At 41.5% G+C, this 119707-nt stretch overlaps 3 protein-coding genes across 6 annotated transcripts; all 3 read left to right on the top strand.

Moving 5' to 3' along the window:
• The first annotated feature begins 575 nt into the window (after positions 1-575).
• srgap3 (SLIT-ROBO Rho GTPase activating protein 3) lies at positions 576-50799 on the top strand. Of its 2 annotated transcripts, none has more exons than XM_030091449.1 (22): positions 576-1083; positions 13538-13733; positions 21844-22006; positions 24767-24829; positions 28534-28719; positions 30414-30542; positions 33450-33671; positions 33784-33885; positions 34678-34875; positions 35117-35201; positions 37005-37032; positions 38153-38183; positions 39394-39454; positions 40068-40145; positions 40257-40391; positions 40795-40900; positions 41827-42054; positions 42216-42289; positions 45290-45470; positions 45631-45780; positions 45866-46181; positions 46882-50799. In XM_030091449.1, exons 1-22 carry the CDS (start codon positions 1020-1022, stop codon positions 47326-47328), a joined length of 3243 nt encoding a protein of 1080 aa, XP_029947309.1. In that variant the 5' UTR covers positions 576-1019; the 3' UTR covers positions 47329-50799. The 2 variants fall into 2 exon arrangements, with proteins under 2 accessions (XP_029947309.1, XP_029947308.1); XM_030091448.1 differs by lacking the exon at positions 38153-38183 and adding an exon at positions 37548-37650.
• An 8413-nt stretch (positions 50800-59212) lies between these two features.
• Positions 59213-84733, top strand: rad18 (RAD18 E3 ubiquitin protein ligase). Of its 3 annotated transcripts, none has more exons than XM_030092790.1 (13): positions 59213-59361; positions 60199-60277; positions 61322-61383; positions 61635-61705; positions 65974-66299; positions 66736-66835; positions 68315-68502; positions 69016-69086; positions 69372-69432; positions 74371-74496; positions 75085-75196; positions 80974-81018; positions 84371-84733. In XM_030092790.1, the coding sequence occupies exons 1-13, from the start codon at positions 59311-59313 to the stop codon at positions 84468-84470; spliced, it is 1392 nt and encodes a 463-aa protein (XP_029948650.1). In that variant the 5' UTR covers positions 59213-59310; the 3' UTR covers positions 84471-84733. The 3 variants fall into 3 exon arrangements, with proteins under 3 accessions (XP_029948650.1, XP_029948648.1, XP_029948649.1); XM_030092788.1 differs by having other exon boundaries at positions 65926-66299; XM_030092789.1 differs by lacking the exon at positions 80974-81018 and having other exon boundaries at positions 65926-66299.
• Positions 84734-112054: 27321 nt separating this feature from the next.
• oxtra (oxytocin receptor a) lies at positions 112055-117087 on the top strand. Its single transcript, XM_030092602.1, has 2 exons — positions 112055-113032; positions 116826-117087. Exons 1-2 carry the CDS (start codon positions 112129-112131, stop codon positions 117077-117079), a joined length of 1158 nt encoding a protein of 385 aa, XP_029948462.1. The 5' UTR covers positions 112055-112128; the 3' UTR covers positions 117080-117087.
• Positions 117088-119707: the final 2620 nt, after the last annotated feature.

Raw genomic sequence — 119707 nt, 5'->3', positions numbered from 1 at the left:
GTGAGGACAACTGGATTAGATAATCGACATAGGATAAGTTGAAAAACACATTTGAGCATTGTTTTGCTCCATTTATAACCTCCATTTAGCAGACAACTGTGAATTTGAAACTTTGTGTACTTTGCAATTAAATAAAAACTAATAGATGCAAATTAGGCATGTGGCAGCTGTGGCTGGATGAAGTCCATCAAGAGTTGGAGAGTGGTCTGTGAGGATGGGTGGAGGTGGAGGGTGATGGGTGGAGGGTGATGGGTGGTGGTGGAGGTGGAGGGTGATGGGTGGTGGTGGAGGTGGAGGGTGATGGGTGGAGGGTGATGGGTGGTGGTGGAGGTGGAGGGTGATGGGTGGAGGCTGATGGGTGGTGGGTGATGGGTGGAGGTGGAGGGTGATGGGCGGTGGGGGTTTGACAGTGTGAGGAGGCTCACGTGACGCTCTTTTAAATTCCTGTTTCCCTGCAGCGCAATTTGTCAGTCTGAATTGTGTGTGGTTTCCTCACCCCTCGTACGCATGCCTGCTCTTTTTTCTTTTTTTTTTAATCTCTATACGTGCGGGCACAGAAGGTACAGGGAGGACCTGGGCTACGTGAAACCTTCAAGCGTCTCTCTGCTGCCTTCATAGTTTTGAGCCCGTTCGTGTCTGTGATTCTTCCTGCTCCAGCCCTCTCAGTTGACTGGTACCAGAAGGAGAGGGAGGAGGAGGAGGAGGAAGAGGAGGAAGAGGACTCCTGCCAGAGAGCGCAGTCTGAAAGAGAAGAATGCAACACGGGACTGACGCTCAAGTCTTAATCCTGCACCGCTTTCAGCCAGAAAAGAGATTTTGAAGGGAGCGCGGACGCGTTTTCGGTCGTTGTTGCCTCCAATGCGCGGCCACTAGAGAAAAAGACACGGGAAAAAAAAAGAGAGAAAGAAAGAAAGAAAGAAAGAAAGAGGAGGATCGCGCTGCAGGCTTGCAAGTCGGGGATCTAACCTACAGACCCGAGACCTGGTCCAGCGGGGTGTCCCCCTGCAGCCGCCGGAGCCATGTCATCCACCAAATACAAGAAGGACAAGGAGATCATAGCGGAATATGAGACGCAAGTGAAAGGTGCGGCGTGAAACTGCTGTTTGTGTCCGCTGCGCGCGCCCTGTCTGTGCACAGCCTGTCCGTCTGCTCTGCCTCTAAAGCCACAGTTGATCAGATGCTGTCTGTTTGATTTTTCCTCCTGGTTTTTGCAGCGGGTTAGAGTGCATTCGCCGATGTGTGAATATTCCGTGGTGAAACATTTGCTCCAGACTCGCTCCTTCAGATGACAAGTAAACCGTGACAGTCAATCCAATGACACCAGCCCTCTCTCTCTCTATTTTTTGTTCCTGTTTTACTCCTTTGCAAAGACTAGCTTCACGAATTGAAAAGCAGCCGGTGGGATTTGTGCATGCTGATTGTTAATTTGTCACGGCGTGGTTGCAGGATTATGCCTCTTGCACGCTTTGTTGTTGCTGGGTAAAACGATCAGTGTTGAAAACAGTGCAGGATGGAGGTCTGCCTGCTTTACTGCGCCTCATTCTCTCATACGCGGGGCCCTATCTGGCTGGTTGTGGCAGTCAGGGGTAGATGTAAAAGACATATATTTTCAGGTTTATATATGCAGGTTCGATCAGTTTTATCAATAAATCTTGTACTAATCTATACATGTTTATTTGATTTCCACTCATGTGGCAACATGGATATTGTGTCAGACTTATTTTTTTTATTATTAAATTAGGGGATTTACACTGTAGTTCTTGCTCTCTAGTTCCTGTTTTTTCACTCCAGTGTTTATCTTCAGACTTGTGTGACACCTTCATGTCAGTTGGAGGCCAGTCTGTACTGTGTACTGTTGCTCAGAGTGGCTTCTACCTCTGTGAGGATAATAGACTAATACAAAATCTGAAAGATGCTCTTGTTAAAATGATTTCTGGTGCATTTTGCTAAACGAGGAGATAAACACAGATGGTTCTGGCAAAGAGGGAACAATTTACCAACGCAGGGTTGGGTTCAGCCTGAAGGTCTTGGCTGATAACTGTCTCTCTCACTGCCTGTAGGTTTACCTCTTTGGGATTTTAGCTGATCGCCCTTTAGGTCTCATAGCAGCCTAGGGATGCATATTGTTTCATAAGTGTAAATTATTGGAAACAAAAGACACTTCTATGTGGACATTTCGTTAGACGTTTTTTAATTCAGAAAACGTTCCCCTCCTTGTATTTGGGGGCCAAATATTAATTTGTCAGTTTGCCAGTGTTCATTTAATTCTCTTACGCTCCACTTTACTCCCAGTAATTTGTGTTTTTTGTTATTTAGGCTTAATTTATTGAGGTTAGATCTCACTGTAACATGTGAGAGCTGCTCCGTTTGACAGATTGAAGCCCTGTCTGCTGCTTCTCTGCATTAGATTGGGTCATTTAGCTGCGTGAGGAGGAAGGATGTTAATTTATGGAGAATGCTGCCTGCTTCTCATTCACAGCTGCTGTGTTGCATAGCCTACAGACACAGAAGACTCCCCGCTTGACATCCACGTCCCCAAAACAATGGCAATGCTCTGGCTTAAACCAGGCCGTCAGTGAATGGTAATGAAATTCAGAGTGGAAATTGAACCTGTCTCATTCTGAGTTATTGCATTGTGGTTAATGTGTACATGGCAGAAGGGGCCAAATCATCAGCGTGCCATTGATTGGGTCATAACAAGATGGAAGAGTTGCTTTATTATGTATGAGGACTAATAGCCTTACAACAAAATAAGAAATACTTGGTTTCACGAAGTATTAAGCAAAGAGGAAACGTTTTCCATGGTTCGATATTGCCATGAAATAAAAATGGAATTCCTCTGTTACAGTGCAAGAAACTGTTCTGGTAAAATCCAAACCACTGTCCTCTGGAGTGGCTGCCAGAGCCGGGGACTCTGGAGGACCCTTGGAGATGTTCACTTTATTCAAGCTGTTCAGCTGGTGGATTTTGCATTAGCATATCAATGGTGAGGGTTCATACAGCAGAGAGAGAAAGACGGAGTGCGGACCTTGGACTCTGTTTTGTAGATAACCACCATGCAGTTGTTGGACTGCGACTCTGGCTCCTCCTTTTTTTTTTCCAGTTTTATTGGCTGATCATGAAGTGGGCTCAACCCTCAGCAGGTGTTTCACATTTACAGTGGAGCCTTTACAGATAAACCTACACCTCCCTGTCATTTATATACAGATCTGTGTTTTTAAAGCTTTGCGCTGTACGTTTAGTGAGCTTTCAGATCCAACCCATTGACAATAAGTCTTTTTTTCTCCTCCTTGAGCCATAAAGATGCTTTTGGGGCCAAATGATGATTTCCATTTCTATAGTATTCAGTAGGATATGAATACTACTAATATATGTGAAAACAAGAACAAAACATGTGCGTCATGTTTGCTGGTGACACGTAACATCTGTTATCACACACCACATAAATTATCCACACTTTCAATATACAAACCAGAAAAGCCTGATAAAAAAGTACTACATGCACGTTGCTTTCTATTGTCAACATATTTGGCTGAGTAGCCGGCGCCCTCATGCCTAGTTTATGTTGATAACAGCTTGGTCTGAACACAGGTTTGAAGTATAGAAATAAAAGCAAAAATGATCCTGCTGATGGTAACTTGCAGATGAACATGTGATTAAAAAACATGTTTCATGCACCCCTGGATTTAATGAGGAATTTAATTGTGATCATTCTCTTCAACTGATAGTTTAGCCCAATTGCATATGGGCAAATCCACATGTGTAACTTATTTTTTCTTCTCTTCATTTATGTGTGGTAGCCATTTATGTGAAACTCGTACCGGTAGTAAATTCATTGAAGTAATGATTGCTATGATGATTATTACCTTGCCTGACTCAATACATCCACATGCAGAACAGGCCTAGAGACAGACACACATTTCATGTAATCATTGAAACGGCACAGTAAAGTGTCATTCAGTAGAACTGCAGATTTAATGTGATGCAGATTGCTGGTGACGTCCTTTTTGTTTCTCCATATTTTCTCAGATTGCGAACAACTGCTCTGATCAGAAAAATAAATGCAGCCACTGCTTGTCGAAAGTGTTCACTTTCCTCCAGTCGCATGAGGTGACGCTGCAAAAGAAGCATGTTTTCACATCTCTGAGATCGGCTTTCCCTTTGTCATTCATTTTGATAGTCTCCACTTTACCCAGACTGAATGCAAACAAATTCAAATGTCCTGCTGAAAACCTGTAAATATAACTTCTAACATCACACCAGTTCACTCAAATGTTGCAGCATCGTGAATGAAACATTCCTTTCAAGTTCTGACAGACCACAAACACACATCCACACACACACGTAACTTAGTGTGGTTTATTTCCTTACCACTTATCACCAGAGACATGTCAAATAAATTGTAAAATGCCACAACGATCCTGACATCGTCGACCGTTCAGCTAAATGTTTACGGGAATTATGTTCGACGCCATATGTGTTGTGAGTCTCTGCTTGTTGTTGCTGCAGGCCATGCACAGCTACTCTCTCAAACATTTAAATGCTGGAAAATGCTGATTCGTGATGTTTGTTTGCAAAGCAACAATCCTCCTAGCCTTTCTGTGCTCTCTTCAAATTGACACTGGTTGAAGTGGCCATATGTGCACGCTGTTGTTGTTTTTTTTTTTTTTTCCAGTGATATGTACTGATCAGATGAGGCTGGCAGTGTGTCTGAGTGTTATGCTTTTTAATTCGTCATAATGAGATTTGGTTAGTTACCAGTCGACATCCTGCTGAGCAGCATGAAGCTGACTGTGTGGAGGCTGACATGTTCAGAGTTGAAGAGATGGTCACACTTAGTCAGTGTCTGATGATCCTCCAGCCGCCCCGCTGTTTGGCCAACCTGCTGATTCCCGGCTGAACAGTTGTAAAGAAAAAACACCGACTGGCTGTTATCAAGCAAGAATCATCCTCATGAGTGGGACAGCTTGTTTGTTCTGTGGTCCAATAAAATTTGGACTTTATTCAGGTTCGGTTTGTTTGTGTGTATTGGCGATAAGAGATAAGTCAAAGGAAGGAGGAAATACAAACACATTCTATGCTTCTCCAGTACATACTTACATTAAATAATGCATCTTATCATGTCAATGACTATATTTTTGAACAGATACACAAAAAAAAGAGTCCAGGTTATATTTGTATGAGGTGTGGAAATAGTTTAGTTGAAGTCAAAAATAAAGTTATTGCATTGCAAGGCTCAGGTAAAAAAGGTCATAAAATCCATCTGACTGCTTTCATTTGTGTTGCTTGAGCAGTAAAAAATGTCAGCATAAAGCAAAAGTAGCAAAGCTATAAGAGAAAAATCATTTTCTTTTAAATTTTTGAAGAAAAAAAAGGACTTTTTGTTGCACTTGAAAAACTGAGATGATTGACAGGATTAGAACCACATGGCGAACCCCCCCCCGCTCCCAAAACTCTCCTTCTCCACACCTTTTTTTTTTCTTCTCAGGCCAAGTAGTAATGTTAAGTTGACTGGCAGATTTCCCAATGTTTTTCACATTATATGATATTTTTGTTAATGTCTGTGTTGGGAAATGAAAACAGTTTGCTCTTTTTTGAGAAAATATTTAGTAGATCTAGTAGATCTTTAACTGTTGTCACTGTTGAACTTTTTCAGACTCATTTTATCATTTACATTTGTTTCTGTTACACTTAAATTCTTAAAAAAAAAAAAAAAATCACTTCAGGAGCCAGCCTCTTCTCCCCGCTATGCAGAAACTCGTCTTAGTACCCGGCACCGTTTTTTTGTGTACCGACTTTGGTACGATGGACGCAGCTGGAACTTGACTCACAAACTTGAGTTTGTTCGAACCGCGTCCGACTTTTCAGCACCATAATCGGCCTTTCACAAAACAGCATTTGACACAGGCTCAGAGTCGGTTTGCAGTTTATGTGCAGACATTGATGAAGCGCACAAAGGTCCATTTAAAGATAAAAGGGGTTTCATTTCCTCCTCTGCTTAGTGCCAGTCAGAGGATGATTTCACTTCTCATCGAACTGCTTTGTCTTTACGGGTTTAATCAGCACCGTCTGGAGAAGCAGTTTTTAATGAAATTATTTGATTAGAGGTCCATTGTTGTTTGTAGGAAACTGAAACTTTGCTACAGGCTTCATCTAATCGTATTTCTAATGCGAGATTTTTGCTTAAAATATTTTTGTATTTTATCTTTTAAACCAATTTGTCTACATGTTCAGCTGCATGTGAAGTCTCACAGTGTTGGACATGAGAGAAGAAAGATTAGCAGGCGTCAGTCTCGCAAAATGCATGTCTTGGTTTTGAGAAGGACTTCTGCTGAGAGAGCGTAACCTTAGAAACAGAGGAAATAGGGCAGCTTTACAGAAATAACTTTGCAGCAATAGTTTGAAAAAGTCACTATTTGCTGAAGTAATTAGTTTAGGTCTCCCACTGTAGGCCTGGGACCTGTCAGATTAACTTTATCATGTATCAGTGTCCCACAATAGACTTTAGATAATTACATAGTGCACCTATTTGCAGCTCCCAAATCCCTCTCACGGTAGAAATAGAAGCATATGTGGCACAGGCTCCGTGGCTATTAGGAGTTCACATCTGTGGCTTTGTGCTGTATGGAAATGTGCAAATGAAAACTTCATTGTAAGACTGCAACAAACAGTTTTTTTTCAGGGGGAGCTATTGTGAAATTTGATGTTGAATTTTTGGTTCTTTTGGATCAATAGCCTCAAACACCCACTTTGCTGTCATTGTAGACATCGAACAGCACAAAAGGGAAGTTGAAAGGGTATTTTCTTGTTGCTTTAGCAATACTGGATGAACCTTTAAATTAAACTGGCAGAGAATAGGGGAATAAGTCCACAGACACACCAAACAAAGGTGACATGCATCGCCTCTGATTTTGAGGTTTTTCTGCACTCCGTTTCACTTTGAGCGAGTAAAACACTGATCTGCGTTTGGTAGAAGTGTTTTGGGAAGCATGCACACTAATTACAGCTAAATATTGTTAAAATAATTCAATCACTTCAACACTAAATATCTTGGTGCATTCCTAAATGCTCTGTGCTGGGGGAGCTTTCTTCTTCATTATAATGTAATCAGCGTTCTGAGGAGAGCGGAAAATTAGTTTTTATTGCTTTTATCGGAGGCTGCTGAATTTCAGCTCATTGATTCTCAAATTTGCTCAATTTGTCAGAACACTCAAACAGAACATGCCTCTCTTTCCTCAACGCTGCCACCTATCCACGTCTGTCAGAGTCCACCTCTCCTCCAATAGGCTGCTCCTCGGGGACTGGTGCACGCCCATGTTGCCATGGAGACACCTCTCAGCCCCATCCGGCAGAGTTGGATGCTGGAAACCGAGAATGACAGACAGTGAGGCTGTTCAAGGATGTTTCCAAAGCTCATGATTGGGCTTTCCTGAAGTGTGACGCAGTGTGAGAAGGGACGATCAGGAGGCAGAGGACCGTCGGTTTGTCTTTTAAACTGTGAAGCACAGCGATTGTTAGATGTGCTTTGTGTGCAATTCAAGGTTTTTCATCATTGTGTTTTCAGTCTCCTCCAGTCACATCAGTTATCACTTGTTTCTTTATTTCAGATGAAAAGAGAGTTTGAAGTAACTTCAATTTGAGATGATGGCGCACCCAACTCCACAAACTTTTTCAAAGTAGTTTTTTTTATTTTAAAGACAGAACAGCCAATAGAAAATCCAATAAACCAGCAGATAATTTGGACGGTCGATCCAGAGACTGACAGCTGGCATCATGCTGGAGGAGGCTCCATCAGTTCATCGGTGTGCAGCCATTGATTGGCCGCAGCTTCTGTTGTCTTATCTTTGAGTACATGTGCTGCTGCTGCACAGTCGGAGCCGAAGAGAGGCCTGGCCAGATAGTGGCTGACGGAGAGGAACCGGCACAGACATGAGGAGCATGCCCTCATGAATCTAAAATTGTGTTAATCATTAGAGGATTAAAACGGGACACAGAAGTGGGGGGATTAGTTCAGCAGCTGGAACTCGTATAAGGAGACGCGGTATGAGGGACAGAGAGAGTGAATTAGGGTCTGGATAAGGGTCGCCGTTGTCTGTGTTCCTTCTTTTCAGTTGAGTTTGGCTCCGCAGTGCACAGCCCAGATACTGCAGAGCTGAGTTGGGGATTAAGTTAGACAAAATTGGCTCAGGGTTGCTTTTGTGTGTTGTCTGTGTGCATGTGTGTGGAGATATTGTCCTTGTGTGTGTGTTACTGCGTGCTGATGTAAATGCCTTAAGACATTATTTCAAAGTATTTAATACCTTCTGTTCTGAGGCTGCTTATGATTTATAATTTATACTAAACGCACAGAGAAGGTTGTAGTCCTTGCTTCAACATTTGCTGCCCCAATATCAGTGCAATCCCCTTTTCAATTCCCTTATTTGTATACACTGCTGACGATGTCTGAGAACGAAAGCCGCGAAACTCCACGATATGACAGCTCGTATTTTAGTTTTATTATCCTGCAGTGGGGTGATCTATCTCTCCTGCTCCTCCCAGGTCCGACTTCCCCTGCTGCCCTCAGCATGCTCTGCAGAAAATCCCTCTCATTCACTGCGCTCCAGTTTTATCTGGGCCTCATTGCGTCAAATCGTCACGTGGTCTTCCCAAACGGCACCCTTGCAGTAAAATGCTGCACCGGTGCATCATCTCCGCTGTCCTTAATTGACTCCTGAGCAAACTGCAAGTCGTATCCTTTCAGCCGCGTTCAACAATACAATGTTCTTAGTTGCTTAATAGTATTGCATGAAGACTGTGTTTCCTAGTTTAATGGGGTTTTTTTCTTCTTTTTGAGAAGCTGTTTGAAAGTTTGGTCAAAGGAGAATTACTGTAAAATGAAGCCTATGAGATAGAATGACTTATGTTGAACAGGGAAACTTTCACCAAAATGTTGAGTAAACACTCAAGCCTCTAAAGAAATGTGGCTGTGCAATGTGTTTGTATCCTTCAAAGGGAAAGAGAGCTGCATTCTGGGTAACAAACTATTGATTTTTGTCACTGGGAGACAAATGGTCTGAACTTTTTAGACAATACCTGGAATCCATTTCTCTGCGTTTGCTTGTGTTCTGTGCGTTTGAGAAAATAAATTATGATGAAGCTGCTTTGATCACAAATGGCCCAAAACTTTAGACTCGAAGCAGACACTTTGTTGGATGTTTTGAGTACAAGATGTGAACACTTTAATCTACAGACCAAATGGAGGAGTGCTGGTCTGTGGGTTATTGTTATGTTAATGCCGTAACTCTTTATCATGTCATATTACCATTTCTTCTTATCAAGCTTTAGAAAAAGTCAGTCTACTCACTGCCTTTTTGCAATGAAATTGTAAACACACATTGAAATGGTATTGCAGAGCTGCATCTGAAAATCATTTCCTTGCCTTTCACGTTTGTGAGGAACAGTCAGATGACTCAAAACCGGCAAGGTCAGTTTTTTTCACCCAGAGGACTCTACTCTACCTGCATATGGATTTCCACAACATCCAGGCAACAGCTGGAGTATTTTATATGGTGCTTTCACTGAAGACATGTGATTTATGAAATCTGATGTGATCTGCAGAAACACATATGGGAGAATCTTTGTATTCAGTAACAGCATAGCGCAAAAAATCTGGATAGATTACAAAAGCGACAGTCCAACTATTAATGGCCTTGAAACATTTTTTTCAAGTGCTCTTTGAAAAAATTTTAACTGACAATTCAACTGTTAGGAAGGCATTGTGTTGGGGAAAAAAAAAGCTGCAGAAGTGGATTCAAGCGATCCCTCATTTCACGGAAGATAGCCAAAATGTGTGTGCGCTGCGCTGTAACACAGCTGTCAGTACAGGATTCTGTCTGCGAGGATCAAAGTTCAGAGATGTCTCACATCCTGCTATTGTTCTGAGGTTTTCCTGTTCAGAAGTGGAAGAGACAAGTGCCCACTGAGCCCTCAGTTCCTGTCCTGAACGCTGAGGATAAATGACACAGTGGAACAGGTGGACGGTCTGAAGTGACAGAGGCCGTATAATCACGATGAAAAGACTCAAGTCAAGAATGTAAAGTGCCTGTAATTTATATGTTTCGCAGAGAACAGCTCTGCTGAAGCTGTGTGGATATGTGGAGAATGAAAACTGATTCGTGCAGCTAGTCAAAGTATCCGGATTGCGAAAGTTCCACAAACTTTCAAGTCAATAAACACCATTCAAATGCAGATGGATTAGGTTTGTTTGCAGCGTTTGATTTGGGTGTCTGAGTCAGTTATGTTAATGTATTAAAGGAGTCATGATCGAGACTGTTATTGCATTAGCGCAGCCTTTCAGGATTTAGCTTTTTGCGGAGCATTATTGCGATGCTTGACATTAAATTAGAGGCCTTAATTATGGATGAGGGATGAAACAGCTCAGGCGCAGTGTTTGGTATTATTAAACAACAAGTGAAATAAACAAGCAAAAACAATGTTTGCACATTACAGAGGCTCATTTGTGTTTTCACTGCTGATAACTGAACAAGCAAAATTAGATTGTAAAGCTGCCATGTTATTGGTCATTCAATTACAGATTGCTAAAAGAAAAAAAAAAAACTCAAAAAGGAAATTTATTCTTTAAATAATTCCAGTTATTTTGTTTGCTTCAGCCTTGCCCCCGACTCTCTCAGTGTTTTTGTTTGATGATAACCCCCCACCCTCTGGCAAGAGAAGGATATCTTTCTCTCTCTATCTCGGAATAGAAGCGCACAGAGGCACCACAGTAGGTCCGCAACAGATATTAACTACATGCTTAATCAAGCATCAACAAAGCACTGACATTAAAGATTTCATTACTCACTGTGAATCAGAGGAGTTGTGTTCTTGGTAGGACGCCCAGACGGTCCCACCTACGCTCAGGTTCCCCCCTATCTGTTGCCCGGGAGTGTGATAATAAGCACATCTTCTTTAGAAAAGACAGATTAACAACTTCAAATAATATAGGTTTTAGTATAAAACCTTGAAATAGACCCTTGCAAATGATAAATCTATGATTATTTTTATTTTCCATGCATTTATGATAAGACTTTTTCGGAAAACAGTGTTTAATGTCTCGTTTATATTTGTGCTACAAAACTGTCTTTATGAAAAGCAGAGCAGCTCAGCTGAAAGTGGGGCATCCATGTTTAGTATGTATAACCAGAAATCTGTGGGTTCAAAGCTTTCTCTCAGACATGTCAGGGAGGCAGGGAGGTATAGCGCGAGGGGGTGGTGTCAGTTCGACACACTTTGCTGTTATATGACGTGAAAGAACAACTGGAGACATGAGATTTGATGAAACTGCAATGAATCCGTTCTAAGGTTAAGTGTCAAACTGATTCATCTATATCGTAATTGTTGGTATTTTCCCTTATTTCAGTGAAAAGACTGTTAGGTTTGTCCATGTAAGTGGTGCTCGTGGTTTTTCAATAATGTTTAAAAAGAATATACAGTATATTCTGAGCTCCTGCTCCTCAAGTGTTCGCTCGCTCTGGAAAAAAAAAAATGCAGCAAATGAAGCTCCACATGGAGCTGGGAATACTTAGGGTGTAATTCTCCAATTGCACATGGTTTCTCAGAGGGGAAGGTCACAGTTCTGGTGTGCGTGACCTATTTTTCCCCATCTCGTCTGTGGAAGCCATGCTGCAGCTGGTGGAGCAGAGTTCCCTTGTTAAGGAGTGTTTTTAAAAATCCTCCGTGTCACTCATGCAAGTCGTCACATTTTTTTTTCAGACACTTTTCTTGGCTTGTCTGCTTTGACATTAGTTTTCTGTAAGAGTAAGCGAGGGGAAAAAAAAGAAAACAAAACCAGTGCAAACAGTGAACGTAACTCAATGCCTGGCAAAGGAAGACATTCCTGACAGGACTGAAGCAGTAAAGTGGCATCGGTCCCTGAGTGCGCTCTCAAAACTCAGCTTTCGGGCCTTGTGGAGATGGGAGAAGGAGGGAGGCCCCTGGATGAAGAGGAGGGCTGGGACGGTGGTTAACCACAGAGCGAGGCATGCTGCTCGGGGGTGAGGCCGGGCGGCACGACATCACAGGCAGAGCAGAGGCTCCCCCACAAAACGCCGCCGCTTCCCCGGCAATCAGAGCCAGCTTCTGTCCACCGCGAGGGCTCGGCTGACCAAATTACACCCTGAACGGCCAGAAAACACAGTGTGTGTGTGTGTGTGTGTGTGTGTGTGTGTGTGTGCGTGTCTGTGTGTTCTTGTACATACTCAAAAGTAAGGACCAAAATTCGTATTTCACCAACTGAGTGAGGACATTTTTGCAAAGTGAGGACATTTTTGCCGGTCCTCACTTTTCAAAAGGCCTTTTTTGGCCTTTTTGAGGGTTAAGACTTGGTTTTTGATTTAGGGTTACAATTGGGTTTAGGTTAGGTTTAGGGCATAGGTTAGGGTTAGGCATTTATTTTTGATGGTTAGGGTTAGGGTAAGGGGCTAGGAAATGCATTATGTCAATGAGTGTCCTCACAATGATATAAGTACAAACGTGTGTGTGTGTGTGTGTGTGTGTGTGTGCTGTGGTTTCACCATTCAGCTGCAGTTCATCTGCCTGTACAGTGCTACAGTTCATATACTTTGGTTCTGCCTCTCTGTGTTTTGGGGGTTTTCTAACTTGCAGTGAGTCATATTGGAGCTAAAGGATGTTACGACACACTTATGAAGAAGTACTAATACTAAGAAGTTACATTAGGAAGTTCAGGTTTCAGTTGTTGCTCAAGTACTTCTCTGTGGAACTCTTGAGGAGAAAGAAAACTATTTTTCAGTAACTAAATGATGTGCATGCAAACTAAACAAACAAAAAAGCTCAATGACTTACAAGGCATCCATCGTTGTTGATGTTAATTTCCACATTTGACCTAATAACTAGAGAATCCTTTCTTTTTAATTTGGCAGCAAAACCACTTAAATCTCCATTGACCAACAAACACTTTGGACCCATCCTATTTAAAGAGGTTCCCTTTCTGGTGTGAAGCGTCCCTTCTCATCCTGTTTACAGCGGCTCCTTCTGTAAAGTTGTGTTTTGGTTCTGCAGAATAGGCCTTTTACTGTTCCTGACTTAAGGCATCATTGCTGCTGATGACAGCACTATAAAGAGGAATCGAGTTTCGCTTGAGGCTCCCGCCGGCATCAAGGATTTGTAGTCAGCGCTGCAGCATCAGGTTCCTCGTCAGAAGTGTTGCATCGTCCCATCCGAGAAGTCTTTCAGCTTCTCATTCAGTCGCTTTGGTATCATGGCACAAACACACAGGTCATGTCATCAGCCTCTGTAAGAGCCTAATCTGCTGAACGCAGCCTTGTTTAGACTGCAAATTGCTTATAGATAATGCTTAAGTGAATCACTTTAACAAAAACAAAAACAAAAAAAAAACACTGGCAGACTCGAATCAATAAACAATGTATCAATTTTAAGATGAGCAGAATTTGTGAGACGCCCTGGACTTAATTGACATCCGTTGAACAGATGTCTCATTTTCTTACCTCTGACTCATGTCTTTTGTGTTTTGGATGGACAGAGATCCGCAACCAGCTGGTGGAGCAGTTCAAATGTCTGGAGCAGCAGTCCGAGTCTCGCATCCAGCTGCTGCAGGACCTGCAGGAATTCTTTCGCCGCAAAGCAGAGATCGAACTGGAGTACTCCCGCAGCTTAGAGAAACTCGCCGAGAGGTTCTCCTCCAAGATACGCAGCTCCAGAGAACACCAACAGTTTAAGTAAGTTTCCTTTCACCCCGGAAGACTGGATCATGCATGCATTCATTGCTGTTGCTGTGTAGTGGTGGATATGTACTTGTGAATTTTGAAGAGTGTGCAACAGGGATTGCAACAGAGCTTTGAACACTCAAGTGTCTATCACCTGGTTGAGAGATCAAGCCTTCATGCTAATCACAGTAACTACATCTGATCTCAGTGTACGACTAAATGATGAAACGCTCAGGCTGTCAAATTCCAGCATGACAAGATGGTTTATTAAGGATGCTGTAGTGCGCTGAAGGGTCGGGAAAAAGGCTCCTATTCCACTTTTCTTTTGTGAAAATAAAATAAAAAAAAAAAAAAATGCAGCTATATTAATGCTGAGACCTGGAGTCCTATTCAAGTGGGATTTTCCTCAATGTCTACATCAAAAACCTGAGAATTAATTATTCATAAAACTATGAGGCGTATTTATTCAGGACTATATGCAGAGGAGTCACATGCACAAGCTGTAGTGTGGAACCGATTTGGTTGAGAACTTGAGGAAAATTGGTAAGACTCTCCTGTTGCCAGTGATTATAGATGGAAACAGTTTGAAAAGTGCTTGATGATTTTTGTGCATTGCATAGAAGAAGACAATCTCATAATGTAGACTATGAAATTATAATTGCAGATTAAATAATTTCCTTTTACCTTTACAGGATTTTGTATGGATTGAATGAATGGACAGAAAGAAAATTATATGTCCCAATTATAAAGGTAAAGTGAGCATAAAGTAAGTGTAACAGAAGCCGTGGCTGAAGAAGGTCACAGAACGCCATTGTGTCAAAACTGGAGCACCTGCTGCTTCGACCCATTGAGAGTTATAGCACTGGATCTACAGAAACATTATGCAAGAGCAGAAATTAGACTTAATTTCCTCTGAAATCTCTGCCAACACATCGGTGCTTGACTCATGCAGGGCATGAAATTGAGTTCTGCCGCTCCCAAAATCGAGCACCTCAGGCTAGCGGGCGAGATTAGTTCATCGGGTTTGGGAGCACTAACCCAGCTGCGATCTGGAAGTTTATCTCAGCTATAAAGTCTGCATCAGAATATAAAGTATGTACTTCATCTTCCAAATGAAAACAGAAGTCTTTTAATGATGTATTTCACATTCTGTTTTCGTTTGGGGAACATGTGACAGAGCTTTGTGTTTCCCTTAAATGTTAAACTACCTGTTAGTATTTTCACATTTCCTACCATCCATAAACATACATTTACAATAATTATCAACTAAATAACAAGTAAAAAAAATGTCATTTATTAAGGTTTTTGGGAATAGTGTCTTTGTAGACTTCCATCCTGGACAGTTCATCAGCACAAAAAAAAACATCACACACATGCTCACATGCAAACCAATTAGACTGCAGTGCACGGTGTTGAAATTCACACATGAACAGAAAGGCATGGAAGCCATTCAGGACTCGAACTGGGAAATGTCTTGCAGTGAGGTGTGAGTGTGAACGATTACACCAGTGTGTCGCTCATTGTTCGACACCAATATTACTTAAACCCCTGTAATATTATTAAACATTAAAGACTCTATAATTTTATTTCTAAGCTATTAAATATATTAATGTGTACAAAGCCTGCAAATAGTACATTGTTTAAGTGTAATAGTCAGTATGTATTGTTAGAAGAGTATCTGTTGTGAGAGGATTAATTATACCTAATCAATCCTCTTAATGTTACGTGTCTATATATTATTAAATAGTTGGTATTGCTGCATTAGAGTATAAGAAGCCTTATATTATAGTTCCCCTCAGTAACTCTCGGCTTACTGCAGTTGCATTAATGAGGATTTTTCCCTTGAAAAAGTTAAAAAGATGTTTGTAGATCCAGTTTGAACAGATTGTCTCATCATTCCTCGACTTCAAATATACTTTAAACACAATCTCACAAACAAAACTATGAGAAACTTTTTCATACTTATAGCGTGCAGACGCTGTCGTGATAATGTAAAGTCATGTATTTACACCAGGAGCACATGTGCAGCGTGCAGGAGAGTGATGTTTGTGTGAAATGGAAGAGGATTTGGCCGGATAATTGGCTCCAGCTGTGTGAGAGCAGTCCGGCTTCGTTCTGACGACAGACTTGGCCGACAGTCAACAGAGCTGCACCGCTGCTGCCGCTGCAACGCACCGGCTTAACCTTTGGACTGAACAGTTGATCTTATCCACACAGCGAGGAGGAGGTACACCTAATGCTGGGACACATGTTCACATATTACTTCACGCTGCGAGGATCATTGAGGCCCACTGTCTTAACAAAGACCACGGACACAGACACACTTATATAGAGTCGCAAAATGGTTACAACGCAAACAGCAAGGTTGTTATTCCATAAGCTTATTTAAAAATGTAATAACCTGTGAGTTTCAAGAAGTGTTAAGAACTCTTGCCTCTAGCGGGACTCTTCCACGGCGTAACACAGGTTGGGCTTGTGGCCCTTTCTGAAGCTGCCATGTTCTTCCTGTGTGTGGTCTGGTTTTTACGAGGGATCCTCCAATCCAAAAACATGAAATCAACCTTGACTGGTGTCTCTAACATTGCCCGTAGGAGTGATTGTGAGGGTGTGTTTCTGTCTGTCTCTCTGCTTTCCAGTGATGAACTGGCAACTTGTCCAAAGCAGTCTTGACCCTTTGCTCATAGTCAGCTGGAATCAGCTTCACCCCCCTACAAGCGTCGGTTCAATTCAAGTCAAGCCAACACAACATTCAGAGTGAACTTTTGATTAAGCTAAATAAAGGCTTAAAACATCATTTCCCCTTGTACCATGAACTCCTAACCTGCAGGCGTGTGACCACAAATCCATGTAATCAACTGTGACAAACCCTTTACTATGCCTGTCCTACCAGTTCCAGCTAGTTAAGTTAAAAAAAATAATCCCAAATGGGCCTGGGCAAGAAAACATTTGTGATTTTCCAATAAAAACATTCTTATAGACATGCAGCCCAAACATGCAGTCAGCACCATCAGAAACTCAGAGTGCCTCAAATTCTGACTGTTTGCATCTTGTGCACACAAGTAGCTTCTTTTAAACTCACTTATTTTTGAATGCTGTCACACACAGCTCCTTATTTTGCAATGGAATAGACAGAATAGAATACACTCCAGAGAGGGTTTCCATAAAGAACTGGTGTGAGTTTAATGCCACTTTATTAAGAAACATTTCAGGTAAACTGGAGGGATTTTGACTGGGATGAACTTCTATGTATCTTGGCTCTGGTCCTACAGTCTTCTGGCTGAACCCTTCTCCTGCACATTCATTAGCTCGCTGAATGCAGCTGTGATTTACAGCTACTGCAGCTCCGGCTACACCGCAGCAACCCGACCAAGAATCACTCCGCTCATTTACCCCACCTCATTTGCCACAGTGAAAAGGAGCACTGAATGGTTCCTTAGCTGCTCTGGGCTCCAGTTGAAGTGCTATTGTCATCTCAGTGGATCGCAGTTAAGAGGTCAAAGTCTGATTTAATGATAACTATGGCATTTCAGGGTGTATCAGTGGGTATCTGTAATGTACATCCATCAAAATAGAGTGGAATTGTATCTTCACACATTGCACCACAACGTTAGAGTCAACTCATGTCACACTGATAGGGCCTGCGATCAGTCTGAAAGAGGAAAGAGTGTGAACGTGTGTGTGTTGACACTGTAATTGTTCAAAGAAGAATATGAGGAAAAGTATTTAGTTTCTTAATAGTGTGAGAGCTTTGGGCATGTGAGATACTTAACTTTAAATTTCCCATTCCAGAGGATTGCTGTGTCTCTTCATGCTGTGGTCAGTGGATACTGCTGCACGTTCCCACAGCAGCTCATGCTCAAACATGCGCGGCTTTCAAGGGCTTCTAAAAAGCCATCATGCTCTCTGGTTGCAATATAAACTCATGAAATGATGCGCGGTGATACAAAGTGGTGCAGTGGTGGCCTCACAATGAGTGCGTGGGTTTTCTGTCAGCTGCTGTGGTTTCCTCTTACAGTCCAAAAACATGCGATTGAAGCTGTTTCATGACTTGAAATTTCCCTGTCCTGTGAATTCGTGGAATTGTTTCATTGCATCTGTGCTTGATGTTAACTTGTAATTCAGACAAGAAATAAGACCATAGTAGACAGGCTCCCCACAAAGTGTATCTGTGTTTTTCTTGAAGTGTAACCAGTTACACTCCTCGCTGGGCTGAAGGTCAAAGGGTAAAACGGTCTCTCTCTGGACCTGGTTTTTCTGACCACGGCGGTCAATACGCAACTGAAAGAAACCGGTATCTAAAACATCTTTGCTTTGCTGATTTGTGGTTTGCCTCTTAGCTCTTGTCAAACCAACGTCTCCGGTTCACTAATGCTCCAACATACTCCTGCCGTGCTCTGGCTCATGTGTCTGCGCAGCTGTGTATTATCAAATGCTGGCAGCACGCTTCCTTCAAAAAAAAAAAAAAAACCCGCAAAAAAATTGCTAAATGATGTGCAAATCAGCAATGTAGCATATTGAAGCCCTGCTTCGAAACCGGGGCAACATGAATATAAATGGCAAAACCAGTGGCATGTGCTCATGCGGCCCTTGTCTTTTGAAACTGTATGTTTGGCTCTTTCTCCTTTCCTTGGATGTTTCATTGATAAGCAGCAGGCAGGCAGTGTGGAGGGGATTAAAGGCCTTCATAGAGCCGAGCCCTGGTTTGATAAATACACACTTCCTTCTGGAAATCCTGGCTCAGACACATCAGAGGCTGCGGGTGATTAGATGGTGGCATTCAGTGCAACCGTGACCGCAGCCCGGGCACCAATCTATACAATGCTCACTTGTTCAGGGCATGCACATAATGGAGATAGCTCGCGATCAATTTATCCCTCAATCAACGGTTATTGCTGGATTTTCCAACCCTGCATGCTTTCATTGTTTCCCCCTTTGCTCTCTGCTTCACGGTCATCAGGTATTCCGCAGATTAGATAGCTTGTTTCATCCTGACAGGGATGGCGAGGGAGAGCGAGCGGGAATCGTAAAAACCGTGCAGGCAGTCAGACGGTGCTTTGCAGGATGAGACGGATGTAATAGGATGCCAGAAAGCTGCACTCGTCTCTCCTCCTCCTCTTCCTTTTCACTTCTCTAGAGACTCTCGGAGCTCATCGTTTGCCTTCTGCTGCATGTTAATGATATCCTGTGGATAAATACTGAGGGCACAGAGCCATCCTAAACCAACTCGTTTGAAGCCCGAGAGATTAATTGACCCACAGGTTCTCTGCCGATATTCATCTTTTGATGGGAAATCAGAAAAGGAGCAGTGGGGACAGTGCAGACTTTGAGATAGTGCCTGTTTTTTTTGTGATACAGACACATTTTTAAATGTGGGGAAAATAGACAAGGTGCTTTACAACAAAACAGGGAGCTAGATTTAGTGCAATGTTAAGTCACTCCCGGAGACGTGGCGGTACAGAGGCCTAATTACCGGCCTTCTGCTGCTTATTCCTGTGAAAGGAGGGCAGCAGTTAGAGGAAAGACATCCTCTTTCCTTTGTCTGTTTCTTTCTAATGTCTCCAAGGTTATAACCCCAACATTAACGATATGTACCCTTCTCTTTGACTTGATTTAGCATTTTTCTCCTTCAGCTGCTTTGGTGTGTTCGGGTTGAACAGTCAGATTCATTACCTAATATAGGAAAATGCATGCAAAGTAGATATTTAGTATTTTTGTCTGACATTCTAGGAACAATTATATCTACTTCTTACCGTGGTTCAAACTCAAATGTGTTTTGATGGTTTTCATGAGGTTTTGTTGAAGTCCCTCACCTGATCAAGGCTTTTTAAAGTCACTAATTAGCATCCACATGTTTTTGAACTGTAGGAAGAAAATAGCATACCCAGAGAAAACCAGAAAGAACATGCAAACTCCCCACAGAAAGAACTGCATCTGGGGATATGTTGACCGTGAGGTGAGAATGGTGGCCATTACACGTTTTATTATTATAGCCCTATAATCTCCCTGTACTGTCCCAGTCCAATTAAACACACATTAATGTAAAAGAAAAAAAATGGCTGAATGGTTTTATCTGGGACCAAAGGTCCACGGGCACTTTAAATCGTCGGAGGAAGGTCGAGGATTTATGCTCGTGGACAGTTTGCAGGGCTTGGAAGTAAAGCTGATGCAGATAAAAAACAAGAGACTAAAATAAAGGTGCTTTGGGGTTAAGAGATGAAGCAACAAAGCATCAAAGTCAGAATTACTTCCAACTGAGAGATGGTTGGAAAAGACAACTCGGCCGTCCCAGGAGGAGTTAGGGAGAAGATGTTCATAATCTTGCCGTTAAGTGTTGATGAAACACAAATTTCTGCTTGACTACTGCACATCACATTAGTATACTAAACTGAATTTAGCTGAATTCATTTTTCATACTAAAATGTGAAAATGATGACTGACTTGCAGCAGCTATTTTGAATTGTTCCTACATTAATGCCATTATGAGTTAATAATCTGGGAATTTCAGCCAAAGTGCATCTCAGAACACCACGTTCCGTTTTCCAGCCACGGCTACATTATATTTTTAATTCCCACTAATGCTATGTGGGTGATTTGCTGATGTTCGTGCCATGTCAGCCTGTTGTGAGTGTGTTTAGGGACAGAGTTGAGTAAAGACATAATGGTGAAAGCACTCTGGAGTAGCTGGATATCAGCTTCATTAGATGTGATTAACATTATGGACGCTCTTTGGAGCCGCGTCTTTGATGTTGGTGCTGCTCAGTGAAACCCTATCCCCCACGCTGCTCTGGCTCTCTCCCTATTGTGCTCTCATTTCCCTCCATGTCTTTGTCTCCTCCTCAGGGCTGGCTGATTGATTAATGCTTAGATAGCACCCAGACAAGGTTATGGGTTTGAGAGGATTGTGTGTGTGTGTGTGTGTGTGTGTGTGTGTGTGTGTGTGTGTGTGTGTCCCGATGTCTGTGTGGACTTTCCTATTTCAAAGTGCTTGAAGCAGAGGCAGTTTAAACTGATTATGAAGCAATCAAGGCTCAAGCCTCTCTGGGTCGTTATGGTCACCACCGTCGTGAATTTAAGCAGTTGATGCTTTACTAGTCGTTTCATTGTTTGAAGGGATTTTTGTGGGGAACGCCACATTCAGTCAGTCAACATTTAAGTCGATGAAAGGTTGTGGCCTTTCATACCTTCTCAGGTTATCTATGATTTTATGATGTTTGACCACACCCTTTGATGACTAACCCTTTATTGTTCAGAATAAACACAGTCATGAAGTGATCTCATTTTCAGTGGAGCTTTTATTTCAGTGCCTACAAGCTCTGAACATTCTGTGGGACAGACTTCATATTGTGTTTAGCGCTGTTTAACGTCAGTAGGATAATTGTTAAACATCAGTGAGAGAACATTGATATACTCTTTATTTTTTACTTAGTTAAAAACACTTAGTATAGTTGGAAAGCCATGTCTTGCATGATGCAAAGCATGGCACAATCCTTTTAGCTGATCTCCAAATAGTGATCAGTTTGAGGTGAAACCATGGGCATGTTGGTGGAGAATTGCTTATCTTGGGGCAATAGAAAGCAATGGTGCCACAGGGATCATACTAACCTGATTTTAAGCTGTTGATTTATTGTTTACAGGTATTATCAAGAGCACATAGTGCTGTAAAATAGTAGTTTAGAAGTCATGGGTGCTGTTACACGTACCAAAATACCAATTGCCAGGATAATATCAAGTGCTGAAGCTGTGTTGGTTAATTCAGGCTGTTTGTGGTTGTCTTTTCCATGAGTTTTCTAAATACCTTTTGCAGAATCTCTTGGTTCCTCTACAGAACAGGGGAGTGTGTGGTTATGTATGTAAGTGGAAGCAGTAACGGCATTTTTAATTTACCCCAAACACGGGGTCACGATCTCAAAATAGAAGATATTTCAAACACTACTGCTGCCTGTCGTTAGTCTTGAACCCAACTGTCACTTTCATTCCCTTTTGTGGAATCCACTGTTGGAATAGCTGTGTACAGATGTGTGCTTTAAAAGGTAATTGAGATCATAGCCATGCATCCTGTATTTGACTTGCTTTCAGTACAAAAAAATGATTTTACTTTTTTTTGTGTCTCATGTTATTCCAGAAAAGACCAGCACTTGCTGTCATCAGTAAACTGCTGGTATCTGGTGCTGAACCAGACGAGACGTGAGAGCCGGGACCACGCCACTCTCAGTGACATCTACACCAACAACGTTATCGTCCGCCTGGCACAGATCAGTGAAGACGTCATCCGCCTCTTCAAGAAGGTCAGTGAAGCAATCATCTCTCCCTCTTTATTTGCTGCTCCTCTGTTGTTGTTGCCAGCGATAATGCAGATGAAAAAACACCAACTGTTGTGGAATTGATACAGATTTGAGAGAATCAGTAGTTTCCTCATTGCCAATTGGGAACAGACAGACTTGCACATGGACCTAGTAATGTTCCGGACTTTGTGCATGGTGCACGGAGCAGTAAATGAAGGTGGGACACCTCCAGTCCAGTACTGTGGAGACCCCACCTCGTGTGAGCAGCGTCTGGCACACTGTCAGCGCATAGCAGAGACGACTGAGGTCTTATCCAAACATCACAGCCCTGTTTTCACCTCGCAGGCCTTCCTGTAGGTCAGTTCCACCCCACTTACCAGGCTCCATTCACAAACTGTGCATACCTGTGTGTGTGTGTGTGTGTGAGAATATGGATTAAAACTCCATCCTTTTTGAGTCAGCTGGTGTTTGAAGCCTGCTCCAAGTTTGGAAATATGAATGGACAACTCTGCTGCATACTCCTGCCAGTGGTATTTAGACACAGTAAATACTTTATTTGAAATAGTAGCGTGCTCTGGGGACCTCCTCTCATCCATCCATGTTCTAAACGGCTCTATTGGAGTAAAGGTTGCACAGTGCCGGAGCTGAGCTCAGCTGGTTGTGGCTGAAGGTAGATTACAACCTGGACAAGTCGCCAGTTCATCACAGGGCAATCACAGCGACACAGACAACCAGACGCACTCACATTCACACCCTTGGGCTATTTAGAGAGACCAGTTTCTCTCGGAAAACAACCACGATAAGCCTTTGTTGAGCGCAGGACAAAGTAAGCCAGGGCAGAGTAGCTGAGAAAACCTTTCTGGGTTTCAAAGCGATGGATCATTAGACACATAAAGAACACATCAGCGATAATGTTGGTGTTGTTATTGGATTATTTTGTTATTGAGCTCTCTTTGCAAATGATTCCAGAACTGGGGTGCACTGTACCTCAAACCTGATCACACCCTTGAACTTTAGAAACCAACTGCATGGAGGAGAGTAGATGGTATCTTACAGAATTTAAAGAGATTTCAAAGGCACTGTGGCAGCTTGAAATTTCACTTAGTTTTGTCTTGTAGACAGAAATCAATAGCTGATGCGTCATACCTTTGTTGAAAAGACTGATTAAAGCTGAAACACTTTGTACAGTACAAGAAAGAAAGATTGCCTGGCATCATGTAATTATCTAGGTGTGGCAAGCTCGACTGTGCTGGCAGTGTTTCCCTGCTCTCTGCTTAGAATTCCATCGTGTTCTCTAATTGTTTTCAAAATACATGACAACTGACAGTGGGTCAAAATATTCTCCTTTGTACCTTTCATCCTTGAAAAAAATAAAAGACGTATTCCAGGCTGTTCCATGACGGCTGTTGCGGTGCGATCTGCTCCAGCTCTTACAGCGCGTTGCATCACAGTGGTTCACTCAATGAATGAGCCCTCCCTACTCTCCCAGCACACGGCGCAGTCCGCCTCGTGCTGCAGCCGCTGAAGCATGCAGACGCCATTCACCAGCTGCTTGAGCCCAGTGAGGTTACGTCCCATTCATCACACTCGCTGCTCGATGGAGGAACACTTAGCGTTTGAGCTAGATCAAAACCTAAACAAAAGTATGGATTCTCTTCTTGAAGAAGGATGAAGCCTAATAGTGTTTTAGGATGAATATGAGCGTATTCATCTTTGATAATCATTTGAATTACTGACTCATCAGTTGCAAGTTTTTTCAAGTACAGGCATTGGACTGTCAGACAGATAAAAGTGAGTCTTTCTGCCAACACCCTGTCAATGAATGTCTCAGAAACGTGAGTGTGTGTGGTTGTTGCTGTTATTTGATGTTATGAGCACAGAGATTAATCACACACAATATTAGGTAATGTCTCTTTTTTAAAGACAGAATATGAAATGTGTTTAAATTAGGCTTTTAATTGTAGTTTTGTTTAGTTGAAATCCTGCGATGTGTTGATGGCAGCCGTGCAGTTTGCTCATGTGTGACTGGCTTCAGCTTCCTGCCCAAGAGCACTTCAACACATGGCCAGGGCGGGCTGGGGTATCAAGCTGCGAATAATGAAATTGGAAGACCACCCGCTCTGCCAGCTGAGCCGCAGTCCATTTTTTACCCTTTTATTTATCTCAGTATTCTCTGTTTGTGACTATACTCACCTTATTTTTCTATCACTCTTTCAAACATCTTATGTTCAGCAGCTCGGTGATGTTAGTAAAACCATGGATTCCTGTGCTGCTTATTCCACACCGCTTTAAAATAAAAGCTTCCTGTCTCGCTCTGCGCTCTGACACAAACATATGTTATTGGCTGTGTTCTGTCAGTTATTATCTGTGTGCAGTCCAGGTGTGTAACGTGTTTTTTTTACACAGGTATGCTGTTACTACGCGGCCAACAATTGAAAACTTGAGTCTGAGTTATTTTGATAAAGTTGTAGAGTAAATATTCTGAGTGTTAGTATATGTATATATACCTGTGCTGCTGCATACCATACGGATATTTTATGACTAAAGCCACATAGACCTCTGTATCTTACCTTTTTGTTGCTGCTTGCTGATTCATAGTGCAGTAAATCCTCTGCATCAGATTGTGTTGGCCATCCATCCAGGAGCTGTTGGGGCATTTCTCTCCGACTCGCCGAACTCCTTGTGTCAGCATAATTGACTGAGTTAGTTTCTTCAGCTCAGGTTTTTTTTTCAGCCCTGTTTCTTCTTGTGACTGTTTTTCAGAGCAAGGACATCGGGATCCAGATGCATGAGGAGCTGGTGAAGGTGACAAATGAACTCTACACTGTAAGTCATGGAGTGTGTCTCCTGCAGATTGATCTTTCACATCTGGCCTTGTCACAGTGATCGTCCAAAGTCATATTTCCTCTCTCTACTTTTGACATTTTACTATATATTTTTTTTTTATTTCTTGTATTATCTTTCGTTCTTGCTTCCACTTCTGTCTTTTTGCCTTGTTATGTCTTATCTTAGCTTACCTTTCTTATTTATCTGTAATCCAGATTTTAATCCGCTTGATGGTGTTTCATGATTTAGTTTGCAGCTAAGCCCGAAAGGTCTTCCATTTTCGTTTTAAAATTCACCGAGTGAATGCAACAATTTAGTGCACCAAAGACAGTTCTGTGATCAATCCCTCAGTAATTTCTTTCATTCATTTCGTGCTTGCTCAGTACAAGCAGCTTGATGATGATTGATGAGGGCGAGTGAGTCAGGCTGGTGCAACTGATGAAAAGAAACGTCACGTTTCTCTTCAAATTGCACAGTTTAAGCCTCTCTCGCTGAACTCTTTAAGCTCTGGTCCTGATTCAGAGTTCACTGCTGCAAAGAATAGCGTGCAGCCACTTTTTTTTTTTTTTTATAGGAAGCACCTCTCAGGCATCCTGCAGCTGCTTCCCATATGTTTTAATATAAAGAGGTAACAGTGAATGGCATTAATGATTGATGTATCCTGTTGGTCATTTTAGCTATAATGGGATGGATTTATCCCCAAAAGATGTCATACCATTAATATTTCATTGTATTAATGACTACAATTTGGATTGGGTGGACATCCTTTTGACAGTTTTGGTTGTTAGAAATTAACAACTACAGCTGTTTGCAACTGATTCCAGTTGACAGACGAAATAAATGGCAGCCATAACAGCGATGAGAGCAGCGCTGGTGGTACTCTCGCTCAAGCTCATATCAATGGTGCATGCCCCAAACTGGATGAACTTCAACCAACGTCAGCAATCCTCAGCCCTTGAGGTGAAACCAAAGCGATGGCAGGCCTTCGTTATATGACTTATTCATCCTTGCAGTGCGATGGGAGTAGAAATACCAAAGGACGGCGCTGGCAACATGCCCCGAAAGAGACCCAACAGAGTGCTATTTATGGGCAGCATATGATTATCACAACTGTATATGTATGTTAATCATATTCAGACACATATATTATCGACACACATGATAATCAGAGAGGGTGCATTCAATTTCCAGTTTCTGAGGAGTCCAGCCATTTTCAGTCTGGCCTCAAGAGTGGACTTCGGGTGCACTGTGGCATACATTTTACTGCATCATCGTTCAGTGCTTTGAGGCTGGGTAATAAAACTCACATGGTTCAAATTTTGATGTTTTATGTAGCTTTCAGCTGCAATCTGGCAAGACATTAGAAGGTCTGTATGTTGATTTGCTTCAGTCTGCTTTATCCTTTGTGAATGCGAGAGGGATTGTAGGTGTTGTGTGAAAATTCGCAGCCGAGGTGAAAAATTGAAGGCTCCAACAAACACAGGCAGAGAGCCTTTATGAAATGAATAATTTTAGACTAAGACGCGGACTGTTCCGTAGACAGTAATTGTTTTTCTCGCTGTATGTACACATCACTTCATTATCTGTACATTCAGGGCGTCACACCATGTCTTCATGAGGCGTCTCTTCTTCCTCTCATGACTTTGAGTTTCCTTGCCAGCCTTGCAAGGCCTCTATTTTGTTTATATTTGCCATCTTTCTACTGTGTTTTTGTTTACTATAAAGCTGTATCTTGTAATTCAGAGGGCTATGAGACTTAAGAATTTCCCCAAATATGTCTCCTCCCAGTAACTGGGCAGCAAAAGCCAGGAGAAGAATTGTTTTTCATCGCGGTGATCCCTGTTTGTGTTTCATTTTACTGAAATAGCAGAATCAATCATGCGGCCACATGGTGGTTGCCTTGTGGTATTTTCCAACACTTTTCTCTGGCTGCCAACAAAACAAATTTTGCTTAAAAAAACTGTGAAATACCGTTTGGATGTCTGGCAGCTGGGGGAGAGGTGAGGGGAAGAAGACGTGGCTGTTGGCTGAAGCTTCTTCAAATATTGTTAGAAGGATGATGCTGCACCAGAAGCATCGGTGGGAGCGAGGATGTTATTGGCTTGATATTAATAACAAGTGTCCAAAAAGTCAGACCGGTGCTTCCTAATGTTATTTTCACCCTACAGGTTTTTTTTTTTTTTTTTGCCCTCACGTGTGTTAATTTCCTGCCTAATATCCTCCCTGGGATCAATAAGGCGTTACCTTATCTTATCCCTCTGATCTCCCATGTTGTGTCTGATGTCTGCTCTTCAGTCTCGTCTCGCAGCTTTTCATTTTGTTTCATTTTGGCTCTGAAGCGCTGCCTCTTTACTCATTCATTGTTTACCTGAACACAATCCATTCTTGATATAGCTGTGTCACAAAAATGATGCTCTTTTTAAAGTTCGTCATTTAGGCAGATTATTTGTTATGAATTGTTTTCTGAAGCATAAGCATTATATACCACTGACAGGTGTTGTTGAGCTAGATTTTTCATCTAAAGGGAAAACATTTTGGGTTGGAATAGAAGTGAAACATGCAGCGTTTTCAATTTAAAAATGACAGTGTTCGTGATAGAAATCCGTATGTGTCTCTGTGCCTTAAACATCAGCTGTCCTCCCGCTGCGTCTGTCGCCTCCCTGCAGGAGAGTGAAATAGCCCTGGGCTGTTGTCAGAGAACTCTAACTATGCACACACCTCCTGCAGACGCAGCTGAAGCTGAAGCTCTTCCTGCAGATTACTCTGTCTTTAGCGGCGGGTCCTGGAGTCAGATGGTTTAACGATAACCAGCAATTTAGCGTATTTTCAGACGGATGTAAAAACAGTTTGACAGCCTGCAGAGGAACAGTGGGTCAGCTTGGTCACTGTTGTTCCTGTCACTCTACTCTCTTCTTCCATTTATTTCTTTTATGTTAAGGTGTTCTTAGTAGGGAAAGATGGCATCAGTGGTGAATAATGACTTTCCAGGTTTGGGGCTCACTGGAGGGTTTTATATATATATATATATATAAGTGACCCAAACATGTGATTTTGCTCAGTAGCATTTCATACAGGCAAAAGGAACCCCACTGTTTTAGTACAGCGCCAGGCCGGCATACCACGCCGGATCACAGGAAACAAATAACTGGCTGTTTATGTTGACATCCTAAGGTGTTCATGGATCATCATGAATGCCTGAAACGTTTGAAGATGCAGCTCACATCTGCACGCTCCTTTATGAGGCTGAAGAGGCCTCTGTGAGTAGAGCTAATGGAGATGAAGTTTGCGTCTGTCGTGTCAAACGACGGCTTCCTGTCACCACTGTCCTGTCATCGCTGTGTTGTACAAGAGGTGGAGGTGTTTGGCGGTGGAGGGTGTCATAAGTGTTGCGTTAGAGATCAAAGCGAGGAGGCAACCGTAGAGGAAACGGAAAAAAACAGAGCTGTCACTTTGCTTCACAGAGAGCGAGTAATGAGGAGGTACTGTTGAAATGAAGTCAAGGGCAGGAAACAGCGGTGAAAGGGTCAGAGGGAACAAGATGGACAAAAACAAGATCATTCAGACTTTCATTAAAAAAAAAAAAACTCCATTTGAGCCCGATTTTTTTTTTTTTTTTTTTTTTTTTTTTTGAAAGACTAATTGAAGTGTTTATGAATGACGCATGGATCTTATATTCTTGATATTCTGTCATCTTCTTCTTGTAGGTGATGAAAACATACCACATGTACCACACTGAGAGCATCAGTGCAGAGAGCAAGCTCAAAGACGCCGAGAAGCAGGAAGAGAAGCAGTTCAGCAAGTCCGGAGATCTCAATGTAAACCTCCTGCGCCACGAGGACCGCCAGCCGAGACGCAGCTCCGTCAGGAAAATAGAGAAGATGAAAGAGAAGGTAAACACGCCCAAGACTGGGAATGTTCTGTGTGTTCACAAGCACATACTTGAGCTCGGTTCAACATGAGTAAATCCTGAGTCATCAGTCGAGTAATCAGGTTCAGTAAACTTTTGAGATGCTTCTCGTCGGTGCTCGATGTCGGTATGCTTTAAATGGAGAATATATTTAATGGTTTTACTCGTAAGGAGAAAAGTACAGAGCAAACAAAAATATCATGTCAGGAACTGTGGAGAGTGTGCTGCAGGTTTGCAGTCAGACGCACACGGAGCAGACTGCACGCAGCACTCCTGGCCAGCGAGTCGCCTCCGTTTCCGTCTTATGCAGATTCCGAGTTTATGAAAAGTCTTCCCTGCCAGCAGCGTCAGGCCTGTGGTCTCTGAACCACACTGCACTTCAGATGATCGCATACATTTTTTATTTTGGATCCTTCTCTGGAAATGTTTCATGCAAATGAATCTTGCATTCTATCTCAGGTGCAGGAAATCAAAAGGTCTGTCTGTACAGCGGTGTTTCTCCCACCTCAGGCTGATATCCTCTGAGGTGAAGCTTAGCTCGGGAGGCAAACATTATTTATAACCCAGTGTGCTGATGAATATTCGTGTTTTCCCTGCGCCTTGATTCTAAGCTTTTGTCTCAATGCTCAGCCTGCAAACAGGTTGGAGGAAGAAGAGGAAGGAGCGGAAGTTAATCTGTTTTTCTCTAATGCACAGTTCGAATTTGCATCATAATGGCTTTGTGAAATTGGAAATAAAATGGCCATTTATAACAAGATGTGCAAACAGTTCCAATAATGGTGAAGAGTTGCTGCATTAGAACTATAGTCCTTTGTTTGCATTTCAAACAGCAATAATGTGTGCTTCCAAATCACTGTGTTACTGAAGTGGCAATTTGTTTGATACAAAGTTGTCGAATGTATTGAGCTGTCTTTTTTCATTGCAGAATATCGTCTTGATGTTTCTTCATTTGACAACTCAGTATAGGATATATTTGTCTTCACAAGTGGTTTACAGACTCAGCACATTTTATAAGAAATCAAGCTCTTCCAGCTTCGCTGCCATTGTGTTATCACATAGTTAACAGTATAAATACATGTGATCTGCTGTGTGCTTAGATTTTTTTGTTCTGATGTTATAAAATGCCAACATTAATATAAAGGAAAGTAATCTAAAACCTGACTATTTTTCAGTGTGTTTTTTTTTAACATCAGCCTAAAAGCTTCCTTGCAAATCTGACCGTTCTGACATCGTACTGACTCAGGAAATGAGAAAACTCTACCAATTCTGAAACTTCAGAGTCACAGATGAGGAGTTTCTGTTCCCTCTGTTTCCAGACTCACTGCTGATTCAGTCTGCTTGTTCCAACTGCATAATTCTACAGATATATTTGCAAGAAAGCAGCTAATTTTTGGAAATAGCAACACATTTCCTACAAGTGGCAATGCTGAGCTTCTCAATACCTCAAGTTGCAAATTATTCACAAAATACACGCCTGGCTGTGCTGCTTAAACACATTAGTATCTGGAGAGAGCTTCTCTGGAGGCCGTCTCTCCAAACTTTCAGCATCGTCTGTCTCTACCTGTGTGATAATCCCAGAGCTGCATCTGTCTGAGCACACACTCAGCCCCAGCCACCGCTTGATTTTCCTGCACTGATGGTTTTTCCTTTATCTGCTGTCTCTTCTCCCCTCCCCAGAGGCAGGCCAAGTATTCAGAGAATAAGCTCAAATGCACAAAAGCCCGGAACGACTATTTGTTGAACCTGGCAGCTACAAATGCAGTGGTGGCAAAATATTACATCCATGACGTCTCTGATATGATTGATGTAAGTATGCGCACGGCACATGTGTTTGTTTACATGCCTCAGCTGGGATTTCTGATGTTGGTTTAACTCCACAGTCCCGTCGCTTTTCTCACCATCTGTCCTTGTGTCTCACCCGCTCTCAGCCTGCTCGCTGCTCGTTTTCAAGCTGCTTTGTTGGCCCCACTGAAAGTGTTTTCAGTGCCTTTCTTCACCAAGAATTTCTACTAATAAACCTAACACTGATAACGCTGACAGCTTTTGCAAATAACATTACTTTAGCAAAGGAACCCCGGGAGTTACAAAAGGTTTGTTTTCACTAATTGATTTTATGGAACCTCCTCAGTTTTTATAGAATCATTTTTTGCCTGTTACCTCACACACACACACACACACAAACACACACACATACACATACACAGCTTGGAGTGTTGATTTCAATTTGATTTACTTAAAGAGTCAAACTTCTGCAGCTGCAGAAGTTTAATTTAGATGTTAATCAGTAGAATTTCATATTGATAAAAAGTATTGAAAACATAAATTAAGTCATACGATTCTGTTAGCAAAGTGCTGGGACAGAATAATCTTCAGCAGTCTGTTCTTCAAGCCGCTGATAGTTGGAAGTCAGCTGGTCTTCTTGCGGGCGTGACTGGACTTAATGTGTTTGGCGCTGGTCTCTCTGCCTGAGGTGACCTGCTACCAGTCGCCTCCTCCCCCAAAAAACAGACTGAGATTAAGATGAATAATCGGGCTTAGACATTTGTGTTTAATACAACACACTCCAATAGCATCACCTTTACACACACATAACTTCCGCTTCACTGTCATTGTATCGTATTGTTTTCATCGTACCGTCATTGTCACTTGATACCTCGATGTCCGTTTTGCTTCTTCTTTGTTATGCTCTGCCAGATTCTCTGTTGTGTAACATACAAACGTCCAGCACAAAAGAAAATCCTGTTTGAACCGATTTTCTTTTTTTCAGTTTCCCCTAATTATTATTCTTTGGAGTTACTTCCTCTTTTCTTCTTCTATTTTTGAAGGTTTCAGGACTGGTGCCCTGTACATTTTGTTGTGTATGTTATTTGTGTATTGGATCTGATTACTGTTTTGCAAAGTTTAGGTTTAAAATGCAGTAAATTTTGTTGGATTTTTGTTTTTAAACTACAGAACATGAACAAATGTATTTTCTCTGTGCTAATGGCTGAGTTGTCACGTTTTTGCTTGAGGCCAGGCCGCCATACGGCCCAGCATTAGCCATGGTGATAGATGCATGTTTTTTCCAGGTCAGTCATAATATAACATTTATTCTTTTATTAATGCTATAAACTTAACTCTGGGTCACCCTGCTGCGTTCAGTGTGATGGCAATAACATTTCTACAAGTTAAAAAATTGAAACTTGTAGCTGTCCCCGCTGCTGTCCTGTCCCGAACATATTTTATTGATCCTGAGGCTGGCAGCTCAGAGGTTCATGTTTACTGAGCTGTAGAGAGAGGGGAATGGTGGATGTCTGCCACAAGCCGGCAGAAGGAGCAAAAGCTTTGTTTGCCATGTCAGAGAATTAGCCCATCGTGCATTCAACTGGACAGTCGCACACAGCACGGAGTGAGCTTTGTCAGCCAGCATCATGATATTTATAAAGGCCTGTTCAATTTATTCAGTTCTGTTTGGGGAAGTTATGATAATCGTGTCGAATCTGTGGTGTGAGTCTTACAGAAAATGTTTCCTCCTATTATAAAATGAGATTTCGGTTTAGATTAGATAAAAACCACAGTTAAATATGTTGAGATATTCAAGTTTTAAAAGAGAGAATAGTGACCTGCAGAAGTGGTTTGCACTCTGTTTTCCTCTGAGCCTCCAGACTGCCTCTATGAAAGGACTTCAAAGGGTCATTTGCTTTTGAATTTAACCTTCTTGAATCTTTTCCTGAAGCCTGATGCTCCTAAAATTAATTAAAATGAATTTAAAATAAACTGCTTTACTATGTTTACCTGTCCGCGAGGCACCAGCACCCCTCAGCCTGTCGGCTTTGAGCAATGCCACGGGGCTCACGGTATTCAAACAACTTTCTCAGACGGGTAAAGAGTGCTAAGGAGCATTTACGCAGCGATATGCACAGCTGTTGGTCGCCTGAAGCTCGCTCTGAACCACCTCAGTGCCGTGCACTGCCTAATTAGGTTACTTCATAGAGCTCTGTGTGATACGACTCTGTAATTATCCCTGGTGTCCTACTGCGCCAGCTTCTGTACTTCCATAAAGCTCTTTACTATTTTTGAAAGGTAACCTGAAGAGAGGCGTCATTTAGAATTCAGTCCAATGAAAAGGTCGCACCACGCTGGAAGGTGCTCTGACTATTTTACTGTGTCGCTATTTTGTTTTTTTCCCCATTCATCTTCTACCACCTCAGAATGTGTGAGGATGGCTCCAACTTACAGACTGGACCGCTCTCACACCCTACATGCTTTGCACCACCCCAAGTAGTCATTTTAGGGTAACTGCTGGAGTTCAAAAGGTTTTAAGTGCTATGGAATATAGTTGGATGGAAGATGTTACTCTTTACAGCTGTTGGACAAATTAATGCCTTTTATACTTTATATTTTACATTTTATAAGCGTTTAATTTTATCAGTGTCTGAAATTATTGTTGTTGTAGTTATGGATATGCACTAAGCTGTGCTGTATTTATAATTTTTGCACCTAACATAAAACCAGTTCAGAATTTTTTTTTATAAAGCATGTTTTAATGAAATGATCATTTTATTTACAAGGCATTCCCCTGACCTTCCTTTTATTTTTGAAAAGTGGAGTCAAGAAGAATTTCTATTTTCACATTTTACACATGACTTTCAGAGTGTTGAATATTTTGCAGTATTTTTTTCTCCACTTTTAATCTCAAGCGCTCATCTTATCAATATCACTTTGTTTTCTCAGTGCTGTGATCTGGGATACCACGCAAGCTTGGCTCGCACCCTCAGGACTTACTTATCTGCCGAGTACAACTTGGAGACGTCGCGCCACGAGGGACTGGACATCATCGAGAACGCCGTGGACAACTTGGACTCCCGCAGCGACAAGCACAAGATCATGGATATGCATAACCAGGTGTTCTGTCCTCCGATGCGCTTTGAATACCTGCCACACATGGGGGACGAGGTGAATTTGTTCTTTATGATCTTTTTTCGATATCAACAACAAACAAAAGTGCTTTTGCACTGTGAAAAGAAACTTCAAACTTCATTCCCTTCCCTTCCTCCTCCCTCCCCAGGTGTGCCAGGTCAGCGCCCAGCAGCCGGTCCAGACTGAGCTCCTGATGCGCTACCATCAGCTGCAGTCGCGCTTAGCGACACTGAAGATTGAAAATGAAGAGGTACGGATTTATGATCTGTGTCTGTCCGGCGCCGTCACACGCCTTTCCCTGCCTCCGACCCCGTCTCATTTTCCCTGGAGCCGTCATCACACCATCCGAGGGCAAATCACCAAGTAGGAGGGCCACATCGCCATCTGTTCTCTTTGCAATTACCCTCCGATGACCCCTTGCTCCGCATGAGCTGAGCATATATTTAGATTGCCACAATGTCCGTCTTGTTTTCTCTGAAGTCGCATGTGGAAGTGTCTGTTTTTTGATGAAGAGAGGACTTTCTCTTGAGCCGCCGCCCCAGAGGTGTAGATGGAAGTAATAACAGCCGGGGCCGGTTTGACTTGCAAGCGGCAATAACGCCGTCTCCGTCCTCTCTACCTGCAGTTGTGTGTTGAGGTAGATAATGGATGAGCCATGCCATTACTGAAAATTAGCTTTATCAATCTCTGCTTGAAACACAAGGCGAGCTTCAGTAATTGCATGAACAGCTCTGTCCGGTGTCTGCCTGGTGATGGATACCGGCTCGGGACTTGTTGTCTGGTGACATGCTGTTATCAGTTCATTTCAGCACGGTCCAAGGTCGTTTATTTTTTCATCAGTTTATCAAGTCAAATCAATTTGTCTTCATTGTTAAATATACTGAAGCTGAAAGTAAAAACATAGCTCACTTACAGCTTCTAAATTCTCATCAATTACTTAGTATTTGAGAACAAAAAATGCCTTAACTTCAGGAGCCAAACACTAAGATAATGTGCATCATTTGTCATTGTCTTCTTCTTTCATGCTCTCTGTACCATCCAGGTGAGGAAGACCTTGGATGCTACCATGCAGACGTTGCAGGACATGCTGACAGTAGAGGACTTTGATGTGTCAGATGCCTTTCAGCACAGCCGCTCCACTGAGTCCATTAAGTCTGTGGCCTCCGAGTCCTACATGAGCAAACTTAATGTAGCCAAAAGGAGGGCCAACCAGCAGGAGACGGAGATGTTCTACTTTTCTGTGAGTCGATATTACCTTCAGTGGTCCACACTGCTAATGGATGGTGGCTGTAAACTGTAGTGTTGTTCTGCCTTCCAAAATCTACCACAGACATCATTTGCTCTGAGAACAGCAATTAAATTAAAACTGCAACAAATTGCATTTATTCTGATTCAGGTGACAATGAATTGTTTGATTAGACTCATGTCACACTGGATTAGACCTGCTGTGGACTCACCGCTGCCTTCCTCTGTCTGTCTAGAAATTCAAGGAGTACCTAAATGGCAGTAACCTCATCATTAAGCTGCAGGCCAAGCATGACCTACTGAAGCAGACGCTGGGTGAAGGTGAGCAGCAGTCGCCTTCGATCTGTTTCAGGTGTCTTTTAATGGCGTGCACACCGACCCAATGCGTCATCCTGTGAGGATAGCTCACAAATTCATCGCACTGCTCTGTAAAAAATAGTTGGATTCGGGGTTATGGCGGAGACATGGCTTATTTAATCAGGAGCATGAGCCACAGAGGAGGCCACTCCTAACATCAGGCTGCTATTCCCCTCTCTGCTCATTTCACACGTGAAGTATAATCCAGTCAGTTTCTTTATGGTGTAGACACCGGGAGGTTCACCATCTCTAGTCTGCAAAAGAAAGGTTTTCCTTGGCTCCCCCCTCCTCCCCAGAGGTCCCCTTGTCACCTCAGCCGTGAACAGTTTACGCCCAATCAATCAGCTGGCCCAAACCGGGGCCCGTTCCTGCAGCTGCTCCTCCATCAGAGCTTCGTCTAATAGGAAAGGGCATAAGGTGCAGCCAGCTGAGGCTTTGTTCACGCAACGCTTGCATATTTATAGGTTTCACACTTGGGATGTATTCATTGCTTAATCATTTATTTAGTTTTCAGGACCTCGGTTTGTCCTTGTGCTTCCCTCTGCGCTGTGTGTCAAACAGTCACCGGCACGCTGTAATGGTCATAAACACTCACGCTGTAGTTCAGTGTCCGCAGCGGAGCAGCTGAGAGAGTGGACGGACAGAGCATATGGTGTCTCCAGGTACCCATGTTTAATTATTTAGGTCATCAATCAGACCTGAGCCGCGCTCATTAGCTCACTCCTTCACATTTGAAATAATAATGCGTATGTGTGTGTGGTCTTGTGCGAGCATGACAGAGTGAACAAGATAGAGTAGTGAGCGCCACATGGCGTTTACATTTTGCTGGACGCATTAATAAAAACATAATGCCAAGCATTGGCAGCAGCCAGGATGGCATTAGGACGTCTGCCAGCTCTTTTTTCCCAAATAAAGAGTCATCAATTTGTGGGAAATTAGAATGTTCTCACTTTTTCTGGACATACACTCAGTCTCACTTAAGATTTATAAGCTTGCAGAAGTGAAATTTAAGAATATCAGAGGAGACTTGTCACGCTTGCTTGCAAAACTCTAATTTTAAGGTTGGTTAGTCAAAGGTTTTTGTTTGGTGTGACGGTGTAAAGGAAACATGCTGTTGTTTCTTCACTTCTCTGCTCTGCAGACCTTGTTCTGCTGGAATGATGAGTTTAGAAATGCCTTCCTTGTTTCTTCCAATTGTGTAATGTTGTCGGACACATTGCTGCTATTGTTGCATTTGGACAGCGACACGTTTGTCCTCTCAGTTCATGAAGGCTTGATCAGCTGTGAAGAGAACGGCCAAAACAATCGCGCGCCGCGCGCGGACGCGTTCTCTTTTCATAAGTTAGTCAAAATATAACAATGCAGATGTACGATATTTGCAAGTGTCGTTGGAAGCCCCCGAACAAAAGACCCAGTGAGCCAGCAGAGTCATTGTTCAGTGCCACTACTGATAGACACCCCCCACCCCCCACCCCACCCAACCCCACCCATCACATAAACAGCGCAGCTGCCACCCCTATTTCTTTACTCAGAGGAGGAGGAATACAATCCTGCAGGGTTCTGCGTTTCCCCTGAGGTTTCAGTGACGACTGCTCCGTGGCTTTGTCGATTGAATGGTGCGAGCGCTGCGCTATTCATCTCTGCCTCAATGGCCATGTTGTCTCTGATGAAACCATTCAGTGGTGCTGGATACTTACTAGAGCCTGTATAATGTGCACCATAAAGACACGAGTGTCTGACATGTCCCCGTTGTGTGTCTGTCAACAGGGGAAAGGGCTGAATGTGGTACAACAAGGTAAGATCACACTACAGTCCACTGTTTCTGAAACCTGACTTTCAGTCAGGATGATTCTGTTTTTTTACAGTCTTTTGTAGCTTAAATTTATCTGAGTCTACTCTGGATAATAAAAGCAAATATAATATTTGCCGGACAATCGTTTTTAGAAATATTACAGATCAAAATATCGGATTCATTTTAATTAATCCATTCATTTGTTTATTGCTGAATATTAGAAATTATCAGGGCACACACAACAGCTTGTAATTGTTATTTTATTACAGATTTCACTTGCGTCGTGTGAACAATACTTATGCTTTCAATATTAGTCAGTTCCTGCATTTAGTGACTCAGTTTTTCAACTACAAATTAAATTTTCAATTAAAATAAAGAGTTTATTCAGCTTCACCACTACTATGTTTTGTTGCTGTTTTAGTGATCATCTCGTCTGCTTTATTCCAAATTCTGAACCTTTTTGGCTTTAGAGTTTGACAGAATGTGATGTTCTTGTTCCCTTTGTCCATCATTCCCAGGCCCCCCTCCCTTCCCCCTAAACCACAGAAAATGCGGAAGCCTAGGCCGCGCTCCGTGTATAAACAAAAGCTGTTTAACGGCAATATGGAGGCCTTCATCAAGGTACCCGCTGGTGATGGTGGTGTTTGACTGAGCAGCCCCTGTGGAGCAGGAGGGGAAGGCCGCTCAAAGCCTTCGCTCTCGTCCTCTTCCTCACTTTTAGCCTTCTGTTCCTCCCTTTTCCAGCTGCCCTTAATCATGATATAACGCCTCTGTGTAACCTCTAATCCTCCTCCTTCCTTCTACGGTTCTGCCGGTGCAGACAGACAGAGCAGTAGTCAGCTGTCTCTTTATTTGCCTCCAGAGCAATTTTAACATTTCTGGCTTTCGCTGCGAGTCCGTTCCCTCTCTGGATGACTGAGAAGCAGGAGACTGCAGTGCATCTGCTTTGTACCTCACTGCACCCGATCCTCTCCGCACTTCTGTCTCTTTCCTGCCGCCAGCCCCTGCGCTCAGCCGTGTTTAACCTCCAGCGGGGTTATTTGTCATTTGAGCTTTTCTAACTTTGTGCCTCTCTGCCCCCCTCTTCCTCTGCTTCTCTGTGCTTTGCTGCTTTCTCTCCCAGAGGAAGAAGGAATGCCCGTACCCGCATTCAGGTACCACTGTTAGAGAATATCGGACGGAGAACTAAAAGCTTTGGACTAAGTGTGATTTACTGGCTACTGCTTGCGCTACAGTTGCATGCTATTAATTTTCACAGCTCTGTGAATCTGTTTTTTGACTGTGTTGTCAGACTACTCCAGTCCTGTATCTCTGAAATGATTTTGATCTACAGTCATTTTCAAAGTGTGTGAGCGCAAACTTCTCCAGTGACCCCAAACTCTCATTTTGCACTTTCTTTATCAAAAGAATTGTCTTTAGAATTATCACATTCTAAATTTAAATGCTGTTTGGATCCATTGGTAACAAAAAACTGTTAAATATGTTTAATTTTAGAATACATTATATAAATAAAAAAAAACACACACAAAGAATAAGATTGAATAGATATTCATAGCAACATGCTGCTGTGTGTTACAGCGACTAACAGCCAATAGAAATGGAGCAGAAAATGAAGTCAATTCAACCAACTGCTCTGCCCTAGATTATAGTTCACACATTTCTTTGAGGAAAAATGATAGACCACATCCGCGTCCTTTATCAACTTCCACGCTCAGATTTCCTCTTTACATGAACGATGCCAGAACCGTATTTTTTTTCCCTGAATGTCCATAGAGATGATGTGCAATCTAACACTGTTATTCTAACAAATTGAAATATAATGTAGCACTTGTCACCTCCGATTCATTGGAGAGCAACGTTATTGCCATCAGACTTGTTGTTCTGTCCGAGTTTATGAAAGCAACGTCACACAGAGTATCAGCTCATCAACTTATAAGATTGCTACGTCTCAGAGTTTATGTGAGGTTTAGGTCTTTATGTAGTCTCCATCTGGTTCACAAACGGTCTTGTGCTAAAGTTTATGCTATCATTTTAATTTGTCTCCATTACACACACAATCATTAAGGTTTTCTAATGTGTACTTTATTGAACAAAAATGTTTGTTTTTAATAGTAATAGTTGTGCACTCTATTCAGTTTCAGTCATATTTTCTTCTTAAGAATTAAAAAGGGAAATATTCTGCTCAAAAGCATCCACTGCCCCCCATATTTTTCCTACTAAATCTCTCTGGCTCTCCCAGAGAAAGTTTGCCTCTCACTTTGAAAACCACTGATCTAAAACAATGAGTGTTTTTTTTTTTAGTTCCTTCAAGACACTTTTCCTTTTTATTTGTCTTATATTCATATTCAAACAATATCTTTTCAGGATTCAGGCCAACCAATTCCACTCGTTGTTGAAAGCTGTATCAGATACATCAATCTTTACGGTGAGTCCCGTCACATCTCGCTCTCCGGCCGGCTTATTCAGAGTGAGAAAAAAGGGCAGAAAAAGAACCGTGAAGTCCTTTGAAAACCTCCTTTAGCTTCAAAAGGAGCGACAGCAGCTGCTGGATGAGGCAGTCCATATCCACAAATAGCTGCAGGTACGGAGTTTGACCTGCTCCGCTCTCCGGCACTCCGCTGCCGAACGGAGATTTGACAAGCTCATAACAATAGATCACTCACGCGGAGTTTTGAAAGTCCCATTGGTCTTTGTTCAGTCGGTTCCGCCACCGCAAACCCTCCTTATAACTCCTCCCCGTCTACCTTCACATCTGTCTTCGGCTGGTTGCCGTGGCCCGCGGGCCTTTCCTCTGGATCTGGACTTAATGAAACTACAGAAAACTGATTAGAAGCGTCTAAATGAAACCATATGCTGCAGGCTCACCGAGGGGCCCTCTCCTGGAAGAATACGCATCTCTCTTTATGAGCAGATTACATTTCCTGCTCTCTGTTGTGTGTTACCAGTGGGCTTTCATGAAGCTGGTTCTGGGTTTTGGAGATAATGGTCACCACTAGCATGACTTTAATAGCATAAATTCTGGGTTGTTCTTCTTTCAGGGTTGCAGCAGCAGGGTATATTTCGCGTGCCGGGATCACAGGTGGAGGTCAATGATATTAAGAACTCATTTGAGAGGGGTGAGTCAGTGTTCTCATTTAAAAAAAAACTTACACGATAAACACATTTGGTCGTTTTTTTTAGTCAAACAAATGAAATTACTAAGAGCACACGTTTCTCTTCTTAATTAGGTGAAGATCCCTTGATCGATGACCAAAACGAGCATGACATTAACTCGGTGGCCGGCGTACTGAAGCTGTACTTCAGGGGGCTCGAGAACCCCCTCTTCCCAAAGGAGCGCTTCCTGGACTTCATCTCCACCATCAGTAAGTTAACGGAAAACGGAGGTGTCAGAGGAGTGAGTGGAAAAGTGAAAACACACATTGTCTGCAAAAGTCTGCTTTTGTTAAAAAGAGAATGTTGTGCAGCACATGGAAACAATCCTACACAAGTGTCTCCTTGAGACTGAGCAGAGGGCCTGCAGCGAGCGGGGAGCGCGGGCGACGTCGCTCTGCTGTTTGCACGAGGTTCACCGCAGCATTTCACTGCTGTCTCTAAAAGTTTGATCACTCTGTTCAGCAGGGAGGACATTAAAGTCTCAAATTGCAGTTTTCAAAAATCTCTGCTACAGTTGGCTCCGCCATTGTGGCCCCAGTGAGACTTCTGTCACTTCAAAGCTGTTTTTGCTCTTTCTTAAGCTTCCTGCTCTCCATCTACTTTGTGTTTCAGAGCTGGAGTCTGGAGCTGAGAGAGCTCATCACATCCAGCAGATTGTTGTGACTCTTCCTCGGACCATCATCGTTGTGATGAGATACCTTTTTGCTTTCCTCAATCAGTGAGTGTTGGATATTTACATAGCTACCATGCAAAAAAAAAAATGCCATTCAGCTGAACACACACCTCACACTCAAATGCATTTAGCTTACTTTCTACACAGAGTAAGGAACACAGTGTTGTATTTACTGCTACATCTGTCTGCTCTCAGTGTGTTGGAAGTTATTTACAGGTTTGGAAACTCATACCTCACACCAGTAGTATACCCGTCGCCTGATAATAGATGTTATTAATGCTTGTTTTATGGGGCTCGCCCGCAGAACAAACAGTTTGATTTCATATCCTTCTTTGCTGGGTGTTGCTGCTCAGCTTCACGTAGTTGATAATATATATGGACTGTTTTATGACTTCCTCCTGCGCCACCGGGCGGCTTTGTTACAAAGAGTGGGTTGTGGCATGTGTCGTATGAGCTGAGAAGGTGGACTGATCTGCATGCCTTAATAATGACCAAGCTGTGCAGTGAGTGTGTAGGTATAATATTGAATTATTTCAGACTCTTTAAGCCCATGACACAACTTTACAAAACTCATTTAGATTTTCATGCAAAGGTCTAAAAATCCTCAAACTGTTCTAATTTCAGATACATGCCCCAAGAGTTAACTCTGAAGGAAACAGAGCTAAAACTGTTTATTTACATTCAGTTCAGCCTCAGTCTGATTCATGTTAATGTAATTATTCTGTGACTGTGCTGAAGTTTTAGCGTGTATCTATTGCATTAGTCCAAAATCAGTCAGAAAATCTGTACAATAACAACCAGCAAATATATTCATAGCTATCTAATGTAGCTGTGTCACCGAGCAACACTCACATTACTGAACTAAATATCATTTCTCTTAATTAGATCAGCAGGCCATTATCTGACAGTGGATGAAAAGTTAATACACACTCACCATCATTTTCATTTTTGTCTCCCTCGCTGTCTGTCAGTCTTTCCCAGTACAGTGATGAGAACATGATGGATCCGTACAATTTAGCGATCTGCTTCGGTCCAACCCTGATGCCCATCCCAGACGGCCAGGATCCCGTCGCATGTCAGGCACATGTTAATGAGGTTATCAAGACCATCATTATCCACAATGAAGTTATCTTTCCAAACCAGCACGAGCTGGATGGGCCGGTGTATGAGAAGTGCATGACTGGGGGAGAAGAATACTGGTAGGTATTTATATCTATATGACGATTATGTGGATCTGTGAATGAGGAAAATGAGAAAACGATGATCTTATTAGCTATATCGGGGCTTATATAGCCCTCTTGGGTTTTGTTATTATGAGTCTAGATGTTTATGTGTTTCTCCTCTTGCTGTGCTGCTGTAGTGACAGTCCCCACAGCGAACCAGGAACCATTGATGAAGTTGATAATGGGACTGAGCCACACACCAGTGATGAAGGTTAGTATGTCTGAATAGTCTGCTTCATTTCTTCATGTAGGGCTTCTGTTATTTATAGGGGTTTTTTTTTTTTATATTAGTTTAGTCAAAAAATGTTCATATTCAAACTGTAATATTCTCATTGACTCCACAATGGTAAAATGAAAATAAACAAATATCATTTAAATACTCAAACTGAAATTTTTACCCCACTTGATGAATATAACTTAAGTAGTGAATAGCTGCCTTTGATGTGAAATTTTAATCAAATAGAGACCTTTTTTTCAATGACAAGTAATCCAAATGGAAAATCAGCGATCAGCTGATGTTATCTCTGGAACAGCCTGTTTGAGATCAATGCCTCACAGCGACTACATTAACCACCAAAACGTTCAGTGCAGAGTTAGTGAAGTGTCAGTGAAAATTGTATTTTTTGGGGGGAATTTTTTTTACCTGATTAATACATAGCTGTATAATTCAATTCTTACCAACCTTGGTGACCATCTGCCTGTTCAGCTGTATTTTGTGGATAGAAGTAAAATGTCGTGACATTAACGTTTACCTCCTCGTTTCGATTGTTTCACTCTTAATGTGTAAGAGGCCACAGTTATATATAATTCAAAATATCTTCATTTGTTATGTATTTGTCTTACCTGCTGTTGAGGTAGCTTTGATCCCTGTGCAGTGGAGCTTCATTTTACCCCCCCACCCCCCTCAATATTCCAGCAGAAAGAAGGATGTGTATGTTTCCCCCCATGCTTCCCAGAGTGGTGCTTCTTGGTTAAACGTCTTGAGCGACAGGGTTTCTGTTTCTCATTATTCATTTGGGGACGAGTGTAGAATATTTTAATGGATAGAATGTCTGGTTGTGTTAGAACCAAGTGTGGGAATGTGTAGTGGAATCACACTGTGGCAGGTAGTATTACCTGCATTTCCATTCATCTGTCCTCTCTGAGCGCATTTTATCCAGTGTGATTATGGAGGCATGGATCCTCGTCAAACTGGGCGATAGTTAAGACACAAACTGGATATGCCGCTAGTGAATTACATTTTTAACTTACAAACACGGATAATTTAAACACATCCACCCTGATTACCTACCAGTAAAATGAATAAGCTGCACAGCTTGAGAGTTGATGCATGGAAGGCTCCTTGGAAAATCAATTCAGTTCAGACTCTTTAAGTCACTGGCTACGGAGCGTTGTGTAAAACTAATACTTTAATCAATATTTTTCTTCCAGAAATGGACGATATGATTGTAGATGACAAGGTGCTCGCAGTTGTACTTGAGTTCAGATTCAGTCTTTGCTTCAGACTCAAAGACTCCGCTCGCTCCCTCCGGAGCTGATAGAGACCAATCATAAAGCTGCAAGAAAGCTTTTGAAGAGTCGCCTCATAAGTTAATAATCCTATTTTTGTTCACATAAGAAGGGCCCAACCTAAATTTGAACCTCTTGCTGTGATGCAACAGTGCTGGCCACTGATCCACAGCGCCGCTCCGCATTCATTCCACACAGAAGTGAGATGTGATGTGATTTTTGATCTTTCTGCAGACGACACAGCCTTAAGAACAGCCTGACCTTTTTTATTTGATGCTTTTGACTCAGAGGTGAGCAGGTTTTGCTCTGCTGCAGCTTCTGATCGCAGCGGCTTATGTGATGTTTGAATCTGAAGGCGAGTTGAGTAAACAGTATTGGCATGCAGCAGTGCGTCTTTGATCCGTGTTTCTGTGTGTGAGTGGGGCCCCCCCTTCTCTCGCCCCGCCGTGCTCTTTGTTCTGTTAGTCCGTAATTCTCCTGGGACTTTCTCCTTTGTGCCGTGTTTCCCCAGTCCTCCTTTGAGCTTTCAGTGCGTAACTGGGTCAAACACAAAAGGCCAAAAACACAGGTAATACTCAAAAACCACATCCCGGTGCTGCTGGTGTGACCAGAAAACTGTTAGTGAGCGTCATAGCTTCATCTGACAGCTGGGTTTATTGATAATGAGCACTGACCTTTCAATAGTTTCTCGCTCGTGCTTGGAAGCAGAACAAAGACTGACTGCCTGCTGAAGTTTGCCCTCTTGCTCGCCTTGAGGCTATTATATAACGTTGTGTCCTCAAGTGTTGTCTGCTGTTGATGTTGGAGTTTTACTGAAAGGCAAACAAAGACGGTGGTTAGATCATATGTTTACCCCCTGGTGTGGTAATGGAGGCCTTTCTTTTGTCGCTAGCGTAAGAGGGAATAAAAACAAAAGTACTTTTCAAATATGTTGTCATATGTTTTTTCTTTTAGCGTTCATGAAAGTCACTGTTGAGTTTTCAAACAAATCCATCCAGGACCATGGCAGAACCCATAGCTGCCAAACCTTTGCTTAATTCACACTGACCCCTGCTGGCCGCCTGCTAGAAAACATTGTAGAGATTTATTTTTTCCTTTTTTCTAATATAAAATAATATTAAAAATTCTGACAATAATATTATAAAAAGATGCCTTTATTTTGCCCATCTTACCATCACCTTAATTATGACCGAATCTACAAATAAATAATCCAGCACACCTATTTTGTGTTTTATTTTGCATTGAATTGACTGTCTTTACCATTTTGATGCACCTGGGAAGCTCACACCTGTGATACGTTCCGTTAGATTGCTGTGCTGTAATGAAACACAGACATAAAAACATATGAAATAGACAAACGTACACATGTACACATGTGTTGCCAATCTGCAGAGGCCAGTATCTCTCGAACGAGTGGTGAAACAGCAATAAAAAGGTCGATTGCTGCTGTAGCTGCACAATTTAGTGGTTGTTTTGACAGGAAATTGTTAGAAGTTTGTTGCAGATAATTACTTAAAAATTGGGGGCCTACACAATGCAGTCCTAACCGTCATTATGGTATGGCTAATTGTTGTATGATATTTATTGTAAATATGTTTTCGATCATCTGTCTCGGTCTGTTTTTCTGATTAAGGATGTGATTCAGAGGCTTCTGTTCTGTTTTCTTATGCATGATGTGTTTTTTTTCCTTTGTGTCTTCTAGAAGTGGAGCAGATTGAGGCCATCGCTAAGTTTGACTACGTGGGCCGGAGTCCCAGGGAGCTGTCTTTCAAAAAGGGAGCCTCTCTGCTCCTGTATCACCGAGCGTCTGAAGACTGGTGGGAAGGCCGTCACAATGGCGTGGATGGCCTCATCCCCCACCAGTACATCGTCGTACAAGACCTGTATGTAACAGCAATGTTTTACCAATTGTTTGTCTTTTAAATTAGTCATTATACATTTTAATTGTGTGTACTGTTATTATTTGTTGTGCGTCATGGCAGCAGGTATCCCTGCAGATGGAATGTGTAACTTGTGTTCACCTCAGCTACTTCGCTCTTTCAGGGACGATGCTTTCTCAGATAACCTGAGTCAGAAGGCAGATAGTGAGGCCAGCAGCGGACCGCTGCTAGAAGACAAGGGTTCGTCCAAAAACGATGCTCCATCTCCATGCGAGCAATCGCCCGATTACAATTTTGGAGGAGTCATGGGGAGGTGGATACAATTACAATCAGTCTAAGTTATGAAGGTTTTTTTGATATTGCATTGGATTTCCTGAACGGTTGTTGCGTCTCCATAGGGTTAGACTACGATCTGACGGAGCGGCAATACCTCGCCGCCGGAGCGGCCCGGACACCCACAGTCCCACCAGGGGTTCTGACACACCGCCTCGGGCTGCGGCCTGCCCCAGCAGCCCTCACAAGGTGTCCATCAACAAGAGTCGCATGGAGAGCCCAGAAAAGCGGCGACTGGGTACCTTCGGTAGCTCAGGCAGCATCAACTACCTGGACCGGAAGGCCTATCCTGAGGGCCACCCGCTGAGACCGGGGCCCGGAGCCACCCGGCACAGCAGCCTGGGGGACCACAAATCACTGGAGGCTGAGGCTCTGGCTGAGGTGGGGCTTTGTCACAAACCTTCAGGGTGTTTTCATGTTTTGGCTCATTTGTTGTTGTTGTTTTTTTATTATTAATACGTGCTCATATTTGTCTTCCAGCTTTATGTCTATACAGAATTGTATCAAACGTTTTTTTTTTTTTTTTGCATAAATGCAAAAAAAGGTTTTCAGAGTTAAATGATAGTGGTACCTTTTTGGATCAGAGCAAACAAAGTGTGGCGTATTTACAGGATACAGACAGAGTGTTTCGCTGAGCAGAGCGAAGGCGCCCTGCTGTAGCTGTCAGTCTCAGAGCACCAGCTGGGACCTGGAATAATGTCAAGGCTGAATTGTCTCGGGGTGACAGACACACCTGAAGGACACTGAGCCCGAGCACCAAATAACAAGCTGAAGAGCCCGGGAGGGCGTCTTCAAGTTCCACTCATCACCGATTGGCTGCAGCTGTCACTGTAGCTTCTACACAAACACTACAAAACCTTTACAGTGTGCATTTCAACTAAAATATAAGGATGTGAGATATACAGTAATTTTCCAACGTTTCCCAGCAATTCTAATTTGAATATACAGAAAACTGCCTTTTAAATGTATTATTTCACACACCTTTGTTTAGATTCAGTGTTGTATTTAAGATACTTGGTTCTGAAGAGGTAATTCTTCACATCATGAGATAACCCCCACCTCCTCGCCCTCCTCTCTGCAGGACATCGAGAAAACCATGACCACAGCTCTCCATGAGCTGCGCGAACTGGAGCGTCAGAACACCGTCAAGCAGGCCCCTGATGTGGTGCTGGACACCCTGGAGCCCATGAAGAACCCCGTCAGCTCGGAGCCCGGCAGTCCACTGCACACTATTATGATCCGCGATCCGGACGCGGCCATGCGCCGCAGCAGCAGCTCTACCTCTGAAATGATGACCACCTTCAAACCCGCCCTCTCCGCCCGGCTGGCCGGGGCTCAGCTCCGTCCGCCGCCCATGAGGCCGGTCCGCCCTCCTCCGACGCAGCACCGCTCCAGCAGCTCCAGCTCCTCGGGGGTCGGCAGTCCTGCCGTGACTCCCACCGAGAAGATGTTTCCGAGCAACAGCACATCGGCAGGCTCAAACATGAATATTTCTGGCGATAGTGGAGATAAGTCTGGTACTATGTAGCGAAGGTGAAATGTACGGATGGAGCGAAGTGGCAGAAAAAGGCTTATGAGAACAGGTGCTGAGGTGAGGAAGGCAGATACTGATATTTCTTCTTCCTCTGCTTTCTGCTTGACTTGATTAATACATTCAGGGTGCTCCCAGTCTGTCACGACGGTGATAAGGTGATGAAGCTGTGTTAAGGCGCGAGCATAACGCTGGGCTCTCTTGGAAAACTTGATTCAACCACTGTACATGTGTATAGAAACATGTGTCTTTCTGTTTTACCTCAGCTTCAACAAAAAGAGAGACACACCGAATGCAAGTGAAGCAATACTTCATTTGTGGCGTCATTTGGTTTCATCACATCGGTCCACATGATGTTTGATGGAAACGCCTCACATCAACCACGAGGGAATGCTGAAAGGTTCACGGGCTGACTCTGAAGGGGTTTTGCCACAGCGATGGAACTCGGCATTAATGTAGAAATTCTGGACTTTGAAAAGTGGTAGTCACATTACACTAGAGGATGATGCTCCAGCTTCATCAGCTGTGTAAAGGTTAACCCCTTTCTCTGCAGATATTTGATAACACCACAGTGCCAAATTTTATCCATATTCACAAAATGTCTCTCGCACTACTTTTCAAAGTCCGGAATTACTAAACCAATGTCAGTTTATCTGGAATGAAACAATGCTGTTATTATCAGAAAATGTTGTATTTAATGCACGGCAGACTCCTTCTGAGTCAGCTTGTAAACTTCTCAGCCCTCCCCGGTAATTTAGGCAGTGTTGACCTTTTGGACACAAACCTAATGGCTGTACATGCCGGCTTACTTGAAGTCACCATACTTTGAGTTGAATTTTAATTCATGTGTTGTTTTTTTTTTAGCAAAATACCTTCATGGTAACATGTAGTTCTGCATGCAGGTATCTTAAAAAAATAAAATAAAATAAGGGAAACATTGAAGATTCCTGCTCTCACCGAGTGGAAATATGTGACGATGATCAAGTTTTTTAACCACTGTAAAAATCTACAATAGTCTGAAACCTTATTCGCAAGGGTGAAACGTACCGAAGTAAAAGCTAAAATCCAATATGACATGTGCTAGTATCTGACAATGTAATATTTTCTGTCTATCATAAAATGTCCAAACCGTTCTAAGAATAAGCAAAAGGTGAAGCATCTTGGCATGAACATGATCCTTAAACTCGTACGCGACATTAATCAGTACTAAAATAAATTAAAAGCAAGTCTTCCCCTACCATTGTGCACGGTTGACCAGTGATCATTTTATGTACTGTATATGAAATGCAGAAGACTATTGCAACAACTAATGTAGGAATCCTGTGGTAAACCTGTAAATAATAAATAGCTAGTAATTTATAAGTGTTAATTGTGTACAGGTTATTACAAAAAAAAAAAGGTAAACGGTCAGTGTGAATGGCACTTGTATTGATCATGATCCATCTGTATCATCTCCAGTAAACAAACAGCATTTGGTTGTAAAACAGAGTGGAAGACATCGACAATATCATGTGTGTTGAGAATGCTTTTTGTAATTGTACTGTATAAAACTGATTGCTGTTGAGCTGAATGCAAAGGCTGAGTTTAGTTTTTGTTTTTTTGTTTTTTAGAACTTGGCGCAATTTACGAAAATTTAAGTATATATCGAGTCTCATCGGTCAGTTTTGGTGTTACTATAAGAAACTGAAATGTAACTTATTACAGTTCTTTTTCAGACTTATGATACACACGACGAGGAAGCCGAGAACTACTGTTTGTAACATCCTGCGATCAGAGCAGTCTTCTTCCTTTCTGCCTTTTACTGATGCTCAGACTGTAGAGACCCTTTTTTTTTTTTTCCACGAGTGCAAAAGTAATCGAGAACATTTAAGTGTTTACATCTACTGTACATCTTGTCATTCCGACATAAATAATCCAGAATCCTAGTAAGGATACCTCTGTATCCCAAAGAACCTGCTCTGCTCTGCTCTGCATGCTTTGCGCTGTAATGTGGAACTCATATTCCGTCACTCTCAGTGGCTGTATGTGGTGCCTTGCCTTGGTGAAACGCACAAATTATTTCAACATTGGACTCTTATTTTTACTTTCTTTTTTTTTTCTTTTTTTTTTTTAACAAACTGGCCTTAAGATTGATGAAGTTGACAATATTTAATTAAGCTACTCATAATGGTTGCTAAAATAAAAGTGAATGACAAATATCAATGCCTGACTGAGCAGAAATACCAGTTAATATACTAAATAACTTAGAAGCATGTGAAGGCACTGATATCAAGGCCAACCTGAGATACATGCTGTAAATTCAAATATCTGCTTGTTGTCAGTGTATTGTTTACTTTCATTGTTTATGAAATGAGGATTTTTAAGATTGAAGAGCTGATTCAAGCCAGAAAGAAAAAAAAAAAAAAAAAAAGAGGCAATATTGTATTTAAAGCGACACTCACGTCCTCTGCTGGTTCCTGGTGATACTGTTATCACTCACAGGCATTATGAATATTATCTGGAGCTGATATCACAATGCCTACATTCATTCGTAGAGTTCTCATTGTCTCATAGTCCTGGTTTTGCATCTGTGTGAATCTATAAAGGTGTTGTGACAAAACAAACTTTGGTAAATATTAAAAAAAAAAAGAAAGCACACAATTGTAAAGGTGAAATCCTCATATGTAACTAGATTTCTTCTTTTGTTTAATTTATAGACACTTGTGTAAGTGTAGCAGGAGATTTGAGTGCCTTTTGTGCACCGCGTCAATTTTTATTCAACTTTTTTTAAAAGGAATTTTTTAACTTTAATATGTTGTCTATAATTTAAACTGACGTTGCCTTTTCATCCCTGATTTTCCCTGCTATACTCAGTTTTTTAGACCAATCATTTCTCCCAAAACACCGAGACTCATCAAGAACTGAGTTGTCTTTGGTTGAACTATAAAGAACACAAGTTGACTACTGTATCCATGATCTGCTGATTATATTCAGCAGAACGATCTCAGATCTTTCTTGTCATATTCTTTTGTTTTCCCTGTGAACTGGTGTGCTGTAGTTTAGTCTGTCATTCTTGTCATTCAGCTCCTTACATTTCAGAGGTGTAGTGGTTGCAGGCAAAAGCTGAACTGACTCTCTTTCTGCAGAGGTCATAATGCACTTGGGGTCATTTTTCCCGCTGTGTGATGTTACACTGATGTTTTCTCTCTTGGAATGTATGCTGTGACAGGTTACGCTGTTTGTCCACAGACGTGAGATGACCGTACGCTATTGTTCAAAAAGTACACGGCAGTGAGGGAGCAGAATGAGACCCCCGTCGCCGGGTGTGAGTTGCTGTCAAACTGTTTACTTTCTCTTTAATTGTTTGTCTGTTGATGCTGTTTCTTGATGAGTGTCTGACTGGTTGAAACCTGTGATGTTCTGTACATCAGACCACTGACTGGAGGGTGAAATCTCCCGTCTCCAAATAAAATCATTATTGCTCTGTGATGTGGATTTTTTTTTTTGGGAGTAAACTGTTTTGTAAGTTAGAAGCAATTATACAATGGGTTCTTATAAATAACCTGATGGTATTTGCATGGCATTTATGCTGCAGTGTGGCGAAGTACATTTATTTTATCGTACAATATTTAAATAGAAAAAAAGAAGCCTGTTAAAATTCTAACATTGACATGAAGGCAGGCATCACCCAGATGCTTTGGATGTGTAGTTCATTTAACAGCCACATGATGGGGAAACTGCAGCAGAGAAGCCTGTCTGGTTTTACCTCAACCTCAAATGTTGAGCATGTAGTCAGAACTCTGCAGGTGACTTTGCAACACCTGTTTTAGTGAAAATGACACGGTGTACCAAGGTTTGCATACATTACATGATTACATCTCTCTTTGAAATTGGCTTTCGAGTTCATTGACCAGAGAGTGCTGTACAAGCAGCTTATACCAACGGAGCATAAACAGAATTCTATTGGTTCCACTTGAGAAGTCGCCGTTCAACAGGGACGTGTCAAACAAGAAACTTTGTCCACATTTTATTTCATTAACCTCAAAAATACAGTACTTAGTAGCAAAGAACACTTCAAGTGTGAATGTACTGAGTTTTGTGGTTCTGTCAGATCCAAGTACTTGTACAAGGTATACCCCACATGTGTTATCTCAAAATTTCAGACATCAGATCTTTCACTGAACAGAATAAAGAGTCACACATGAAACAATTTCTTACCCAGCAGAGGTGATGAGAGAGATAAGGAAAGTCTGCCATATCAGAGAAATCATGCATTCAATTACCAAATGCACAGAAAACTTCTTGAGAGACATGTAGAGGATCTGCATCCATATCATCACATCAAAACTAAAACATTCTTGACTCACTCCATTAAATGTTAAATTTTATGGCACACATCACTGCTGAATTATGTACATGGGTAGAAGGACATCAAGCCTTGGCTGGGAATATGTATACTTGCTTTTAAATAATAATAATAACAATTTTAAAAGAGAGAAAGAAATAGAAAATTAATATACTGGCAAGAAAAACAAGCAAATAACTAGTTATTTCTGCTGGCACAGAAAGTGTGTGATCTCTCTCCAGAATAAGGTATTACTCATCAGGAGCGGATGCTTCAGCTGGATTGCATAAGTCCTCTCCTGTGACCTCATTTGTCTTATTTTCCAATTTAATTAAGACACAAATGACAAGAAAATGCTTCAATAACATGTAATGTCTTTGTGGGTGTGACAGCATGGAACAGTTATCGCATCTTGTTGTTTCAACCTTCACCTTCTCTCTCTTTCGCTTATCTGCATAAAACAATAGATAAAAATATGAGCGACAGTGGCAAAACTTTTCATGAATGGAGGGAAAAAAAACATCTTGACCTATTATGAGCCACTTATCATGCACTGTCTTAATTAGATTACAGGGACGAGAACAAATCATACATTTTTCATGACTTCAATAAGATTCTAGGGTGTGCACAAATCTCTGGTACTAATTAGTAGATAACAAGCATGAAGCAGCCACTTCATGGAGCACTCTAGGTGCAATCTAAAGTGAGCTGGTAAGTTTCTGGTAAAAAAAAAAAAAAACACCTTCCCAGAAGAAACGTCTTCTGATTTTCACATAAATTAGCTCACCACCTTATTAAAATACATTAGAAAGCAAAAACTGGCGATAAACTGAATATTTTGCATTTGTAACATGTAACCCCCGTCCTCATTAACTTGAATGTGAAGTGAAACCGATGCATCTAACAGGGCAAGCTAAAAAGAAAAAAAAAAAAAAGCTAAAAAATATCACATCAGACTGTCTCAGGGAAACTCATAAGCAGGCCGACGAGTGAGAAGTCAGATAGTCATGACAAATTACTGGAGCCCTTTCTGTGTGAAGTCTGAATGCCCTCCAAGTGTGTGTGTGTGTGTGTGTGTGTGTGTGTGTGTGCATGTGTGCATATATACTACATATTCATAGATAGATAGAGCTGAGCTGAGGAAATCCCTCTAATAGTTAGTGCTGTATGCTGTTCCGTCAACAGTCTTCCACCCTCCCGATGCATGATGGACCTGCCACTGAAACCCAAAGATTTTCTCTGTTCTCGGTACATTTATGACGCGACTGACATTTTGACTTGTTTCATCGAGCATAAATGGAAATGAAGTCGAACAATCATCCCGCTTGCAAGTTGAAAGCAAATGGCAACACCTTCATTCCGGTGACATTTGCAGCCGCCTGTATCATTGATGTACAGGAGTGTGGCAGGTTGCGGTGCGCGTACAGCATGCATAGCAAATTGAGCCTGACGACGGAGAATCGCGGAGACGAGCCGCCCCGGTAGCTGTTATTGTTCGTATCACCTTCTAAGCAGTCACGCCAAACAATACATGACATTCCACACATGCCAGCCAACATCAATGAACATAACTCCCGATAACAACAGAGGTGACACATCCAGCTCTTAACTTCAGATCAGGGCTTGTTTGTACTTCAGGATGTTTTTGAGGCAAGGCTGACCATGCAGTGCCAATCGCTGTTTAATGGATTATGTCCCTGTGAAAACAAATCAATCAAGCGTAAGAGCTATTATTTCTTCAAATAACTGAAGTTAATAACGCACTGATTACTTAATAGATCCCGATTAGTGCCAAGGCCGCTGAAAAGAAGACCATTAAACTGATCTCGGCTTAATGATGCATGATTTTAATAATCAAATACAGCAAGTGTCAGCCAGTTTTTTTTTTTTTTTTTTTTTTTTACAAAATTTGAATCAAACATTAACAGTGTCTGACGCTGCAGGGCTCGTGGGAATACATGCAATAAATGATGGTGTGAAATTTTAATTTTATATCCTGCCTCATCAGTTTCTCTCTATTTTAGCTCCTCGGTCTCTCACAGTTGTATAATGATAACAGTATGTAAAGATGATATTAATATGCTGCAATGCTGTGTAGTGGTTAAGAACTCTTTCTTGTCAGTAAAAATATCCCAGGTTCAAATTCAGTCTCGAGGGCCTTTTACTGTGGAAACCCCAAGTTCTTCTTGAGCGTTTGTGATTTTTTTTTCCACGTAATCAGTTTTTCTTCCCAAAAAGTCTTCGCTTCAACATATTCAAACTCAGTTTCACGTGGGCTGGAGTTCCATGCAGGGCAAACAGTGAGACAATCACACTCAGTCACATTCACACCTGTGAGGAATCCAGGATCACCTGAAAACCTCCAGTGCTTTTTTCTAGACTGAAGAAAATCAGACCACCCAGAAAAAACACACACATAGAGAACATCCAAACTTTCCACACAAATCACTAAAGCCAAGATTTGAACTGGGCAAGTTGTGCTTGTGATGGGAAAATGGTAACCATCGCATGGCAGCCCTGGAAATAAACATGAGCCATAACATCAGGAACAAAACATATCTGAATTAATGAGGCTGGATGTGAAAAACTTATAGTCTGCTTGAACAACTTGAAATTTGTACAAATCCATCTGAAACAAACAGCTGTACACACAAAGACATGAAATCCATGATACATTTCCAAGGAAAGCAACAACAGCATATATTTAATGACTCAATTTTTCCAAAATCGTAGCATAAGGGTCTATAGATTTACTAGAATAAAAGAAATTATTGTTGTTGTCTTTTCCTTCCTTATAAGGTAAAGAAAAGTACATGCCTTGACAGTGAAACAATAATATAGGCCTAAAACATAACAATCATCTGCATCTTTCATTTAAGTCCAGCATGTAATTCCACATACGACAACTTCTATATAATCGGTTCGTTCTGGTCTCTCATTGCTTCAGTTGTTGATAATATTTCAGACAAGTCCAGCTCTGTGAAGTGGATAACACAAGGCTGGATGACTCACTGCTAAAGGCCACATTAGATGGAGGAATAAATGTGATGAATAGATAACCTGTTTCACACTGATAAGAAAAGTGCAGTGCAGTTGTAATGTACCATATGTCATCATGTAGGTAAAGAACACAGGGGTCACACGGTTCAACCAGACAGATGAACAATGAATTCATCTTAACAACTCGATCAATGTCCTTGGTTGCAGTTTCACACACAACTACAAAGCTCTGCTTTGAGAAGGAATATTTTTAAAGAATCTCAATTTGATTCCGCAATGAAGACCGGACCAGCTTACACAAAGCACTTGAGAGTTATTGATTGCAGTATAGGCTACAATGAGCCACACGTCGGAACCTGAGTTACAGACAGCTACACATTTCAGTAAAACACTATCGTTTCTGGAAGCGTATTGCAATTATCCGAACTGCATTTCAGGGAAGGCAGCAACATGTGCTGCATGAAACCAGACCTCAGTTGTTGTTTCCTCATTATTTTTCAAGTGCACGGCGCTTGTCTTAATTACAATCAAAGCCCAGCTTCATTCCTGTGAGGAAATGAAACATTGTCTCCCTCATTCATGTTCTGCATATTGTTCAACAACAAATACAAACACATGCCATATACAAACACAAAGACACACATAGCTAACAAATGAGTTCTAAATAAGTGTCCTGGTAAAAGAAGCAAAATTAAGTGCTTGGTGTTCATGCCTCACAGTGAAAAGGTAACTAATGGAGGTTGCATGTTCTCCATGGGTGTAATGTTTCAGTATGATTGCCATGAAATGTGGACTACACATATATAGTGTTTTTTACTCAGCCTGAACAGAGCTCAAAGCGCTTTACACTGTTAATCACGTTCAAAAATTTGCACACATGTTCACACACCAGTGGAGGCATCTGCCATGCAAGGCACTCAATCCATCCACCGTGCCCAAATAGGGATTCAGCGTCTAGCCCAAGGACACTTCAAGAGGGGGAGATGGGAATTAAACCAACAATCTCCCAATTGAGAAACAACCACTCTGCCAACCAAGAAACAGCTGTCTGTCATATTATGATAGCATTCAGTGGCAAAGATAATTTAATTTAGTTGACATGTAAATGAAAAAGTTAAATGATTTTTGCCTCATATCAGAGATTGCAGATCAATAGCATCCAGCAGAGCCATGGTATGAAGTCAAGTGGTTGCACTCTTTGAATTAAAAAAGATGTCTAAACAGGGAGAGGGCATAGTTCCAGGGCTTTTTGCGGAAACAGTTTTTTTCTTTTTCCCTTGTTGAACAGAAACTGAACATCAAACACTCAATAACTTCATACCACACAGCTTTGCCTTTCATACCTCAATACATCTGCCGGGCATCCTTTGGTCTTTAATTGAATGCGCTGACTGCTTTCCATTGATCTCTTTTCAAGAGATGACAGAATGGATTGTAGCCACTGCAAGTTATGTATAAAAAGCAGAAATTCAGAATGATCTATGCAGATAAAAATCATTTTCAATATCCTTTGTTTACTGAGGGAGATACATAAAAAGCATTCACCAGCTCAGTTTGGAAAGAACAGACCACAACAGCACTTTGTTGATATTATCAGCTTCACATTGGATTGCTCTTCATGTGAGGAAAAGGTTAGAAAAGAGAAAAAAGTCCAAAGAAATGGGATTGAACTGACTCATGGGTTTATATAAATGAAATATCGGAACATTTGTTAAATTTGATGCATTGTTGATAATCTGTAGAAAAAAAAACATACTATCAGTGAGACAACACTGAAAAAACAACAAACATTTGAATATTCCAAGTTTCAATGAAACCACAGTAAAATACCTTGTAAATACAGATGAAACATGTGTAGCACAATTAATGAAAATGTGAAACAGCGAGTCTCAGGCATACATCATGCCGTCTTGTTAATACAAGCATATAATTTCTGCTTGGCTGAGCACCCGGTGATTAAGCATTCCCAGTTTCCAGACCCATCAGAGTGTCCACAGATCTGAAAATGGACATTGGTTGGTCAAAATCCAGCTGAAACAACCAGACACAAAGCTCTACATCCTTTATCTGCGCATATATTGGTTTGTGTATTTTCTGTCATCATATGCTCTGCAGTGGTTCACATTTTGCTTTGTTTGTAGGGAGCTCAGTATGGGCATGTTTTGAATTCCATTCAGGTCTACAGGATTCAAATTGTGGGTCAAGCCTTTTGGGATCTAATACATAAAAAATAAATGAAGCTGTGGGGTGTGCAAGTCACATCCAGACAAACACAGTCTCACCGAGCTGCAGAAACTGATTCAGTATAAGGATTTTAATCAGCAAGACTAAATAGCGCCCCATGATATCGTCTTTGGATGAACAAATTGAATCAGGTCTTCGATAACAAATTGAAACAGTAAAGCTTGAGTGGCCTTGACATTTGCTATGTCTTTGTAATATGCCTTTCCTTTACTCAAACAGATTGGACTCTGGTCTGAGAGTAAATAACGAAAGTCAAAAAAATTCAAGGTAAATATTTCAGTTTATGTGACTCCGTCTGGCAGATTAAAACCAACACACAGGACTCTTTCAAGACAAATGCATGCAAAGCATTTAAAGCGACACTAAGGAACTTTCAGTTTTCGTTGATTTTGGCGGCGCCAGTGGACAAAAGCGGTAGTGTTTTGCCTGACCGAATACTACAGTTCCCATGAGGACTAGCGCGTGGCGTCGTAAATTGCTGCTCCCGGTGGCATGCTGTCGGACTGAACTTGCCTTCATTTGTTTCCAGTGGCTGTGTGAAGGATGGATAGCGACGAGGTAATGAATCTAATGGTGGTTAAACAATGCTTTATATCGTGATGTGACGCATGCCGTAAAGCAGTTTGCACATTTGGAGATTTTGGTGTGCAGGGTTCCTACCACCCTCCTCACAGCTGCTCAGTCCAAGTGAAAGCAATACTGATGCCCTCAGCCCGTGACAGAGGGGTCATTCAACTAGTTGTAAGTTAAAGTATCATCACAAAAGATATTAAAATGTTTTATTAAGGTTGAAAAGTTCCTTAGTGTAGGTTTAAAGGTGCCTTAAGGAGTTTGCACGTTTTATGCGAAACAGCGCCCCCTTCAGGCCTTGGGCGTAATGCAGCTTAGTGAAAAACTCGTCCCTGTGGCTCCCGTGCACGGAAGAGGGGGACTCCATCTTCGCTCGTTTAGAAGCGCTCAAGTAAGATTTAAGTTTCTTTTACCTGGTGGAGTCTGTGCTGGAGCTGTGGCAGTGCTAGAAGCCAGTCTTTTCTTACTTTCTGGAAGATCCTGCTCAGTTGTTGCTCACTAAGCATCTGGCGGAGTAATGGCGGACAAAACGAAACCTAACCAGCCGGAGCGCGCATTACGTCATTCCTTTCAAATTCTCCCCAAAAAAATTCTGGTGCCGGACCGGCACTGCAACTTTCAAGTGACACTTTAGCGCTGTTAGAGGTACTTGCAATGAATATGTCAGGGCACATTGTACACATCATTAAAAATGTGTAACATATTTATGGTGGAAAATAAGTATTTTTAAGGTTGTAAAACTCCTTAATGCACCTTTAAGCAGATAGTGCAGTTACACTACATTGATTGCAAAAGCACTTCAGAGGAGAGATGTAACACCCATGTGTTATCTTGGTGGCCATTTACTTCAAGGAGACCTGAAAATTTTATGTCACATCATTGTATTTAGACCCTTAAAGTGCAGCATAGCCTTTATGCATGTCTTGGGAACAATGAGGCTCTAAGAGTAGACACAAGAACGTCTTATAGTGGCTTGTTAAAGCTGCTTGATCAATGACAATGGGAGCTGAAATGGCTTTACTTTACAGATTCCTGGCTAGCAGCGAAGATGTAACAGTTGTGCCACTGATTAAAAGTCTCTAATACAGTGGCTTTTCCGCCAATGTCAGCGTTGTATCCTGTATAATGTGACTGCAAACCATTTGCTTTTCATTTCTTGTCTGTGGATGGTGTTTGAGAATGAGCTTGTCTGGTGGGATTCTTTCTGTTTTGTCTGTTGAATGAATACAAAAATTACAGCAAAAGTCAAACATAGTTTGAGAATATAATGTCATGCAGGAAGAATTCTTAAAGTCAATGAAACCATTTTGTTATGAAATGAATTTAAAAAAAAAATCACCTATCAACTTGTCTGAATAGATTCAGGCAAGTGTGTAACACCACCAGCATTAAAGAATCTTCCAAAACAATTTCCAAGAAATAATAATAATAATAATAATAATAATAATAATAATAATAATAATAATAATAATGATAATAATAATAATAATAATAATAATAATAATAATAATAATAATAATAATAATAATAATGATGATGATGATAAGATGTTATAGGCTGGCAAGCTATACATTATTTATCTACGTATCTTTCCTTAAGCTGTTTTTTTTATATTTTCGTGTTCCTTATATGTTCCAATAATTAATTAAAAAATAAAGAAAGGAATATACAGCATTTGTGTCATCTTCCGTGTTTGTTTCCACGTCACGTGATCATGACGTACGTCCTCTCACCGGAAGTTGATCAGAAAACGTTCTTTGGCGGGTGAATGTCCTGCGAGAACAACTTTAGACAAAAACTAAACCGCTTTCTCAAACAAACTTAGACTTTATTTGCTCACCATGGCCCTTCCATTACACCCGGATTTACCCCCTGATCTTGCGTGTCTCAAAGTAAGTTTATAATTGTTTTGATTTCAAACTGCGCTGTGGTCGTTAATAACTGCAAGCTGTCTGAAACCACAGCTGATGAAGCAAACCTCTCTCTGGTTTAATGACCTGTTAAATTTAACATCATGAAGTGTCATTCCTACCCCAAACTTCTCCAGATAAGTTAGCGATGCGCTGATTTTAGCTAACTTCGTGTTCGCTAGCTTGAAGTAAGTTTATAACAATACAGATTTGAATACGGCCTGACTGCCTGGCGTGCTAATGAACAATTAAACATAGAACTTACCGCCTAAATACTACAACTCACAGTGAAATTGTACAGCCGACCGTGAGCCTGGAGATGTTTCACTGTACCTGATTTTAAGAGGAACAGGTGTGCTGAAACAAGCTGAGGTACCATTATTGAACCCACATGTGTTTGTAAACATTCGGGTTCGATTGCCTTTATTATCCACTAACGCTAGTTATATAACTACCAATTTAAGATCAGTGTTGTTCAATCTGCATCCCCACCAGTGTTTTGGCATTAATTTATTGTGAAGTTTTGTGGTGCACAAGGTATTCATTGAAGCATATAAAGAAATATTTAGTTGATACATAAGTAAAGAGATGCAAATTATTGCTGCTCAAATACCCCGCTCCCCTGATAGATCCTCTTCACAGTATAAACTAAGAACATCTTGACAAGCATAACACACTACACATGCTGAAAACTGCTTTTGTGGTCACAAGTCTTAAGTTTCCATTTATAAACCAGCAAAAAGTTTAGACACAAGCATCGCCTGCCAAAGAGTATGTTGTGAGATTTTCCTAATTATGTCTTTTTTTTTTTATCCACAGAACATTGATGCCCTGTTGCAGTGTCCAATCTGTTTTGACTTTCTAGATATTTCAATGATGACCAAGTGCTCTCATAACTGTAAGTAACAACCACAGGAATCCTTTGAGTTGTGAGTTATTGGTAAGAACTTTGGCAAACCTTGTGTATATGTAAAGGTAAGACCCTACAGTAATTATTGTGTTCAAGAAGCATTTTGTTTGTTTTGGGTTTTTTTTTTCACGAAAATCTATTACAACATTTTAAAAAGTGCTTTCGAAGAAATTATCAACTTGGGATCAAAACATAAGGAAGAGCATTCTTCTGTAAGGGTTAAACAAACTTGAGATGATGGAAAAATTTTGTCCACTTGCATAGCTTTGTCAAAGCTTCTCACTTGTCATTATTTTGGTGCGAGACTTCGTTTTGGTCTTTTAGTGAATCAGAGCAGGCAGAAGCACTGATGCCTTCATTTACCTACCTACTGTTGCTCTCGGTACTAAGCAACAGTAGGTAGGTGGACTGAGAGGGAATAGATGGATAGAAAAAGTGGGAAGATGGATAGATAGACATTGTATTTCAGGGATGTGTTCAACAGCCTGATGAAGCAGTTTTACAAATGAGATATGTGAAATATCAATCAAAGCATGATCCAGCACGGCATGCTGGATCAGCACATCTCAAACTCATTGGACAAATGCTGTATTTTTCCTCATGTGGTTTTCCCACTAATTGCAGTCTTTAAATGTTTCGAGTGAGAAGATCAATTTCCAGGGCTGCAGGAGAAAAAAAGTCAAATTTTTGTCTGGTGTGTGATTCTACCAGTGCCAGGTGTTTTTGGCTTTTCCAGCTTTGTGTTTGTGAAATATGTGGACTACGGCAGGCCCCCAGTCTCCTCTGTCCTCAGGTCTTCCTTTGTGATGAATGCAGTTTGCATACCAGCATTGTTCTGCTGAAATGTGCAGGACCTTCCATAACAGCTGCCTAAATGGCTCATTGTTTACACATTGTCCCAGTCTTTTTGAAATTGGGCTTTTTTAGAGGCTGAATTTAATGTATCACAGGCAGTCAAATAGATTACCAAAATATTTGATGGAAAAGAGCAACAATTGCACATTAATTATTATGCCTTGTGTTTTTTTGCAGTTTGCTCCTTGTGTATCAGAAAATTTCTTTCCTATAAGCTGCAATGTCCGATCTGCAATATGGTAAGTGTGGCCATGATTTGAATGTGTAATTGTAACCTCAGGTTAGATTTGCATAATCAGAACAATTACTTCCCCAGTTGGGGTGACACCTTCAGAAAATTAATCAGCATCAGTTAATCATTCAAGTGATTTATCAAACCAGGATGCTCCAGCTTCATGGATGTGAGCACTTTCTGCTTTGCATTGCTTCAGATTTTTCTGACTTAATTACCATGTTCTATCTGCCTTTGTCATTTTATTTTTGAAACCAGCAAATGACTGAACAAGATCTAAGAAACAACCGCTTATTGGATGAGTTGGTCGTCAACTTCAAAGCTGTCAGGTAAATAATATGAATAAACTTTATTTAGGTGTGTCTTTTTTATCCATGTCACTGTTTGTCGAACGATCATTGTAGGACAAATGTTAAGTAAAGGACAAACATTATTCAGTACAGGTACGGCATACATGTATCCGTAAACCTATTTTTGTGCCTGTAGTGTAATCATTGCTGCTTTGTTTTTGTCTTGTGTGCCATCAGAGTTTTTTTTTAAATGGTGTTTTAGACCACGACTAGGCTGGAAAAAATACATTTTATCACTTGATTTATAGTCGTCTTCAGCTTGTATTATTGATTTTTTTTTTCTTTTTAATTTTGTCTTCAGTGGTGGACTGATAATGGAGTAATAATAATGCCAGAGACTTACTTTGCAATCCTCGTAAAAGCTCTTCTCTCTGAATACAGGTTTTCTGCTTCAGCATCTCTCCAATTAGTATTTTCTTCATTCTGAGACCCAAAGAGAAAAGTGAACCAGTGATATTGTCACAAACTCACAATACGTCCTCCAGGCAACCTTTTCCTTTACTGAGAGATATGCACCACCTTTGGGGAGCGATTTCTAATTGTCTCGTAGTAATCTAGCCCTGAGTCAGAGATTTTGTGTAAATCAAATGGGGATTTTGTTTTCATTAACAGCAATCATTCAGGTTTTTCCTATATTGTGCTCGTGTGTTGTGTCGCTTCAGGGCTGTTATGTTCTCTTTACAACAGGATGTGGACACATGGAACAGTCACTTTATTTGAGCTAAAGCATATTTTTTGTAATTTTGTAGGTTTTTTTCCCCGCAGTGACACTTTAATAACAGTGTCCAGCTATACTCAAGGGGATTGTTCTGTTATTACAAACGCTGGCCACAGTGCCACTGGTCAACTTGCTTGTTGTTTTGGCGAGATACTTTTGTTTGGGGCGCGACAGTTGCTGAGGTGCAATATCTTGCTCATAGTTTGTTTGATTATCTAATTCCTGATCTTGTTCCTCACTTGGTTTGAGTTCACGTTAATATTTTTTCTGAAGTAATGAATGGAAACTTTACATGAATGCGAATTGTAGATGACGTCTCTGAAGTGTCACGAACCACTGTCACATTGAAATCAAAAATAATGGCACTTTGGAACTGGATTACTTTTTTTAATTGTATCCTATTTTATAGCAAGTAAAATATATATTTCTGTGGTTCGAACAATTTTGGCTTTTGTCCTTAGAAAGACCTCTCGGCCTTTTTGAAAGATGGCGCCGCCTCCATAAATCACCTCAATGTTATCAAGTGTCTGAACGGTCTCCTTTCAAACTTTAGAGGCTCTGATTGTCATCAGTGTCTCGAATGAGTTCATTACACTGCTGCCCCTTCCTTCACTTTTTAATTTCCTGTTGTCCAAAAGTGAGCGTCTGAAAATCTTTGATAGGGTCTTTGTCGTGAAGGATTTTTTTTTTTTAAATGTACAAATAGACATGTCCTCCCAAACATTGTTTTTCCAGTGTTTTGATCGCTGGCTTTGCTCACCCGAGGAGATACATTCTCTACACTCTGTTTCTGTTGAGAGTGTTCGGTTTCGGCTCGTCTGTCTCGAGTATTTTAGACAGGAATTTTTAAACATGTCCTCCTGTGTTCGGCACGCTCTCTGCTTCAGCCCGTGTTCAAGGCGCTCACATTTTTCAGCGTGAAAGCAGCGCATTAGGCGGCTGCTGGCTGATGACCCTAATTCAACGCCATCAGAGAGCCCATCTCTCTTGCAGATCATTAGCTGTTGTTCTACAGCGCTCTGCATTTACATTCCTTCTGTGACCAGCGAGCTTTTAGTGTCCCCTCTCGTTTGTTTACTTTGGCAAAAGTTAATGTCTTTCGGTTTCAGATATCAGATGTTCCCATGAAATATTCATAATCCTCGATGGAATAAAGCGGTAAAAAAATAAAAAATAAATTAGTGGATCAATTTTGCAGTCGGTCACGTGCGCTTCTGAAAAACAGTGACTTAATTTGTACTATTTGTCTTATGAAGTGTGCGTTTCAGCTCATGCACATAGAGTAGTTTGAAAAAGCGACAGTTGCAGTGACGCCGAGCGCTGTTGTCATGGAAACTGACACCCGAAACACGACAAAACTCGTTTTTGTTTTCATGTAAACGGGTTCTGAGATTGTCAAAAAAACAATCGAAATTTAGTAGAAGTAATCAGCTCAGAGCCTGGCGCACGACCAATCGCTGTGTTTTCATGCATGTTTGCTACTATTAGAGCAACAGCTCCAGCTTCTGCAAACTCAGTTGACTTATTTCCCAACGGCATACAGAATAATGTTATTTTTGTGTACTGAAGTATGTTGTAGCCATCTTCACCTCAAATTCAGCGAGGATCAACACCATCTTTTCCTCTAAGATCCTGTAGTTATAAACTTTAATCCAATTGACCTGTTTGCAGATCAGTGGATTGATCCATCGATTTACAAAACCAGTAAGAGGGTTCAAGCTCAAATTAAGAGGATGTTATTGTCTTCCTCTTCGTTACTTTGAACTGCTGCATGCACACATATGTAAAATTGGTGCAATTACTATTAAAATGCATTGACCTTTTGACAGTGTCCCACTAAAACAGGGAAGATTATTCTGTTTCTGTCAGTCTGACATTTTGTGTTTTTCCATTTTGTTAGGCACCTGGTTTATAATAGATTTTTAACAGTCTGATCTCGTATAAATTGGTTGCTTAAGAAAAAGAAAAGCACCAAGTCTTCTCCCTGATTCTGAATAATGAGGTCTGGGTACATATTAAACCACTATTTTTAGATCACCCCAGGTTCACCTATTCCATCTAAAATGAGTTCACACCCTGAAGTACTGGGTGTTCATTGCTAGTGGAGCTATAAGCATTAGTCTTGTGTTCCTAAATGTGAAATAACATTTTGGATTGGAGTTTTTAGCAATCAGTCCAGTTCATTTTTTTGTTTTTTCTGACTCTCTATTTTGTCATTATTAACAAGTAAAGCAGGCAGTGATAAACATTGAGAGAACCCCTTTTTCTTGCTGCTTAACTTCCGTTTTCTGTTGTTTGTGTCTATCCCAATGACACTGCAAACTTGGATCTTTACTTTTTTTTTTAGTAATCAGTCTAACGGGCAACTTTGAGGCTGCCTCATGTCTGTGCTAATTTATCTGCCACCTGTAGCAAGACACACTCCTCTTTCAGGCCTTAAAGCGGCATGACCGTCACACAGCAGCACCCATCAGGATGCTACAGTCAATAATGAGTATTGTTTAATGTTTCTAAATTTGGGTTAAAGCGTACACTCGGTGCTTGTTCCAGAACTTCATACGTCTCTTATAATGTGCTCCTCCGCCTGGCGTCTCTCCTCTATGACAACAGCCGGTAAACGACCAGGAGACCGTCGTACCGTTCGAGAGAAGACGTTCTTTCTCAAATGAGGCAGAAACAGTTAACAACTAATGGCAGTAACATAAAATGACGGAGCCTTTCGCTTTTTCCAGGTTGTGTTGAGTAACAACGCAGTTAGATAAGAGTTCATTCCCCACAGGCAAATTTAGAGCATTATTTCACTTATTCTGACTCATTTATCTGAAACTTTCTGTGCCATTTGACTTAAAATTTTCTTCAAAATAGACTACTCCTGAAATGTTACCATTTTAATCTTCATACCTGCATGTGGCTGGTGGATGCGCGGCACTGAGGGAGCAGATTTCCTCACGTCGTTGTGGGTACGATGTGTTCCCACATCACATTTTGTGTGAAGCCAGCGGTTTATGTGTGTGGTTTTTCGCATGTGTGTGCGTGTACCGACTCTAATGGGAGCAGTGAGCACAAATAAGTTTTAAATATGGAAAGGAGAACATCACACACCTCATTGGGCCCATTTTATTGCCAAGTAATGGCCCAGCGGCAATTTGTTTGCTCTCCACTTTTCCAAGACTGTCGCCAAAGTGTCTGCCTTCTGTAGCTCAGTAGAAAAACTACAAAATAATTGAGCAGGTGTAGTTCAACATTAAGAGATTATCTGAATTACAGTATTAGTGTTATCTTACTGAACATGCAGGATATTTTTTTAATTATCTTAATTTTTAAAGGGGCTTTTCTTTTTTATTATTTTTTTTCAATGCAACTCATGCAGAGCATGCTCTTCTGCATATAAAATACAATTCCAAAATGCATGGTTGTCTGAATGTCAAAATGCTTTCTTTGCACACTTTTGTTGATAAAACAAAACTTTATTCCTCTCCAGGCAGCAGTTGTCAAAAGCAAATTTTGACTCCCCTCCAATTTCACCCAGAACTCCGGCTTCGCTTGTCAAATGCAGAACTCCCAGTGGGAGGGGCCAAAGTGGCGGCGGCGGCTCAGTCCTGAGTCAGTTTTTCCAAAAGAAGCCCAGCACACCCCATCGAAAAGAAGCCCAGTGTGACGACTCTGTCGCTGACAGCGCTCAGCAAGTGAAGCCACAGGCCTCGCCGTCCCACCGTCCGAGTGGCTCTGACCCACATTCAAAGAAAACTCAATTTCCAGTGGTCGTGAAGGAAGAAGCGACAGAAGTGGAGGTCAAAGGAGTTCAGGTCGCACCTTCCCCATCGCCATCAAGCGACGTGAAGCCCGTTAACAAAGGTGTGGTCAGTTCACCTGTCGATTAAAAGCAAAGCGTCACCTCACATTTACAGCCGTCTCATTAATTATTGACATTTTTTCAGCCCATTCATGAACCTGCCAAAGAGTTTACACAAGTAATTAGTAATTTACACAACCAGTGTTACCAGTGTTACACAACAGTGAGGAGAAAACTGATGCTGTTTCCATCTAAAAGCAAAAAAAATAAAAATCATAGTGTTGAAGAATGTGTTGGTCCTCAGTCGTGTTAAATATAGCAGTCATGGATTTATGCTCTACACAATCAGTTTGTAGCATCAGTGTGTCAAAGGTCACTCTTTGACATATTGTTTTGTACTTTGACCCAATGTTTCATAACACTGCAAAGTATGTTTTTCTTTTTTTTTTCAATATGGTAACGGCACTTTGTGTTTCTTCTTTTTTTTCCCTTGTGCAGTGGAGTGCCCAGTGTGTTCTGTCAGTGTGTCCCAGCAGTTCATCAACAATCACCTGGACACGTGTCTGACCAGAGAGGAGAAGAAAGAAAGTTTGAGGAGGTAAATTAACGACTGAACAGATTAAGATGTTCCAGAGCAATTTGGCATCCAAAGGAAAGATACTTGCTAGATATTTGAAATGCAGCACTGCAGTCCTACGTATTTACAATACCATGTCTTTCAAGCAACACCGAGGTCTGAAGTTTTGAAGTCTAGTTCTCCTTCTGACTTTTGGCATATCTTCCACTTTTTTCGACTGAGGTAACAAGGACACTGTCAATCTTTCGAATTTTCATCTTTTATCCTTGATCCTTTCTACAAACTGTGCAGCAAATCACTGTCAACCCCCCTCTGCAAGGCAAAGCCAGGCTCGCCGCCCTTTGCACTGACAGTCTTTCAGACGCTGCATGTGCCGACTTGTCCTCTTTTTCCTAGAATACTGCAAGCTTCACTAAGCAATGGTTGTTTTTCATTTCATTGGTCAGATAATCATCTATTCCCCAATACGTTGGTTAGTCAACAGACTCACTTTCGGGAACTGAAATCTTCTTTTCCAGTTTGTTCATCTACTCATTTAATGACAAATTTAAAGCAGAAAACGTGCGGATCATCAGCAGTGCCACTGAGCTCAGAGTGTCATCAGCAGGCTGAACTGAGATACAGAGAGATGAGGATGTCCTTTGGCCGCATGCCGCGCTGATCGCCACTTCAGTGGCCTGTGGAGCCACATGAGGAATGCCACTCAAGTCCAGACACATTAAAGGGAGGTGAGAGGCTCCAAGTGTCAAGCGGAGCATCAAGGACAGAGCTCTATATCAGCCGCTGCTGTCACCAGACCAGCCTTTGGTGCTGGTGAAGTTACAGCGTGGGCAGGCGTGTCTGATCAATACAGAACTATCCTACACTTGGTGAAAGATGCTGTGATGAGCTCTATACTACCTGAGGAACATTAATGCAGTCATTGTGCCCCCGCACGAACAACACAGGATTAATTTCATCCTCATGGGCGTCAGTGAGGCGGTATCATTAAGGAGACTGAGGCACCTCAAACGGCGTGAACTGTACTTTCTTCAGATCTGAATCTCACAGAAGACCTCTGGGATCAGTGGAGTCACTGTGTAGGGTTCATAACTCTGTACCGCAGAACCTCAGTGACCTGAGGGCCGCCCTCACAGAAGAGCGGGATGCTGCGCCTCAGCAGACAATAAATCCATTTGTGAACAGTTTGAGACGTTGTTGTCAAGGACAGCATGACAAGTTCCCGAGACAAGTTCTGCAGCTTTTGTTTGAATAAATTGTTTGCAGCGAGGAAATCACAGTTGCTATAATATGTATAACTTTTTGTGAGTGGTGTAATTTGAATATATTCAGCATGGTAAAATCGACGTTTCTGTTATCCTCCTCTGATATGAGTGGGGGGAATTCTGCTTACATTCAGATTGTTGTTCCAGCTGAACAAAGAAATTCAGTACAGGAATGGAATTACGCTGTAATGTATGGTAATCATTGCACAAACACTGTTGGTCTGTACTGTTTCAGCAATCCTGCCAAGGCGAGGCGTCCGATGGCGAAACTGGTGTACAACCTCCTTTCGGTGCAGGAGCTGAAGAGGAAACTGAAGGAATGCCATCTTTCAGTGCAGGGTTCACGAGACCAGATGATCAAAAGACATCAAACGTTCGTCCACTTATACAACTCCCAGTGCGACTCCCTAAACCCCAAATCAGGTACGGCTACAGGACCAGTGTGTGAACGTACCATGCCCACTGTGATTGCAGAAACTCCACAGCATTGATTGCGCGGTGCTGTGGTGTACGTCAGAGTTCCTTAAATATGTTGACATGCCAACCACAACGGTCGCATTACAATATAGAGGGAGAGAATCAACCACATGGGAAAATCCAGATTGTCAGTAGAACACAGAGGCCAAAGAGCCACAGCTGAGAGCTAAGAGAATTACCTGTCGCCGCTGGAAAGGGAGAGCAAAAATCAATACCCTTTAGAGACCTTTCTATCAGCACTCTGCAGTTTCTTCAGGATCGTGTCGAAATTGTTGCGGCGCTAACTCCAGAACAAAAGAATTTCTTAAAAAAGTAAATCTATGGCAGATTAACATGTCGGTAATATACTTCGGTAATTTACAGCATCCTCACGGATCAGCTCTAAAACTAGACTACTGTATGATCTTGTGTAATTAAGATGTTTTTTGTATATGTATATTTTTTGTACTCTGTCAACAGCGGAAGATATTGCCAAAGAGGTGGAGGCTGAAGAGAAGGTTAAGAATCAGCTGCAGAAAACAGCCAAACCTGTACGTACCTGCTGCTTGAGTAGAGTTTAAGTTCTGTCTTAAATATATGTTTGAACTGGGACTCCCTCCTTTGACAATTTATAGTGTTCCTTAAGTGAATGTCATATCCTTGGAGTAGCATTTGGAGGAGGAAACCGAGTGTGTAAAATGTATATATTGAAACCTGCCGCAGATAAAATTCTCATTGAAGCTGCAGGACTTTATCATATCATTATCATTCTCTTTAACCATTGGCTATATTACAGTATATTATATTATATTACATATTATGTTATTTATTTGCAGGCAATGGTTTTTTCAAAGAAGCAGACTGAGAAGGAGATCGATGAAATGCATTCCAATTACAGTAAGTGAATTCTGATGAGTGGGCCAATCCTCTGTGTGTGATTTAGTTTGATTCCTGAAATGCAGCATTGATAGCTCTCATTGGTTAGCTAGGTCAGTTTTTCGGTAGTCAGTTGCAGCAGTGATTAGTGGCTGTGCTTTATATTGGGATAGCTGTAGCTTCAATGTTATGTCTGTTCTAGTATTTGTGGAAACTGTGACGCTCGTTTTAAGGGAAGATACTCAGACAAAGCACGACTTAGCTCAAAGCCGAGAAAAAGTTAAACGAACACTGGATATCAAAGAAACGTGTTTTAGTTTAGGGGCTGTATCCTGCTTTTTTTAGCTATTCCAAACCCTAGAAATGGCATTAACATGGTAATAGTTTATTTTTGGCGCTAAGGAAAAGTAATTTTGTGTGAAATAAAAGATTTTCTGGGGCTAATTCTGAAACCCGGAAGAGAAAACGCTCCGTTTCACTGAAAATCCCGCCTCTCCCCCTGTGGACTTTGACTGACAGCTACTTCAACCAATCAGCGCTTCAAAACAAATACGCTGGCTAGCTTTAGCTCTTTAGCTCTAGCTTCTCCACACGCAAAGACACGTGAAAACGTCTTTTCCTGTTAGAAACTCACCAAGCGCAGACCCTTCAGACTCTTGCTCTTGCTTGATTGTTGCTTTCAGACGATGGTTAAAGTTTATCTCCGTAATCGGAGTTACAAAAAGCAGCAACGCTGATTGCCGAGGGCCTGCGGGAGGGGGGCTCAGGGGAGCCATCTTCACCGTGTGATGTCAACGTGGGAAAACAGAGCGTTTTCACGGGTGCGGGAGGGGCTGCCTCTCTGAGCAGCACAAACACAAGGAAAGCTCAAACACACAGGCACGAAGGAAAAAAACGCTTTGGGGGTGTTTTTGGTGAGTACATAGCTATATAACAAGGTTAAAACGTACAAAAAGTGAATTTTGCATGATACAGACCCTTTAACTTTAATTTCCTCAACCACTGAATGAAATGTGGTCGTTCTAATCTGTAGTGAACGTGATGGATGAGTGGAGATAGTGTCTGCTGTGTTGAGGATAAAACACTAAACCAGAAGGTGGTTATGACCCTGACGGAGCAGCAGAGTTGAACAGAGAAAAGGCCGCCCTGCCCCAAAGTTATCAGCAGCAACATTATCCAGCAGGGTGAGATCCAAACGTTGCTAAGAAACTGGTGCGCCAGTGATTCCTTCAGTGTCAACGTTTTTATTGTTTCCAGAAGTACAGAACTCGCATTAAGGCTTGTTTATTAATTTCAGCACGACCAGCGACACAGGAGCTCCTTGTTCTTAGAAGAAAACACCTCTGAAAACTTAAGTCTTCACTGAAACCTGGAACCTTCCAGTTGTGGGACTACTTGCTCTACGTGAGCAGTGCTGTGCTGCGTTAACTAGTTTGAGGGGAGCAACAGATATTTTCCTTGAAAAACCAAACTTCTTTACTATACTCATAAGACATGGTTTTAGAGTGGAAGCAGTACCTGACATTTGACAAAACTTCCCTCAGGGAACCAAACTAAATTTGTTATCTTTAGTTCAGGTGAACACACACCTTTGCTTTAGGCTGCCTGTCCGTCATCTTACAAGCAAATACAGTGAGCCGAGCAGCGCAGCCATCTCTCGCTGCCTCTAACTCGTCCCAGGGGGAATCCCTGCAGTTCACAGGTCAACTGACTGATGTAATCTCCACAGCAGGTCCTGAGCCGACCCTGAGGGCTTTTCCCAGGTGACCACGCTCAGTACTCCTTCACTGGAACATCTTATTGCAACCTCTAAACCGCCTCAACCGGTGTCTCAATGTGGAGGAATAGTTGCTGCACTTTAAGTTAATTCAGTTTCTGAACTTCTCACCTTATGGTGAAGAGTGATGGCCACTCGCCTGCACAGAAAATGTATTTCAGCTGCTTGTGATTTCAAGTGTTTGGCTCCGCAGCAGTCCAGTGTGCAGCAACGCACAGAATATGAGAAATATAAATCTTGGGCCGATTCTCACCTCCTATCCAAAGAAGGCATGCTTCTTTTTTTTTTTTTTTGGGAAGTCCCATTGGCTTGCACTCCCAGGAACTGATCTGACGTCAGCAGCTTAATATTCTGCTGCAAACCGTTGAAGTGCTGAAGGCGTCTGCTGGAAGGGTTTGAAGTGGAGCCAGCAGAGAAAACCATCCGTCTTCTATCATCCCCGAACATTCATCTTATGTCAAAATATATTCCGCAGAATACATTTGGGCGCAAACATAAACTTCAAAAGTTTTAAAGACACCTCTCTGTATTGGAAAAGGAGAGATACTCAATGTGCAATATGCTGCTGACATGTCGATGACAAGCTGACGACGGCGCTGGAACTTTTGGACATATCAGTGCATTTATTTTGTCATGCTTTTAGGCTTTTACGTCCATCTGACAATGCACTACTGGTCAACTCGTTTTTCGTCCGAGTGTGAATCCATCATAGAAACTGCACTGTGGTGTTTTTGCTCCAGGAGTTCAGTATTTCAAAGACTATCCTTCTGAAGTCCTGCGCGTTCAAAACACACCTTTTATATCTTTGCCCAAGTAATTGAAAATATGCATATTCCGACTGCCACCCGGCCAAAACGTCAGTCTTTCTTCATTCAGTTTGGCGGTTCTCCATTTAAAGCCAGCCTCATAAACTGTCATCAACACATTACTCCAGAGAGAAACAAGCAGAATAACTCTGTAGTGAGTAATTTAGCAGCAAGCTGAGGGATGAAAATGTCAAACCGATGAATTGACTTACTTTGGTTTTTTTGCCCCAGCATGCATAATAGCCAGTATTTTTTTTTTTTCCGTTGTGATTTATAGACTTAATAGGCTTTGTTTCAGATGGTCTTTTTTTCCCATTTGCTCTGAACTCATAGATAATAACTCAAATCCAGACACAGAACTCCAGATCCGGTTTGTGTTTCCATCCCCGGGCCAGTGGTCAAGCAGGAGCAGCAGCCTCGAGAGAATATTTATCCCAAGACCCGTTGTCAAATCGAAACTTGATGAAAAGCTCGTTGGAGAATAACTCGGTGGTGCAAAATTCTAAATGTTTGAGAAATGAATGTGACGCACTTGGGGTAGGGTTCTAAAAATAGCTGCAGTGCCGCGATATCCTCTTGATGTATCGGGGTGGTGTGGATGACTCACGCTGCCGGTGCGCCGGCTGGCAACTGAGCACAAGCTGCAAACTTCTTCTGCACTGAATTTACCCCAAGCTCAATGTCTGTTTCTTAAGTGGAAACAAAGCTGCTTGCATCAATTTCTTGGTATTTTCATACACTGAAATATATATATATGTATATATGTATATATATATATATATATATATATATATATATATATATATATATATATATATATATATATATATATAAAAGGGCAAAATGTAGTAAATTACGGCTGAAGACATGCTCCTCTGAAATTTGACTTTAATGTTCTTCTCAGTAGTTACTTCCAGAGAGAAAATGATGTTATTGGCATCAGTTGCTTTCGCACTCTATTATGTGAATAGCTGCCTCTCATGAAGCCGTGAGACCTCATCACTTACAAGTTTAGAGCTGGTGTCATTTCCAAAACCTGGAAGGAGTCGCACAACTTTCTGTCACTGAATTTATTGGATTAGAGCGTAATCCATTTTTCCAGGAAAGTAGTTTTCGGCGATACAGTCATTTGTCTCTCGCTGGGAAATGTGGCAGCCGAACATGGACCGAAGCTGTTACATACTCGTCCAATGAGACGGCCGATCGCAGTCTGTCAAAGCGAGTTCTGTCCATGCCCGTGTGACCACGTTGGGGGTCAATTGGATTTTTTAATGAAAATTCTCAAATGTCAATAAAAAAGAAAAATTTAGAGTACATTATTTTTTAATTTTGAGAATGAGTCGTGATCCAACGAAACATTTAGGGTGATACAAGTAATTATTTCATTAAAAAATAATAATTATTGTCATATGTAATAATTCTGAGCATAATAGTTGAAGAAAAACAAAAATACTCTTTGTAAAATCTTAGGTGTAAACATTGCAGCAGTTGCAGATTATATGTAAAGAGCTAAAAAGCAAAGAAAATTTCTTGCCTATTAGCGTCAGGGAGAATTGGGTTCTTCTGAAACATCACTGCTCAGTTTGCGTCCCTGAGGCTGAAGCCACTGCTGGGTGCCACGCCGTTCCAGCTTTGTATTCGGAGGCTCGTGCCGCTGCACTTTGAACTCCCTGCACCACAACACACAACATCACAGCAACGCAAATTAAAGCGTTTGCGAGTCTGTCTTTCACCTCCTCCCTGTTCCCCGGTCTTTATGTTTTGTAAATGTTGTTGAGTTTCTGTTTTTGAGTCACTGCCAGACAGAATTCATTCCCATCCTTTGTATGCAGACTGTAATGTCTTTTTACTTCAGCCTCCACCTCGGTATTGAGAGCCACACTAATCTCATCTTGGAGCTCGTATACGACATCTCCCTTTTTTTTTATATTTAAAAAAAGATTTTTACCACCAAAATGGCTCAACCTTTCAAGGTTGACTGAAAATCCAGATGTAAAACTGATATTCTTTTATTCTTGTCTCAGTGAAACATGAGTGTGTGTTCAGTATTAATATTAATGCTTTAGAAAAAAAACGCACTGTGGCTTATTTATTTATTTATTTTTTTTTACAAATATATACTTTTAAAGCATTGGTGGACTGCCAGCGTTTGTCACCTTGTTGCCACCTGCTTCACCGAAGCACCCGGTCAACTTCATAACCTCAGTTTGATTTATGGGATGCTGCTCTGCGTTCGCTCCTCGCACGGAGCCGCCAGTCGACTTCCTTGTCCTGTACAGGGGGATGTTACAGTTGCATAATGTTATGGTGCAAAGGCCATTAAGCGTTTTCCCCTTTCCCTAATCCTTCCTCCTCCACGCTGCGTTCTGTCTACAGGGAAGCGGCACAGCAGCGACTTCAGCCGCCTAATTGCGCAGGTCCGGGGTCGCCTGGAGACCAGCAGACACGCTAAACAGAAGGTCACCGCAGAGAAGCAGGATGCTCAAGTAGCTCAGGCCGCAGGTAAGACCCACCCTCATTATGTGTTGCGGGGAATAAATTACATGTCCATAAACCCCTCTGGTTTCCTTTAGAAACCATCATCGCTGTGCTCAGTTACATCGTTTTAATAGTTCTAAAGATTGTATTTGTACCAATAGCTTGCCACAATTTATTTGCTGTTGCTAAATCTTGACAACACGATCACCTGTGTGTGTGCTGGAGTTTCTCAAATAAACCTCAGTCGTCTTGTTTCTGTCCTTGTCTGCATAAACAAATGTATCTGTTTCAGTAGAGCGGTCTCACGTGAAGAGTGGCACAAATGGGTTTGAAGTAAAGTTTTTGTAGAATGTCATCATGATATGTTTTTAATATTTGCATACCAGCATGGTTCCAACATAATTAAAACAAAAATACATCCTTAAGTCTCTTATTTACTTTTATATACTTTGATTGCACTTTAAACAGTGATGCGTTGTGTTAAGAGCATAAATTAATCAGGATAAATTTAATTTGACATATTCATAGTTTTGTGCTAATATCGTTTGTCTTGCCCTAATCAGCAATTATCATCATAACATAATATTTTGTCTTCCTCGGATCCTGTTGCAGAATCAACCAGTTCCCTGGTGATTAAGCTGGATGAAGAAACAGACGGGGAGCAGTCTGCGAGCAGGACTGATTTCCCATCCAGCCCCGCCTGCAGTGACGTGTCTATCAGCAGGTGAGGAAGATGAGGAAGGCGTCGGGATTAAATAGCAGCAGGAGGTCACCTTTAAAACTCAAACTTTAGCTGCATAAAGAGGTGCATCGCTGGGTTTTCTACTTTCAATTAGTTTGAGAAAGATAACCAATAACTTGATCAAAGATTCCTTTGAACCTTGAATATTTGTTGCAGGAGAGAGCCGAGAACTTTCTGTGACGACTGAGAGAATTCAGAGTGCTTTGGGGGCATTTTTATCTTCCTTTCTGAGCTTTTTTTTCCCCCCGAAGGTTCTCCTGTGGCACATATAGCTCAATCTTACTGTTACTGCAGTTAATGGAGAATTTAATACGTACAATGAGAGACTGGCAAATACTGATCTGCTAATCTGTAGGAGGACAGTAAGGGACATAAACAGTCCTCCTCAGACTGCGCTTATATAAAGGCAGGCATACACTGGCCATAAAATTTGTAAACTTATAGTTTACTGTACTGATTATTAAAGTGACACTGGATCTTTGCTCGTCAGCTTTTATAACACAGAGTAGTGGAGCCAACACTTCAGGCCCAAACTGAGATATTAGTGATGCTGCCATGAAAGCTACATACCAAATGCTGCGGTTTTACAGGATGTTATTTAGACATTTCACTCTAGATGTTTTAAACTTAAACTCTTCGCCACAGCTGAGAAAAACCTTAAAGTTTAACTTTCAAGGATATTATGACAATATGTTAAAAGTCCGGCCAACCGGAGATGAAATAGTTCTGTGTTTTCTTCCTGAGCTAAGTCTGGCACTTCTATAAAGTAATTCAGCAGAGCAGCATGAACCTGATCTCACTGCGAGCGTCCTCCACTCTCTTACTTTTAACTGGACTGTCATAAAAAAGCTCTCTTTCCTCTGAAGAGAAGGATGAACAACAAAAAGAACTGCTACATTTGGTACTTTCTTACATGTGTGGAAAAATTTGGTTAAAATTCTCGATGTTTGCTTTGCGTTTGTGATTGACTCTGTGTGTAAAGAAAAGGCAGAAAACACTAAATCACATTTATATCTGCATTTACTTTTGTGATATATTTCATCCACTTTTACAGACGTCTTCCCAACATTTCAGCGAAGTAGACCAGTTCCTATTTTTTTGGGTATTCAACTGATTCAACTTTTTTTCCTTTAATCAGTATGCAAAGCATCAGTGTGAAATTATGCCGTTTAGCCCGTGTTTGATTAAAGCTTTGCGTATAATTATGAGGAGAGATAACTGGCCATGTCTCAGTGCGGCCGAACACACAGATCCTGTATCTGAGACTCGGGAGCCAGATAAGCTCTTTGACCAAACCGTTAAAAATGATCCTGACAGCCTGCTGGCGGTTCTTTCAGCAGAAGGCAGCAGGATTCAGGGAAACCTACAATTTTAAATCTGGACAGAAGAGAGGTTGTGAAATTTTTGCACGCTTTCTGAATTGTTTATGTTACACTCAAAAAAATGATTCATTGGATGAACACAGTTAAAATGTGTGCAGGATTTCCACACGAAAAATATAAGTAGCCCCAACTCAAATCAAATACATCTACACAGGACAATATATTTGAGATTGTCCAACTTGTTTTATTCCTTTAGATCCAACCAAAACTGAATTCTTCTGTGTAAACCAATATAATTGAGTTCGTTCAACTCCTTTTTTGTCAAATATGTCAAATACAATGGCTGCCCGGTACTAAGTTGTTAGAATGATTAGTTTTATTTAACCAATTATGATTATTAGGAAATCCAATGCTGACATTGCTCATTTGGGCTGATGCTACAGAGGATGCCTCAGGCCTTTTCTACTCCCAGAGGCAATTGGGAACTTTTCAATAGATGTAGGAGCAGTAGCAGTACCTGATTAAATGCACAACACTTCTCATTCCAGGTTTGACATGAAAAGTAACTGAACTATTTAGTTAAACTGAAGAAAAAGGACACAACAAAACACAACTACCAATAACAGTATTAACATCAGAACATTGAAATAAACCACAAAAACAATGTTTAAATCTTGAGTATTTCATCCCAAACTCCCATGATGCATTGCAGCACTACCACCACTACAAAACTACTGTTCAAACATTTATTTTGAGTTGAAGAGTGGTACTGGGGGCCCAATGAATTACAATGAGGTCACATTTATGAAACATATTTAGGTTTTGTTGGACATAATATGCCTTAATTAAAAAACTGACTCTAGCCCCTCTTAGAGTTGACACATAAAAATTTCGTTTTCCTGAGTGTACGGACGGTGATTTGACTGAACAATCTGAACTTCACTTGCACTATTAATTAACAGGCGAATGCAGTACATATTATAAGTTTAAAAAAAAAACGTTTTAACTCAGGAGCCTTTAAACTACTCAATCTGAGACGTGGCTGAATTCCAATGATCCAATCATTCATCCACGTGTACTAATGACCCGGCTCTGATGAACCATGAATTTCAGCCCATGTCCACAAGGACTTTCCTTAACCTCTGCAGCCCTCCTCTGGATAATCCATAGTGCAAAATCCAGACAATAGATCGACTTGAGCTTCTATTTTTTCACTGCGATGTTATATATGTATAATTCTGCCCAGCAGCAGCAGCAGCGATGTGCCCATATGTGCAACAGAAGTTGAAGTTGTTTAACTGGATGGAAGTTCTCTTTGCACATCTATGTCCATTTCCTGAGGCGTCACAGGTTAATTAAAAAAATTTCATGCGCTCAGCACACAGCAGCTGTCTGAGTAAAGCTGTCTCAACTTCAAGCTGAAATAAATAGATCCTTTCAGATTTTGCTCCATTTGTTGTTTCTGAAATAAAGGCATCCTGGAAAGTTTCTCTTTTGTTGAAGTCCAGCCTCAACAAAACTCCATGCTGTCAATACTTACAAACTCTCTCCATGTCGTAGCATAGCACCAGTTGTGGGTCAACGTTTGGAATAATTAGTTTTCGGCACCACGCTGTGCTCGTTGGTCGTTTCCCTTCAAAAACTCAGCAGTCGTGACTCTGTAGTCGATGGCATTTCATTAGTTTGCAGTGTATTTCAGCTGGGAGCAGCCATGTTGCTGCGCTGTGGAGTGCCTGTAAATGAAATATGATATTATAATTTACTCCAAGCAAGCCAGAAAGCTTCTCTACATGCAGTCAACATCAGCAGGTGCGTATCACTGGCATGGCACTTCTGCCAGAGGGCTTTGCTTTTGTGTCTACGTGGACATTTCCAGACGCCGTCCACGCCCAGGTTAGACAGGTTTAATGGATCGAAGTTACGCTCAGACTGCAGGACTCTCTCCTTTAGTTTCACAAGTGAAAAATCTACATGGAAAAAGTACTCGTCCCATTCTCAAATTCTTAATCATTAAGATGTTTGTTTGCAAACGTCAGATGAGTCTTTATGTTCGTTTTCAGTCAGCAGTGGTTGTGGCTTTGGAGCTCTGCCATGGATGCCATTTTGGCCCATTCTCTGCCTTCACGGAGGCAGCTGAGGCCCGCAGCTCTACAGATGTTGTCCTCCCAGATGAGTCACCGCTGTGCTCGTGGTAATTTCAGGAGGCCGACCCCTCCTGGGAAGGTTCACCACTGTTCCATAGTTCTCCATTAGTGGATAATGACTCTCAGAGTGATTCGCTCAAGTCCTAAAGCTTTACAAATGGGTTTGTCACACTTTCCAGACAGATTGATATCAGTTACTTCATTCTTATCTGTTAATATATAAATTTGTTGGATGGTCTTAAACATTTAAGTGGGAGAAATATTCCAAAAAATTAGATTTCGAGGAAAGTGGAAATACTTTTTTATAGCACTGTAGATGTATCTGCACAGAAGTATTGGACGAACCTTTCAGTGTCTACTGAGGAGTCGCGCAGCCTGTCCTGTAAAGTATTTGTGCAACAGACAAAACAATGCGCAACAAATGAGATGTATTTTGTTCTGGAATTAGCAGCAAACGGTTCCTAAATGGGTGCAGTGGCCCTGGATCAGAAAACTGATGACTTGGATATGTGAGAGAGCTTTTGGCGGCGGTAATAGAGACCACTTTGTGTTGTGTCGCTCGAGGGCTGCAAAAACCAACAGCAGCGTGCGTCGAGCCAACATTCAGCCACAACACATTTAAAGAAATAAATCCCAGTTCCAGCAGTTAACAGGGATAATCGGTTTTGTCTGATAAACTTCGGGACGTTTTTCCACTGGTATTGAGCCGCTGCTCGCAGTGTTATTGTCCGTTAATGACAGCTGTGTTTGTAAAGATGGTTTCTGCCTCAATCTTTGTTGCATTGATTCTGACTGCGGCCTATAATTTCCTTTATTTTTCTCAGATGTGTGTATCCTATTGTGTGCTTAAAGGCTAATACTGGTACATACGTTTGAGATTCAACTGTGTCTAAAAGAGTCGGACTCTCCTTTGGCAGCGGGATTGTTGTGAAGTGAAAGTTTCCACTGGCAGCAGCCAGATGAATGAGGGTGATGTTGAGACACAGACAATTACCCCAAAAAATAGTTGCTCCTTGATAACTGCCTCATACTGTTTTCTTGGTTTTTGTCTAATGAACCCATAAGACTTTCTTCGTGACGCTTGTCAAAATGTGTTTTGTTCAGGAAGTGACATTACCATTATTTCTGCGGTTAATAACCGCAAAAAAGAAAACTTTCAAAAGTTTATCAAGGTTCCTGCAGTGCCCTCATTGATCCGCTCTTCACCCCTGTGATTCGAGTGTTATGAAATATGAAGCCCTTTCATTTCATTTGTTTTCGTTTCGGTCTTTTTATTTGCATATTGTGTCCTCATTGAAACGACTCTGTCATTGTTACAAGGACAGCCTGTCTGGTCTCCATTTGCAACGGTTCAGCTGACGTGATATTTAGTTTTAGATGGTTCTGATGTGGAAAAAGTGCAGCATCTTTTGCCGCGCTCCAGCTGTCACATTCTGTCCAAACACACTGGATTCACTAAACGGTGGGAGTGCAAATAATTCCTTTATTTCTTATTTTCATTTACAAGTGATTAAACATGTTAGATTAAAAGGTGAGTCAAGTGAGTTTCTGTTTTCCAGCAGTTCAAAATCACAAGCAGATGCCACTTAGAAGTGCAAATAAAAAGAATGGTGGGGAACAAACGAGCGCTTGGTTGACATCGCCGCACAACAGACGCCCGTTAACGCCGGTGTACCGGAGAGAAGATATGAAACTGCTTCAACAGAAGCAGAACAGTCGTGCTGCACTGAAGCGACAATGGAAAAGTGAGCCTGTTATTGGTGCTGAGGGAGTGGATTTACTCCGAGCCCCCGCGGAGCGTGAATGCCCCAGAAAGATGAGACCAGCTTCACAGAACACGCACCAAACCCATCCAACGCAGAAACCCGTGGTGTGTTCAAGTGCTCCTCAGGTGCACAGGCTTATAGCGGCTCACCTCCGCAGCTCCCTGACTGACAGCATAAATGGGGGGCTGAAATAAAAGAAGAAGCAGTTTTTATTTTTCCTGTGCTCGGTCTGACTTTTTGTGGTTCACCTGAGGCGCGCTCATACGACTGCAGACTTCAAAAGGCAGGCGAGCCACCGAGGGTCTGCGCTCATGTCTGAGAAGTCCAATTTTGCATTTATACTGCAGTCAGAATGTTAAGAGTTTGTAACATTTAACATTCAAGAGTTGTTTTCAGGACGGTTTATTCAGTCAGAAGTAGGGTTATTACCTTTTTATATTGAAACGGTAAATAATCTGCATCTGGAGATGATAGCAGATAAAAACCAACTCGGCCTCTTACGTCTTCTTTTCTGTCTTTTCTCCCAGCTCTCTTTCAGACATCTTCGGTCCCGAGCCTGCCGAGAGCCCGGAGTAAGTGAACACTCGCTATTCTCAGTCCCTGTGATACAGGCTGTTTTCTCTGTGGCGTGAGTAATCGCCGTTTTGTGGCGATGCATACGTTGCAGGCCGACATACCATTCCCATCCTTTCCAAATACTTGTAGAACTTTTCTGGTCCGCCGCCTCAATGTCTCACGCCTTATATGTTTCAATAAGTTCTTGATAGGGTGAAAAACCACAGTGGAATTCACTCTAACTGAAAGATCGGAAGTGAAATGGCATTTTTCCTCCAGCTGTAGCATCACACGATGTGGCGGACAGAATCTGTAGATCAATATATTGAAACAAGAAAGTTGGGTTTGCCAGACAGAAGGTGCACTGTCACATCTAAAACAAATAAATCTAAGTGCATTTTTAGCTGTCTTTCTTTATATATTTGCTGGAAGGAAAAAAGGCTAGAGATTTCTTACATATTTCTCAATCCTTTACTGAGGATAGTGTTGGACTGTGAAGTAGTTTTTATTGTAACATGAACTATCTGAACTCTTCTGATGAGGAATGTATGCACAAGTATGTTGCACAAAAGTTTAGTTGAACTTTTATGTTTCAAAACAGTGACCCTGATCTAATGGTAAATAGAGAATAACTGTATTTAGTTCATTTTTTTACACTAAATGTTGGAAAGGTCTCTGTGGCTGTCCATCGTTCTGCTTTTTCTGGATGGATTGTGAAAAACGCAGTTGTTAACGGAGATAGCGGAGAGCACAGCTTTTATTGAGTCAGCCTTGTCAACACATTGCTGCCATAAAAGCCAACTTTTTTTCATTTTATTTTCTCCTAGTTTGTCTCCCAGAGCTCCTGGTGCTTGCTTTCACAAGTTAACATTCCTGGAAAAATGATTTCATCCAATTGAATGATCAGAAAGTGAAGCTATGTTAACGATAAATCAGATTTTCCAGGGGCAGCTGTGCTCTTATTTTCAACCAATTATGTCTGTAACAAGCGCACTGAATATTAATGCTTAAGCTCGCGTTAATCTTATTTTTTTCTTCTCTCATATTGTCATTGGGTTATTCCTGTCATAATTTCTGTAAATTACTTTGACAGTACAATAAGACAGACGCACTAAACGCTCCATCCCCAGCGGGCTCGTATAAATAACTGCACCGACGAAGAGCTCATTCACTTGCGAACCACGGAGTGCAATTCTGAGTCATACTCTCAAAACACCAGGGTGGTGTTGTCTTGGCTCCACCGCATTGCATCCTTCTCCCACTTTCCCTGCCTGACTCGCTGCCTTTTGCTGCTGAGCCCACATTTCTGTCTGAAGTTACGGGACGTACCTTGTTGCGGCCCAGATATCATTATTTTTTTTCTTCAATTAAAAAATCGCGGATGACATTCGCTGATTACCTAAACATGAAATTAATTGGAAACAGTCAGCCTGTTGGAAAGCTGGCTGAAGCCGATGTTCAGATTAAACCTGCTGGTATTCAGTGGTGCGATGCCCTCACATGACTCCACTCTGTGCAGCCGTCACACACCGAGCGAAGACCTCGGAGCGCCTCGTCCGTTCACTGAGCAAAAAGCCAAGTGTGTGTTTGAAAGGAAGCTTTCTTCTGTCTGCCGTGGTTTTATCACCGTCCTCCGTTCCATCTCAATCCGGAGCAAAGAAAACCATTGAGATGATGATGGTGTGAAGTGTGGACCGGGAATAAAGCAGCAGCCTGTTTATCAGGAGCCCCATCGCTCAGCCGCCCACATGTCGACTTAAAACCCAAATTTCATTAACCCCGATCCATTCAGAGAAGATAAAGAGGCTGGGAGCTTGCATGTAGCTGGAGGGTGATCTCCATCCACAGTCAATCAGCTGAAGAGGCCCTCCGCGTGAACCTCTAAGTGATCCCACATGTAAGACGCTGCTGTTACAGGGCTCCCTTTAGGGTCTTTCAAGTCCAGTTTTCTGAACATTAGTGATGGAGGAGATCTCGGAGGGATCGCCAGTTGATGTCAGGGGTGTTTCATTACCGGGGTTGTAAGTCATCCCTGCATGCTGGACTCCGTTGCCCAACAGGAGGCACATCCACAATGAAGGAAAGAAATATTGACGTGGTAATTGTTTGTTTGCTCACTGGAGATGTTTTTCTGACAATATAAAGTGGGAATCGTCGCTCAGCAGTGACTAATTTCAGACTAATGTCAGGTTGTTATTTGGAGAGGATTTTCAAAGCCACGGGCATTTAATAGACAGATTAATTTTGCTGGATGTCTTGTTTTGGTTTGTCCGTCCTTCTTCCGCACTGCTTCGTTCAGCTTGTGGTCGGTGCAGAGTTCGCGGTGGACAGGTCGCCCGTCCGTCACAGAGAGACAGGAACTTTATGAGCTTGTGTTTGGTCTCATACCAGCTTGTATCCCAACGATCTTTATCAAAGCACGCATCTTTCCTGTTGGAGGCAGAACATGTACACTCGAAGTATTCATGACTCTTCAGTCAATCAAGTGTTTTCCGGTGAGTCTCGGTCTGAGTACCCTCCTTTTGTTCCCTGCACCTGAGCAAACATCTGCCTGTTTTTCATATTTTCCCACTTATCTCTGCTTGCGGCTCAAAGCGATGTCGCTCTGAAGAAGAATAGCCTCGATTTTTTAATGGTCAGATTCGGTGTCTTTAGCCACATAAAGTCTAGAATGGAAATACTTTGTCCTTGGCTTTGCTGGACTGACAGGCGCGGCTGAAAGAGCTCTGAGCTCGCAGAGGCAGCCTTCCTTTCAACTGGCCACACAGAATGATTGTGTTCTGCTGTGTGGGTGCTCTCCTCTCGCCCGCTGAAATGTATTTCCTGGAGGGATGTCAAGCAGGCTGTGACCAAAGATAGTGTTTTTTTTTTTTTTTATTATTCATCTATTATTTTTTTATCGTATCTCGTGAGCAGCATGACAATCGAGCATCAGTGTTCTGGTCTGTTCCCCTCCCTGCTCTGCTCAAAGCAAAGACACTCCTGATGCGAACCTGAAGTTTGTCTCTCTCAAGGGAAACGCCAGGAAATAGGCATCCACTTCCTGTGTCATTGTACTTTATTACGTCCTAACTTTTTCATAAAATGCAGGACTTGATCCCTCAGTTGCCCATACATTTTTTTTTTTTTTTTTTTTTACTAACAAAAAAATAAATACCTGTACCTTTCATGTGTCCAGTTTACAATCTAGCTGGTTGCTCATAAATTTCATAAAGTTGTTTTAAAAAAACAGAAGCATCTCTTTAACTTGTAACTTTTCTTCAAACATCAGAATGTTCAGGGAGCTATCCTATTGTGTTCCGAATTTTTTTTTAATTATTATTTAATTGACATAAGATGACTGGGTTCTTTAAAAATCTTATTTCACAGAGACACGGAGAGAGCTTCACCTAGAAAGCGAACGTCCAGCTCCAGAGGCGAAGGCGTGGCTTCGTTACCCGTCTCTGGAAAAAGGAGGCGCAAGACCTGACTGGAGAGCTTCCTCGTTTCTGAATAACCAATAAACATTTGACTGACTTGTTCTTTTTCTATCTCATTAAATTTCCACTTGCTGACTTTTTTTTTTTTTTTTGAATTTGCTGCCACATTGTTTTGTATTCTTACGATGTCATTCAGGCAGACATTTGATCATTTTACTTCCAACACATCATGAGTTCAGGGTTTGCTTTACCTTTTTTTGAAAATGTGGCAATTTTTTTTTTTATTTTTTTGTTAAAAATTAAATGCAGTTGAATTCTCTCTCTGTGTGTGTACCATGTGAATTTATGTTGTATAAATTCTCTCTCTGGATGTATGTTTTCCATTTTGGCCAAAATAATGTCAGTAAACATGTCAGTTTACTTGATCGTCTCACCTTGACCTCCCGGCTGCGCCTCATGTTTTTCCAGCTTCTCTTAGAGATTCTGGCGCATGTAATTTTTCTGTCGACTGCAATTTGAAAGTTTGCCGGCAAATCTGAAGTTTTCAAACAGATTGTTTTCATTGAAAGAGAAGTAACCAGGGTCGGTGTAATTCAATCAACTGGGGTCCGTTTGGAAATCCTAGGTCAAGGCGAGCAGGAGTGTAAACACTGAAGAATGGAAGGTGCCGTTTGTGTGCATGTGCACGTGCATGTGCACGGGAGAGTTACAGGAACACGTTTGGGAGGCGAGCTTGATTGAAAACAGAGCCCGCCTGGAGCCTGGACTCAGACATGTGGTGCTCCTGACTTTGCTGTCTCGCCCCTCAGACTAAGCAGAGACGCAGTGACGGACAGCTCCGGCCTCCTGTGAACGGGGAGAACGAGTAATTTAAAGCTGCTACTCTGATTCTATACCTCTTTTTCCTTTAACAATTGTCTTTGGCGTACTAAGCACGTTGGGTAGCTTTCAGTTCTTGTATGTGGAGCAGACTGGACCCGATGCGTCTTGATGATGATGGTGATGATGGAGAGGGTTCTTATCATCTACTCCACACAGTGTGACACAGGTTTTAAGCCTCATAAATCTGCAGTAATCGCGTGACGTCCCGCGGTCTGATCTCAGTCTGCTTTACGTGGCCTGCAACAGCCTCGTGTGGCTTTCAGAAGCCTCCACGCCTCTTCAGGTAAAGTCAAAGACATTTTCAGGAGATCAAAAACACAAAGGCACATAAATCCTCAGGACTTGGTGATCTCTCAGTTTCAGACTAACACCTCTGAAGTTCAAACTTTATCCGCGGTTTGCCCAGTAGTTTAGAGGGGAAGCACCAAACTACACAAAACTAAAGTCTTTATTAGTGAAACAGTGTGAAGTCCATGCCTCAGGTTTTTTGATGTATTATATTCTCCATTTTTTTAAGCAGAGTTTCCCTAAAGACAGACTGTTTTCTTTCCTGTGAGCTTCGTCACGTCTCACCAGATAAGTTAATCAGCTTCTGTCGAGCTCTGATTGATCACTGTTGACTTGAAGAGTCTTGAACCAGGATAAAGGAAAACACACTGGACTTGGTGTGTAAATGTATGAAATGGCTCTTTTTTGATTACAAAGAAGAACTTAACAGCAACATGAGCCATTTTCTTGTGTGTTACAGGAGCCCAGTTTGGCTCATTTAATTGAAGTGATTTAAGGTTCTGTTTTCCACTACTAAAGTGCTCGGGACTCCTGACCTTTACAGATATTGCATGGTTTTCCAGAGTTTCACGTTCCATCGACTGTGAACCATTATATACAGACTAACTTCAATCTGCTGCACCAGCAGCCACCGACAGGCAGATCTATCAGACGTGGTTATGCCAGGTTACCAGTGAATTTTTGGTTTCTGATGTCTAACGGGAGACGTTCACCTGCTATAATGATCATGATTTTTTTTATATATAGACTGAGTGGCTGAATGCACACTATTCATTTAGCTGTTAGTGTTATTCTGCTGAAAACCTTTCGTCTCGCACACACATCGAAGTGCTTCTTTGACATGTGCTGCCCACCTAAGCATTGTTGCAGAGCATGAAGTTTTTCATGGAAACCATCGCTGCTGGCGCTTTCCTTTTAGCAGCTGGAAAATACACCCTGTCACAAAGTCAAAAAGTGAACAGTTCAGGAATGTTTTGAGAGGAAAAAAAAAGACTGAGATGTTGACTGTTCTGGACAAACAAGTGCAACATGCAGGCTCCATTTGAGTTACAGGACGAACATCTTGATGCCAGATGCTAAAAATCAACTACGGAGGTTTAGTAGTGAAAATCAGTTCAGTTCATGCAAAAACCTGATCTACATATCTGCATATATTGTATATTAAGTTTGTTTGTGTTTCTTTGTGAAGCTGATCCTCTACTTTGTGTTTAAATCCCAACATCAAGACTGAGACTAGTGTTAGTGACTTTTCCTCCAGCTGCTCTGATGGAGAGAAGAAAAAAAAATACACAAGGCAGAAACGGAAAGTTAATGGTTTCAGCAGGATTATTGTATAAATTTCACTTGTCAAATACAGATCAGATAGAAATCTGAACACGGAGAACCAGAATCTGTTGAAATATAAGCAAAAGTTGCAGAAGCTTGAAAGAGCATGTTATTAAAGTTTCTATCCCTCAGTTATGGCCTCAGTAGACGTCATTGTGCCCACATTATGAGATAGTAAAGCCCGCTCATAATTCACTGCTCTGGAGAACAGTGCCAGAGGGCAGCGGAGACAGACAACGCTTCAGGATTCAGAGAGATGACAGAGCTGCTCAAAACTAAACAAACATTTTGGCTTGAAAGAATTTCACTGAGCTTGGAAACAAACAGTTTAACTATAATATCCTTTAGCTATGCTCGCTAAATATTGTATTTCAAGAGTTTTCAGCCAAATGTCACCACTGCAAAAAAAAAAAAAAAAACTGGTCATTTCCAAGATGACTAACCCTTGCCTGTTGCTGAAAGAGGACTTCTGGAATTCACTTGCATATTTGAAAGGAACAAAAAATGATGACTAAGGAATGCCCTCAAGATCAACATTCATTTTCCCATCTCGTACGACTTTATCCAACTCGGGGTCGTGGAGTTGATCCCTGTAGGGACAGCCGAACGGCAGCGACAAGCAGGAAAGCCACAGAAAGCTGCTCCGTCACAACGTTCTCCGCTCCAAGACGACATAAACACAGTTGTTACAACAGTAGGGTTACAACTGCAGCAATGCCTGATCAGTAGGCCAACACTGACCCGTCTCACAGCGGTTTAAACTCCGCTCACGTGGGTTTGAGACGCTGACCGTGCTGGACAAACAAGCGCGATCCATGGAGTCACTTCACCACCTGAATCAATGAGCTGCTCTCAATGGAGTGAGAGTCCTGTCCAGTACACAAAGACTGGGGTTTGGCGGATCTTGTTATTTTATAATACTGATGTTTGGAAAATATGCAACCAACTCCACACAGAAATACCCCCCAAGCACTATTCTAACTGGAACCAGGAATCTTCTGAGGTAAGAGAGCCAATCAATACAGAACATTTTCATTCATTATATTAAAATAAAGAAAATATATATCTCTCAGCTGGTTTCTTTCTGATGGTTTCTTTCTGTTTCTGCTGGTATGTAAAGCCAGATCCAAATGAAACTATGTTTGCTCTCCTGTTTATTCATTTTCATAAATCATCGGCTCGTGTTGTATAAAGGATTACTGTCTTCACACAAAGAAAAAACTTACAAACTACAGGTACAGCACAACTTTCTTAATAATTAACGATTAATCTAAAGCTGAGACTGAAGTAAACAAATGATCAAACCGTTGACGATTATATGATGACAAGTCCTCCCTATTCCATACTTTGTTGAGAACTTGTGTCCAATATGAGTTCTGTTCCTCCAGCGATCGGAATGATGACCTAAGCTTAAAAAAAAAACAAGGTTCAGGAAGAAAATTGCACTTTCTGGTCGGGAGAGTTATTTTCAGTTTCCTGATTAAATCAAAGTGCAGTATTAGTTCAAAACTTGTGTCACACGTCCAAGTGTTCCCTAACATGTAATCTGATGGCGAGGAGGGACCGTGTATGACTGCGGGTGTTTTTCCCTTCAGTCTCGCTGAACTGTGGTCGCATCGTCGTCTTTTACTTCAGTTTCAAATATAATTTAATTTATGTGATACAGATGAAGCAAATGTTTCCAGCCAAAAAGTTATGATTGTATTCTTCCCTTTCTCAAGTAAAACAGAAAGTGATTAAGCCCTCTGCCGAGTGAAACATGAGCGGCACAGACGCAGCAAGAGAAACGGACCAAAATGTGAAGGAACCTCTCTGCTCAGTGAACGCTTGTTAGGCTGAGTTTCTCTGTTAACCTTTCAACATTTTTTGTCAATTCAGTTATATTTGACATCTTTTCTGGATGGATTGACCATACTTAGACAAAATAAAGTTGATTTGAATTAAACTTGAAAGAACCTGGCCAGCTGCTTTGTTTAGATTAAGTGAATTAACCAGCTGAGTTTTCAAACATCCTTTCATTGGTTATGTAGTCGGACTGAAAATCCGACTGCATCTCACTTTTGGAGCCTGACATTTCCATGCCTGTTGGGAGAATGACTGTTCTTTCACTTGCTCCCTTGTGAAGAGGAGGATTGCTTCTGCAGAGCAATCACAGCAGGGGCATGTTGAAATGATTGAGTGCACTCTGACAGATGCCAGACCCAAGAAAATTCAAAAAATATCTGTTATACACTAAAATCAGTCTGTTCTTGAAAGTTCAAGAGAAAGGGCAAATCATTTGAGCGCAGATTTAAACCCTTTCTAATGTATTCATGAGCGCTAAAATGACATATTGAGTAAAGCATAAATAGATACCAGTTTAAAAATAAACAGCGTGTGGACATTGACCTGTGAATGTAGGTGGAACATTTAGCCCTGCAGGGTTTTCACACTTCTTGGCGTGGGGTTAATCTCTTGGTTGCCACTGAAGGTTCATGGAGTTTTTCCACATAAAATCTACTGAGTTTCTGAATAAAACAGATGAATATATTTGCATAAATACTCCAGGGACATTTAACACTGATTTGCTATTATGCAGTAGTAATCCAGATAACGTGACTGAAGTCCGCCATGCATGTCAGGGGCATCTCTTTGAACTGACTGAAATGATCTCTGACGCTTGTGTTTACCCCGAACACGGGTCTAAGTGGTATTTATCTCATGAGAGAGGCGATTACGTTTTGAATGAGGTGTCATCTGATGAATGTAACTTCAGGAGCAGGTATTAAGCGACCGGAGCTGAGCAATTCACTGAATGCAAAACAGAGCTCACGCTGCAGCCTGCGATGTGAAACCGTGAGTTTTATATCGTCTGCAATTTTTATTTTTCCGATTCTATTGCTTTAGCTGTTCTCCAAGACCTGCAGCTCTGTTTTTGGAGGCAATAAAGTGTCCAGTATGGGGTGCTGCTAAGAAACTGTTCAGAATCTAAACAGGAGACAAGAAGATTCAATTATGAAACTGCTGTGAAACAAATGATTTTCTTTTTTGTCTGGAAAATTATAAACAAGCATCTTGTGGCATTGAAGTGACAATGAGCAAAATCCTGAACTCCCATCGGTTTCCAGTTCGTGGTGCACTGTGGCAGACTCCGTCATTCGAACACAATATTAAAAAAAGCAACTAAAAAGAGACACGTAATGAATAAATAGACAACAAGCAAAGATGACAATTAAATTGGCCAGTAACGTATGCTGAGAGCAGCGAGGGTGAAGCCCTGTTGTCATGGCGAGAGACTTGCCGCCTCAAACAAAGAAGTGGTTTAATGAGTGTGGTTTGCATGCTCTACCTGAGCCTGTGTATGCTGTTGGTTCCAGCTGCTCGGGTTCCTTCCTACAGTCGTGATGCCATGCATGCGTGAGCCGGTGTCGTGACTCATTAGTGTGAATTGGCGTCGGCGGAAGAATGTGTATCCCTGAGTTCCACAGTAATGAACTGATGTCCAAGGTGCGCCTGGCCTTTTGCCTAATATTAGTCGTTATGAAGCAGCGGCGGCAGATGGCTCCGTGAATGGAGGCTTTGTCGATAAAGACCCTTCACATCTGCTGATGATTCAGATGAGAGGTTAATTCGAGGTGGAATACATTTTCATCAAATCTTTTGCTTGAAATTGAAACATGATTGAGTTTTTTACTCTCGTGGTCTTAATTATTTTCTAAATTAGTTCCCTTTGGGAGCTTCTGGACTCAATCTCACACAAAATGATACACTTCCTTCCATTAGACGGCGTGTATAACGTCTGTGCTGTGAAAACCACCAATCCCTTCCATCGCTTTAATTCACCCCATAAAGAATTCACTGCACTGCAACACACTGCGACATGGAGCTGACGTTTCTGTCTGCAGTTTGTACAAATAAGGAGACGTTTCTCTGAGAGAATATCAACCTCGCACAACACTCTCTGTATGCTGAGCTGCAGGGTAATGCTGAGCACAGAGGTGAGAGAGTGGAGCTCTGTCCGGGGGCAGATCCGGACATGGACGTTACACACCGGGTCACCTATAACATCAAACACACTCCTCCACCCCCAGACCACCATGGAGGCTCCATCCCTGCTGTTGTAAACACCGATCAGGCTACTTAGGATCGGTCAGGATAACCGGAATATAACTTTGAAGCATTGCGTTACTTTAGATAAGAAGAATCATCCTTATTTTCATTGTATTTTTTGTTTTTTTGTTTTGTTTCTAGAAGCATGCCTTTAGAGAGTCAAAGCTTACAATCTTTTTTTTTTTTTTCTAGTTATAATTCTGCTGTTCCTACATAAAACTCTGATACTTTGATTGATTGATTGATTTTATTTGTTTCATTCTTTTTTATAGGAAAGAAATGAAAAGGAACAGAAAGAAGTGAGACTTATGATGTATAGTGATTTGTATAAAACATACGAGTCAGTTAAAGTTGTCATACTGATGTTTCTCAAAAGGAAAATAACCAAAAAGGTTCAGTCGCATTAAAACAGATTTGATCTTGTATTATTAATCACCACAGATAATAAAACATTCTGTCTGCTCAGCCCTGCTACATTTAAATAAAACATCTCTATTTGACACACAATATCAAGTTATAATTGAATATTAAATGAAGCAGACATCATTTAAAATCCTATTTTCATCGACTCCAGCTGAACACAGCTTACCATAATTTGTTGCACTGTTGTGTTCTCCATTAGCCTCCCAAAGATTTCCTCTGCTGATTGGCACAGCGTTTGCTCTGAAGCTCTCTGATTGCTGATGCCGTCTTTTACACTGCTGTAAGATGCATTTATGAAGGATGACTAAGAAATATAAGCTTTCCATTGTGAAAACTCTAAGATCTGTGCTTTTTACTAATATGTTTCAAGGAACCTTTTTAAAGAGGTGATGATAATTTATTCAGCCAGACTTTGACAAGTTCATATGAAAACTTTTGCATATATAGACTGTAAGTTAAAGTTTGTTCTCCGTGCTGCACGTCCATCCATATGTCTGTAGGGCTTTTAGTGTATCCCAGCACTGTGTACCTCATGTACTTCCAATTACCACTTTCTTTAAACTGTGTGAACATGCCGCAGTTTTCTTCAATCCCTCCATCTTCAGCTTATCAATTATTTAAGTGCTTACCATAACTTGATTTCTGTTTTCTGTATTTTCAGAGGTAATCTGATCATTATTTTTGTACCCCCAGGCCTAAAGTTTACAGTGGTCATTTGAGCACATTATTTGAGAAAGTGTGAAGATAACTCGGACCGCAGTGAATCCATACAAGGCGAGGAAGCAGCTCTGCTGTGCCTCCTGTGTCAAATTCCTGTCTTATCTCACCGGGACAGAGATAAAACTGCATAAAGAGGTTGAACCGGAGGGAGGATTGGGCTTTAAAACATACAACAAATGGCCGGCTGCATGAGCTTTGTGATGGGAATCGAGCGATCAACACATTCTTGTCTTAAAGAAAAATCACACCCAGTGTGCTGTGTGTTTTTAAATTGTCTCAAGAGTTTTACTCCACGGAGTTAGGAGAGTTAATGACCTAATTGAGAGCCGATCGGGTTCAATGTGTTATTCATTTAACTTGCTGTAGTCAGTGGTGGCGTGCTTTGTCTTCATTCGGTGTAAAAGCCTCTCAGACAGAACACTGAGGCGCCTACGGGGGGGGAAAAAAAAGTCTGGTTTCCTACAGTGGTAACAAGAAATGAACACAATTCGATTTCAAGAATACTTTTTTTTTCCCACTGACAGTCAGACCTTGTGCATTAAGCTCACTCCGATGTGACGCTGTTTTAACAGCCGATACACGATAAAACACGACACTGTTTTGGAAACTGTGCGACTGTTATCATCCTGTCATCATGTTTTCTTCTGAGGGTGTCTCTAAGAGGCTTGATGTTTATCAGGTTTCCCACCGATGCTCCCCGTGCTCCTGCTGGTGCACACCACATCATTACAAATCACATCAGGTCGCTGCACCATCTGCCTCAATGTGTCTGTTAGCCACTCCCAGAATCGCTCTGCTGTTCACAGAAACTGGTATCAAAGACTCTAAAATTGAACAGTTTAATTTTCTCTGTCTGCCGTCCATGTCTCCATTTCACAGACATTTCCAGAAATGTGTGCAACTTTCATGAAATCTTTAACAGAGCTTTTCTGCAGCTTTCCCCCAATTTCTTTGCTGAAACTCATCCCGCTTCCTGGGACCTGCCATGAATTCAAGCCGTTGGGTCTGTTTGCCGGCTGCCAGAACCTGCACTTAATGGTAATATGCAAAGGTTATTTAGAAATGGAGGTTAAATCAAAGTAAATATTGAGCCAGCAGGAAATTGAAAATGCCAGACAAACCAAGTATGCTTTCTGATGCTGATGCCCGTCGAGGTGAAGGCCGTGGCATTATTTATGTCCCATCTAACCGTTCTCCTTCACTCCTCCTGATGACTTCTGATGTGCACTTTTAGAGCGCACCATGGAAAAAGCACAAAACAGATCATGCAACTGCATACAAAATGATTTTTTTTTTTTTTTTACAGAATCTTTCATCTAAAATGTCACAAGCTGAATTGAATCAGATGGTTTTTTTTAATGGATTTATTGAGTATAGTTTAACTGTATTGTCCCTGCACACTTAAACATGCATGCATCTTTGAGGTAAACTTAGATGAAAATGTCAGTGATGATCCCTCCTTTCCCCCATAACTCTGTATCCTATTAAAGCTTTATTGAGTTTTATTCAGTTTAAAGCTCTGAACAGCAGTGATGAGTCATTTTTAATGTCTATGTCTCGGATAATTTCAGAAAATAATAATGACTCAGCTTGAATTTTTTGCTGAATCTCTGTTACCTTGTTGTTAAAGGTCAGATACATCATTTCATTCAGTTGCTGTTTTTCAGCACTTCTATTCCCCTGGACTTTTGTCAGTTTTTTTTGTTGTTTGTGTTTTTTTACTACGTATGGGACCAGTGCAATCCCAGTATAATGCATTATGATACGGTGAAAGAACAGAGGAGTGGCATGTCTTGAATACTGATCTGTGTGTTCGTATCCATCACAGCACAATAAAACATTGCTTTTGTACGAAACAGAGTTGTTCTCCAGAGCACAGCATTTCATTTGCTTTCCTCTCGCCGGCCAAGGTGCCACAAACAATCATATTTTTTTGTCGCCAATCTTTTGTGGCTCAGCAGTGGTGGGAGCGATCCATCTGCGCGTCCCGAGCATCTCCATGACTGCTGTGCGGTCGCGGAGATGTGCAGGAGGTGTTAAGATTCACAAATTAAACTGAACAGAGGAAACGATTTCAGCAAACAGAAATATTTGAGAAAGCACAAGTAGGAATGGTTGTGAGAGGATTTCCAGCTGCTGCTGGAGAGATCACCCGACTGATCTTCTATTTCAACAGCTGACATCTTGATTTTATGAGATCCCCTTTCTTCGCGTCTTGTGCCGTTGTTCTCTCACATGCCCTTGACCGGTCCGTGTCAGAGTGTGTAATAGGTAGAAAATACGATGTGTTTAAACAGAGCTAGATCCCACTTCTCGAGGGGATTGTAACATGATTGGAAGAAAGAAAGCATCAGTACTGTTAATGCGCTCCCATCGTTGTGCATGATAATCATTTCAATAGTGTGTAAATTAAATGGTCCCGTGAGACGGCGCACGGCGTTCATGTTGTCAAACCCGTTATCTGTGATCAGGCTGGAACAGGAGGCCCGGTCCTCTAATCCTGTGTGACATTAGAGCTGCTCACAGCCGCCTTGTCTGTTGACGATGCTCTCTGCTGCCCAGACTCTTAATTATGCAGTGAGATCAAGGGAGACACAGTGTAAACATGAAGCCTCTCCTGCCGATACAACAGATGCTTGAAACCGATGGGTGTCGTTTACATCTTGAAATGACACGTCTGCTTTGAGCCGCTGCGTTAAAACCACTCACACACTCTTCACCTGGTGCCTTGTGTGCATATGGTGTGTTGATCTGGGCATTTTCTTCAGGACGAATATAAACAGTGCTCGCGGTTGTGCCAGATGTTTTCTCTGCTAAATCACTCTTAATAAACTGTTGTCATGTTTGCATAATGAACAACAACTTTAAATCACTTTTGCCTGGAAAGCTCCTTGCTAATGTAAAGACTGCCGTAATCTGTAAATTGATCATGAACCTAATTCATAAATGAAAGCTTACACACACACACGTGCGCACGCACACACACTGAATTATCATCCCTTCTAAGAATTTTAACTTTTAAACTGGGGGTAAAGTGTCGCGTTGCTTGTTTTTCATATCCCTGCCGAACTTCAGGACAATACCTGTAACAATGAGGAGCACATATATTCAATTTAAAAAAGGGGGAAATAAAATACAATTAACATGCTCTTAAGACATTTACAAGCAATAACCGTGTTATTCACCCTCAGTGCTGCTGACTCTGGGCTGTTGTGTCTGTAGGACATGTGTGGTGGGGTCTGCCACAGGAATCTACTGGAATAAGTGCTGTGCTGAAGGATTTCTGGATGAACAACATGGGTAATTTAATGTATGGCCTCTGCACGGTAACGTGACTCTTTCTGTTTCAGTGAGCCTCCGAGCTGAGACGCTCAGCCTGCAGGTCGGATATGTGACACAGTCTTGAGGAAATGATCCAGAAGCTTAATTTCACATCTGTCAGGCTCCCTGGACAATGTTGTCTTGTTTGTGATGAAAGAGTTGTAGCTCAAAGCTTGTTCTGCCACTTATTCAGTTCCTCTCAGTACATTTCACCTGAATAATCCTCATCTATTATCCGCAAAACAGCAAGCATCAGTTGTTTTATTATTCATAATAGTTATTTTCTTGTCAATCACTGTACGAGGTGAAACCCTAAAAAGAAAAAAAAAGCGGCGTTCTCAAGCATCCACAATCTCTGTCAGATGGTTCACAAAGCATTTTAAAAATGAAGTGCTGATGCTTTTCTTAAATGGTTATTGAAATTCTAATGAATGTCAGGCATTGAAAAGTAAAGCATTGATCCTCTGACACTCACCACAAGCCTCAATCCCAGCAAGGGGAATAATCTGCCGCTGTGCTTTGAAAAGCTCCAGCCATTGATCATCATTTGAAGACACCGAAATTACACAAATGGCCTGAACTACAGTTCCTCTTTTTTGTAATAAAAATGAAAAAAAAGAAAAGAAAATGTGATTCTTTATTTGTGTTGACTTGTCAGCACGAGTTGCATGAAAAGAAGCATTTCAATCCTCTTCCTATTTTAATTAAAAGAAAAGTAAAAAAAAAAAGAGAGATATACAGACTTCAGGTTAAATATAATTTTCCTTTTTTCAGAGCAGGACACTCATGAAATAATGCTTTCAGATCATGCGAGGCACGCCGCACTCAGACCTCTGCGGAGCCAATTAGGGCCTCACATCATGTTTCCGTGAAAATCTCCTCCATTCCAAAGGGAAAAGCTCCAAACCACCTCGACAAGTTCGACATACAAACAAAGCAACAAGGACAGTCGCTCACTTTGAATGCACAAGTGGCTTCGGTGCCCCCCAGATGTTTTTGAGGGGCATTAGAAAAAAAAAAAAAAAAGAAGACAGAAAAAAGAGCAGGGACTCTGGAAAGTGAACTGTTGACTGTATGAGGTGCATATTTTAGTGGCGAAGACAATTTAGTTCAGTTTTTGAAGTTGGGATATGATTGGTTATCATTTATTTTTCCCAAAGTCACTACTATTAGTTGGCAGTTCACAAAATAACACATATACACACATTTTCCATGTGCATGGGAGCCATACGCAACCCTGCAGATCTCTTCAAGGAATCAATGAACATTCATGAAATACTTAAAATAAGAGTACACAATGCAAGCAAAACAACTTCTCTCTTTTACAACAGTACATTAAGGTGTGTAGTTCATGCTTATAGGTGATATTTATTCTTCTTTGCTGCACTAAACATTCACAGTTTAAACTCACTGTGAGATATGAGATGGAAAGAAACAGAACTTGACTAATGCAGAGAAGGAGCAGTAGCTTATGGATTACACGTGTAATATATATGTAAATTACTGGTTTCTTTCTCTACAAATTAGGAGATCTTATTACACTCAGCAGAACTGAATCTGCTCCTGGTTTTCATGGACGTACCACCCTTGCTCTCTCACGGTGACAGTCAGTAGTATATTGTAGTTTGATGGGATGATTTATTTTTCAACATACGTAAAAAATTACATGTGCGAGTGATTATTTTTATGGAATTAATTTTGACACAACTGAATAATTTGTAATTTAATTCGAAGGATAATTCATTTCCCTCTCCTCTGCAACTTCATTTAACTTAAAAGTCACGTATTAGGTCAAAGATCAAGACGTTTCGTAAAATCGTTGAGGAAATCATGTAGTTTGTGGCTTTCCATCATGTGGCATCTGTAATGATTTATTGTTAGCTGAATAATGGGGGGATTATCAGATCACAGCACCTCAGCAAGAAAGCAGACCGAAAATGCATTAGCGCTAATATGGGAAACATCTCTTCATTAGAAAAGTGGCCACCTGTGATCAATACCATCGACTGTGTAAGAATCATTAGAATTCAAAGTAATTAAAATTCGTTTCATGGACGGTTTGTTTGTTGCCATCGGCAGTTTCCGGTTTGTAGCTCGTGCTCTTCTCGATTAGTTGGACTCATTTCACTAACAATAATTTGGGGGTAATCCAGTCCCGGCTCTGGTTTCCACAGGAGCCGGAAGAAATCAGTCAGCATGGTGAAGTGTAGGCAGAGTCATTTCCAGCCTGAAGAATTTGTAGGCTCTCTCTGCAGGAACACATGACCCAAGATGCATCGCCAATTAGTTGGCCATCAAGAAAAAAGATGTCTGCAGCAAGTTCACTCAGAATTGAAAGTGTGGGTGTGTGTGTGTGTGTGTGTGTGAGTGTGTGTGTGTGTGTGAGAGAGAGAGAGAGAGAGCTGGGCAGAAGAACCATGATGCATTTTGCATATGTAGGTTTTTTTTTAGAAGAATACATCAGACAGGCAGTTACACAAAGATAAAAGTTGAAAGCAGAGATTAAAAACCTGAGCAGCATCAAAGGTGAACATAAAGGAGCCCGCTGTTAACTGAATCCTTTGAGAAGAAGCGGAATTGAAATGAGCAGCCTAAACTGAGAGCAAAGAGGCACTTTGTGGTTTTTGCATACATTACTGAAGCTCACGCTCAATGATTAGATCAGTTTGAAAGGTATTATTGATGGTGGTTTTTATACTGTGGATAAAATGATTTTGTTCAGAATTCTAATTTAACATTGCTCATACTAAAAACAAGCTTAAAAAAAGTGTTTTTTTTTTTTTTTAAGCTACAGGACCCACACGCACTTTCATTCCCCACAACATTATAATTTTTTTTCTTCATCTTACAGCATGAAAAACCTGGGGGGCGCTACCGGGGACTTCTACTTGTTGTGTAGTCTGTGGTTTCTAATGAATCAAACATCCAGCCTAAATGGGCGCTTGACAGAAAACATTACAAACAGAAACACTGGACAGTGAGCTGAGTCTGTACTCAGATAGCATGTTGGTGTGCTGGTACCTGATTGGTCAAGGACAATTTTCTGGCACTCTACAAGCAAACTTGCCTTGACCAGGCCCTTCCTGTCCTGTTTCAGCTGCCAAGACATCATTCTCATGTTCCAGCACCTCCCGCAAATCTTGCTTTGATTGCCTGAAATTATACATAAAGATGTAAAGAACATGTTACAATCCAGCTTCACACACAAACACACACATGCACCACATTATACATTATATGTCTTTAAATCTCTGTTTCATTTGATGTATCTTTTACAATTATGCTGATTTAAAAAAAAAAAAAAAAAGCCAAGCATTCTGTATCTTCACAGCTCCATCACGTCAAGTCATACATCATACAACTCTAAAGCCTGCAGTGAAGTGTTTAAACTGACAGTGTGCATTTTCCATCCATGCAAATGAATAAAATTTAATGAGGACGTAACTTAAAGTTCCCAACTGCCTCTGGGAGATTAACGACAACTTTCAGGCTGCTCTTCAGTTCGAGAGTCTTCAGCATCAGAGTCTCCAGTGTGTGTGTGTGTGTGTGTGTGTGTGTGGGGGGGGGGGGGGGGGGGGGGGGAGTGTGCCTTGAGAGACAAGGTTTTATGTGTGTGATTTGCATCACTGATGAGGCGGCAAAGCAATCACCATGCCAGCATTATCGCCACTGTCCTGATCATCACCAACAGCTTTTCAAGGCATCAGTCACATTTGTAGAAGTTACCTGATCTTCATCATTCCCACAGTCATCCTCAGCTCGCTGGTACCTTTTGAAGGCCTTGACAAAATCAGAGCCTTTGTCTGTGAGAGTGATGTTATTTTGTGGGATAGGCGGGTATGACGACCCTTGGATCTTCTGCACGCCAGTGCTGCTTTAACTCACTCCGTGCTGCGTGGATTCATCCAGTGGACCGTTATGTTCCGATTCCTCAAATGTATTTTTGAGCTTAGCGTTCATTTTAACATACTCTGTGTCTATGTGTTTAGTAAAAGTCGTCCTTCATGGCCGCCCCACCCTTCCTCTTGCCGGTATCTTGGTAACGACAGCTTTGAAGGAATCCAACTTGACCATCAACCCCGCTATCGGCCTGTTACTTCAGTCTGTGTCAGAGATGTTGGTGGAGAAGAGAAATCAAGCCGAGGCTGCTTGGATAACATGGCTCCTTCTCCTTTGTTCGAGGAGCTCATGTGAGCCCCGCCTGGGCGACTTGTTTAGTTGAAGCGTGTGATGTTGAGAGACGCTCCAGGACATTCATATTGCTTAAAAATACATGTTTTCTGCCAATAAGAGCTTCTGTTTAAAAAATGCTGCCTTCACGTGATCTGGGCTCGCCATGGCTGTGTCTCCATCAGCTCTGCCTTGTGGTGTGTGTGTGTGTGTGTGTGTGCTCACTGCGTTGACGTGTGTGTGTGTGTGTGTGAACACCCACCCAGGTCTGCCTCTGGTAGGTTTGCTGTAAGTCTTCTTCAGCCAATCGGCAGTATTCACGTGATTGTTTAATCCTCTGAGCTCCCGGTCAGATGAAGACAGATTCACTGTGCTGAATTGTAGCAACAACAAGCGGCGCATTTTATTGTCAGTAACGGCGCTGTAATGCTGGGAAAAACAACGAGTTCGATTACCTGTTACCACAAAAAAGTCTGTAAAAAAAAAAGTGTACATTTTATTTAAAGATATTTTTTGTGGATACATAGACTGGGTGAAATAGTTATTGGTTCCCTTGCTGACTTTGTAAGTTTGGAACCTTGTTAAGAAATTTTCATTTTAACCGACTGAGATAGAATATTAACAAGAAATCCTGAATAAACACCTCATGTAAAGAAGAGAAATGTATCTTTATTCCATTGAGTGAAATAATTCTTTGATCGACTGCGAATTCAGATAGAATTCTACACTCCACAGACCAGTCAAGTGTCCCATGATGCATGAAAAAAAATATTAATGAAATGAAACTTCTAGCAATCTCAACTTGTTATAAGTATAACAGACACCATTCACAGAATCAATCTCCATTCAAACCTCACCACCATTACTGGCGAGATCAAAAAGCTGTCAACGGAAGTCAGGGACAACATTATCGACCTGCGCAAGACTGGAAGGGGCTACATGACCACGGCCATGAGCTTAAAGCTCGGTGAGGAATACTGCTGGTGTGATTTTTCAAAACTGAAACAAACACAAATTAACCATCAATCAGTCTCATCCTGAAGCTTCATGTCAGAGCTCACCTCATGGGGTAAGGACGATGATGAGAAAGGTGAAGGGTCACCCAGGAACAACAAGAAGGGAGTTTGGAAATGACCCCGAGCCGACTGTGACTACAGTCAGCGAGAACACCACTGTGATCCCGCTTCACCATAATGACTGAGATCCTGCAGTGTCTGCAAGGCTCTGTGATCAGAAGACAATAAAATTCAGCTCTTTGGCGTCAAGTTGACTGATTGTGCTCGCAGGCAGACCTTTCTGGGCTAAGGTTATAGAGGGCTTCATGAAAAGAGCCTTGTGCCATAGAATCCGAGATACAAGCCTCCTTCTATCGACCAGAAAACTGATGATGGGGGTTCCAGCATGGCAGTGACCACAAACCTCAACCAAGGCGACAAAGGATCGTCCCAAGAAAAAGAACAATAAGCTGAAGGAGTGGCCTCTGATCCTGGACTGATGCATCTGATAGTAATGATTGGCTCCTTGTCGGTCTTTCTACAGAGCTTCATCATGGCCCGTTCATTAAATCCAGGTGTGTAGGAGCAGGAACTCCCGCCACTGCCCCAGACCTTTAGACTCACAGAAAATGTGTGGCGAGAGCTGAAACTTCCGGTTGCCAAGCGACAGCCTACGAACCTTAAAGGTTTGGAAAGGATCAGTTCAGAGAAGTGGACCAAAAGTCCTCCTGAGACCTGCTGACCAACTCCAAGAATCATCTGACAGCTGCGCTTGCCAACAACGGCTTCTTTGTGAGTCAAGTTTTGCTCGTAGATCAAATATTTATTCAACATGATCAAATGCATATTAACTTATATAACACGTTTTTTGTATATATAATCTGTCTCTTCTCTGTTACAATAGATTAACTATTAAACAAAAAAACTTTTAAAAAAATCAGCAGGGGGTTTAATCATACTGTGGTATGTTAATTCTTAATCCTAATGAGCTGATTGTTGCTGTGATATTCTTACTTAATTATTTAATTTTTTTGTTTGAGCTCACACAGATTTGTATTCCGTCATTTAAAGCAGGAGTTAATAAAATGAAGATGATATGAAAATCAGAGGAACGGTGAACCGCCGGCCATTTAAACAATAAAGAAAACCTTGACATTAATGCAGAATGACCGTAATCCCCAGTCCTGCTCTTGAAGGGGCCACATGTGCCTTGAATAAGTTAATAAGTTTCACTTCTTAAGAGGATTATGCTTTGTTTCAATGTAGAAGGGCTTATTAACAAATTATCCCTTTCTCCTGGGTGTTGGGGGGCCATCATGGGCCAGAGTTCACTTTCGTTATGTTTGCTCTCTGGCTAACAATAACTGCTTTCCACTTCCATGACTGTTTAGGCACGGAGCTGGAATCCTGTGTAATCGCTATGTGCAACTGCGGGCTAATTGTTCTTCGCCTTTAAACAAAGAGTGATGACAGATTTTAATGCAAAAAGTGACTCTGTAAGATGATCCGACTCACTGTGTCCGTATGCAAACAGAGCTGACAGTCTTGGGGAACCTTTCCTACCCAGAACTCTGTGTTTGATCATTCAGCCCATCAGATGGAACCAAACTGATTACAGTTAGTGTTACTGAAAATGAGTATTTTATTAATTAGTACTTAAATAAACAGTAGTGGAGCTGTTTTATTTATGATTGCAAATGAAAAAACTTCTTATGGAAGCCATTTTTATATGGAATGTATATTAGGGTAGTTTTGACACGTTAGCCTTTTGGCTGATCTTACATCAATTAATTGGAGAAAGCCACTGTATAATATGAATGTTGTTAAAAAAAAACAAAAACAAAAAAAACTAAATTGAGATGCAGTAAACACAAAGACAGCAGCAGATAGATGTTACAGCGATGAGCTAGAGTTAATTAAGAGCTTAATTCACTAAAGACTGAATCTACAGACTGATGTTAATGTTACATTTGGACATTTTTCATGTTGCTGTCGGGAAGACTCCAATTAACAGGACATAGAGAAACAGCAGCTCTGAAGCCCTCCAAGCTGCTGTTATTTAAGGCAAAATGTAAACATTAAAGAACTCCATGACATTTGATGAATTAAAATTTGCTAGAGCAGCCTCATTGTGGGTTTTCACGCCTCACTGTCTGCGAGGGTTCATACTACAAAAGCAAATCTGATAGAACAGCATTAAGACACTTGACAACAATAAAACAGACCTACTTGTAACCTTAAACATATTAGATATTCAGTATTTTTCCCATTTAGGGCAAAACAAAACCAGGTTATACACGTATAAATGATTAAACGGGAATTTCTGTGTTCAGCAATGAGTTACATAATACCTGGAAAAGTCAATCTGACCCAAACCAGATTCTAACAGGAGACGCAGTCAAGCTGCAGAGAGAAACATTGAGGATGTCCCTTAAAGCAGTCTGTTGTCATATGCCTTAGTGCTTGTTTTCTTTTCATTAAGATGTAGAATAAAACATATAGATTTTGTTCTATTGATTCTGTGTTCATATTGTATTGATTTTGCCATTCGAGCTGCAGTGAAAGTTGGGTGTATTTTTTCCTGATTACACAGTGACTCTCTCACAGGCAGCCCTCCTGGAGAAACTTGAGCAAATCCAACACTTGACCTGGAAGCTTTGACATGCACGTTTTTCCAGACACAAGCACACCCACATTACTGATGGCAACTTTCTAAATGGGTTTTGAAATCAATCGCGACTTAGTGGCTGGAGGCAGAAAATAATTTGTATTGAATTACATTTTTGAACAGGAGCCACAGGCATGCTGCTGAGCAGATGTGACAGACGTCCAGGCTTCCTGGTGATTGTATAAGGCAGCAGCGGCTCAGACGCTTCATCCCATCGCCCACAGCTGCAGGCACGCTAACACAAACAGAATGGCAAACAGTCGGCCAACCACGCAGCGGTGCCTGGGAAGGTGATGGTCCGAGTCATGGGAGCTCCTGGTATTTCAAAAGGCTGTGATTATCTTCGCTCAGATATAGCTCTGTCCCAAGTCTGCTTCTCCCGATAAAATTCAAAGGCCAAGAGCCAAGTAGCTGACATTTAATTAACCTGCCTGATATCTGTATAATATAATAATAGTAAAAACTGTTACTTTAATCAATGCACATACAAGCTTCAAAATCGGATTTTCCTTTACCATAACGGTTCACTCTGATTGAAAGCATGTTGAATAGTTATGAACACAAACAGAGAAATGTTGATTCTTATGGTGATAAAATTCCTTATCATGAAACCAGCTTTCTTTCTTCTTTTTTTGTCATTGTAAACAACACGGAACTCCTCTTTTGCATAAATACAATTCCAACTGTTGGGGATATTTTTGTTCTCTCGGTGCACACCGGCTTATTGGCTGTATGTGCAGCCTGGCGCCGTGCGCAGAATAATGAGTGAGGAAACAGCTTGTGAGGCATGCATGTTCACTGATAGTCTGGAAGGAGCATGCATGATGGTGTGTGTGTGTGTGTTTGCGTGCATGCGTGTGTGTGTGTGTGTGTGTGTGTGTGTGTGTGTGTGTGTGTGTGTGTGTGTGTGTGTGTGTGTGTGTGTGTGTGTGTGTGACTCTGCTGCTTGCCCCATACACCCACAAGGGACACTTAAATGATGTCACATTGAGGCGGTGATATATTGTCAGTGCGTCCCCCACCATCGCTGTGACGCCCTTGGCCGTTTGTTGCCCAATGTGCATTTCGACGATCCGCACAAAAATGCTGCTTATCACACATCCTCTCCTCACTCTGCACTCCTTTTATGCCTTTTTTCAGTAGTTTTAGAGATGAAATGGATCGCTCTCTGTTGAGGTGTGTTTTAGGATTTTTATTTGCCCAGCTGTATCCACTTTGCAACACAATCCTTCCAATTTATTAATCGAATTGAATAAAAACCTTACACGGTGCGAATAAAAACATTGTAATTGTGAGTTTTGAATTGTTTGAAGACAATGTCATTTTTAATGATGTTAATCTTTCAGGATAATTTTAACTTTAGATAGTGCGTCCCAGGTCGAACTGGAGTAGATTTCTGTCGCGTCAAAAAGAAATAAAGGTTATAAAATAATGTGTTCTTATTATCATGTAATCATACAACATTAAACCAGTTTTTTTTTTAATTGACAAAATCTCTCTATAATGATCTTTTCCAATGACACTAACACACAATAACAAAGTGTGGCATCTTCTGCTCTGTACTGACTCAGTGTAGATTTGCTTTATATAAATGACACTAATATGAAATAAAACTATTGAGGAAAATTCTTATTAGACATTTATTAGATGGTGAATTTTTACTGTGATCTTTCCGTTAGAGGTGCAGAAATCGGCACAACAGTAATATACTGACTTTAGTGCTCGTTGTGGAAATGAGGGTCCTGATACCAATAAAAGCAACAGGGAGAAAATTTGATTTTCTATGTTATAAGATGTAATAAGTCCAAATATTCTTGACTTCAGAAACTTCAGTATTATAAATATGCAAAACTCCACTGATGGCAAACCTCCACAGCTTGTGAAGAAAAGTGATTCACTCATCTCTATTCATAATGTTGCGCCACGTTTCCTGTCTGTACCCTTTAGTTTTAATGACTCATATTTACCACCCAATTATCAAGCGAGTTCTTGTCTTCGTTGTTGTGGCTGCGCTGACTCAAATAAGCTGCGCTTTGTCTTAAAACGCAAAACGGACATTAGGTAAGCCTTTTTTTTTTTTTTTTTTTTGTCAGTTCGTTTGCTTTTTTTCCGTTCAGGATCGAGTACTTCCTGAGAATTCTCCTCGGACTGGACAAACTTAGATCAAAGTAACTTTTCCAGACGGACCACAGGAGGTTTCATCCTGTTATTGTTTTGGGGGGTAAAATATCTTAGATCCTGACTTTAAAAAATAACCCAGGCATAAACTCAGGAAGCTCCGATAACCAAGTATGTGGGTCTCACTCTCAGGAGTGAGACCCACATGACGAATTCTGCTTAACACATCTGTCAGCTACAACTGTTGCCGCCCCATGCTGTAGTGAGATATGTGTCGGCCTGGTGTGATGTATGACTTTGGTTCACTTGCTTAGAGAATGTTTCGAGCCTCTGACAGATGTGAGCCGCAGAAATCGCCGAGCTCGTCTCCTCCGTGATGCTAGCTTACCGAAGCAATTCAAGTTGCATTAGCATGCAGAATAGATCACGCTCCCACTGAGCAGGATCTAGCTGCATCCAGCTACACCTTAAAGTGCATTGATCTACTTATGTACATGCACCGCATGACACATGATCGCTGGAGAGAAGTGGCAGGCTGAGAACATCATGTACCGGGTCATTACATAAGCAGCAGGAGTCAAAAGTATTAGAGTGCAGATCCCTTGTATCTTACTTCATTAGGGGCTGGGGGCCTCAACCTTGTCTCTAATTAGATCTGTCAACTCCAAGCCCGATGTCTGTGGGAACTGCAGCGAGAAGTGCTGAGCTACTGGAATCAGTCATGAGGACGGGACGCACACGCTGCGTAGGATTCAGCGGCTGGAAGACGTGAACGCCAAACTAATCTCTGCTATGAATATGGACGTGACAAAACCGCAGTAAAGACATCAGAGCTTAGGACACATGATTTTCCAGCACTGACTATATGTAATACATGATGTCTACAACCAGCACTAAATGTATGGCTCTAAATTGTTTTACAACCCCTGTGATCGTTTTACGTCAGTATGAGAAACAACTCCCATCTGTCAACTCACTGTCACTTCCCCACAAAAAAAAACCCTAAGTTGGGTGATTTCGATGTTATTTTCCCGGAGGATGATTTATTCCATCATGTTTTACCGATAGGTACAACTGACATCAAGTAAGACAGGATAATGTTTTATTGATCCAGAAGAGAAGACTTGCATTAAAGTGACATTGAGACAAGACAAGAAACCACAATGATTTAAAATAAATACATTCCACATGAAATATTCGATAAATGTGCAATAAATGTCAAAAAAACAAAAAAAAAAACTCCTCGATATCCATTATTCTACCAAAATGCACGCCCGCACGCACACACACCCACACACACACACACATACACACACACACACGTGTTTCAGACTGTGGAAGGAAACTGTCTTACCCTGGAAAAAACCCTCAAACTCCTCGACCCCATGAAACCTTCAGTGTGAGGGGAGAGCTAACCACCGCACTGCCTCTTGTAGGTTTATTGATCGACTGTATTCGTGATTCCTTTTCCTCAATTTATCTATATTTCATTGAAGATGTATAAAAAAGATTGACAGGACTGGTGGAACAGAGCGCTACCGCTGCTAATACCTGCAGTGCGCTGTATGCTACAAGCATGGCTTTGCTGTTTCTTCAACTCCTCGGTCGCCATTGCGTCCTCCAAACGCTGCTTCTGCCATTCTCACTGAAGTCATTTTAAATTATATCACTGCATGTCCATAGTCTTGACTTATCTTCTTCTTCTTCATCGCCCTTAACTGGGCCTGACATTAAATAAATCCCCTCCCGTATTTTCTGAAGGCTTTCTCCTTCAATATCATTAATATCAAGAAATCCCCGAGCTTCACATTTTCCATCTGCATTCTTTCTTGCTTTCATGACAGTAAACGCTCACCACAAAGAACCTGGACCTCTCTCAACCCTGTCATCTGAATTTTCTCTCTTCATGGCAGAAAGAAGCTCTCCTCCATGCTCCTCTCACTTCAAGTGTTAAAGTCCTCTGCGCTCTGGGTATTTCGGCTTTCCATCTTCTTAATCTGTCTGCTAAAAACGTCCGAACGGCGCTCACGTTGTTTCGCAGCTCGCCTGAATTCTCAATGAGCCAAACGTCATTGCTTTCAGGACTGACAATGACGGCATGATGGGAAGCGTGTCGTCAAGTGAGGTTGACAAAAAAATGAAGTAAACCACTCCGCGGATGTCGAAGTAATGAAACATCTTCCGAAATGCCTACAGGTCGGAGTGGATCTGATTCTCTTCATCATGTAAAGCTGTTCTTCATTGTCCTCATTGCTGTGACTCTAGATAAACTCCCAAGGCCATTTTCATTAGTTTATCGCCAGTATGTTTCCTCAAAAAAAAACACAGAAGAACGATGACAGAAGAATACATGAAAAAAGTGACATTTAGCTTTAATATGTGGCGTATAATTACAGTATCGTCTACTGAAATGACAACCTAATTCTGAGTCTTTTTGTGTAGCTGGATATACTGTACACCCGTGGTTTCCAGCATGTGAGCCAGGATTACTCTGAGGGATGACAGAACCTCACACGTGGAACACAAGCAGGAAAATCTGGTGATCAGGGGAAGGACTTTCCTTTTCTGTTTGTTTTTTCAAAAGAAATGATGACAAAAGTAAAGCTTTTTGGTCTATTTACCTAAAAACACATCTGTTGAACTGAATTTGTTGTGAGGGTAATGAAGATGAACAGAAAATGATGAAATTGGTTATTAAAGTTGTTAGTGAAAGCATTTGCAAACAGCTCCTCATGTTTTGCCAAAAATATACTTCATCATGCAAGCAGCGTATCTAGTACATAAAAGTTCAGAGGTCATATTTGGGAATGTTTCAGTTAGGATGACAATAATGCAAAAAATCACAGGTAAATTGATTATTTTTAAAAAGCATTTTCTCTGGTTTATTGCCTGAGTCTCTTTCCCAATGCAATAATAACATCCACCAAATGTTCTTTTTTTCACTGTCATAATTACTGTGTGGATTAATGCATCACTGAGAGACATTACTCTGGGTTAAAATAAACACGCTGCTCTCACATAATGATCTTTTGGCTCTTTTTTTATGGTTAGACAGTCAGTGATTCATATCATGAGGTGGCTTGCCTGGTAAACATAACAAGATAACCGAGTTTCATCTTAACTTTCTTACTGGGCTGTGTATCACTGAGGCGTATTTTAAAGAAGCACAGGTTTTTGCCAACAAGTTATGAAATATTAAATCTGAAAAAATGCAGACTCTGGAGGATCCTGACCCAGAAATGGGACACAACATGCTTAGAAAGACGTCAATCCCAAATGTACGTACACTGTAATTTATACAGGCCACTCATTCTTGTTGTAGATTGATGGATTTTCTTTCTTTTCTCCTTCCTTTCTGTCTTTGAATCTGGACTCTCTCAATGCGCCCCCCTTAGGGTGTTTGTTTTATCTGAATTTCAGAAAATGGCTTCGGTCGCTTCAGGATGAAGTGAGCGTCAACAGGATGTGCCACCAAAAACACTAAAGCCCGGCACATTGTCTGAATCCTATCTCATAGCCGCACTAAATCATGACACCCTGCCTGTGAGCCAGCTTGACTGTCGTATTAAACTGTAATCGAAAAGCAGCGATAAATTGTCTCCAACAAAACCCCCTTTGAGCTCCGTGGCTCCGACTGACTCTCTTCTTCACAGTCATGAAACAATTTCTCGGGCGTTTCTCACGTCGCCGTCTTCCACAACAGCAGCTTCTACAAAGTGGCGAAGACTCATCAACTCATCAGTTACTTCTCTGCAGAGCTGCAGCGATATTACTTTGTTATTGTTGAACTTTTTCATTTTCAGTGCTGATTTTGCTGCAGTGGGACAGTTTTCATTTGTTGCTTTTGTTGTTGTTGTTTTCTGCCTTTCCACTTGCATTGCTCACACGCCGGCTCATTTGCGATCCGGTTCACCAGAAAACTGAGGCCATTTGATTATTTCTGCTCCACGCTCGCAACTCAAATCATTGAATTTAATCCATTATAATTTTTCTTTTTCATTTTCATCTCCAGTCACAGCTAAATCATCTTAATCCCACGAGTTTGAAATTGTAGAGTTTCTTCCATTTTCCAACCAAAAACCACAAAAAGAGGGATGGACTCTCTGGCAGGGGTATGTTTCACCACAAGGCCTTCAGCTGTGTGTCGTTGGAAATTGAAAAAACAGCACAGTTGCAGAGAAACTCCATTTTTTTTCCTGTGGTCCTGTCTTCAAACTGTTTGACATTGCGGTGTTCATCATATCACAGAACCCTGAATTTACTGAATAATTTTGCCATTTTTTAAAAGTAATGAAGCAATCGATGCAATAACTGGCTAGAGGTGGAACGAGGCAACGCAATAGCATTTTGCCAATGATGTAATAATTTATTACAAGGTTTAAGTAACATGAAAAATGTAGTTACTGCAGCCAGTAATGTAATAATACATAAATAGGACTACCTTTTCCTGGAAATAAAACCCCATGTTGCAAATTTTGCATAGTTGCTGATGAAAAATAAGCATAATAGATGGCACAGTCCTCTGCAGCACTCTCTCATATGGTTGTAAAAACTCATTTACTATTTTATGCCACAATTGCCCCATTATTATGTAATTGGTTGTTGTGATCACTTTAGTCCTTAATCCCTCTGAAGCCTTTATGTATTTAGCATGTGTGAAGACAGAAGTAATGAAACAAAAATATAAACACTTTTTTTGTTGCTCCCATTTTTCATGAGCTGAACTCGAAGATCTAAGACTTTTTCTGTCCACACAAAAGGTCCATTTCCTTCAAATGTTGTTCATAAATTTGAATAAACGTGTGCAATGTGCTGAAATAATCCACCCACCTCACAGCATATAAAACTCACTCAGGGTGTGCTGCGTTGTGTACGGCTGCCTCTGTTTATCACCTGTACAACAACCGCAGCACGATGAATCTCTTTTCCTCGTGTCGCTCAAGACATGAAAAATGAATTATGCCAATCTTGTCATTCCCAGGCAGTTTCTCTGAATCCTTGGGAGATCCGTGGAACTTTCCTATGCTTGAAATAAAAACGTTAAGCATTTCCCCTCAGATGTTATTTCACGATGACAGTGAAAACCCACACAGACACACGCTGACAGGTTTTATGACAATGTGCACAGTGATTTCCACGGTGGCTTTCTATAAAAGCTTTCTTCTTATTCTTCATTTTTATGGTAACTTCGTTATAGCAGATCATCTGCTTCCTTCTCATCCAATCTCCTGCCTCCTCTACTGTTACATCAACCATCTTTATGTCCTCTTTCTCCATAAATATCCTCTGAGGTCTTTCTCTTCATCGCCTGCCTTGCAGGTCTATCGCCGACATCTTTAGTCCAATGTATATATTATCTCTCTTATTATCTCTCCACAGCGTGTGCTGACCATCTTGGCCTGGCCTTCAGCCTCATCTGTAAACTCTTTAACATCAGCTGTCTGTCTCATCTGTTCACGTTAACCCTGTCCATGCTGTCATCACAGTGCCACTATCTCCAAATGATACTTCATAGAAGGTCTGACTACTTGAAAAAAACAATATATTGAAGAATTCTTGTCTCAAACATCCTCCCTCTAGCAGACACCTTGGAGGTTATGATATCAAACTATTAAAGCTTTTAACTTTTACTACCAAAAGTTTTGTTTATACTTTTGTTTTGTTAATGTTCCTGTTAACCTTAATTTTGTAATTAACTTTGGATACAAGCAGAAACTATTTGTGAATGCATTTCTTTCCAAAGACTTAAAAGCTCCTTTAAACCATTTAATCTGCATGAAAACAGTTTTTATCTTTGTCTAAGATTTTCTAGTTTCAGGAATGAGACTGTGTCTGTTCATCTACAGGAAATCAAAATTCTCTCATAGCATGAATGACGCCTTCCCCTCCCTTTGCAGACTTTATACCTTCCATATCCAAATATCCTCCCTACTTCACTGCAAAGTAGTGCTTGAATCTAAGTCATAATTGTCCATAAAATTCTTTGCAGGTGAATTTTTTGGGTCATAAAACGTGATGTGGAGCTGCTGTGAGGTGGAAGCAGGCAGCCCGCAGACACGGCGTGACTAATGGATGGATGGATGGATGGATGGATGGATGGTGCACACAGACATCTAGTGGCGGGGATGAGATTGTTCACTCTCGCGGAGCGAGGGTCCCTTATAACAGGGGCTCACGCGCTGCGCTGCTGGTCAGTCACCATCTTACCGGAGAGGATGGTGGAGCTTCACCTGACTATTCTAACAGCCTTTTTCCATAGTTGTTTCATCCAGTCTGCAAAAGTTTGATCTGATTTTGATAGAAAATCTTTATATTTTCTGTACTACTTGAAGTCTTTTTTTTTTTTTTTTTTTTTTTTTTTTTTTTTTTTTTGGTATTACATTATTTAGATTTTGATTTTGGAGTTAGGTTTAAACAGTGAGCTGTACTGCTTTCATATTTCGGAACTTTTGCAGTGTTGCTGATCGACGTCCACTGATTTCACTTTCTTTTGACAAATGTTGACATTTATCAATTAATTAGAGGTGTTTTCCTCTCTCTCCTCGACATCTCCGGATTTTACCAAGCATGGGAGACTGATTAAAGATACGAAGCAAATCCCTTCTTGTGCCAGCAGAGAGACTCCCGCATGCTCGGACAGAGAGGAGACTGAGGTCCTCCAGGTGACTGCGCTCTCCTGACGCATCTGCAGAGGACGAGACTGCGGCAATGGAAAGTCTTCTGAACGAAAGTGACATCTGGCAGCTCAACTCGTCCCTCGCCAACGAGACCGGCGGCTTGAATCGAACCAACCCCCTGAAGCGGAACGAGGAGGTGGCCAAGGTGGAGGTGACCGTGCTCGCCCTGGTGCTGCTCCTGGCGCTGGCGGGCAACCTGTGCGTCCTGCTGGCCATCCACACCACCAAGCACAGCCAGTCGCGCATGTATTACTTCATGAAGCACCTGAGCATCGCCGATCTGGTGGTGGCGATTTTCCAAGTTCTGCCGCAACTTATCTGGGACATCACATTCAGGTTTTACGGACCAGACATTCTGTGCAGGCTGGTGAAATACCTGCAGATCGTCGGGATGTTCGCGTCTACTTATATGTTGGTTCTAATGTCCGTGGACAGGTGCCTGGCCATTTGTCAACCCCTACGGTCGTTGCACAGGAGGAAAGACCGTTTCTATGTTATATTTTGTTGGGTGCTGAGTCTGCTCTTCAGCGTCCCGCAGATGTTCATCTTCTCCCTCAGAGAAGTTGGCTCTGGAGAGCACGACTGCTGGGCAGACTTCATAAACCCGTGGGGAGCCAAAGCCTACATCACATGGATAAGTCTCACCATATATATAATCCCCGTGGCTATTTTGAGCATCTGCTATGGGCTGATCAGCTTCAAAATATGGCAAAACTTCAAGCTGAAAATGAGGAGGGAGCAGTGCATAAGCCTCACACCCAAAACCTCCAAAGGCAACACGCTGGCGCGTGTGAGCAGCGTGAAGCTCATCTCCAAGGCGAAGATAACCACCGTGAAAATGACTTTTGTCATCGTCGTGGCTTACATCGTCTGCTGGACCCCCTTCTTCTTCGTGCAGATGTGGTCTGCGTGGGATCCAGCTGCGCCCCGTGAAGGTCGGTTATGATTTCAAACTTTTGTGTCTGAGCGCGCGCCAGTGCGCACAGACTGACGATTGCGCATTTCAAACACTTCACAGAAACACTGCCGCCTCATTCCAAAAACGCTAATATTAAATTACCGTTTCATTTTTCGTTAATGACTCAAAAGATTACAGTTCAGCTATTTTATTTATAATAAAACCTCAATATGAGGTGGGGGGTTTGGTTTTTTGTTTAATTTTTCAATTTTTTGTGGCCAAATGCAAGTTATATTTTATTTCTATGTCGCCAGTTCTTTGTGAGTATGTGTTTACTATTCCACTTTAGTGTAGAGTGTGTCACTTTTTGTAAAGATCCATACTGTGAAAACATGTCCCTACTGTTTCTCTTTAGACTGAATGATTCAACCTTGAAAATAAGTAATTAAAAAAAAGCCTAGGTCTATACATATATTCAGTAGTAATAATGCACGTGTCATTAGTGGTCAGTGTCCAGAATTGTACTTGTTGCTTCTTGTCCCTGCAGCCGACACCCTGACGGCTAATCATTAATCACATCAGTGTGCGCCACTGCGCGCCAAACAGCTCTTATCTGTGCACGTGGTGCACACACTGTGACATTTAAGCACCATAGAGGAGTCATCAGTAATCTTCTCAATGTGGCCTCTGTCTGTATGACACTGTTGAGCCGTGGCCACACCCATATAACGACAGAAAACGAAGGTGCCAGCTTTTACACCCACATTTTAAAGACTGCTTCTGTGTCCCCTGCTTTTTGATTCCAGAAGAATTTAGTATTTGGTACATACTGAAAAGCAATAGCATTAGTTTATTTGTTGTTTTGGAGTGATAAGGGAATTCAAAATTGGATTTGTCTATTTACATCACCTCATAATTAGGAAGAAATGCTTCCAAAAATGGATCAATTTCCCTTTGTTTATCTCACAAAAACCACCAAAATAGATCCCATTTTGAAAAGAGAAACTGCAGAATTGTTACACAAATATATGAGGTATCAGTCCAAGTTTATTAAAAAGCACAAAGTCAGTTGACTTTGATGTTTCGTTTCTCCTGAGACTTTATTTGTGTTTTGGTTCCAGCTGACCAGCTATCTCTTCATGCCATCTTCCTCATGCTGCAGTGTTCTCAGCTGCTATTTACATAGCTCTCAGGGCATAGAGCCACCACAAGACTGAACTTATTGCTTTATTCTGGGATGATTCTGGAGCCTGTTTTGATGTAAATCTCGCTGCAATATATTCATCCTTCCACCGGCTAGAAAACAAAACAGCTTCAGCCTGCGATTGAAGAACAAACTGATTAATTCAGTTTGTGTTTGCAGAGGCGACATCAGTGCAAGGTGGAGCCTGATGTCTCAGAGAGAACCTGCTGACCATGACATGTGCCATTGTTTGTGCATGAAACGTGTGTGTGGACGCTCATGTGTGCATGTGTGTGAAATCATTCTCAGAAAAATGAGTTGTTAAAATCAGAAGTGCCTCACAAATCTTTCTGATGGAAATGTGTGTTTCAATCAATAATATTTATATTTTCAAGACATTTTTCATGTACATGTTTTATAAAATGTTTGTTTGATTCATAATATAAACAAATGTGAAAATTGAGATACTACTGCATTCCCATGCAAATAAGAAGCACGACTAAAAGCTGCAAGCCTCAGTTTATCATTACAACTAAAGACATTAAGATTTAAATAGACAATAACAGCCTTTGTGATTTTGTTAATTTCTTTATTTTTGTTGTGTGAAATTTATTGTAGATACTTGAACAGATTGATTTAAGTGACCTTTGAAACAAATGCTATATCCACACTGGTAATTAGCAATTGAATATACTGAAATTTATTCAATTTGGACAGACCCAGGGGACACGTTTTTATTTATTATGCTCATTTTGTTCACCAGCTGCTGGGTGAAGTGTCATGATTGAAGTGCAGACATCACATCAAACTCTTGCCAAGAAACACGAGTGTTCTTTTGATAAGTGGTGTTGTACACATAACTGTTGATTTAAAGGGGCCATTTGAAACCTTGAATGCAGTGTCTCCATCAGAACCAGGCAGTGTGCAAATTACCAGAGAATCAAATTGACCGAGGCTTCCAAGTTCCCCCCCAAAGCCATTCACATTTCCCCTGTGATTACGCTCTGATCACATGATGGCGCCAGGACCTTTCACTGTGGCGAAGTTTTCCATTTTTAGTACCCGATTAAGCTTATCAAAACGGGTTCTGGAAATGTCAGAAGACACGAAATGCCCCATCTCCCAGATTCGTTAGAGGAACGTCAGTGGCATCAGCGATTTCACATTAAACACCCAGACAGATTTCATTATGGAGAAGACAAAAACACCGGAAGATCGCTCAGACACTCGCAGAACATCCCCGAAAAAATGAACAAGAAACCCTCTCCCTGCTGTACTGGGTGGCCTTACACACCGAATCGCATTCTGTTCCTATTATTGATTTGAACTCTGCTGATTCTCATTTACTGCGGGGGACATGAAATAGCATGAAATGATGAAATTGGTCTTTTCCTCGGAAAAGAAGGTGTGAAGCAAGTAATCCAGCAAAGAACATTCTGTGGTCGTTCCTTCTGCTTCATAAAACATGTCCAGACTCTGGTCCGATCCAGTCTGACAGATTCCTGAAAAACACACACTGTTTTTCCAGCAGTTGCTCAGAAGCTTTAACACCGCGAAAATGGAGCTATTCCTTCATACCAGCGCATGATAATCTTGGATATAACAGTAAGGTAACAGCAGTGGAGACAAAATGACAGAAAGATTAGATATCACCGAGAAGCAATATAATACAGAATGTACGCCAATTACACACATCCTAATCTCATGTGGCAAATGTCAGCTGAATGACGGAGTTGACAGAGTAAATATCACCCAGCACTCCGAGTGTTGTATCGCTGCCAGTGTGCGAAAAGACATTTCTCAAATCATATTGTAAAGCTGTAGGAGGATTTGAACATACATGTCCTCTTTAGAGAAATCTCCAGTCGTCTTCCTCTGTCGTCTCCTGTTATTCTCGTGTCTCAGGTACTCTGAAGCCATTCGTCTTCTCAGGGGTCCCTAAAAGGCACCGGCGCAGTCAAGCTCATCAATAGCACCAAGCTGTTTGTACGATGCATTTTAGAGCTGTTAATGGCAACTAGGAATTTATTGAAAGAGAAAATAAGACCTTGCTTTTGTGTGAGTTGCTTTATTGTCACAGCTTGCTGGGGCTGCATCACTGAATCAGCCTGCGTGTTTCCCTCAATGAAATGAACGTCTATTGAGATAAAGTCAGAACGCTTCAAGTAAAATATGCATTCTCAAGTAAGAATGTATATATGTGCGCATGCGTGTGTGTGTGTGTGGGTGTGTGTGTGTTACTGTCCCCATTTCTGGGAATGCAAGTGTGTGAGTCTCCCCCGTTTCTCCTTGTTATGGTCTGGCAGGTATACCCTGCATTTTATTTCCGTTATCTGGGATCAGCTCCACTGCCCAAGGAAACAGTGCAGAAGATGGATGTGTGTGTGTGTGTGTGTGTGTGTGTGTGTGTGTGTGTGTGTGTGTGTGTGTGTGTGTGTGTGTGTGTGTGTGTGTTTTAATCTCAGTATGTTTTTAATGTATTTTATTGTTTTCTTTTAAAGCTATACCTCTCATATATTTATATTGTGGACCAGATTTTCAATGTCATTGGTTTCAGCACATTCTATTCTATTCCATTCTATTCTATTCTATTCTATTCATTTAGTGATTTAACCTCTTTCGTTTTGTTGTCGCTCCTCAAACGCAGCCATGCCCTTCATCATCTCCATGTTGCTGGCCAGCCTCAACAGCTGCTGCAACCCCTGGATCTACATGTGCTTCGCCGGCCACCTCTTCCACGACCTCAGGCAGAACTTCCTGTGCTGCTCCTCTCTCTACCTCAAGTCGTCCCAGTGCCGCTGCGAGCGCGACTTCGACTCCAGCCACAAGAGCAACTCCTCGACCTTCGTCATCAAGAGCACAAGCAGCCAGAGGAGCATCACACAGACGTCCACCACGTGAACCTTCTGCCCCCCCAGCGTTCCACTGCACACCATGAAATATCCAGCAGTTTGACTCCCTCGAATACCTCTGACCCCGCAGGCTGACTGCCGAAGCCCAGAGGGAGAAAAACAACTAATGTCTTAATTCTTCATTTTAAAAAAGTTGTGACTTTTCAAAAGAAAACCTTGAAGTGTATTATTCGGAGATGACAAATGGTTCATTAAATCCTCCAGGGAAGTCATGTGCCAGGATGAATTATCAACGGTCTTTTTTTTAGTTAATTTTTTGACTATTTTTTGTTTGATGTATATTCTGTATATTTATGAAATCCACAAAATATAAATGAATAGTTTTTTTTGTCAAGAATTCACTCAGTTACTGTCACCAGCAAGGCTTCTGAACCCTGTTTGTGTACGTCATGATGAAATTACTCTTCTTGTGTAACATGTTGCTCTCTTTGTTACATTTACAATTGATTGCATTTAATGTAAACTGTTACTTGAGATCTTGTTAGATGTGAGGTGTTATTTGTCACTGGTGAAAGGTTCAGCAGAGGAAAAAAAATGCAAATAAAGACTGAAAGCAGCAAAATGAACAAGCATAGAGGTCTTTATTATTCACATTACAGTGATACTCATGAAGACTTTTTTACTCTCTTGAGCAGAGCGAAGAAATCCTGAAACCAGCAGAGTTATTTGCATCATTTTAAACTTCAAAAATCCTGCTCTGCTACAGTCTCAAGTGTCTTATTTTGTTGAAGGCATGGAGATATAGGGAGATACAGCCAGTCTGTAGGTGATAAGAAATGTCCAAGTCCAGCTGACCTGATTCAGTCATTCATTCTTTGCTTGGACATTTGAGGACATGCACAATGCTTGAAGTGTAACAATAATTTAGATTTCCTTCTTTGTAAAGTAAGAGATGCTTGTTGAAGCGGCGAAGCAAAGCAGTTTGATTACTGTTTGACTCAAAGGGCTCTAACTTCGCAGACTGCGCCGAATCCGCCCGCTGTCAGCGGAGCGCAAAGTGCGCCGTCGGCGGATAAAGTCAACGGGGCGTGTCCAGAAAATTGTCCTAATTTCGTGAACCAGGCGCAGTCACGCCTCCATCCCGCCCACTGGCGCAGGTGGCACAAGAGGGAGGAGAGAAAGTGGGTTTAACCCAGCTGAGAGTAATTTGACCAATCAAATGAACACCTCTCCTTTTTTTCAAATGCACTGCAGCAAAGGACACTGCTTCATTAACATGATGAAATACATTTTATTTCCTGGCCTCAATACTAAACCATAGTGAAGCAACAATGTATATGAAGGTATTTTAAAATAAATAATCTCTTGAAGAGCTTGGGGAACCAGACAAATGAAATAACAATGCAGACACATTTACAGGCTAATACTTCTTTCAGAGCGCCGATCGGCTCCGCCGAGGTCTTTACATACAGTGCGCGCTTTTACGCACGGCACTATTTATTCACAAAGAAAGACAAGGCAAACTGACAGGTGCATGGCTGTAGCAAATGCGTCGTGACAAGATGCAAGATCAATAAAACACTCTAAGAGCCCTCCCAAGACTGTCCGAACCGTGTTTTGGTCCGATGGTGTGAAATAACTTCTGACATCGTGTGGGTTTCCTCCTCAAAATCACAGGTAGAAATGATGATTCACCTGCATGCATATACAGCCGTGCGGGATCCACATAGTTTCCGCGCCTGCAATATGTTCATTTTATCTTTTTTAATCAGATCAATCAACTGAATGAAGCCGCTGTCATTGCGTGGAGTGTGTTGGTCAGCTAGTGACAAACGGACTGATTCTCCATATGAAGGATTTTCTTTAAGCCGGTTCAAAATGACCTGAGAGATCTTCCAGCACAAAATAGAGACTGTTCATGCATGAATGAGGCGACGCAAAGCGGAGAGTCCCTCATTTTCGACTCATTCATGATGACAGAGTTGGTGTCACAGCTCTGTAGAGACAGCGTATCCTGCTCTGGGCCCGGCCGAATTGTACATTGACCCACATGAAACCATTTTCGCGTGTGGTTTGTTTTTCTTTTGTCTTTTCTTTCTTTCTTTCTCTTTTTTTTTTGTGTGTTTTTTTTTGTTTGTTGGTTCTTTGCCTGTGGAAGATTGACAGCGGTCGAAACCTAGCGCGAAAATAAGATAAATAAACAAAATATTAAGTCAAGAGGATCAGCAAACCTTTTAATGCCTCATGTCTGCTTTATCAATGCCTCAAATCAGGTTTCAAAATTTATTTAACTTTTTACAGTGCGCATTTGCGCAGCGTCACCTCTCACTGACACTCCGCGCACTTATGTCCCTGATAAACACGCACACACACACCAACACACATAAAAAAGTTGTATTATTAACCGTCAATAATAATCAAAAGCATATTAAAATTAGTAAAATAAGTCTCCCCGACTGCGCACCAGGACGGACAACTTCCCACACCGTCCCGTCCTCTGCTCATTTGATTCTGGGACTACAGGCTTGACAGGACAAAGGTTTTTATTTAGAAAATATGTTCGTTCTAAAATTAATTTTTGGAAACGAAAAATACATGGTTTGCTGTACTGTGATGGAGAATATAATATTTTACCTGAATCTGTAATTGGCACCTCTGGAGACGCTGCGCTGCAGTG

Source organism: Salarias fasciatus, chromosome 5 (assembly GCF_902148845.1).
Source record: "Salarias fasciatus chromosome 5, fSalaFa1.1, whole genome shotgun sequence".
NCBI lineage: Eukaryota > Metazoa > Chordata > Actinopteri > Blenniiformes > Blenniidae > Salarias > Salarias fasciatus.
This window is presented reverse-complemented; position numbering and strand designations above follow the sequence as displayed.

What these genes read in the sequence shown, in the direction of transcription:
- srgap3 (XM_030091448.1), top strand. Translation starts at nt 1,020, where the DNA reads ATGTCATCCACCAAATACAAGAAGGACAAGGAGATCATAGCGGAATAT. An exon ending in ACGTCTCTGATATGATTGAT is followed by an intron (nt 30,543 to 33,449) that starts GTAAGTATGCGC and finishes TTGTTTTCTCAG; the next exon opens with TGCTGTGATCTGGGATACCA. An exon ending in GAAGCAGACGCTGGGTGAAG is followed by an intron (nt 35,202 to 37,004) that starts GTGAGCAGCAGT and finishes GTCTGTCAACAG; the next exon opens with GGGAAAGGGCTGAATGTGGT.
- oxtra (XM_030092602.1), top strand. Translation starts at nt 112,129, where the DNA reads ATGGAAAGTCTTCTGAACGAAAGTGACATCTGGCAGCTCAACTCGTCC. An exon ending in TCCAGCTGCGCCCCGTGAAG is followed by an intron (nt 113,033 to 116,825) that starts GTCGGTTATGAT and finishes CCTCAAACGCAG; the next exon opens with CCATGCCCTTCATCATCTCC.
- rad18 (XM_030092788.1), top strand. Translation starts at nt 59,311, where the DNA reads ATGGCCCTTCCATTACACCCGGATTTACCCCCTGATCTTGCGTGTCTC. An exon ending in AAGAAAGAAAGTTTGAGGAG is followed by an intron (nt 66,836 to 68,314) that starts GTAAATTAACGA and finishes GTACTGTTTCAG; the next exon opens with CAATCCTGCCAAGGCGAGGC. An exon ending in TCAAGTAGCTCAGGCCGCAG is followed by an intron (nt 74,497 to 75,084) that starts GTAAGACCCACC and finishes ATCCTGTTGCAG; the next exon opens with AATCAACCAGTTCCCTGGTG.